Below are 143364 nucleotides of genomic sequence, written 5' to 3'. Positions count from 1 at the left end.
TTTGAGCTGTGCAATTCCTTAAGAATCTCCAGCATTGCCTCACGAAAGTGAATGAAGGCAAACGCCTACCCTCCAAGCCAAGAACAGAGAAGAGATAGGTGAAAAATAGCATCTTTGTCATGAAACAAGTCTTCTAGATGGTTGAGTACGAACCAAATTGCATGATCAAACCATATGATACTGGATTCACAAGGGGCTTGTGGATCCAAAAATTTATAGGCACACTTGAGATAGGGCCTGTGTATATTCCAGATAGTCTCTAAGTAGTAGTTTGCACCTATTTTTGTGAAGTTCATCATAGTTCCCCACCAGAGAGGAGCACTTGGAGGGATCCAGGAAGTTGATGGAGAAGGGAGATTTTATGAGTTCTCCCCGATACAAAAATTGCTTACCCTTAAGAGCTTAATTTTTACAATCCTCCAGAGTGGATGCAGGTAGATTAGACAAAAACATTCAGGTTTCGGCTTTGATAGGGGCCATAAAACTTTTGTTACTAGTGTCCATAAGTAATATGCAACACCAGCAGACTCTGCCTCAATCTGCCTAGGTGGCAGAAAGGGATAGACTTTAGATACTTTTTTTGGTACTAGTTCCAAAAGCCTTGAATCTGTCTTAACACATAGATCCTTCTGAAAAGCCTTCACAGCGCTTCAAGTGTTGCAAGGTATCTCCCAAAGATACCCCTAGTAGTAGGTATAATCGGAGCAGCTGGAGCAGAAACAAAAGCAGGTTCCAAGCCACATTGCCTTGTGAGGAAATTAGACAATTCTGACCGAGATGCAGCAAAGGCAGTAAAATGCGCATGAAGGGTTTTTGTAAAAAGTAGGGATTTTGCCAATATGCTCAGAAAGAGCCAAAATCCCACTTTCCTTATCCTTATCTAGCTCAGCCAAAAGCTTAACCCAATCATTAAAGGACAGGAGCTGTAGAGTCAATATCCTTATTTGACTAAGGCATAAGAGGCAAGTGGAACTAAACATAGGCCATGATGATTGATTGGACAATATGCAACCGTACATGAAATGGCCATGTCGATAGTTTCCAATACTCAATCTTGTGATTCAGCTTATCCATAAACCATTGCCTTTCTTTCTTGAGAGACACTTTCCATTCGATATGATATCCAAGACACTGTAAAACACACACACACACACACACACACACACACACACACACACACACACACACACACACACACACACACACACACAGAGGTATATATTTACATATACATATATGTACATATATATAGGTACATATTAGCATATATATTATATGTATGTATATACATATATACCTTACAACTCCCCACCAAATTGATGAGGCTTCTTTAGGTATGGGAGGGCATAATAAAACACCTACAATCCCTTCAACAAAAAAGTATGTTATCAATACAAACAAAAAGAATGGTATTAGCACTAATAAGAGCTAGTTAGCCTTCTACTGCCCTCATAGTGCAAAAGAATAACTAGTAAAACATTACACCCGCCAAGCATTTGTATGTCTTGAATTCCAAGTAACTGACACCTTTTAAAACTGGCAAGCCCACATATATTTAGGTCTTGGTGCAAACATTATCTTTCAGGAGCCTAGAACCCCTTAGACCAAGCGAAACTTTCACAAGGCAATTATTACATTTCCTTGTCCAACAAAATGCACCCAAAAAGTGTTGGATTCTTTGAGCACATAATCTACATTGGTAATAACCATGTGGTTTGTAGGTTTCATGTGTTTGATGCATGTGCCCTCCAAGGTCAGGTAATCCTCAAAAAGAGAGTGGATTAACTCCACTCAATTCTAAAAAATCAACGCATATCCATATTAAATCTTGAAACCAATGAGGTGATTTTCTTGAGGTGTCTTCTAAACCTTCACACTCACATCCCATGTGATCAAGAAGAGTCGGCTTCTAAACCTTTGCACTCACATCCCATGTGATGAGAAGAGCTGGCTTTTAAAACTTTGCACTCACATTCCATCCTCCATATTTGTTCTTCTCCCAAAATGAAGAAAAATCCTTCCCCAAATCTTAGAGAACCTTGCTAAGGAAGTGAAAAACTCATAGTCCGACACCCCCTCATCGTCCAACACCCCCCTCTCAAGGAAAATCTAACCTCATCATCTGACACCCCCTCTCAAAGATAATCTAGCTTCATTGTCACGAAATGACCATATCTAACACCGCAACTTTACCATTGATACCGCTTCCTTGACATCCATTGAGCATTATAACCAAGCCCATCCACTTAGGTGCACCCTAACTTAATACAATTGCCACAAAAATCAATAATGTGTGCCTAGGAATTCACTGATTGCCAAAGGATATTACAATGGCTACATCGGCTTTGGATCTCCAAGAGTCCATTAAAGATAATTAAGAAGCCATCAAATAAAGGTAAAGTTTGTGCTAAACCAACACATTTTCAAGCCTACAAGGATCACCATCAATGACCACAAAGACCAAGGATAACACAGCCTCAAGCTCTCCTAAGCCCAAAGGAGTCAACAACATTAGATGTCTAAATGTTTGCTTAAAGATCAACACTTCTAAGAGGGTAACACTCAATTGTGGTTTTAAAGACCACCATTGCCACCAAGAAGTAAGGAGAAACCCAAGTAAGGCCAGGAAACCTTTCCAAACAAGCACCCATTGCCCTAAAATAGTGGTTACTGCCCAAAAATCTCCTAGAAGCTCAAGACTTCTATGGTGAGATAAATCCATCATTGGGATCCTATAGACAAGGCCACAAATCCATCCACATAAGCCTAAAATAATTATGGTACATTAAACCAAATGGTGTGGTGGCTTAAGGAAATGCAAGCAAACATTTTCTTGCAATTTACAATTGGGAAGACACAAGAATCTACTTATGATGTGCCATGTAAGAAGGGTAAACAACAGCTAAATCTACCCTTGCTCCTAAATTCGAGGTCTACTCCACTTACATCTTGAACTCCTTCCCTTCCACCATGAATGCCCTTATAAGAACTTGTATCCAAAAAAGATGAAGTAAGAACTTATAAGAACTTGTATCCAAAAAAGATGAAGTAATATAAGAACCCATTTTCGTTTAACTCCTAAAGTTGGGGTCTGCTTCTCACATCTTTAACTCCTTCTCTTTCCTTCCGTGAGTAGCCTCACAAGAACTTGCATCCAAAAAAGATGTAGCAATACAAGAACGCATCTTGTGGGAGGGTAACAATTTGTCTTCAACACAACATCTTTGCTTTCTAGTTTAAACTTGAAGGTAATAAGCACCTCCACAATCTCATCACTATGGGTTGAAAGTTCAAGATTAGGTCTATTCTTAGTTTATATGAGTTATAGGAAACTAGAACAAGGGTTGATGCAAAGTCGGATCCTACCTAGATTTGAGAAAATCCACTACAAACCATACTACCATATCTTGCTCCTCTTGCTTTGTCATAGAGGCAAAGGACTATAGATACACTACCTGCCACCATCAGAAGCGTCGCCTTGGTGAGATGAGCCTGATTTAGCATACTATCATAGCTTCTGAAGCATAGCAAATTCTCAAGGACCAATATGAAATGAGGAATCAAAGAAGGATTCAAAACTTTGAGAATTTTAAGGTAATATGAAGGCGAAATAGTAGAGTTCATATCACTGAGAAAGAACCTACGAGATTGGATGCGATGGCAGTGGTGGGGATCACTAAGACCAGTGAACTGGCACATGCAAGCGTATTAGAGTGTTACTTTGAAGTATGACAAATTAGTGACCTCAATGAACACGCAGGTGTACAACCCACCTCTTATTATTGAGGAGTTCATTGCAATGATGGTGGAGGAGGAGATACATTTTAAAGCTAAAGATGGTAGTGATGTTGTATTCGATAAATGTAAAGAAAGGTAAGGGGAAGGGCTCCGGTAACCCCAATGGCTATTCAAACGAAGAAATCAAAGGCAAAGTGTTTCTACTATGACAAGCCTGGTCGTATGGTCAAATTATGTAGATTAAAGAAAGCATACGAGAAAATTGGGACTTTCAAGCCTTTGAAGAAGGAGTCTGAGAATAGTGTTGAAGTGGAATTAGAGCTATTTATTCCAATATAAGAAATAGCTAATGTTCCAACAGTTCATACATTTTTTACAATAGAACATCTTGATATATGACCAGTCATCAAAAGGGTTGGTATACCCTCAAGCCTATGGGTGAGTCCATCCTGGTTGTGGTTGGGAACTATGCCAAATTCCCTATCATCAGTTCATGTACCATTTCTTTTATTCTAGAAATGGTGATACTAGTTGTCTGAAGTTCTTTATGTGTTACGAATAATAAAATTGACTATTTATCTTGGGTGACCCAAGTGTGATTAAAGAATTAATTGTAAGAGTGAATCTGATTAATTCTTGAGAGGGTGATCCAAGTGTGGTATAGGAATCAAGAGCGAATCTGATTAATTCTATAGAGGGTGACCCAAGTTGGTTGTGAGTGAAAACCAGCTGTGACACGTGCAATACGTGTGAAGATATTGTGAGTGAATCCAATTAATTATCCAAAGGCATTGTGAGATAATCTAATTAATTATGTGAAGACATTATGAGCGAATCTGACTAATTATCTGTGATGCATGGTTTATGTGTATGAATCACGGTAGTGAATGATTTCCATTTGTCAGTATTATTTTTGTGTGATTCCAAAGTAATTATGATTTAACATTGTGGGCTACTTTTGAGTATAGATCATAAGTTTGGGACAACAAAGGTGGACATTGGACGGAATTACCTAGCCGTGCACATGTGTGCAAATAAATCAAATTTATATAGTTTGGCCCATTGTACATATGTTGGGCAAGGTTTATTTTTGATGATATAATTTAAAATCATTGGACTATGGTTCAATCTTGTAAAAGCCCAATTTTGGAAAAGCTATGCTATTTATGGCTCTAAGGGCTAACTAAATTTACGAAATATGATTTAAATACCACGTGTGGGAGTGGAGCCACACATGTCGAGGGGGAGATTGAACCCAACATTGATGTCTACTCTATTTTCTTGTTTTTGTTTCAATTTATGCTCATCTTGTCAATTTAATTCCAATTCTATGGTTTAGTCTTTGTGTTATTTGTGAGTTTTGTATTATTCTTCAATAAGTATTTTAAGATCCCGTTTCATTATGTGCCAGACATCAAATAGGAATCTGTTGTCGATTGCAACCATACCAACATCAATAGACAGATAAAGGTTCTCTTTAATAAGGATGGAAATCATCACAAATACCTGCAAGGCAAGGAGAGGAATCCAACACAACAACTTGTATGAGCTGTCAGCTTTTATAACCTAACAAGCAAGCTATGACATGGGAGATTTAGGCACCTAAGATTTGTCGACTTAAAGGAGATATAAAGGTCTAGGATCATGGCACACCTACTAGCATTTTCAAAGATGTCAGATGTGTGTGAAGCTTGTATGATGGGTAGGTAGATATATATGCATTTCTACAAGGATGTGTAAAGGATCCTCTAAAGTTTGTATATGTAGACATTTGCGGTAAATGCCAACCACTTCTTTTCATTTTTTATTATTGATATTTATGGTAAATACCAACCACTACATTGGGTGGTTCTTCCTACTTCTTATTATTGATTGATGACTTTGGTAGGAAGATATGGGTGTATTTTCTTCGAGATAAGGTTGAAGCTTTTGGAAAATTCAAAATATGGCTACTATAAGGAATCAAGAGACATTTGATAATTGCTCATACTCTGCACCAAAATGGTGTTGCAAAGTGCAAGAATCGCACATGAGTGGATATGGCACAAATAATGCTTAAAGGCAAAGGAATGTATAATTCTTTTGGGCTGAGACAATTAGCACTATAATGCATATCCTTAATAGGAGTTACACAAAGGCAGTGAAGAACATGACACCTCAAGAAGCTTATTCTGGTAAGAAACACCCAGTTGCATATTTCAAGACATTTTACTGTGACTATTTTGCGCATGTTCGAGACTTATCTAGTAGAACCAAGTGGAATCCCAAGAGCGAGAAGTGTATCTTCTTGGGGTACATCTCTAAAACAGAAAATTCACAAGTTAATTGTAAAAGGAGATTCCCTGTTAGTAGTAAAGCAGGTCTTGGGTAGTTGGCGAGCAAAGAATCGGAGATTAAAAGGATGTCTGGCCGATGTTAGAAGGTTGCTGCATCAATTTACAGCATGGAGTATTCAACATGTACGGCGGGAGGACAATCATATTGCACATGAGTTAGCCTAGGAGGTAATTAATCAGGACCAAGTAATTGCAAAAATTGAAGAGCCATTATACAGGGGGAGAGAATACCTGTCTAAAGTGGTGGATTACTTACTCTCAGGTCGCTTGCCTGAGGAGCTCAAAAAAGGCCAAGTATCATTTTGTGAGGAAAAGTAAGCATTATGTCATGATTGGAGATGAATTGTACATGCAAGGAGCTGATCAGGTATTGAGAAAAATTCCCTGGAGGGAAGAAATATATCATATTCTATCTTGAAATCATGAGGGAGCCTGTGGAGGTCATTATGCATTTAAGATCACTTTGCAGAAGATATTACTGGAGGGTTATGTATGGCCTTCCATCCAGAAGGATATTCAACACTGGTGCATGTCTTGCCATGAGTGCCAGAGAATGGGGAAGAGAATCTTAAAAATGGAACCGAGAAATATCATGCTGGTATATGACATTTTTGAGAGGTGGGGGGTGGATGCAATTGGACCATTTCCCAGGACAGCCAGAGGGAAGTGTTATATGCTTACTGCGATGGATTACTTATCAAAATGGGCAGAAGTAAAGGCAGTGAAGAGAGTAGATAGTAAGGAAGTGGCTGATTTTGTGTATGAACATATATGCTACAGATTTGGTATTCCTCTGGAGTTATTATCAAACAACGGTCCTAAGTTTTGAGGAGAGGTAGTTGACCACTTATGCAGAAGACTAAATATCAACCACAAGTATATCACTCCTTATCACCCTCAATGCAATGGTTTGAATGAAAAATTCAATGGTGAATTTAAGTTGATGATGACTAAAATGACAGAAAGTCATGTCAAAAATTGGGATGTAGAGATGAATCGTGTATTATGGGCATACAGAGTTGCGGTGAAATCTGGTACACAATTCTCATCATTTCATTTAGTTTATGGGAAAGAAGCACTCATGCCTATTGATGTAGAAATTCTAGCTTTGAAGTTTCTGGTTAAAGAAGGACATGAACCTATCAACTGTTACAGAGAAAGATTATTAGCTTTGCAAACAGTCCAATTAGACAGAGAACTGGCTTTTGATCATTATGCCACTATGCAATTAAAAAGACAAGAGAAAGAGAATAAGGAGGTGAAGCAAAAAGAAATCGAAGAAGGTGATCTGGTTCTCAGGTATAATAGCAAGCTGGACAGTACATTTCATACTGCATTTCAGACAAAGTGGGAAGGTCCATACAAAGTTGAGAAAAAGTTTGATAATGGAAGCTATCAGCTTACTGATTTAAATGGAAAGAGGCATAAAAGAAGGGTGAATGGTCTGCGATTAAAGAGATATTTTGCTCGCTTGATGTTAGCCTTGAAAGAAAAAGATCGGGAAGCTTATGATGTATGTCAGGAGGTTATGGAGAGTACAGAGGAAGACCTGAATATCACATCTCTCTTTGTACAGCTGCTGGACATGAATGTCTCAGTAGAAATAAGGGGTTACTAAATATGTGTGGACAAAAACAGAGACCAATGATGTGTATATATTGTGTAGAATACTAAGAGCTTCAGGAATATGTAATCAATTTGAGTCAGTTTTGAGTTTTGGTTGAGATTAAATTTAATGTATAGAAGAGAGAAAATGAAAAGAGAAAAAAAAGGTTCTCGCACAATTTCCAAGGTTTTTGAAGAGGGATTAAGGTAGACTGTGTGATGGATGTTGATAATGTGACTGGACACCTATGTGTCAGTGGAAGCTTGATTTGAATAGGTGGCAGGCATGCAGGCCAATGCCAAGTGTCAGCTCAAGAAGCCTCTTGGGGTAAGCACCTGGTTTCTAGAGCCTACGAGAGCTTAACTGGGTGGAAGCGTGTGGAAACGGGAGCCTGGGGGAGTGTGGCAATGAAGTAGGCGCCTGTTTTTTTTGAAGTTGGGGAAGCTGCGAGAAGCTATAGAAGCAGAGAAGATCTACTGTGGGCTTGCTATACGGATGCCCAGAGAGAAGATGGTGAGCGGAGGTTGCTGAATTTGCTGAGGGGAGGCTGGAGGGAGCAAGAACCATAGCCAGAGTAGTTTGCGAGTGAGCTTGGAATGCAGTTCGCCAACAGAGGTTGCTGAATTTACATCTCGAAGGTTTTGGGCAACAAGTTCTTGGCAGAGAAAGCATTTTCCATCATGGGAAGTTACTGTTCTTTTGCTTTCCCTACATGTAGAAGAGGTATGCATTTGAATATTTGCTGAAGAAATGTGTCAGAAGCGGGAGGGAAACTGGGCAACTAGTTTTTTGCCTGGAAACAGAGCCAGGACAGCCAGAGAAGAGAGGCGACATGATTTTTGGAGAGAAGTGTTGTTGTTTTTGCATACTGGTGCAATAGTAGGAAGCAGGGTGACCTGAAAGAGAGGGTCACTGGTTAGTAGCAGGCTCAGGGACAAGGGAAAGAGGTAAGTGTGCTTTTTCTTTGTGTTGTATCTGCTAGGAGAGGCCAGGAGGAGAGGCGGCCTGTTTTATTGTGTTTTAGAGACTGAGGAGTAGGATAAGCTGATTTTGAAGAGACAGGAGCCAGTCAAGTGGCCAAAAGATCTTGTGTGGAGCAGGGGAGAAGCCTTAGAGGGGGAGGACTGTGACCTACAGGCCAGAAAATTGCGCACATGGCTACCTGCTTGGTTGTTGTTGATGCTCAATGAGCTGGGGCATGGACAGAAGAATGCACGTCAGGGGAGCAAGATGCTAGCCATGAAATCAGAGACTGTGGAATGCAAGGGTTGGCTGCCATAGGGCCTTTGTTAGGATTGTATTGTTGCCTTTGTGGGTTGTGGACATTGGTGCATTCTATGGCCATGATGATGATTATGATGATGATGGTAATATATGCATGTGTTCTTGGTTGATCAATCAAACACCAACGCTTGAATCCCTGTGTGAGACCATACGGGACGGGTTTTCTGTGAAGTTTTGTGTAAAGAGTCAAAGTTGGAACTGAGCTCTTGTATACATGTTTGTAATAGTTTGCTGTCTTGAAAATACAGTCTTGTAGAAAAGCTTTGAGGGTAGCCCACCTCAGATATGTATCTTGTTCTGGAGTTTGGTCCGGATATCGAAGAATTGTACTTTGAAGATGGTTCTATGTTTGAGGTCGTTTATTCTGAGAGTGATGCAGGGTATTGGTCAGTCATAGTTCATATCACTGAAGGGGAGTGGGCTGATTTTGAATGGGTGTTAGATGAAGATGGTTGTGAGGATGTAATGGATGTTCAACTCTGTAAAGACGAAGACTTGTATTGAAATAAAGTTTTGTACATGCTCTTGGGTCTGGTGTTTTGGGTGTGTTTGTACCAGTGTGTGGAACTGTGACACTCTATAAAGGCATATATAGCTATACCGCTTCCGTGTCATCACCATCCCTTTCTCTCCCTCCCTTTCACCCTCCCACCCTCGCTCTTTCTCCTTCTCCCACTCTCTTTGTTATATACACATTATGTGTGCATATACTAGGAGGCTAACCCACATTAGGCTTGTGAGCATGGGAGCATGGGTTAGGACTGACCTGAGGGGTTAAGGTTAGGGTCAGGGATCCAAGGGTCACACATGGGAAATGGAGAGTCAAAGTCACTTGAGGGTCCTCCTATATAATAGGGGCAGTGGTATCAGAGCAATCTCTAGTTAATTGTTGTTAATTTTTCTTTCTTATTGTAAAATTTTGGGTATTTTTTGAAGTAAATTTTAATATTTACTAAATAAAAATATTATTTTGCTGATTTGTGTTGATGATTTGCATGTGCATCATCGATATGGTGATTGAAACACGTGTTACTACTATTCAATGGACGAATCGACGTTGCGGGGAAATTTTGTGAGCTTAATGCTATTTTTTTCTATTTTTTATGGTTTAAAATAAGCATTAATGGAAATTTTTACAAAAATACCACATATTTTTTTGTGGATATTTTTGGTAGAATGGATTTTCTAGAAATTTTAGGAATTTTTTTCTAATTTTTAAAAATTTTTGGAGCATTTTTATGGTTAAAAATGTATTTTTTATACATTTTTGCGTGTTTTTCCGTAGGTATGCGATCGAATTTCTGCCGGTTTTCTGTTGAAATACAGTAGGGGCTCTCCCGTGTCCATTGGACCCTCTTCGTCTCTCAAATTTGATTTTTCTCGTCTATTTTTCTCCCACCCGTGTGAACTCCTTTTAATAGGGATTTTTTAATTAAACATTAATCATAATTAAATATATGATTAGGTAAAATTTTAATTAAAGCTTAATCCTCCTCTTTGCCAACAGAGAAGGAGGGGGTGGAGAATAAGAAATAGAATGGAGAAGAAGGAGAGGAGAGAGGAGAGAGGAGAGAGGGAGTCTCCTCTCCCTCTCGTTTTTTACACATGCAAGGGGGGGTTGCAAGCGGGCGGAAAAAAACACCACCCCTCCTAAAAAATCATTTTGTAAGCTTTATAAAAAAGCTTATTAAAGTTTTGTTTTTTTAAAGCTTTTGAAATTTTTGTAAAATTTTTTGGAAAAAAAGCCTGAAAATTATGAGAAAATATGGGATTTGAGAAAAAAATTCTCTGGAATTTTTTTGAAATCCTTTGGCTTTCCGCATTCCCGGGAAACCTTTTGGCTTTCTGAATTCCAAGAGATCTTTTGACCTTCCGTATTCCGAAAACTTTTGACCTTTCACATTCTGATTTTTTTTGTCTTTTCATTTTTCCGAAACTGTTAGCTTTTCGTATTCCAGGAAAACCATTGGGATTTCGAAATTTTTTGACCATTCGTATTCTAAATGCGTTCGAGGTTAATTAAAATTTTTTATTTTTTTAAAAAATTAGTGAAAAATTAGACAAAGGTTGATTTAAATTTTTGGAAAATGTGGGGTTGGTGTTTGGCATGTGGTGTGTCCATTCGGGCGCCCGTGACCATTTCAATATATTTTTTGGCCTCGAAAATTAGAAAATCCATTAAAATTGTATATTTTCATTGGATTTGAGAATTTTCGGGCGGAATTGGAAATTTTGTGAACGATGGGATTCTCAGGAAAAATTAGGAATTTTCTAGAAATTATTTTTTAGAAATCCTGGAAATTGGTATTTTGAAAAATATCAATGGTATTTTGGTAAATTAAATTGCTAAATTTTTTTTGGAAAAATATAGGTTTGGAATGCCATAAGATAGGTTTGGTGGAATTCAAAATTATCGTATCTTGAGGCCCTATAAAATTAGGAAAAATTTATGATAATTCTTTTTCTCAAGAATTTAATATTTTAGGGGTTATTTAATGTTGAAGTACATTTTCTCGTTGTTGCTGACATTAGATTGATGCGGGTCATTCGCATGTTATTAATACAATTGTACCTTGTATTAGTAGTTATTTTTGTTTGGATTAATTCTAAACGATGTTTTCATGATTTTTTATACCTTTGTTTAGCCTTTTTTTTGGACATGTTCCTTAATTTCTTTTGATGGCTATAATCTACGTTCAAAGTGCGTTTCACCTTTGACACTTTTCCATGATAATTTATTTTACACTTATTTAAGTGTGGTCTATGCTTAATTTCTTAAGCCTAAGACAAGTTCTATCATGGGTTAGTTGATCTGTTTGTTTTGGTGGATTTTATTGGATATTTTCCAAGTTTTATATGACTCATCAGGTTTTGCCTAGATCACTTGTATCTAGGGTTTTTTTATTGAGTGCTACACTTATGTGTTTCACTTGCTTACTTTGGAGTTTTGTTTGAACGACACTCCGTTCATATACTCCGGATTGATGAGTTGGCCACCAATTTTAATGCTTCTTTTGGCATGATTAATGTTCATTAGATGGTATGCATTGATTTTTATGATCAACTATGGTTTTCATGGATTTGAGGAGCTTCTGTGCTTTTATCCATGGTTTTATAAGAATCTTTTGATCTTTTGGATAATTTTATATGCTTTGAAGGTAGCATTTGCCTTTAATTTTTGCACATAATTTTGGAGTATATTTCTTGTACTCTTGCACATATTCCAACTCGGATACCTAGTTGCTTATATATCTAGGTGAGTTATTTTTCTACCCTAACTTTATTGTGTTTTGGGTAGTTATCATTAGGAAGGTGCCAATAACTCAAAATTCTTTTCTAATGATGTACTCGAAAAAAGTTATTCCTTGATGTGGTCTCAGGAATATAGAGACAGGTTTTAGTATGTGAAAGTCTAGGATAAGGCCATCTTATTCCTTTTATATAGGATTTTATTTATATTTCCTAGACGGCATACTAGGGAGTTTCAAATTGGTAAGGTATGTATGGGTGGTATCATGGTGGTATGGGACGCTAGCGATTCCTTGCATATATTATCTTATGGGATAATTTGGGCTCGAGATTGTTGCTTTGCTTACATCACTTAGCATGTTGACCTCAACATTCAAAGACAATCTCATTTTCCGAATTCATTTAAAGTTATTGTGTTGGCATTCTCTAGATAAACTTCTTTTATTTATAGCCTACATGTATTGATGAGTGTAATCTCGTCGGCATTTTCACTTGTTGAAATCTCTTTCTTTAGAGTTCAACGAGTTTATCTTGCTGTGTTTGGATTAAGGAAATTTAGATTTTTTCTTTGTTGGCATTTCTTTCTCTAGTTCCGTACTTTAGGTGATTTATACAATCAACATGATGGTTTACGGATGGACATATATGACTCATCGAGATGTTGATGACTCTCTATGTTGATATGGGTAACTCGGGACACCGATAATTCCATGAGCAGATGTGGGGTACATCGGGCCACTGATGGATACCTGCTTCCTGCTGTTATAATGCCATGTTTTTCTATTTTATTCCAAATTTACACGAGGAAACTACTTTGAGTATGAGTTTCTTTGATCATCCGCAATCTGACGCCAAATAGAGCGTATGAATCAGATTGTAGAGGATATGCTTCATGCATATGTCTTTGGAAAAGCATCAAATTGGAAAAAATATCTTCCAATGATGGAATTTACCTATAATAGTTTTAAACATGCGGCTATTGGTTTTAGTCCGCCGTTCATGCTTATGTATGGGTATCAACCCAGGGCACCTATTGATGTCGATCTTAAGGACATCAAGCTTGATGCATCGAGGGATTTCTTGCGTGATATGCAGGAAATGCTGCTGAAGCTCGGGATTCTATCAAGAGTGCTCAGAATAGGGCACGATTCTATACTGATAGAGGATGCTCAATTTGGTCTTTTGAACCAGGAGCATTGGTTTATTTAAAAGTTCCTAAAGATTCTCAGACTTTGTCAATAGGAAAATGCTCAAATTTATCTCATAGATATTGTGGTCAATTTTGAGTTATACATCGGATTGGCACGGTTGCGTATGAACTAAAAACTATCTCCAATTGTTAGAGTTCATCCAGTCTTTCATATTGATAGATTGAAAGGAAAACTGGGAGGTGAGGATAACATAGTTACCCCCTCAAGAACTCGTTGAAGTCGAAGAATTATCCTATGTTCCACATGAACCTGATATGGTACTTGAATTCAAGGAAAGGAAACTTTCTAGTTGACTAATCTCTAAGGTTAAAATTAGGTGGAAAGATAGGGAAATAGAGGTTTCGACTTGGTTTCGACTTGGGAGTCGGTTGAGATTGTTCAACGCAGTTCTCCTTCTTTTCGTTGCAAGAGTGCAATGTTTTGAGAGAGGGGAAGTATGTTATATGCACATTATGTGTGCATATACTAGGAGGCTAACCCACATTAGACTTGTGAGCATGGGAGCATAGGAACAAGCTCTAGTGGAGCATGGGTTAGGACTAACCTTAAGGGTTAAGGTTAGGGTCAGGCATCCAAGGGTCACACATGGGAAATGGAGAGTCAAGAGTCACTTGAGGGGCCCTCCTATATAATTGGTGCATGGGGGGCACACTCAAGGGGGCTTGAGGCTTGGAGGCTTTGAGGCTTAGGCTATGGTCTCTTGTGTAGAGGATCATATCTACTCACCTAATTTCACACTATAGCTACATGCTATTGGATTAGAGTTATACCATTTGATGGTATGGGACATCAAGGTAAAGGTATGATGTATTTCATTATATTTCATGTGTGCATCCCTTGGGCTCGGGGGTGGTCAGGTGGATGAGTTTATGCATAACAATTATCTAGAGAGATCCTAGGGTTTTAACACTCTTCCCTCCCCCTCTCTCACTCTCTCACTCTCCTTCATCTCCCTCTCTTTCAATCTCACTCTCTCTATCCTTCTCTTTACTCACTCTCTCTATCCTTCTCTTTCAATCTCACTCTCTCTATCCCACCCCTCTCTCGCTCTCTCTATCCTTCTCTTTACTCTTTCTACATGCAAAATGATCCTAGTAGCTCCCTTGGTATCATTTAACATCATCAACAAGGACACTTGTGTCTCTCTTTGAAATTGGGGTGACGTCATGAGAATGAACAAGTAGCACGAGAGGAAAGAGATTGAACAAGGAAGAAAGAGTCTTAAAAGATATAAGAAAGCAAAAGATAAAAATAGAGCAAAAAAATAATAGATATAAATAGAGAGAAAAAATATTAAATTAAAAATAATTAGGGTTTTGAAAGAAGAGAAAGAAGGAACAAAGAAGAAGAGAGGAGAGGGAAGAAACAATGAACAAAAGACAAAGGAGAGGAGAGGAAAAGGAATAGAGAGAGAGAGAGAGAGAGAGAGAGAGAGAGAGAGAGAGAGAGAGAGCAAAAAAGAGAGTGAAGGAAGGGTTGGTCACAGAGAGAGAGAGAGAGAGAGAGAGAGAGAGAGAGAGAGAGAGAGAGAGAGAAGGGGAGTTCCATGAAAGACAGAAAGAGAGTCTGTGTGTGTGTGTGTGTGTGAGAGAGAGAGAGAGAGAGAGAGAGAGAGAGAGGGCTATCATTTTTAGGATTTAGGGAAGGAGATAATATGTGAGAGAGAGGGAGAGAGGGCTGTAGTTTTATGGAGGAGACAGGAGAGAGAGGGAGAGAGGGAGAGAGGGCTGTAGTTTTATGGAGGAGAGAGGAGTGTTTTGCTTTTAGGGAGAGGAGGGACGTTTTGATTTTAGGAGAGGAAGGGCTGCAGAGTGCATTTTGCTTTGGGGGGGGGGGGAGGCTGTCACGGTTGAGTGTAGGGAGGGCGAAGTGGCTTCCGCGTTCCTAGGGGAGTCGTGTTCAGGTCAAGCATTTAATGGAAATGGGGGAGGAAGGCGCATACACCCCCCACTAAGGAGGGCGACGATCACCCTTAGTTAGTTGGGGGGGGGGAGGAGTTGGTGACCCCCCCTCCCCCCCGCCCAACTAAGGGCAATTGTGGCGGGTTACCAACTAAGGGCGATGGTCGCCCTTAGTTGGTTAGGGGGGGTCGCCAACTACGGTCGCCCCCTTAGTGTGCCACCCTTCTCACGGTGTGTCACCCACCCTCACTAGGGCGACCATCGCCCTTTATGAGGGTGGGGGTCATGGTACACGGTACACTTTAATACCTCTCTCTCTCTCTCTCAGAGGAGAATAATGTGAAAAGGACCTAGTACTGTTTATGACATTATACTGTAGTTTTTAAAAGATCCTTCATGTTGCAATATTAAAATGTCCTTTGTCTTAATTATCTAACAAGGACTATTTACTTTTTTATTTTTTTAAATGTTTTAGTAGGACAATTATTATGGTTATATGTTAATGGCTTGAATATGTTCATTCCATTCATCTACTTTTCTAAATAAAGAGGATAGCCATACATCTACTTTTCTAAATTTAGGGAAAAGCCATGCATGTACTTTTCTAAATTTAGGAAAAAGCCATGCATCTACTTTTTCTAAATTTAGTGGATAGCCATACAAAGTACCTTTTTGCTTTTTGCTTTATGTATCTATAAATTTAACCCATGTCTCTCACTCTAATCCTCACTTCCAAATCTTGTTGCCTCCCTCTCCCTCTCATTGTATTTCTCTCTCTCACTATCGTTCTCTTCCTTACAACCCTCACCATCATCAAGTAACCTTTGTTGATCTCTAATGGCTTCTTCCAATGGCCCCAACTATACTCTGAAGGAAACCTTGGATAGGGGCAAAGATTTATGCAAAAAAACAGGTGGAGATGCGGTATAACATCTCAGAATCACAACAAAGGGCCGCAATCTTTTGGATGAAGATGCTGGCAGATGAGCCTATTGATTCTGGAGATTTGTATGTGTGGAACATGAAGATTGGAAGCATTATCGGCACTGAGCAAAGTTATGGGTATATTACCGAAGAGACAAAGGAACCCCTAAGAGAGGAGTTAAAGAATAGAGTAGCCCAAAAAAGCGTATAGGTGTAGGAACCGTAAGGTAGTTATGGCATGGTATCAATTTTAAACAATATTTGATTACACTAGCCCTTATAAGTACGTAGTTGCAGATGGAATTACCTTTTTTAGAATAAAGTGGTCTCAACTATTGTTGTTTTGATTAATTATATCAAATTCTTGGTTTGTTGTATGTTTTGAATAACAGTTATGATAGAAGAGTTGTATTTGGAAATGTATGTGAATGAACTTGGTTTTATCTGTAATTGAAAGCGGTATTTTTTATCCTAAGGATGTAATGTCGTCATGTTCTTCTCTCTCTCACTCCCTCTCGCTCTCACCCTCCCTCTTCCTCTCAAATAATTAGGCCACGATCTCAATCATAATTGAAAACTTATTGATCTTAATAAATTTGCATTCTTCATTGCTTCTTAATATCTAGTACGCATGATGGCATAGTAGATATCTTACCTAGAATGAAATTATCTTGTATGTATAATTTTTTATATTATTTACCTTGTTAATTATACTCACATGCAATGATATGCCGTCACATGCAATGATATGTAATCCATAATGTTCTTTTATAGGGTTCCTCCACTCTGTTGTCTAGTTAATGGTAACCACCTTGAGTTTCTTGAGAATGTCTATGCCTCCAACTAGAAAAGAAGCAAGCGATATGCCTTTGCAAGATGACTAAAAAAGAAGCGAGTGATGGAGTTTGCAACTATCCTCACCTCAAGCACTTTTTAGAGCCGAAATAGGATTTCTATGCCTCCACGTAGAACAGAAACAAGTGATATGGCTTTTGCATGATATTTATGCCTCCACCTATAAAAGAAATGAGTGATGGACTATCATCAAGCCCACCTACATGCCTAGTAGGTGGAGTTGGAAGGATTTTTATGAGATTTGGGAGAAAACCTAAGTGTCATCTGTAACATCCCATACTTCCACAACCCACAAGAAACAAAGGAGCATAAGATGTTGGAGTGCATGGAAAAATTCATCAACACTACAAGCTTGTGCCATATGCAGCTATGTAGGGCTACTACCAAATTATTCTTCAACTTGATCTGCAAACTCTTGATGAGAGTACCACATTGGCATAATATCTTATCCCTAATTCCTTAATTTGCATAGTATTTGACTTGGGTTGACTCTTCCCGCCGCCGCAAGTCATCACATACTTCTAAAAATTGAAGTTTTTTGGTATATCCTCTTGTCACATATATGTGCCTAACTATTTCTCAAAATGATCATATTTACTAATAATAATTTATATTTAATAAAATAAAAATCAAGGTGACCTTATGAATCAAGAAAAATGTATCAGGTAAATGATAGAGCCATAATAGTAATACAAATTACCATTTTTCTCCTTGTTATCTAGCACAATCTTTTTGTAATACTCCACAATGTTATGAACCGTCTTCTTTTGTGCAACTGTAAAAATTCTCATGTAAATTTTTTTCCCACGTGCAAAATAAAATTCACAATATATTTATTATAAGAAAAGACTTTATATTTTGATGGAAAGAGATGCTACATAGTAAACCTTTTTTCCTCTCATCACATTTTTCTTGATTTATAATTTTGCTTTCGCTACTTCTTCTTTTTTCCCCACGTATCATCATTCTTCATAATGCTATACTTAACATCGATTTCTTTAGTATCTTTTCCTAGATTTTTCAAATATTTTAAATATTTAATTATTTTCTTTAAGGTTTTTTAACTTTAGTATTCAAGAATGTGTTTTACTTTACACCTTTTCTTCTTCTTTTTTAATAAAAGAAATGTAAAAGAAAGATCACACATGGTTAGAAACATGTATGCAAAAAAAGATAAATTATTATTTTTTAAAATTAAAAGTGACCTTGCACCCATTTAAATTTTCTTTATTGCATATATTAGATATAGTTTTTATATTTATCTTCCTTTGTGGGAGGTACATGTATCTCCAACAAGTTTAAACGAGAAAAAAGCAAGTGCTTAATGTATTTAATTTTGTGTGCATGGTGGTTACTCATGCACACACATGCACACACACAACAAGATTTATAAGAAATAATACAAAATGCCATACTCATAATGCTAAATATATCATAAGAACAAGAAGTTAAAAATGCCTCAAAAAATTTGATGGAATGCTATACTCATAGTGGAAATCATAGATTGGCTAAATATCTCGACACAAGATTAAGCGGATATAGTTCCAACCACGACAAAAATATGAGGGTGACGATATGAAATGCGACTCTATAGTGGTTGGAGATGCCGATGGCATATATGAACCCATCATTAGAAGTAAAGTTGTGGAAGAGTAAGGGCACAACAAAATATAATGCATCATTGTGCAAATGTGCACTAAACCGATTTCTCTTTTTAAAACCAATGTCGATGAATTTATGTGCATAGTTACATCTCACAACTAAATTGCATTCTCTTGTGCCTCAAAAAAACAAATGACACAAAGGGCTAGAAGGGCGAGAAAGAACCGTGCAAGAAGGCAACAAAGGATTCAATAGGGTAGACATCAAAAAAGAAGGTGAGAGATCACAACAAACAGAAGACCATACCCAAAGAGACGTACGAGGAGGAGGAACCAAGTGAATTCACACCTTCCCCCAGAGCCAACAAGAAAGAAACCGCATGTGTCTAAATCTGTATCCCTCAGCTTCAAGGTTTGCCAAAATTGAGAGAGAGAGAGAGAGAGAGAGAGAGAGAGAGAGAGAGTTTTTTTTAAAGGGGAAAATAAAAAATGAGGCTTTTTTCACAAGAAAAAAATGAGAGGAGAAGGGAATGGGAAAGAGAGAGAGAGAGGGGCCAGGGAAATCAACGGGTCTAAGAGTTGGTGGAGACTCAGAAGCTGGAAGAGGGTCTGGGCCACTTAGTTGCAATAAAAATGGTTTCAACCTGAGGTGTCCACCAAAGATGGCCCACCATGTTCCCCTAACTAATACTAATGCTTCTATTCTCTGTAGAAATACATAACTCCTAATCAAATATAATTATTAGAAAAATGTATCCATAAATATAAAAAAACATAAAGAAAATTCATATGGAAGAAGAACTTGCGTAGAACTATTGCACCATTGGATGCATAAGAATAAGCTGAAATAGAGTAAGATGGCTTGTTGTCTTGCTTGCTAGTGCTCCGACTAGTTCCCTTCGTGAGGCCTAGAAATGAAAGCAATGTTGCAAATAGCTTGAGAAATGTGTTCAAGTGCTGCGCATAGGCTTGCTCACGAGATGTCTTTGAATCAATTTTAGGCAAAAAAGTATAGTGTGTACTTAACATGGCACTCTTCTCTCAATATTATATCATCCTTAGCGTGAACACACTAACTACTTGGGTGGCCGACTTGCCTCTCTTGGCGCTAAAATGGCTTACCCTTCGGCCTTTTCATTTTTATTTTGGGTCGCAAGAGGGAAGACTAGGAGCATACGTCTCTCTATGCCCTTGACTCTCTCTGCCTCGACACAACATGCAGGTGCGAGGACTACGATAGACGACTAGAAGGTTTACAACTTTTTAATTAGGTTATCCAAAAATTCATATCAAAGGTTATCCAAAAAAACTTAATATCAAAGTTTATCAAAAAGCTCATCAACTAATCTAATGACTTTCCAAAACTTAATATCAAAGGTTATCCAATGACTTTCCATTTAAAAAAAGACGTTTGTGTCGTCTTGCATGGCAATAATAAAACTTGGTCAAGCAAAGTTTAGACACTGAGAAAGCCAGCTGGTTGGAGAGAGATGTAGAGATGGATGAATGATGGTCTCTTAAAGAAATAGTTTGGAATATATGTAAAGAAGCCTTTAGCTCTGGGGTCTTGGACAGGGATCTCAAGGAGGCAGTGGTGAAACTCATCCCCAAGCAAGCTGCCTGTAGTAGGTTCAACCACTAGAGACCTGTAACCCTGCTTACTATTGTATGCAAGATCTTTGCCAAAGTTATTAAGGATTTCCCCTATTCTTCATGAGGTGGTTTCTAGGAAGCAATATGGATTCATAAAGGGAAGATCTATCTATGACAATATTTTGGCTATCATGATAGGTAGGCATGTAGCCAAAAGGACAAATAAAAAGTGCATCATGCTTCAGTTTAACCTGGAAAAGGGTTATGATAGGTCCTTTGTGGCAAGGGTTATGGAAAAACTAGGGTTTGGTTTTAGAATAGCTTCTTGCATCTATACCCTTTCTTTTGGAGGTTTTTCCAGCCTTTTATTGAATGTGGTAGGTTAGTAGGGGGTTTTGAAATAAGAAGGTCAATAAAACAAGGATACCCTCTTGCCCCTCTGCTCTTTGCAATTTGCTTCACATCCTCTTATTGTTGCCCTTGAAAAAGCCAGTGAAAGAGGGAGGATTATTGGATTGAAGTTGAAGAGTGGGGAGCAATTAATAATTCAACGTTTTGCTGATGGTTCCTTGCTATTCTTAAGAGTAGATAATGACAATGTGAGACAGGCCTTGTCAATAGTCTAGGAATTTGTTGATGCCTCAGGTTCCAAATGCAATATTCTAAAATCTAGATTAATTAGTTTAATTGAAGATAATAATTTTAATCTAGAAAGATGGGGTTGGGACGTAGTCAAGAGAGGCCAAATTATTATGCACTTGGGGGTCCCCTTTGGGGTAGAGGTCACCAATAAACAACTTTTTGAGTGGTCCATAGAAAGTTTTCTCCATAAATTAAAAAAGTGGGAAGGAGTAAGAGTATCATTTCAGGATAGAGTGAATACTTGTATTATGTTTTTATCTCTAGTCATCAACTTTGGTAAAGCTCAATGGAACAATATTATAGGTCCTATGAGGGACTTCTTGTGGAGGAACAGGTGCAATAACAAAAGGGTGGCAGCATGGCTAGCTTGGGATAAAGTTAGCCTACCAAAAAAGGATGGTGACTTGGGGATTTTACACCTTCCTACTCATGCCTTGGCCAGAATTGCTCTACTTCTCCCCAAATGTTTACTTCAAGAGGAAGTTTGGTCTAGAATGCTCAAAGAAGTGGTGGAAGATTCTCCTATCCTCAAGAAAGGCAACTTATTGGGATTAAACTGGAGAAACAAGCTATTCTCTTTTGCTCCCCTTAAGATTTAAAAATCCCCCTTTTGTAGCTTTTTAAGTAGTAAATAGAAGGAAGTGTTGAACTTGTCCTATTGGGATGGTTGCTCTAGAGCCACTAGCAATTCCTTTCTCAGCTTGGGGATCTGGTGGTCCCATAACTTTAACCCTCCCTTGGCCTTCCTTGATGTTCCTCTTGCAAAGAAACTGAATAATAGAGGTTTAAGGAGACTAGCTGATTGTTGGGAGGACTGGTCCTATGGCAGGATGGAAAGAGCTGGATCAGTTAGTCATAGATTTTGGGCTGCTATTCAGAGAAAGGTTTCTAGTTGGACAACTGTTGACAAAATTATAGAAAGTGCGGGTATCCATTGCTTTTTATGACTCCTGCTGGTGGATAAAGGATTGGATGTGGTTTAATGGTGTGAAATTGGACAAAGGGTCAGCTAAGTTCCTTTATCTAGAACTGAGGAAAACTGAACTGAATACTGAATACGGCAATAGAGCCTGGAAAGTTAATTAGAAAGCAGGTACTTGGAGGAAGAGTTGGAAGCTTATTTGGGAGTCAAACACTCCCTTGAAATTTCAGGTCTTTCTATGGAGAGTCTGCTTGCTAGCTCTTCCCATTGGGACTAAACTCCTTTAAAGAAATTTCACTTCAGGTTGCTGTCCCAGGTGTGTAGATCAGCACTGGAGGATGGAAGGCATGCATTATGGGAGTGCCTTGCTATCAGGGGAACAATGGGTTGCTAAGTCCTTATGTGTTCAAGGTCTCTGGGGGGATTGGGTTCTAGGTAGGGGAGTGGTATGGGAGTGCCTTGCTATCAGGGGAACTTGGGCTAAAATTGGAAAATGGGTTGCTAAGTTCCCTAGGTGTTCAAGGTCTTTGGGGGGATTGGGTTCTAGGTAGGAGAGTGGTCTCTGAAGAAGTTACTAACCTGTTCTTTAATATTATTAGATATGGATGCTTATGGGAAATATGGGTTTCTAGAAACAATATTGTGTTCCAGAAGGGGGGAAATACTGGTCTTAATGTCACTGAATTGATGTATAAATGTACTCATCCCTGCTGGTCTGTATACTCATCCCTGCTGGTCTGTATACTATGCTAACAAACTAAATGATGCTAACACTTTTTAGGCAATTCACTCTCTACAATCTGGGATTAGTTGACCTGCTGCCTCTTGTACATACTAGGTTGCCAAATTGCCTAACATCTAGTTGTATGCAGGACCATTCTAGACTTCTTGTGAAGACTAAGCCTCCCAAATTCGGGCCAAGGACTAAAAGATGGTATCTCAAGGAACCCCCTAAGTATGAGACCAGTGGTCGAGGTGTGGACTTGCATATATGTATTGGAAAAGAGGCCTCCCAAAGGCTACACCACTGAAGTGATGATAATTGCCTACATGCAACGTGGATATCATGTATCTTGGAGCCAAATCATGGGTTGATTCTTTTGTGTAGGAAGATGATAAATGGGATATGTTATCCAAGCTGCTAAATTGTAATGTAAAAGTGTTGGGAGTAGTCTCCACGGTCCATGGTCTTTTGAACTTTTTGTAAAAGCTGTGCAGCGTTAATATTATAACATTTTTAAAGGTCAAGCGACAAATACGTATTATTTCTTGTGGAGATGGCAACCAAGGTGGTGCAGTGTTAATATTATAACAAGGTCAAGCGACAACCACGTATTATTTCTTGTGGGAATAATGGAGGTGAGGCCACCTCCAGTCGCCTGTCCTCCTTCACTTCCACCTCTTGTAACCAGCACTCGTTTCGCTGTCCGCTGTCCGCGTCGCGCTTTAACTGGCCCTCGCATCGTGGCCTCAGTTTCCACCACGCCACACTTTCACCACCAGCAGCAGCAGCAGCAACAACAGCCCTCCATCGGTAAGCTCTCTCATGATTTTCTGTCAATAAAGCGCTGTCTAAGGGTTGTGAATTTATAGGTGATAGAAAGGGCAACGATTGTTCTGGTGATTTTATCAGGGCAATCAAGGGGTAGTGGTATCTCCATGTAAGCCAACATTTTCTCACACAATTCTAATACTTAATGCATGTTTCATGCTAGGTTAGTAGTTAGGATCAAGTTTTAGCAAAAGAATCAACCCATGATGTGAGACGTAATGGACAAACTAGAGGTGGGCAGGCAGGCAAGGGAGGGTGTCAGTATAATGGGCACAAAAACCCTTACCAAAAGAAGAAAGAAGCATCTTCAACATAATGATAAGAATCTGAAACAGGCTACCCACCAAATAACTTGACTTGGCTGCTCTAACCAGTAAGCAAAACAAATGGTTTCTTGCTCGGTGCAGAAAGGAAAAAGGAAAAGGGCCCTTGTGGCTGCACATAAGGCAGCTGTGACATGCAAGGAAAGCTGGCTGGAGAGCTCTAATAACAAGCATGGTCACAAGAAACGTTTGTAGGTTTCAAGGTTTTGTAGGTTTCGAATGTTTTTTTCGAAATGTTTCGTCCATCGCTAATAAAATCGTAGTTTTCGAAAAATTACACACACACACACACACACACACATTTTCAAAAACCACTAGAATATGGTGTTATCCCACACATTCCAGGTATTGTCATTTTTGTTTCGGCTAGGAATTGTAGAATGTGGGATTGTAATTATGGGATCAGAAGATAGGAATTGGGATTAGGACAGGAGGAAAAAGAGATGGAAGAAGAGGAGGTGAACATAAAAAAAGAAGAGGAGGAAGAGAAGACTCAGAAAAAGAAGGAGAGGAAGTGGAAGAAGGGAGGAAGGAGAAGAAGAGGGGAAGGAAGGAGAGGAAGAGGAGGAGAGGAGAAGGAGAGGGCCCATGAGTACTCAAGTTGCTTCTACAAAGGATCTACTCAAGGAAAAAAAGCAGAAAAAAACAAAAAAAATGTTAAAAAATGCGATATATTTTTTTTTCCAAAACTTCGTTGACCAAGAGGTTTCAAGTTTTTTTATAAACGTTCGTAGGTTTCAAAATGATGAAATGGGTTTTTTTAAAAAACTATGATTACAAGGAAAGAAAGCTACCAGAAAACTTGTGAAAGAAAGCGTACAAGTGCGCTAAACAACAAGAGAAGAAAAAAGGCCTAGCTCCATGGATGCAAAGAAAAAGCATTTAGCAAACATGCAAAAACCCTACCCGAGTTCCTCCAATGGCCAAGCAAAGCAAGCGCGAAGAAACCCTAGCCAGCAAATTAGGAATGCAACTAACAGTGTCATATTTCTGACTATACACATGTGGAGGAACACCATGGAAGGGTAGGTATAGACCCTGGTGTGTGTTCTAGGCATGGTTTGGTTACAGTTGGAAGGACTCCATGGAAGGATTGAGATCCTGGTGTGAGCTCCATTGTTTACATGTGGAAGGGCTCCATGGAAGGATTGATATCCTGGTGTGAGTTCCTGGCATGACTCAGTACATGTGGAAGGGCTTCATGGAAGGGTGGATACCTTGGTGAGAGTTCTTGGCATGCCGATGAAGTCTCATGGAAGGGTGGACACCCTGGTGAGCATTCTTTATACCTGTATGGGTGTAACATGCGGAATCTTCGGGGAGATCGGTAACTTCAATTCTCAGAAATCAGCACACTTATCGCGACGAAAATAACGCACAAAACTGAATGTAGATGTGCAGAAAAAAGAGAGAGAGAGAGAGGGAGAAGAGGACACAGTATTGGGTCCCGAATACCCTCTGTAGGGCCCCCACCACGAATGGTGTATTTGCTTTTATTATAATGATGCAAAACTGAAATAAAAGACTAAACCCGAACCTTCTTGGCTGAGGAGAATCCTCTACCCTTGACCTTCAATTCTTCCCCCCTTTTGCGTTAGCTTATCCATGGCTGTCCTGGCCCTTTGATTGGCTTCACCACTTGGTGAAATTTGAGATGAATGGAAAGATTCATGTATTGGGTATTTATACCCTCTACTGGGTGCTGGTCGGCTGTATTAAAACCAGGCGGCTGTTTATTAAAAGCCTCATGATTGTAGAAATAGCATTTAATGCTATTAAACCTTGTGCATTCAAAACCAGGCGGCTGGCCAGCATGCGCATCAGCCTTTGGCTGCTGGGCAGCCTGTGTGGGCTGCCCCACACCTTGCCAATAGGCCTCTAAGGGCTGGATGCACTGTCGGCTGCCTGTCCAGGGGCCCTAGGGCTGGCCTATAGCCCTTCCAGCGCAAGCTAGGGAAAGTGGGCACAACATGGGGCCCTCCTGGGGTGGTTCTAAACCTCCCCATGCCCACTACATGAGCCTTAGGCTTGGCTCTGGGGTAGCCCTATGGGCTGGCCCCTATTCTACATGCAAACCTACATGTCTACATAGAGGTCTGGCATCCAGTATCATACCAGATACACAGACCCACTGACATCATTCCAGAGGGAGACTCACAGTGCGGACTGGCATTGTTTCATGTGCAGGACAATGCACACCTGACCTCGCACGACTGGAGTGGAACCCTGGCTGACTCGTCGGACTGGGCTCACATGGGACCAATTTTCCACCCCAGGTCCTGCACCTTCTGTACATATATGTCTACGTGGCATCCAAGTGCGGGATGCACGTGACATCCCCTTTTGCTTAACTTGATGGAAGCTGCATAGCCTCCAAATAATCCGCCAATAACGCCGGATAGTCGTCGAAAAACTTTGTCAAGCCATACCGCTTCGTGGGTCCCTCGGTCCTGAAACTGTGTGAGGAACTATCTTTTCCTTCGTCTTGAGCCATGCTTGAAGCGGTGCAAAAGGATCTGTTCGGGAGCCATAACTTCAGCTTCATAAATGATATTTGGTTCCGCCTCGTCTTGAACTTCTGAAGGGATCGGACTTGCATATGGTTTTAACCAACTGAACTGGAACACATCGTGCAGAGTCCAACTCGGAGGTAGCATCAACTTCATTGAAACCTCGTTAATCTTTCTCTGGATGGGAAAAGGTCCGAAGCTTCTGAATGACAACTTTGGGCATCGCTTGCCGACCTGTTTCAACCTTTGCTTCATAATCCGAAGATAAACCCAATTCCCTTCCGAAAACTTCATATCCCTTCGGTCTTTATTGGCCTATCGAGTGTAGGCCTCTTGCGCTTTAGCCAGCCTGTCCTTTATTGACTCCAAAATCTCCTGGTAAGACTCCGTCAATCTATTCGCTTCAGGTACTGAAGACGAGGTCCTGGTCAATAGCGACTCCATCAATCTATTCACTTCAGGTACTGAAGACGAGGTCCTGGTCAATAGCGACTGGAATGGTCTTCCAAACGCTGCCTCATATGGAGTCCTGTTAATAGCTGAAGAAAAAGAATCATTCAAAATAGCTTGAACTAAAGGCAAATATGATTCCCACTTATCTTGCTGATCGTGGACATAACACTTCAGCACATCAAAGGCCAACTGGTTGTAGATTTCTGTCTGGCCATTCGTCTGTGGGTGAAATGCACTGGAAAAATTCAATTTAGTAACAAAGTTATCAAACAATGCCCTCCAAAAATGACTGGTAAACTTGGCATCTTGTTCTGACACTATGGTCCTAGGAATCTCGCAAATCGGGTACCAATGCCGAATGAACAACTGGGCAACATCTTTGGCAGTCACATTGGCCTTGCATGAAATAAGCATAACAAATTTGCTAAATCTATCAACTATAGTTAAGCACTGAGTATTACGCTTACCCGGAATGGGAGGTAGATTTGTGACAAAATCCATTGAAATATCTTGGAAAGGTCCGTCGGGAATTGGCAAGGGTTGTAACAACCCTATCTTCTTCCCACGAGGAGCTTTCACCTTTTGACAAATATCACAGTGTTGTACACATGAAAACACATCTCGCCTCATCTTTGGCCAATAATATTGCCGTTCCAATTTCTCCAAAGTCGAATTCATGTCCCTATGACCACCTGTAATGGCGTGATGCGTGTCTTGGAGAAGAGCTGCCCTGAAGGACTTTATGACACATAGTCGGCCTTTGTAGAAAAGCCAACCATCGCGTATCAAAAAGTGGCATGGTCCTGTGGCATCCAATGCCTGTTCCCATTGTGTACCGAATTCCTTGGAATCCGCGTACGTATGCTTCATGTCGTCAAGTCTCGTACCAACAAGGTCGAGTCTAGTAGTCTGAAGCAAAGTCGCTTGTCCCTTCTTGCTCAAAGCATCAGTCACTAGATTGACCTTTCCTGGAAGGTACTCAATCATACCGCCAAATTGTTGGAATATCTGGCTCTAGCGGTGCTGTCGGTCACTCCGCTGTGCACTTGGCATTGTCTGAATCCAGCGTAATACCTTATGGTCAGTGCGAACCTCAAAGTCACCCATAAATAAAATGTTTCCAATGTTTCAAGGCCTGTATTACTACGAGGAGTTCACGATCATAGACTGAATAATTCTTTTCTGCGGGTAGTAACTTACAAGATATGAAGCTACTGGATAACCATTCTATTGTAATACACCGCCAATTGCGATGTTACTCGCATCTGTGATCACCTGAAATGGCTCGTCCCATGAGGCAAGTTCTAAACAAGGCACTTCTGATAAAGCCACCTTGAGGTTCTTGAATGCCTCCAATGCTCGTGGAGTAATTCGAATCCGTTGCCTTCTTGTCTTGACACCCTTTAGCAGATCGGCGAGATCCGCCGAGAGGTCAGGAAACTTGTCTATGTGGGTGGAGTATGCCTGGCATATACCTACAAAGGATCAGATGTCATAAGCAGTCTGTGGTACTTCCCAATTGACAATCTCGGCCACCTTAGCCGGATTAAGTCGAATGCCTTATGCGCTAATTATATATCCAAGGTAATGAACCTCGAACAAATAAAATTCCAACTTCTTCTCATTGACGTAGAGCTCGTTGGTTTCCAGGAACTTCAAGACTTTCTTCACATCAATGTCATGTTGCTCAACCGTAGCTGAAAATACTAGTATGTCGTCTAGAAAAACGAACACACTTTCCAATCAATTCCCGGAACACATGCATCATCATGCGGTTGAATGTGGCTGGGGCGTTCGTCAAGCCAAAAGACATGACCACAAATTCATAGTGGGCCCGATCCGTATGGAAGGCTATCTTGGGGATGTTCCCCTCCACAATCCTCACCTGGTGGTATCCACTCTTTAAATCGAGTTTCGAGAACACCTTAGCCCCGTTCAGCCTCTCGAGAATATAATCTATTGGAGGCATCGGGAATCTACTCTTGATAGTTAGCTTATTGAGTGCATGATAATCGACACACAAACGAGAAGACCCATCTTTCTTCTTGTCAAACAGGATCGGTGCTGCAAATGGCGACACTCTGGGACGGATGAAGCCAGATTGCAACAATTCTTGGAGTTGGTGGTCCAACTCCGATTCCATTGCCTTGGAAAGGCGATATGGAAACTTGCTCGGGGGTTCCGAGCCAGGGAGGAGTTCAATCTTGTGGTCCCCCAGTCTGGACGAGGGGAGCTGGGGAGGGAGATTGTCCCGAAGAAAAATCTTCTGGAACTTTTCATGGAGCGCTAAATACTTCTCGGAAGCACTGGCCACCGTCTGGGCAGTCTCGATGTATATCATTGCACAATGTGCGCCTTTCTTGATTGCTCGTTTAGCCTGCAAGTGGCTTATGAGCAGAAAGTTCGGAATTCCTGGCTTACACTTAATGGTCACTGGGGCGTTTGACACATTCTGACTAATTTGGAAAGTGTGCTTGTTCCACTTGACGTCAGGAAGGAACTTGTGAAACCACTGAATGCCCAATATTATGTCTGCTTCTACAAGAGGGGCAACCATAACATCACGCACAAACTCTATGCCCTGAATAACTAACTTAGCACCTAGAGCTTCATACTTGATGCTTGTTGTCATGCCTGCGCTAAAACCCTCAACTTGCTTGTCCACCGAAGTCAGGACGAAACGGGCACGCCGAGTGGCTTGTTTCGTGACCACATCCTCTGTGCTGCTGCTGTCAAACAAGACAACGACTCTCTGGCCACCTATGTAGCCAAAGGTCTTGAGCAATTCGTTGCGCTTATACTCCTGGTCATGGGCGCCCTTCTGCTTATCTTCGAGCTCTCGGCTAATGATTGCTTCAACGGAAGCATTGGGATTTGAAGAACTAGGGGCAATCACTGGGGTCTGTGTGGGAGCTGGGCTCACCACGGAAGCTGTGGAGGCTGAGGCGGCGGTCTTTGGAGTAGTAGTCTTCTTAGGACACTCCCGAGAAGTGTCCTTTTGTATGACAAAAGAAACACCTACCCTCCTTCTTGTACTGAGCAATCTCCTTAGCACTCAATTTGCCACCTGTCTTGCCTGCCTCCGCTTTCTGGTCTAGAGTAAGCTTGGGCGCATTGGTCGAGTTCTTGGAGCCAGAGGCTCCCGTGCTCTGTTCTGGGGAAGACCCCGTCTGGTTCTGGCCTTTTCTTCCCAAGGTGGTAACCCTGGGAGTAGTCATCTGGGAAGTCTTGGGCTTGCCACCATTGTGCTTCATTTCAGCACTTTGCGCAAGCAAGAGTGCGTCCTCGAAGGTGGCTAGCCTAAACATACGCACCTCCCACTGGATTTGCGTGTCAAGGCCATATAGAAATTGCTCTTTCTTGCTCGTATCAAATAAGCCTAATTGCAAACATAAGTTTGAAATTCTGTTGGCAAACTGAAGGATTGGTTGCGTGTTCTGATGCGCTCCCCTAAACTCGTCTTCGAGTCACTCAAGGTAATGGGGCGGTAGAAACCGCTGCTTAAGGTCACGGACAAACTGGTCCCAAACATAAGCTGCCATACCTAATCTGGTGTGGGCATGAGTCCATTGGGTCCACCAAGGAGTGGGCTCATCCTCCAAGTATCAACTGGCTAAGATCACTCTGTCAGTATCAATCTTTCTAACTATAGCAAAGTAAGCTTCAAATTGATGCAACCATGAATAAAGAGTTGTGGGGTCGAGTTTACCATTATACTTACCCTCCAAGTACCAACTGGCTAAGATCACTCTGTCAGTATCAGTCTTTCTAACTATAGCAAAGTAAGCTTCAAATTGATGCAATCATGAATAAAGAGTTGTGGGGTCGAGTTTACCATTATACTTACTGAAGTTCATTTTCTCGGGAAAATGATTGGAGGAAGCTGCTGGTGTCAATCTTGCGTCCAAAGCCGCAAGGTTACGCTCATGTTCCATGCGTTGCATGGCTTCGTCTTCACGTTGTCAGATCTCCAATGCACGCATCTGCAACCCAAGCATCGAACTCGACTGTGGTTGTGACCCTTCAAGAGGGTCCCTGTGTAGAGGATCTAAAATCTGGGATACAGAAGGAGAGGGAGGAGGAGACGGAAAACGCGGTACTGGAGAACGGGTGCGCTCTTCGAGAGCTAGTATCTGCGCCTTCTGCTCTTCCGACTTGGTACTCTGGTCTACGATTGCTCATATCATCTGTTGGAACATCTCTTTAACACTCATGCTTGATGTCCTAGCTGGGCTCCCTGGTGCACTTTGGTCCCAAGGTTCTTGGTCTCTCTCGTCGTCGAAGCTCGCCATAGCAGGAAAATGCACCTCCTTTCCGGAGCGCAATCTGACCATCCACTATGTGTGCGGGAGACTTCCCGAGGCTGAAAACCAACCATCCTTCGAGGGATAGGAGTCACTCCAAAAGGGGTGGTCCACCGGAGTCTGAAAACCAACCGCACGAGCGAGAAAAAATTTCTGGTTTCTTGCTGAATCCTTACACTTGAAGTAGGCTCTAATACCACTGTAACATGCGGGCGCTTCGGGGGAGACCGGTAACTTCAATGCTCAGAAATCAGCACACTTATCGCGACGAAAATAACGCACAAAACTGAATGTAGATGTGCAGAAAAAATAGAGAGAGAGAGAGGGAGAAGAGGACACAGTATTGGGTCCCGAATACCCTCTGTAGGGCCCCCACCACGAATGGTGTATTTGCTTTTATTAGAATGATGCAAAACTGAAATAAAAGACTGAACCTGAACCTTCTTGGCTGAGGATTAGGGTTTCATGTGGGAGACACACACAGAGAAGAAGGGAGAGAATTAGGGTTTCATGTGGGAGACACACACAGAGAAGAAGGGAGAGAGAGAGAGAGAGACATGTGGGGATAAGTCAACTCATGAGTATGAGTGTGTGACTCCCCTATCACACATGTATATTTGCTCTAGTACACATAGTGCACTTAGTACATTAAAAGTACTAAGTGTACTATGTACTATAAAACACATGGGCTAGTACACACTAAGGGTGGGCATAATGCCTTTACTCCAACAACCTCCCACTTAAAGGCAAAGTGCCCTTAAATGAAGGAAAAGAAAAAATCAGCATGTACATGATAATATACAAGGCCATATCAAGGCTGAAACTGGCCTCATCCAATGCCCATCAAGTGTTTGCAATGAGCAAACCGCTCTGGAGGCAAACTCTTTGTCAACAGATCAGCCGGGTTGTCATCCGTATGAATCTTGACAAGCTGAATCTGCTTGTTCTCTATCACCTCTGTGATGAAGTGATACTTCACATCCACATGCTTCGTCTTTGCATGAAAGACAGGGGTCTTTGCCAACTGGATGGCACTCTGACTGTCACAATGCAACAATGGAATATCCCCTGTATAACCCAAATCAACCACTAACTGAGATAGCCATAATGCCTCCTTGCAAGCCTCTGTGGCTGCAATATACTCGGCCTCTATAGTAGATAAGGCAAAGCACTTCTGCATCCTGGATATCCATGACACAGCACCTTCTGTGAATGTAAACACATAACCGGTAGTAGACTTCCGGTTATCTGGATGACCGGCATAATCCGAATCCGTGTAACCATGCACTAATGCATCCTGTTTGCCAAAGCAGATGCACATATCTTGTGTGCCCTTCAGGTATCTCATGACACCTTTCACTGCTTCCCAATGCTTCTTGCCAGGTTTGGCCATGTATCTAGAACTGCAAATGCAATGTCCGGCCTGGTAGCAACCATGGCATACATGAGACTGCCACAAGCTGAAGCATACGGAATCTTGGCCATATCAGCCCTGTCACTATCCGACTGTGGGCTGTCCATAGCACTGAGTTTCACATATGGAGGCAAAGGAGTACTAGTCTTCTTCCCCCCGTCCATATTGAACCTTTGCAAAACTTTGCCAATGTATTCCTTCTGAGACAAATACAACACATGCTGATTTCTGTCCCGAAGTATCCGCATACCCAAAATGTGATTTGCATCACCTAAATCCTTCATATCAAAGGTCTGATGAGCCTCTTCTTCAAGGCATCCATCTCTTTACGAGATTTCCCGGCAATCAACATATCATCAACATACAAGATGAGGATCAATAGACTGCCATCCAAAGCTTTCTTGGTGTATAAGCAGTGATCTATGTCACTCCTCCTGAAATCCTGGGATTTCATGAATGTATCAAATTTATGATACCATTCCCTTGGTGCCTGTTTGAGCCCATAAAGACTCTTTTTCAGCTTGCATACAAGCTTCTCCTTTCCATTCACTGCATAACCCTCTGGCTGTTGCATATATATCTCCTCATGGAGATCACCGTGAAGAAAAGCAGTCTTCACATCCATCTGAATCAAATCCAGATCACCATGAGCAACCAAAGCTAATACAGCTCTAAGTGTGGTCATTTTGACCACTGGAGAGAAGATCTCATCAAAGTCCACACCATATTCCTGCTTGAAGCCCTTAGCCACTAACCTGGCTTTGTATCTTGGCTTTGCATCAGGTGCAACTTTGAGCCTGTAAACCCACTTGCATGGCAAAACCTTCTTGCCTGTAGGCAAATGCACCAACTTTCATGTTCCATTTTTGTGCAGAGAATCCATCTCTGACTTCATAGCACGCTCCCAACGAGCCTTGTCTGCCCTCTGTAAAGCCTCCTTGTAACAAGAGGGTTCCCCACAGTCAGTGAGCATGAAGTAGTCAACCCCTGGAACAAACCTGTCAGGGGGTTTGGAGCGTCTTGTGGACCTCCGTATCCAATGATCATCATTTGCAGGTTGCTGTCCAGCCTGCATATCACCTATTGGTGGCTCCTGTTCCATGCCATAAGGTTGAAAGATCATGCCCGGTATCTCCTCTAACTGTGGGATATCCATAGGGATATCTTCTGCCATCTCTGGCTGTCCATTTGGACCATTTTCAGCACAATTTAAGGGCTGGTTTTGCTGCTGTAATGGCTGATTTACAGCCCTTGGTTGTTGTCCATGATGTCCATCATCATCAAAGATGACTCTGCCAGGCTCTTGTTGCCTTGCAGGCTCCTTATACATGCATGTTTCATCAAAAATGACATCATTGTTGCGTATAATCTTTCTATTCACTGGATCCCAAAGTCTATACCCCATTTCACCTCTGTCACCATATCCTAGGAATATGCATTTGTGAGACTTAGGATCAAGTTTGGTGCGTATTTCCCTGCGTATGTGCACGTACGCAACGCAACCAAACACTCTCAAGTGCTTGTAGGACGGAGGCTTCCCTGTCCATACTTCCTCTGGCACTTTCCCACCAAGCCTCGTGTTAGGTGACCTGTTTATAAGATGAACGGCTGTCATAATAGCTTCAGCCCAAAAACCATGAGGTAACGCAACATGTGACAACATAGAACGGACCTTCTCCTGAATGGTCCTGTTCATCCTCTCTGCTGTCCCGTTTTGTGGAGGATCATAAGGAGTAGAGAGCTCCCTCTTGATGCCTTTAGCATCACAAAAGTCCTGAAACTGTTTGGACGTATACTCTCCACCATTGTCGGAACGTAAAGCCTTCAGTGTTTTGCCAGTTTGATTCTCAACATGAGTAACAAACTTCTCAAACACTGAGAATGTATCACTCTTCAAACGAAGAGGATAAACCCACACCTTGCGTGTGGCATCATCAATAAAAGACAAAATATTTTGCCCCTCCCAAAGAAAGTTGAGGCATCTCACATACATCTGTATGCACAAGCTCTAACTGAGCATCTTTCTGTCCAAGAGCTTTCTTGTGGGGGCACTGGAGTTGCCTGCCATATATACAATGCTCACAAAACTGAAAACTTGAGAACTTTAGAGAAGGCAAGTAACCAAAACGAGACAATTGCTCCATTCCTTTGACACTCATGTGTCCCAACTGGCTATGCCACATAGAGATTTCCGGCAGCTCGGTTGCATTTACATTAGCATGATGATAAACATTAGCATGCATGAAGTAAAGAGTGTCCACCTTAGAGCCTCTGGCAACAACCAGTGAGCCCTTACTAATCTTCCACTTTCCACGACCAAATGTGGTAACATAATCAGCATCATCAAGCTGTCCAGTAGAAAGCAGGTTCTTCTTGATCTCAGGCACATGCCTGACATCATGGAGCATAAGCTGTGAGCCATCTGAAAACACAAGCCTCACATCACCTCTGCCAAGAATCTTGCATGCATGGTTGTCACCCAAATAAACTACTCCTTCATTGCCAGCAGTATACCTGACAAACAAGTCTCTGTAGCCTGTGACATGAAAGGAGGCACCTGAATCAATGATCCATGAGTGCATACCATGACCATCTCCTGCAAGGAGTGAATGGGCATCAAGTGAAGACGTGAATAGGACTTCATCCTCACTGTCACCTGCATGTGACACATTGATTTCTTCAATCTTGACTCCACTTTTGTCCTTTGGCTTTGCATCTTTGGCTTCATCTTTGTCTTTGTCTTTTCCTTTGCCCTTTTCCTTTTGATCATTCTTCCATTTGAAGCATTGTTTTTTGATATGTCCCTTCTTGCCACAATAATGGCATTCCAAGTCCTTTTTGGAGCGGGACTTGCTCCTTCCCCGTTCTTGGCTTTTACCCCTTTGCTGGGATCTCCCACGTGCATTCATTGCATTGGACTTTCCAACAGAGTTGTTCTTCCTGTTCATCTCCTCTTGAAGAAGAGCACCCTACACATGTGCATATGACAGCATAGCATTTGAATTGCTAGTGGCTGTCCTGAATGTGTCCCAACTCTCTGGCAAAGTGCATAAGAGAAAGGTGGCTTTGAACTCATCGTCCATTGCGAACTTTTGATTGATGACCTGGCTGACAACACCATTAAACTCATTTAGATGGGCTGCCATAGACGCCCCTTCCTTCATTTGAAGACCTATGAGTTTCTTCAACCATTACACTTTGCTGGGCATACAAGTCCTGCAATCTTTGCCACATTCCCCAAGCTGTCTTCTCTTCACGTATGTTGAAAAGTAAAGAGTCTGACACAGACAACATGATGGTAGATCTTGCCAGCTCATCCATATCTTCCCATTCTTCAGCAGTAAGAGAAGCGGGCATTACACCCCTTTCTTTGATGGGCTTGTGCTGCTTCTTCTGGAGCAACACATTATAGCACTGGGTTTGCCAAATGTCATAATTATGTGAGCCTTCAAGCTTCTTGATGTGAAGCAATGAAGAGCTCTTACCTGTGGTTGCCATAGCAATATGCAACCTTTGACACAGTCAATGCCTGACTCCCTGCAAGATGTGCAAACACTGCACCAAAAACACACAAAGTGCTCACAATTGTTCTCCCAAAGTTTATCTCCCACTGTGGAAGCACGAATGCAACTCTCCTCCCACTGAATGTGATAAAATCACCAAAATCTGGTTGCTGCAGATTTACGACAGCACCTTAGATGTGCTCTGTTCCCCTTCCAAAGTACTGTACAACAGTACTAAGTGCTCACCAATGATGTACCAAAGCTGTACCGGCAAATACAGCAGCTGAAAATAAGCCTTTTCCTCACTCAAATCAATGTACAGCCATGCCAAAACTTGTACAAAGTTGTCCTAAATCTATACCAGCAAGTACAGTAGCAATAAATGCTCTCCTGGCTGTCCAATTGAGTGAAAATCAGACCTTGATAGTCCTCACCACTGCATACAACAGTCCCGAACAGAAATTGAGCAAAAGCCCCTTGACTGCAAGTGGATTTATGAGGGTTCAAGGCATAAAAGTCTTCCCTGCTGCTTTGCCAAGCTCAACAAGCACAAAATCTTGAAAAGCCCCTTGATTCAAGATCAATTTCTGATCATGAATGGTACATTAATGCACATGAAGGCATCCAGAGTCTTCACGATGCTTCCCCCTGGCCACATATACATCCAATACATAAAAGCCCCTTGATTTACTGGCACATTGAGTGCTTGACAAGCATCAACACATTGCCCAAAGCATCAAATGCCAGTGCCTGCATGCAAATCAATCCAATTGGCACAAAAGCCCTTTGATTTGCACTCCAATTCCCTGCAATTTTGCCCCGAATGTGAGATTGCTCACATCATTTAGCATGTATGAATGCCCAATGGCACAATTACATCAAAAGCCCCAAATGTTGACATCCAATTTCCTGCAAATTGACCCGGAATGTGACCAATGTCACCCAATTTTGCCAATTTTGCTCAAAATCTGAGCCATTTGGACCTGTACCTGCTCAATTGATGAAAATGAACAAGCAAATCCCAAAATTGAAGGCAAATACCTCTGAAATCAGCTGATTTCTGTTGCAAAAAAGGGGGGGGCGTCAAATTTGCCGACTCGTGCTGATGCTGCTGCAGAAAGATTGTGTAGATGAAGGGCTCCTCAGGCGTGAGTATCCTCAAGCGTGCTGCAGAAGACTGGGCCAATGGAGGGCTCCTCAGGCAAAAGTATGGTTGAAGGGCAGTGACTGTAGAAGAGGCTGCGAATGGGTACGCCGCTGCCAGCAATACGCTAACCAGCACCAAAAACGCCACGCTTCTTCGAGTAGCACGCTAGCTACTTTAGAGATGTTCGGCCAGCACGGTGTCCACGTCTAACACCTTGACTACGCTTCCACTCCCGACAAAGTCACTGCCTGGCTTCGACGGCTCGCTCGTAGGCGTGTTCGCCTGAGTATGGACGCCTGCCTGCCTGCATGCGCGTATCCGCCCAACGCCTGCGTGCGCTTATTGACCACCTGCCTGCGACTGGTTCAACAGCTCTGCGCACAGGCGACCAGCGACCAATGAAGGAAGGGGAAGAACGCTGCGGCCCTGCCCGTGGCTCTTCAATGTTGCGTGCTGCCCTGCACTGGAGGATATGGTGTGTGAAGCGAAAGCTACTACCTCCACAGTCAACTACAGAGGTGAAACCGGTGGCCTTTGCAGTTGGCGTCAAAAATGCCTGTGGACACGCACCCCTGCTTCTTCAAGCAAATGCTGCAGTTGCAATCGCCATGGCTCTGATACCAGTTGAAGGGAGAGAATTAGGGTTTCATGTGGGAGACACACACACAGAGAAGAAGGGAGAGAGAGAGAGAGATATGTGGGGATAAGTCAACTCATGAGTATGAGTGTGTGACTCCCCTATCACACATGTATATTTGCTCTAGTACACATAGTGCACTTAGTACATTAAAAGTACTAAGTGTACTATGTACTATAAAACACATGGGCTCGTACACACTATAAGGGTGGGCATAATGCCTTTACCCCAACATTCAGCACATGGTGAAATCTGAGATGAATGGAATGATTTATGTATTGGGTATTTTTACCCGCTACTGGGTGTTGGTCGGCTATATTAAAACTAGGCGACTGTTTATTAAAAGTCTCACGATTGCAGAAATAGCATTTAATGCTATTAAACCTTGCAGGTCCTACACCTTCTGTAGGACAGATGTGTCTACGTGGCATCCAAGTGCGAGATGCACGTGACAATGGGTGGTGCCCGAGAAGGGTTTGGTACAAGATGAATAAGTAGGGAGATGGAATCCAGAATATTATGCATAAAGCATTTGTGTGTGTTTTGACATGCATGAATGACTTGTCTTGACTACCTGGACAATGCCTGGTATTTTTGCTTGTGATTGTCCATGGGCTCCGGGGATGCTTGGAAACCTATGGACACGTGTGTGCACACCTATTTGGGACTAAGGCGGTGGTCTTATGTGTTTTGCAAGTGGTAAGTGACCCCAAACTCAATTTACAGCTTATATTTTATTATACTAAGGTTTATGAGTGCTGGTGTTCACATACACTTAAATTTGGGTTGACAAATTATAAAGCGTTCACACACACTTAAGTTTGGGCAGACAAATTATAAAGCGTTCACACACACTTAAGTTTATGAGTGCAGGTGTTCACATATACTTAAATTTGGGCAGACAAATTATAAAGCGTTCACACACACTTAAGTTTGGGAGGACAATTTTTAAAGTGTTCACATCAAGAGGACCAGTTTTTAATAAAACTTGGGCCATTACTCAAGGTGGGCAGCCCATCAAGCCAACAAAGCTCCACGAGTTGCTATTCTGGGAGGGAAGGGCCAAAATCAGCTAGGCGCCTCCCTTTTGAGTTGTTTTTGGTGGTGGAACATCCAAGGCTTGTGACAATTGTCAGTGGAGCATGCAAGGGAACTGGGGAGAGCTGGTCGACTATGCTTAGGGCTGTTTTATAGGTGGTGGGCTGCCTCCATAGATGCTACAGGAAAAAAGCGATTCATCTCTCTCTCCCTCTAAGCAGGCGACCACTTATGGCCTCTCTACAGGGCTGGTCGACTGCTGTACAGCAGGTTTCTTGGCTGGATATTGGTGCTCTGAAGGCTCCGGATTCAAGGCAAACAACAAAGCACCCAACTCAACTCTTGGGGTGACTTTTATAGCATGTTTGTGGACTGAAAACAGGACTGTGCAGTCCAATTCAGCAAGGTTCTTTGCAACAGATTTCAAGGCAAATAGTCTCTGAACCTACGTGAAGCCTGTGGTTGTAAGGGTGAAACTTTCGGGTAGCCAAGGTTTTCATGGCTGGTTATTCAAGACAGCACCACTGCTAGAGGGTGTGATCACGTACTAGAGTGTGGCTGTGCCGGAGGAACTCTTGGAAGCTTGAGTTTGAGGACTCCCATCATTCCCAAATCCTGACTTTGGCAATCCAAATATGAAGTCCATAGCAATACTTTCCCATGGAATGTTGGGAATTGGCAAAGGTTGTAACAATCCTGCAGGTTTTTGTCGATCAAACTTGACCTTCTGACAAACCAAACATTCTCGAACATATTGCTCAATATCCCTTCTCATGCTAGGCCAAAAGAAATAACTTTCCAAGGCCCGAGTTGTTGTCGTGATACCCCTATGTCCCTTATAAGGTGGGGCATGGCATTCTTCCAGTACTTTTGGTCTCAAATCCTTAGTCACACATAAACGGGTTTGTATCATAAGAAACCCTTCCTTGATGACATAAGAAGTCACCAAGTCTCTATTCTGCAACCTGCTCCAAATGTCCTTGAAATCTTCATCTGTAGCATAAAGATCTTTCATCATAGTGAAGTCCAAATGATATCCCATGGAAATTGCATGGGTCATGGGTCTTTGAGATAGAGCATTTGCTACTTTGTTGTCTTTTCGATGAGTATACATAATCTGAAAATGAAATTGGGCCAAATAGCTAGCCCATCTTATATGCTTTTTTGAAATCTTAGGTTGAGACATAAAATACCTAAGACTTTGATGATCTATCTTAATAACAAACTCAACACCCATAAGATAATGCTTCCAAATCTTCAAGGCATGAATGATAGCCATCAATTCTTTCTTGTAAGTGGGTGCGGTCTTTTCGGCTCCTTGAAGTCTTCAACTCGCATAGGCCACGACATGGCCTTCTTGGTTCAAGATTGCTCCAAGAGTCCAATGCAATCTCCTGAAGCATCACATTCTAACACGAATAGCTTCAACAAATCTGGAATGATTAATACCGGTCCTTTGCTAGCATACAATTTTAGTGCTTCAAAGGATTCTTTTGAACAAAGTGATATTGTATCTCTATGTGCTTGGTCCGGGCATGGAAGACCGGGTTCCGAGCAATAGCGATACAGCTCTTGTTATTGCACTTGATGACCGTGGGCTCCTTCTGTGGAAACCCAATCTCGCCAAGCAACCTCCGTATCCACACCACCTCGCAAGCAGCACCACAAGCAGCCCGGTACTTTGCCTCTGCAGACGACAAGGCAATAGTTGGCTGCCTCTTGCTGCTCCATGAAACGGCTCCTGAACCGAGGGTAAAACTATAGCTTGATGTAGATCTCCTCGTGTTTGGATCTCCTCCCCAATCTGGGTCACTCCAACCTTGGAGTCGAACTCGTTCCTTCGTTTCATCTCTAGGTGTAGAAGAGTCCAAGATCCTTTGTACCCTGCAGATACCGCAAGATCTGCAATCCTGCGTCCCAATGAGACTTCAACGGCGTCTGCATAAACGAGCTCAATAGCCCCACAGGAAAGCTCAAGTTCAATCTGGTGTTCAGCAACCAGATCAATGAACCAACCAGCTTTCGGTACAGAGAGGCATCAAGTGGCTCACAAGGATCATTAACTGTAAGTTTCGTGTTTGGGTCCATCGATGACGTGATAGGCTTGCAGTTCTCCATCCCAAAGGCCTCAAGCAACTCATGGACATACCGCTGCTGAGAGACAAAGAACCCTCTCTGGGTCTGCCAGATCTCCAATCCCAAGAAGAAGTGGAGTAAGCCTAAATCGGTCATCTCAAACTCCTTTGACAAGGCTTCCTTTGTCACTGCAATGTGCTCCTTATGACCGCCAGTGAGAATGGGGTCATCCACATAAAGGATGATCAACGTGACCATGCCGCGTTTCCGAAAGAGATATAGACATGGTTTTTTTCATATGCGTCCGGTTCAAATTCCGTACGGCTGTCCACATCCGCGTCCATACACGTCCGATATAGGGTAAACCGTACGGTGCCCTAAATTTTGGGCCTTTTTGGGTTTTTGGTCTGTTGACGCCGATTTGATGTTTCCCCCCTGCGCGGTTGCTGTCGCCTGTACGTGACGGTCGACTATTGAGCTACTGTTGCCTGTACCCGGTTGTTGTCGCCTGTACCCAACTTCCAAGACAAGTCATGAGTCAAGACTCGCCTTCAGGACCCGTCACCCAGGTACACTGTCACCAGCCTGGACATTTCCCAGTATGAAAGGAGTCTGGTGGACTCCAGGATGTCTAAATATTTGGAAAGTATAAGCTTTGGGGATGGGGGATTATCCTAGAATACAAAGGACCACACTCCTAAAATTTAGGAGAGTTGCTATTTTTGGCCTGACTCCGATGGAAATTCTGTTCGCGTCATTACATCTGGAATTGAGCAGATACCAACAGTTGGCAAAGTGCCTATGACAGAATGTCTACTAGTTGGGATATTTTTAGAGAGAAAGTTTATGGAAGGACCCATCTCTTAGATTGGGACATGTGGCAAGAAAGTGGACCAAAGTGAGACAAGTGGCTAGACACTTGTTAGAAAGTGGATCAAAGTGAGACAAGTGGCCTCACACTTGTCACTTCAGCTATTGTGTGGCTCTCCACTTGTCATTGTAGCCTTCTCTTGCCATTTTAGTTCATGGGAGGCCCAAATCTATAAATTGGAGCCCTCTCTCTTCATTAATGGAGGCTCTCTTGCTGCACACTAGCCTCTACCACCGTTACAAGCTGCCCTAATAATGGCTACTCTCTTTCCCTCTCTCTTGAAGGCTGCCCATGAAGAATACCAGCTGTTGGGGACTGTTTTGGAGGCTTCCATCACGAAGAAATACTGAAGGCAAGGGTATTTAATCATTTATTATGATTTCTAGCCATTGTACTTGTTGTACCAGCCTTTGTACCTATTGTACCAGCCATTGTATTGCCTGTACCAGTCCTTGTACTTGTTGTACCAACTGTACCAGCTTCTGAACTTGTTGTACCAGCCACTATACCAGTTGTACTAGTCACTGTACATGTTGTACCAGCATTTGTACTTGCTGTACCAACCACCGTACCAGCTGTACTAGCCACTGTACTTATTGTACCAACCATTGTACCTGCTATACTGGCTGAATGGAGAGTTGTACTTGCTGTACCAGCTCTATTGCATGAAGACCCGTGGTTTTTGGGGAAGAATCAGTACCTACACGGAGGTATATGGATTATGTTGTTGGCTCGGCATTTCTACAGCCTATGTTCTGGCTCAGTTGCCTTGTGTTGGGCTGTGTTATGGCATTTGTATATGGATAATCCGGCATCTCCCGTGGGGAGAGTAAGGCCCTCAAAGCTTGTACATGATATTATTCTCCTTGGGTAATAAAATACTCCAAGGGGGGGGGGGGGGGGGGGTCGGCCCATTCCGGCCTCTATGTGGTGTCACGTTTGCAAGCTCCATTTTCAGCATTTGTGGATGTTTTATCGCTTTTATGTTTTATGCCAAGTGATGATGGATATGTGTTAAGGCCGTGGCTATGTTTAAATGTTTTAATATGCATTGATGGTATCAACAAGTGTGTCAAAGGCCCTAGTCCCCTAGGCAGCGCCACGAGTTACATACACCCGGCACCGTATGAGTCTTGACTCTCGAGGTCTCCTTTAGCCTTTATGCTTTTTTGCTTTTTCTGCCTGCACCGTGCACGGAATTCGGATGCAGCCTACGTCCCCTTCTAGTATCTACAGCCTGCGCATCCCTCTTTTCTACCTGCACCCACCTTTTTTCTACCTTCGCCCCCCCTTTCCCCCTCTCGTGAGACTTGAGCTGCGAGTAGTGCTGTTGCTTGCAGGCTGCTGGGCCATTGGCATGTGGAGTGTGCACCACTGCACTGTGTGTAGCATCATGCATGTGCAGTGACAACTTACAAGTTCACAGAATCACAACTTTGAACTTACATAATACAAAGTTACAACTTACAAAGTTACAAGTATGCACTGTGCACTGTGTGCCTTCCCCCTGAGCCCTCTTCAAAGTTCATACTTCAAAGTTCAAGAGTCAAGTTTGTTCACACGTGAATTTTGTGCCCAATGTCGGCCTCTTCAACCTCTAACAAGGTTCTGTCTAAATCATCCTTTTTATAGATGGGTCGATCCAAGCGTCTAGAATGGCAATATGTGACCCAAGTAAAGGCCCTTGGGAAAGGGCAATTCACCTGTAAATGCAATTATTGCCCTCATCAATGGGATGGAGGCCCGCTACGCATTCGGGCACACATTTTGGGCTTGGTCGGCCATGGTGTGGGGCCTTGCGCAAATGTATCAGAAGAGGTTAAAGATGTTTGGAGGAGGTTGCATGCAGACAGTCGTAGCGGTGTTCATGGTTGAGAGGCTTTTGTGGATGCTTTGGTGGATGATGTGGGTGGAGATGTATCTTAGGGTGCAGGGTCCGCATCAATGGACACATAGGGAAGTGCACAAGTTAGCGGTAGTGCAAATGTTGGGTCATCATGTAAGAAGAGAAAGATGTCTAAAGGGAAGGGGAGTTGGCAAATGCATGGAATGTACAAGCACGAAAGCAAGCAACCATTGCATTGTGCAGATTCTTTTATGTGGAGGACGTACCCGATTGGAAAGTGAGAAGTCCTTACTTTTTGGAGATGGTGAAGGCAGTTGGACATGTTGGTCCTTCTTATGTGCCTCCATCTTACCATTGCTTGCGCACCACTGAGTTAGTGGATGAGGTCAAATGCATTGATCATGAGATCATGGGTGTGCGCGAGAAATGGAAAAAATATGGATGCACCATTGTTTCTGATGGATGGTCAGACACTAGGCACAGGCCTATCATAAATTTTCTTGCATGCTCCATTCATGGCACTGTATTCTTGAAATCTGTGGACACATCTGGGGAGTTTATTTTCCAGCATTTAAAGCAGATTATCATTGAGGTTGGCCCAGCAAATGTTGTGCAGGTATGCATGAATAATGCATCGAATTGCGTTCGGGTAGGGGAATTGGTTGAACAGGAGTGGTCGACCATTTTCTACACTAGATGTGCATGCCATTGCTTGGACCTCTTGTTTGAGGACATTGGCAAAATTTCTTGGGTTGTAAAAGTGCTAAACCAAGCAACTCAAGTTATCACTGTGTTGGCATTGTTTAGAAAACTCAGCAAGGACTTGGTGAAGCCTTCTGCAACTCGGTTTGCCTACTTTTTTATTATGGTGGTTACTCTCTTGGATGAGAGATGTATGCATGGTGTGCGCAAGCCGATGATTGATGATAAATTTGTAAAAATGAAGGCATCAAAGACTCCTCAGGCAATTGAGGTGTCAGACATTGTGTTCTCTGCTTCTTTTTGGCAAGAGGCAAGAACCATTGTCAAGATATGTGCTCCCATTTTGAAGATTCTCCGCTTGGCTAACAGGGAAGGAGCCACCATGGACCTCATGTATGAGCTTCCAGATCGTATGGTAGAGCAAGTGCAAAACATGCAAGGCATTGAGGCTAATAAGATAAAAGAGATCAAAGATCTATGCATCGGTAGATGGGGAATGATGCACACACCATTGCATGCTGTGGGCTAGCACCCTGTATGGAAAGAAAAAGAGCAAGATAGTGACTAAGAGGTGCATGATGGATGGATGACATTGTTGGAAAAATACACTAAGGGTGATTTGGCCTTGCAAGGAGATCTCATTGATGAGTTGGACAAGTATAAGCGAGAAAGCGGCACATTTGCTCGTCCCATTGCAAAAGATGAGAAAAGAATGCAAGAGAGTGTGAAATGGTGGGAGACATTTGGGGCTTGTACACCCAAATTACAAGCTCTTGCACTTAGGGTGCTTTCTTGAGGCACATGTGCCTCCCCAAATGGTTGTATATCTCTGTCTCGCCATCTGTCTGTGGGTGGCATGCATTGGAAAAATTCAACTTAGTACCAAAATTATCAAACAATGCCCTCCAAAAATGACTGGTAAACTTGGCATCTCGGTCTGATACTATGGTTCTAGGAATCCCGCCGATCGGGTACCAATGCCGAATGAATAGCTGGGCAACATCCTCGGCGGTCACATTGGCCCTGCAAGGAATAAGCATAACAAATTTGCTGAACCTATCAACAATAGTTAAACACTGCGTATTACGCTTACTCGGACTGGGAGGCAGATTTGTGACAAAGTCCATCGAAATGTCTTGGAAAGGATCCTCAGGAATTGGCAAAGGCTGTAACAACCCTATCTTCTTTCCACGAGGAGCTTACACCTTTTGACAAATGTCACAGCGTTGTACATATGTAAACACATCACGCCTCATCTTTGGCCAATAGTATTGCCGTTCTAATTTCTCCAGAGTCGAATTCATGCCCCTATGACCACCTGTAATGGCGTCATGGGCATCATGGAGAAGAGCTGCCCGGAATGATTTCATGACACATAGTCGGCCTTTGTAGAAAAGCCAACCATCGCGTATCAGAAAATGGCATGGTCTTGTGGCATCCAATGTCTATTCCCACTGAGTACCGAATTCCTTGGAATCCGCGTACGTGTGCTTCATGTCTTCTAGTCGTGTACCATCAAGGTCAAGTCTAGTGGTCTGAATCGCAGATACTTGTCCCTTCCTGCTCAAAGCATCGGCCACTGGATTGGCCTTTCCTGTAAGGTACTCAATCATACCACCGAACTGCTGGAATATTTGACTCCAGCGGTGTTGTCGATCACTCCAGTGTGCACTTGGCATTGTCTGAATCTAGCGCAATGTCTGATGGTCAGTGCGAACCTCGAAGTCACGGCCGTACAGGAAATGTTTTCAATGTTTCAAGGCCTGTATAACTGCTAGGAGTTCACGATCATAGACTGAGTAGTTCTTTTCGGCGGGCAGTAACTTACGAGACATGTAAGCTACCGGATGACCATTCTGTTGCAATACACCTCCAATTGCGATGTTACTCGCATTGGTGATCACTTGAAATGGTTCGTCCCACGAGGCAAGGGCTAAACAAGGCGCTTCAGACAAAGCCACCTTGAGGTTCTGGAATGCCTCCAACGCTCGTGGAGTCATTCGAATCTTTTGCCTTCTTGTTTTCACTCCCTTTAGCAGATTGGTGAGGTCTGCCGAGAGGTCGGAAAACTTGTCAATGTGGGTGGAATATGCCTGGCATATACCCACAAATGATCTAATGTCATAAGTTGTCTGTGGTACTTCCCAGTTAACAATCTCGGCCACTTTAGCCGGATCCAGTCGAATGCCTTCAGCATCCCAAGTAATGTACCTGGAACAGATAAAATTCTGACTTCTTTTCATTGACGTAGAGCTCGTTGCTTTCCAGGAACTTAAGGACTTTCTCCACATCAATGTCATGCTGCTCAACTGTAGCTGAAAATATGAGTATGTCATCCAAAAATATGAACACACACACTCCAATCAACTCCCGGAAAACACGCATCATCATGCGGTTAAATGTACGGAAGGCTGTTTTGGGGATGTCCCCCTCTACAATCCGTACCTGGTGGTACCCACTCTTTAAATCTAGTTTGGAGAACACCTTAGCTCCATTCAGCCTCTCGAGAATATAGTCAATTCGAGGTATCGGGAATCTGCTCTTGATAGTCAGCTTGTTGAGTGCACGATAATCGACACACAACCGAGAAGACCCATCTTTCTTCTTGACAAACAAGATCGGTGCTGCAAATGGCGACACGCTGGGGCGGATGAAGCCAGCTTGCAACAATTCTTGGAGTTGGCGGTCCAACTCTGATTCCATTGCCTTAGAAAGGCAATACGGAAACTTGCTCGGGGGTTCCGAGCCTGGGAGGAGGTCAATCTTGTGATCCTCCGGTCTGGACGGGGGGAGCTGGGAAGGGAGACTGTCCCGAAGAAAAATCTTCTGGAACTTTTCATGGAGGACCGAGTACTTCTCGGAAGCACTGGCCACCGTCTGGGCTGTCTGGATGTAAATCATCGCACACTATGCGCCTTTTCTGATTGCTCGCTTAGCCTGCAACAAGTGGCTTATGAGCGGAAAGTTTGGAATACCTGGCTCACACTTAATGGTCACCGGGGTGTTCGACACATTCCGATTGATTTGAAACGTGTGCTTGTCCCACTTGACATCAGGAAGAAACTTGTGAAACCATTGGATACCCAAAATTATGTCTGCTCCTACAAGAGGGGCAACCATAAAGTCACGCACAAACTCGATGTCGTGAATCACTAACTTAGCACCTAGAGCTTCATACTTGACGCTCGTTGTCATACCTGTGCTAAAACCCTCAACCTGTTTGTCCACCGGAGTCAGCTTGAAACAGGCACGCCTAGCGGCCTGTTCCGTGACCACATCCTCCGTGCTGCCGCTGTGAAACAAGACAACGACTCTCTGGCCACCTATGTAGCCAAAGGACTTGAGCAATTCGTTGCGCTCATACTCCTGGTCATGGGCGCCCTTCTGCTTATCTTCGAGCTCCCGACTAATAATTGCTCCAACTGAAGCACCGGGGGTTGAAGAACTAGGGGTAGCCGCTGGGGTCAGTGTGGGAGCTCTGCTCACCACGGAAGTTGTGGAGGCGGCGGCGGCCTTTGGAGGCTTCTTCGGACAATCCCGAGAAGTATGTCCTTTTGTGTGACAAAAGAAACATCTACCCCCCTCCTTGTACTGAGAAAGCTCCTCAGCACTCAACTTGCCACCTGTCTTACCTGCCTCCGCTTTCTGGTCTGGAGTAAGCTTAGACGCATTGTTTGAGTTCTTGGAGCCAGAGGGTTGTGGGCTCTGTCCTGGGGAAGACCCCGTCTGGTTCTGGCTTTTGCCCCTCGAGGTGTTAGCCCTGGGAGAAGCCGGCTGGGAAGTCTTGGGCTTGCCACCATTGTGTATCATATCTGCACTCTGCGCAAGCGAGAGTGCGTCCTCAAAGGTGGCTGGCCTAAACATACGCACCTCCCATTGGTGGATTTGCGTGTCCAGGCCATACAAAAACTGTCCTTTCTTGTCCGTATCAGATAAGCCTAATTGCAGACACAAGGTCGAAATTTTATTGGCAAACCGAAGGACTGGTTGCGCGTTTTGACGCGCTCCCCTGAACTCGTCTTCGAGTCGCTCAAGGTAGTGGGGCGGTAGAAACCGCTGCGTAAGGTCGCGGACGAATTCGTCCCACCCATAAGCTGCCATACCTGCTCTGGTGTGGGCATGAGCCCACTGAGTCCACCAAGGCTCACCTTCCAAGTACCAACTAGCTAAGATCACTTTGTCAGTATCTGTTTTCCTAACTGCGGCAAAGTAAGCTTCAAATTGATGCAACCATGAATAAAGAGTTGTGGGATCGAGTTTACCATTATACTTACTGAAATTCATTTTCTCGGGAAAATGATTCGAGGGCGCCGCCAGTGTCAGTTTGGCGTCCAAAGCTCTGAGGTAACGCTCGTGTTCCACGCGTCGCATGGCATCATCTTCTCGTTGTCGAATCTCCAATGCACGCATCTGCAACTCAAGCAAGGAGCTTGGCTGCGGCTGTGACCCTGCGAGAGGGTCCCTGTGACGAGGATCTGGTATCTGGGATACGGAAGGAGAGGGAGGAGGAGATGGAAAACGCGACGCTGGAGAGCGAGAATGCTCCTCCAGAGCCAAGATCCGCGCCTTCTGCTCATCCAACTTGGTTGTCTGGTCTGCGATTGCTCGCATCATCTGCTGGAACATGTCTGTGACACTCAAGCCTGGTGCCCTAGCTGGGCTGCCTGGTGCACTCTGGTCCCATGGTTCTGGTTCCCTCTCGTTGCCGAAGCTCGCCATAGCGGGAAAATGCAATTCCTTTCCGGAACGTAATCTAACCATCCACTATCTGTGTGGGAGGCTTCCGGAGGCTAAAAACCGTCCTTCCTTCGAGGGACAGGAGTCACTCCGAAAGGGGTAGTCCACTGGCGTCTAAAAACCAACCACACGAGCGAAAAAATTTTCTGGTTTTCTTTGCTGAATCTTTGTCCTTGAAGTAGGCTCTGATACCACTGTAATATGCGGAAGCTTCGGAGAAGGATCGGTACTTCAAAACTCAGAAATCAGCACTCTTTTCGCGACGGATTTAATGCACAAACTGAAAGGAGATGTGCAGAAAATAGAGAGAGAAGGGGGAGATGGAGAGGACACAGTATTGGGTCCCAATTACCCTCTGTAGGGCCCCCACCACGGATGGTGTATTTGCTTTATTAGAATGATGTAAATCTGAAAACAAATACAGAAAACTTGACCTTTTCTTGGCTGGAAAATCCTGCCCTTGACCTTCAGAAGTCCACCCCTTTGCTTGGCAATCTCCTTGGCTTGACTGGCCCTTGATTGGCTTGAACACTTGGTGAAAACTGAGATGATTGATGGGATTATGGCCTCCACTATTTATATTCCTCCTCAGGAACAGTCGGCCAGCTGAAAAACAGGATATGTCCCACGATTGGTGGAAATTCAGCAATAAATGCTGAATTAAATCTCAAAAAATACTGCCTTTTTTTCCTAACAGGCTGAAAGTGATGCGCCTGCTTCTGACTGGCTGGACACCACTTTTGTCCACAATCCCAAGGCTGGGCAGCCTGTATGGGCTGCCCCATACATCCCCTACAGCCATCTAAGGGCTGTATGCTCCTGAAAATAGCCTTATCTTTGCCCTAGGGCTGTCCCACAGCCCTTCCATGGCTGGTGGGTCCAGCTTGGGCCTTCCTGGCCCTCATGGGGATGGTTTTCACACCATTCCCATGCCCATACTAAGCTCCGGGGTAGCCCTATGGGCTGGTCCCTTGTCCTAAACATAATCTACTCAGTGATCTGGCATCCGGTACCATACCAGATACACAGAACCACTGACATCATTCTAGAGGGAGACTCACAGCGCGGACTGGCACTGTTTCATGTGCAGGACATTGCACACCTGACCTTAGACTCCTGTGCAGGACAATGCACATCTGACCTCGGACATCTGAGATGGATCCCTGGCTGACTCGTCCCGGACTGGGCTCACATGGGACCAGTTCACCATCCCAGGTCCTGCACCTTCTGTACAGAAATGTCTACGTGGCATCCAAGTGCGGGATGCACGTGACATCTCCATCATCCATCTTTTTGCTGGCTTCCACTCATGTTTTATTTAGTTTCTTGAGGCTTGGACCTCCTCATGTTTGTCCACATGGCACAGCCTACATGTGAAAGGTTTTGGCATTTTTCCACTCCACACTTCCTAGTCCCTACTTATGTAACATGTTACATGATACATCATTGATCATACATGTATGATGTAAACAGGTTACAGTAATATAAAGTGCGGAGTTTGGATTTTGGCTCTACATCATTTATGTTTTTTCTAATTCCAAAATCTTTGCAGTTTCAAGTTTCTTTGGTTTTTTGTGTAATATGTAGCATGTTTTTCCTTAAATTTAGGGTGCCGTATGGTATCCAATGTATGGAATTTCTTGGGGGTGTGAACCGTACTTTTTCCATACTTCCATACCCGTATTGCCGTATGGAAAAACTATGATAGAGGGTAACTCCCCATCTTCCAACTCTGGCCGTGGAACCCCAACAACAATGAAATCATTCAAGTCATAGGACTCCAAAACACACTCCATCATTACCTTCCATATGCCGCAGTTGTTCCCGTCCAACTGTCGGTCCATCGGGATCGTGGGGAGTGTCGGGATCTTCACGTGCTTCTCAGCCATCTCAAGCAAATCAGCCATCTCAAGGGTTCACAAGGTCTTGTGAAGGGAGGGTGGGTAGGAAAAAAGAAGAAGAAGAGGCTACAAATAAAATGCAAGGTGGCTGTTCAACGGTGATTGCCGCCTTCTACCCGATCTCCAAGTCCCGTACAGCCCAAACAGGCTCCAATCAGCACCTCAAATCAGCAAACCCTCGACGTCCCACTGTCTCCAAGCTTCAAGCCCCCTGGGGCTTTGATACCATGTTAGAATGCACAGCGGAAATGAAGACAACTGTTGTAGAGAGCAATACATAGATGAAAGAGAGAGAGAAGCTGTGTAACTCTGATGATGAGCATCCCGACACTCTAATACATCATCCTCCTCCTCATGTCTACTATGGCGACGTTGCCCAGATCTAGGGCTGATTTCCCGTGTAACACCTTCCACTCGTGATGGAACTTTAGGAGGAGGAGCATACCTAGAAGGTGTAGACACCACCGACAATGCATGAAGATCTTTTGCATCTCTCAAATGGGCTGAAAACCCCTCATCATCCCCTCGAGCTGCATGTCGATGTACATCATCTCCTCGGGCTGCATGCCCCCTCATTTCTGTTGCATGGGGTGCAAGCCCCCTCAAAACACTTGCTCGGGCTGCATGCCCACTTACATCAGTTGCTTAGGCTGCATACCCTCTTACATCACTGGTGCGAGCTGCATGCCCTCTCACATCACTGGTGTAGGTTGCATGCCCTCACAACATCATCGGAGTTCCCTTCACGGGATAGCTTGCGAGACTGCTGTGTGAAGACCCACTTGCTCTCATCATCGGAAACAACATCACCACGGCTTTTTAAATAAGCAACAGCCAACTCTCGAGGTTTGTCGATACCCATCTGTTGAAACCGATCCCGTCAAGTGGGAAAGACTCCGTTGGACACCCACACGCTGAATAGCACAACTTTAAAACCACAAATTTGAAATGGACAACTTAATACAACTTGAAATTGAAATGAAATGAAATGGAAAGATGGACACCAGCACTGGGGTCGGAACGGGCCGACCCCCCCCTCAATATATGATATATTTATTGGGAGTATTTAATGAATACAATGCTCCATGGGTTCCAAGAACCAGATAATGTCCATGTACATATGAAAACAGTACCAAACAAATAGGCTCGAAGTCGAATTTCGATGTAGAAGCTCGAAGCAGAACGACCACTAGTGTGGTCCAATCTCCTGGTCCTGTGCTTTCACTGGACTCCACGGAGAGCGCCTCACTGGTGTTCCGAGACCATGCACAAACAGGCGCTCTCGTACTAACGCCTGGCTCTCCCGATCTCAGCACCTTTGGACCGAGGTTCTCCAATAGAGCTTGGACAACCCGGCACCGAACGGGTGTTGGCCATATAGGGAGTCGGGAATCCCTTATCAGATTTAAACACAAAATACTTTTACTTAAATCTGAAATTCACTTACTTGTGGATTGCGGATGAGAAAACCAAGATTTATGGTGTCAGTACGCAAATACTTGAGAGAGACTCCATGATGTAGCAGCACATCGAGAGAAGTAGCCGCCCGGAGTAAAGTATAGCCTTCTGGCGATAGGAGCCCAACCATCAACAAGAGGAACAGTAGCTGTGCATGAAAGGTACAGCTGCCTGAGGCGAGGATGAGTAGCTTGTAGAGGATGGAGTTGTTTATAAAGTACAGCCGTCGACCACCTAGCTGTAGTAGCACTGTTGTTGGAGATAAGCACACACCCACAGCCTGCTGATGATGAATTTACAGCCACCTGCAGAGGATACTGAGGTGCAGCTGGAAGAGATGTCGCCTGCAGTCAGCGCTGGCTGGAGGTACAGCCGCCTGTAGAGGAGCTGGCGCGCAGGCAGCATCAACATAAGCAGTCGCCTGTAGAAGAGCTGGCGCAGGCAGCAGCAGCATAAATAGCCGCCTGTAGAAGAGCAGGCGCAGCCAGCAGCAGCATAAACAGTCGCCTGCAAGGTTCAACGCAGCCACCAGCATCCGCCTTGGAGTAGAAGCACATAAAATTCAGCAGCCGCCTGGGAGCATGTTTGGTTGCAGCCTGTAGTGCAGGGGAAACAATCGCCTGAGAGAGAGAAGGCGCAGGTTGGTGAATAAACGCTTGAAGGATGGAAGCGATTGACGTCCACGCTTGAAGGAGGGAGCCTTTTTTTTAACAAAATTAAAGTGGAGTCTTCTCTAGTGAATTCCACGCATGCATGTGGGGGACTAGTGTGGGTAGGTGACCATGCCCACCCCCACACTCACTTAAAGTGGGGCTCCCCACCTTGGCCCCTAAGTGGGTGCCCAAAGGGGGTGCCCACTTTTAAATAAATGTGAACACCTAACCTTATAAAATAAAAGGTTAGAATATGAAACATTAAAACAATATGTGCGACATACTTACCACCTGTTCACATGCACCAAAACTCGTCAGAATACAGAGCAGACTTCACGACTCACTGGCAGGTGTCCCCGCTTAGTAAGTAGCACGTCAAGCAGGCAAACACACAAATACATGTCATGCGAAAACAGTTTCAAACATGCAAAATATGTGTGCATGTGCAAATAGTAACATGGACATATCTCCCGTTCATGGAGCAAGTACAAAATATCTGTCGGCACAAAACTGGCACGACATAAAAACATAAAAACTTGGTCTTCCTTTGGAGTGACAGTCCCATAGGTAAGACACAGTTCCAGGCACGAGTCTCCCTATGGTGTGACAGTCCCATAGGCAAAACACGGCACGAATACTGGCCCTTCCATGGCGTGACAATCCCATGGGTCGAACACAGTCCAGGTCATACACGGGTGGCACTGGTATGGCTCCCGTCCATACGACACCATCCTGCTAACACACGGGTGGCACCAGTCTGGCTCCCGTCCATGTCAGCAAAATACTGGCCTCTTCACACGAGACACCGGCCTGGCCTCAAGTGAACGAGACGCAAAAACTGGAGATGGACCAAATGGTCGGCCAATTGGTGACATCCCCCCGGGCTTCTAAAGAGTTGACCTCAACTGAAAAGCCTCAGGATATGCCTGCAACAATTGCGGGTAATCTGCAAAATAATCCTCATTTACCCACTTGGCATCAATAGGCAAATAATTCTTAAACTTCACAAGGTATCTCCTGGAAAGCTTTCCTGCAGGTAGCTTTCTCTCCTTGTGAAAAACAATTTGTTCTGGCCGGAGGATTTCCTCAAGCTCTTCAATCTCTGGTGGATCTTCTGTGACAGGCTCTTCAGGATCTGGCCCCACATATTTCCGAAATAGACTCACATGAAAAGCATTGTGAATCTTCCAATGACTAGGTAAAGCAAGTCTGTAGGACACTTCATTGATCTTTTGAATCACCTTGAAGGCCCCATAATAGCGAGGAGAAAGCTTAGGATATGATCCTTCTCGTCCTGGCCTCTTCCGAAGCCTAGCCTTCTCAAATTTCAGCAATACCCAATCACCTTCTTTGACTTCCATGTCCCTTCTGTGCTTGTCAGCAGCCATTTTATGCTTATCTTGAGATCTTGCAATGGCTGTCCGCACCTGACCAAAGGCAACATCCAAGTCACGAACATATTCATCAGCTGCAAAAATCTCATCCTTGGTACGAAGGATGGGTGGTAATACCACTTTGCCATAGATAATGTCAAACGGAGCCTTTCCCGTGGAAGCATGGATTGTATTGTTGTAGGCAAACTCAACAAGTGGAAGATACTTCTCCCATGCAGTCTTTTGATCTGCCACATAACATTTCAACAAATCCAATACGGCTGAATTTGTAGCTTCACTTTGGCCATCCGTTTGGGGATGATAAGCTGATGAAAACTCAAGTTTCGTACCCATATTATCAAATAAAGCCCTCCAAAATAGGCTTGTAGTCCTGGGATCTCTATCCCCAACAATGGATTTAGGCATACCATGATACTTGAAAATATTAGCAAGAAAAAGCTTTACCATACGATCAGCTTTAATGGTTTTCTTGATGGGCAAGAAATGAGCTTGCTTGCTAAACCTGTCCACAATAGTCCAAATAGCATCATTCCCATGCTGGGATCTAGGCAAATCCATAATAAAATCCATAGTGATACTTTCCCAAGGTTGCGAGGGAATAGGCAATGGCTGAAGCAAACGTGGAGGCTTTTGCCTGTCAAATTTCACCTTTTGGTAAGTAATACATGCACGCACATAAGCCTCAATGTCTTTACGCATGCTCGGCCAAAAGAAATACCTCTGAATCATGCGTGTAGTAGGCATAATACCTCTATGACCAGCATAAGGTGGAGCATGACATTCGTCCATAACCTTTGGACGCAAATCCTTCACCACACATAGGCAATTATCCTTCATGAGATAACCCTTGTTGATAACATAAGAGGCATGTGAATGACCAGCCATCAAATCAGTCCATATATGGCAAAAATCAGCATCCAAATGATACAAATCTCTCTAGCAGATAGGTCTCCATGAGAGGCCACTGAGACTGCAGCAACATAAGGCCTCCTAGATAGTGCATCAGCCACCACATTTTTCTTTCCTGGAGTATGCACAATCTGAAAATGAAACATGGAAAGAAAGTTTGCCATTCTCATCTGCTTCTCTGAAAGCTTGGTTTGAGATAGAAAGTATCTCAAGCTTTGATGACCTGTCTTGACTACAAATTCAGCCCCAAGAAGGTAATGTTTCCAAATCTTTAAGGCGTGAATTACAGCCAAGAGCTCTTTCTCATAGATATCCATATGAAGCTCAGCATCATGCAAACGACGGCTCTCGTATGCAACTGCATGCCCTTCTTGATTTAGGACAACTCCTATGCAATCACCACAAGCATCACATTCAACCACGAATGACTTGTGCAAGTTAGGAACAATCAATACTGGACCACATATGATCGCATGCTTGAGCTGCAAGAAAGCATCCTGTTCCTTTGAAGTCCATTTGAAAGCAGTTTTCTTCTTCGTGAGATCATGTAGAGGAGTGGCAATCATAGCAAAATGCCTTATGAAACGCCTGTAGTACGAACATAATCCTAGAAAACTACGTACTTGATGTACGTTTTGCAATTCGGGCCAATTCCGAATGGTCTCAATCTTTGCAGGATCCATTGTAACTCTATCTTTGGATACAATATGACCCAGATAATGAATCTTTGAAAGGAAAAACTCACTTTTCTTGGCATTGATGAAAAGTTTATGCTTCCGCAACTCTTCGAACAATGTGACCAAATGAGTTCTGTGTTCCTGCTCATTCTTGGAGAAAACCAAGATATCATCAAAGAAGACTCCTGTAAACTTGCGATGGGGTCGGAATATCCTATCCATCATACGATTAAAAGTAGCAGGAGCATTGGTGAGACCAAAAGGCATTACCAAGAATTCATATAATCCGAAGGCTGTCCTGAATGCAGTCTTATGGACATCTTGTGGCACCACACGTATCTGGTGATAACCACTCTTCAAATCAAGTCTGCTAAAGCAAGCTGAGCCATCAAGCTTATCCAAGATATCATCAATACGTGGAATTGGGAATCTGTTCTTGATGGTAAGCTTGTTCAAAGCTCTATAGTCCACACACATACGAAATGATCCGTCCTTCTTTTGAACAAGAAGCACAGGAGAGGAGTAGGGTGAGGAACTGGGCTGAACCAAACCTTTTTCTAAAAGCTCGTTTACCTGCTTCACGATTTCTTCTTGTTGTGCAGCACTCACTCGGTATGCGGGTTTGTTAGGTGGAGAACTACCTGGCACAAGGTCTATGCGGTGATCTTCGGGCTTTGGGGAGGTAATTCACCTGGCAACGAGTCAGCAAAACAGTCGTTGAATGCATTAAGAAAATTCAGCCTATCATTAGACATAGCATCCACATTTTGATGATTTGGCACAAGACTATCACGCACAAAAACCAAGTACGCGGAAAGACTCTTTTTCATTGCTTTATTAATTTGGATGTGTGATACAAGTGGGATGGAATCCCCTTCTTTGCCAGCATCAATAAAATGCATGCGGCCTTTATGCATAAAAGAAATCATATTAGACTTATAGTCTTTGCGGGGCTCAAGCCTATGGTGCCATGGCTTGCCCAACAATACATCACATCCATTCAGTGGAGCAACTAGGAAATGCTCATTATCAAGGTAGCCCTGGATATGGATGCGCAACTTTCCTATCAAAGGGGTAACCTGCACCTCTTTACCAATAAATGCAGCTTCGGCTTCAATTTGAGGTCCCATGTTTTCAACCTCAATACCCAATGCAGCTGCCATTTGCATAGAGATGAAATTGTCAGTTGCACAGTCATCAAACATGAAGAGTGTGGGCTGATCCTTGATTTGCCCCCAAGCCTTGCAAACCATTCGCTCTTTTGCATCATGACCTGTATTTCCTTGCACATCAGGAACTGCATGTACATTAGCTTTGGTGTGCTTGTCCTCGTGCTTTGGTTTGCGATTTGGGCATTGGCGGAACATGTGGTCTTTGCTACCACAAGAAAAGCATTTTCCATCCTTGGCATATTGCTCTCTTTGCTCCGGGGTTAATCCGAATTTGTTCTTCCTTGGGCCCTGTTCTTTAGATGTGTTAATTTCAGCTTTACCACCCTTGTAAGGCTCCCGAAAGTTCTTTTTAGGTAGCTGTCCACCCTTTTGTTGATTTGGGACAGCCTTGTCCTTCCCCTTGGAACCTCCTTGATCCTGTTTATCTTGAGCACCAATTGCTCCGTAGCAAGAGCAGAAGCTGTGAGTTGTTGCAACGTATGTTTTGGGTGCAATTCAATGCCCGATCGATATGTTGGTTGCAGTTCAGAACGAAACTTTCTCTTTCTTTCATCCTCAGTGATTTGCATGAAGGGAGTCACTTCCAGCAACACTTTCCAGAATTTGTTAACATACTGTTGCACACTTTCATTATCTCTTTGTTCCAGCCTGTCCCACTTTTGAGTGAGAGTTTGCTCCGCATTGGGTGGCAAGAACTGAGCATAAAATCTATCCTTGAATTCCTTCCAAGTGGAGATGGGATCCTTGGTGATCTTTTCAGTGATCCACCAATGAGCAGCAGTCCCTTTCAAAAACATGCTAGCATGGCGCACCTTTGACGTTTCTGTGAAATCCTCATCGCTAAAAGCAATGTCGAACTGTGCCACAAATGCTAACACCTTAGAAGCATCATGTTCACCATGAAAAGCATCAAATTTAACAGATTTGTCACCTGCTTTGAATTCCTTGAGCTTCCTGGCATGAGGCTCATGGTCTTCTCTTTTTCTTTTCCCCTTATCCAACGGGGTGGCCCTGTCTGCATGGGCTCCATGGGCCGTCATAGAAGTTTCACGGGGCACGGTGGCAGGTGCTCCACGAACTCGAAACTCAGATGCATGTGACTTACCTGCATATGGCATTGTCTCTCCATGAGACAACTCAGAAGGCAAAATTTTTCTAGAAGTAGACCTGTCACCATGAGATACATGTCTTGCATGCATGTGACTTTCATGCCCTTCATGAGCACTGGCATACATATATCTGTTAGGCTTTGTGCCTTGTGGAGAGGATGCATGTCGAGAGGTGACTGTCACCTCTTCCTTTTGCATAAAAGATTTCAGCCTTTGAGACGCGGGATCTCCATGCTTCAAACGAGGTGGATTTCTGAATTTCAGCTCTCCGTCATCCCCCTCTTTGATATCACCTTTGCGGAGTAGGTAGGCAAGTGCCAACTCCCTTGGTTTCTTGCCCACTTCACGAGCCATTGATTTAAAAGTTACATCTACCATAGCATCAGCCTTCTTGGCTTCAATAGCACTTTGCAGATGGGGATCTTCATGCAAAAACTTTAACTCTTGCTCTTGAGCTTGCAAAAGTTTTCTCATATGTTCCATTTCAGCCCTCATAGGATCACTCTTGTTCAAGCATAACTGTCTTTCCTGGAGACAGTTGACCCTTTGATTCACTATCAATAACCCTTTCAAGGGACTTGTGCCTACCACGCAAGGCATCAGACCCACGAGAGGCACTAGATGGACCCCTCGAATTTGGCTCTTCCAAAGGGTTGCCTTGGCTGTCCATTGTGTTTTAAGTTTGCTAAAAGCGGGATGTCCAGTACACAGGTTCGTTTCCCCACTAGGAAGAGGGAAACAACCGTGCTCTGATACCAATGAAACCGATCCCGTCAAGTGGGAAAGACTCCGTTGGACACCCACACGCTTAATAGCACAACTTTAAAACCACAAATTTGAAATGGACAACTTAATACAACTTGAAATTGAAATGAAATGAAATGGAAAGATGGACACCAGCACAGGGGCCGGAACGGGCCGACCTTCCCCTCAATATATGATATATTTATTGGGAGTATTTAATGAATACAATGCTCCATGGGTTCCAAGAACCAGATAATGTCCATGTACATATGAAAACAGTACCAAACAAATAGGCTCAAAGTCGAATTTCGATGTAGAAGCTCGAAGCTGAACGACCACTAGTGTAGTCCAATCTCTACGGTCCTGTGCTTTCACTGGACTCCGCGGAGAGCGCCTCACTGGTGTTCCGAGACCACGCACAAACAGGCGCTCTCGTACTAACGCCTGGCTCTCCCGATCTCAGCACCTTTGGACCGAGGTTCTCCAATAGAGCTTGGACAACCCGCCACCGAACGGGTGTTGGCCGTATAGGGAGTCGGGAATCCCTTATCAGATTTAAACACAAAATACTTTTACTTAAATCTGAAATTCACTTACTTGTGGATTGCGGATGAGAAAACCAAGATTTATGGTGTCAGTACGCAGTTACTTGAGAGAGACTCCATGATGTAGCAGCACATCGAGAGAAGTAGCTGCCCGGAGTAAAGTATAGCCTTCTGGCTATAGGAGCCCAACCATCAACAAGAGGAACAGTAGCTGTGCATGAAAGGTACAGCTGCCTGAGGCGAGGATGAGTAGCTTGTAGAGGATGGAGTTGTTTATAAAGTATAGCCGTCGACCACCTAGCTGTAGTAGCACTGTTGTTGGAGATAAGCACACACCCACAGCCTGCTGATGATGAATTTACAGCCACCTGCAGAGGATACTGAGGTGCAGCTGGAAGAGATGTCACCTGCAGTCAGCGCTGGCTGGAGGTACAGCCGCCTGTAGAGGAGCTGGCGCGCAGGCAGCATCAACATAAGCAGTCGCCTGTAGAAGAGCTGGCGCAGGCAGCAGCAGCATAAATAGCTGCCTGTAGAAGAGCAGGCGCAGCCAGCAGCAGCATAAACAGTCGCCTGCAAGGTTCAACGCAGCCACCAGCATCCGCCTTGGAGTAGAAGCACATAAAATTCAGCAGCCGCCTGGGAGCATGTTTGGTTGCAGCCTGTAGTGCAGGGGAAATAGTCGCCTGAGAGAGAGAAGGTGCAGGTTGGTGAATAAACACTTGAAGGATGGAAGCGATTGACGTCCACGCTTGAAGGAGGGAGCCTTTTTTTTAATAAAATTAAAGTGGTGTCTTCTCTAGTGAATTCCACGCATGCATGTGGGGGACTAGTGTGGGTAGGTGACCATGTCCACCCCCACACTCACTTAAAGTGGGGCTCCCCACCTTGGCCCCTAAGTGGGTGCCCACTTTTAAATAAATGTGAACACCTAACCTTATAAAATAAAAGGTTAGAATATGAAACATTAAAACAATATGTGCGACATACTTACCACCTGTTCACATGCACCAAAACTCGTCAGAATACAGAGCAGACTTCACGACTCACTGGCAGGTGTCCCCGCTCAGTAAGTAGCACGTCAAGCAGGCAAACACACAAATACATGTCATGCGAAAATAGTTTCAAACATGCAAAATATGTGTGCATGTGCAAATAGTAACATGGACATATCTCCCGTTCATGGAGCAAGTACAAAATATCTGTCGGCACAAAACTGGCACGACATAAAAACATAAAAACGTGGTCTTCCTATGGAGTGACAGTCCCATAGGTAAGAGACAGTTCCAGGCACGAGTCTCCCTATGGTGTGACAGTCCCATAGGCAAAACACGGCACGAATACTGGCCCTTCCATGGCGTGACAATCCCATGGGTCGAACACAGTCCAGGTCATACACGGGTGGCACTGGTCTGGCTCCCGTCCATACGACACCATCTTGCTCACACACGGGTGGCACCAGTCTGGCTCCCGTCCATGCCAGCAAAATACTGGCCTCTTCACACGAGACACCGGCCTGGCCAAGTGAACGAGACGCAAAAACTGGAGATGGATCAAATGGTCGGCCAATTGGTGACATCTGTTGGGCAATTGCATCAAAAGTGACCACATCAGCCTTGACATGAGACTTTGATTCAATGACCCTCTGTACATCAGGATCTATGTGCTAAGCATGGAGCTCTTCAAGCTCATTCGTCAAGGCATCAATATCCTGCCGATCCTCAGCCCTGGCAGACAAGAGTGGATAGTTATCTGCCAAAGCTCCAACATGATCCTTGTCTCTATCTTCTTCCCGCATGCGGCGAGTACGGGTGATAGAGTCCTCCACCGAATGATCTGATTGGCTGGCCATAATGTATCTTCCAGCTTTTCAAAAAGAGAGAAATTTCCGTGACCCGGAATCGCTCTCTACCAGTTCCCCAAGTATGATACCGAATAGACTGCAAGGGTGCAACAGTGCCCCTACACAGACAAGAGGGCCACGAAGTCTTTCCACACGCTTACTGTTAAACCAAAAGTAACCTCTTTCAAGGCGCGACAATAAGACGAGGGCTACCTCAGAATCCCAACCTTCTCTCACAGATAATGACTCCTTACAGCCATAACCAGCATCATATTAGGTACAACTGTATAGAAAGCCAAGCTCTGATACCAATGTAAACGGAGGGGCAACTGTACATAGAAAATCTTATCAATCATGAAAACTGAAAATACATATAAGCATGCCAGAAAAAAAGAGATGACAAATCTGCATAGTACACCACACTAGGGGCCAGAAGATGGGCTGAACAAACCACTCCCCCCCCTATGCTTGGATTACCAAAAAGGAGTCTGCTTCCAATACAACTTTGCGGGTGCCCATGGTTCACCACTAGCTGTACCTGTTTCTTCCAATACAATATGAAAACAAGAAAATATAACATAAATTGAATTTGCTGACAATTCTTAGCACGAGTGAGCATTCCCGGCATCAAGCACATGCAGGATAACTATGGACAGCCCATAGCACTTCCACATCAGCCCGGGACAACTCAACATCATCGTCTTCTTCCTGTCTGGGTCATAGAGCTTGTCTGGCTCATAGAGCAAGTCGACCAGCCCTCAAAGGCTGTTTACAGCAGCCCTCAGTAGCCACAAAAGAAATCAACCAACAGCTGCACACAATCCAAAATGTCTTAAAACAGTAGAGGATATGTTCCCAGGCTTCAACCAGCTCTTCCTCCTGTTTATATGCCCTGGCCAGCAGCTTTTCAGACCTGTAAACAGCCGGTTAGCAGTAGGAGAACCTGCAAACACAGTTGGCCAGCCTTCTATTGACACCTGGTAGGCTTCTATTGCGATAGATGGCTGCAGCAGGCTGTAAAACAGAGAGAAAACCAGTCGACCAGCTCCATGCACCCCAAAAAAGCATGTGCCTACCCCAGAACTGGAGTGTTCTCCCATAATAGGGCTTCCCTGCTGAAAATAGCCCACACGTGTGCTTCTCTGGTCCAGAAGGGGGCGCCTACTTGAAGAATGCCCAAAAATTGTCCACTGCCCAGCTTTTGGCTGCCACGTGTATTAAGTAAGTCCTGCCCAATGTGTACTCACTTATAAGTTGTCCGGCCACTTAAAGTGTGTGTGAACCTCCACCCATAATTATTAGTATATGAAACCATAAAGCTGTAAATTGGGTTTTTAGGTACACTTACCACGCGCAAAACACATGTAGACCATAGTTGTCTGCGAAACTAGTCCCGCTCATGAGGTACGTAAAAAAACGGTACGGTACGAAACTATGCAAGTGAAACTATTGCGAAACTGTTTTTTTTTGAATGGCCATTTTTTTTGGATGACTTTTTTTATGTCCATTTTTTTTCTTGTTGTTTTGTTTTACTGTGTTTTATGGCCGTTTGGGCAATGGGGGACTTTCTACCTTGCCACCTTCTCTCGACTTTGCATCTCTAAATGTGTACAAATATCTATTTTTCTAGTGTTTTTTCAAGTCGATTGTACATCTATTGAACTTATTGTTCCAAAATAAAGAGTCCCGTACTGGTACCGTTTTTTCGTACCTTCGTCTCGTTTCGTACCTTGGTACCTAACAACTATGATGTAGACCACCTGTCAGTCCCAAAGAGGTGTGCACATACATGTCCACAGGGTGCCCAGGCGTCCCTGGTCCCATGCACAACGTAGGCAGAAATCTCAAGCATTGTCTAGGCAAACAATACAAGTCATCCAAAGATAAAATCAAAGTCATGCATACACATGAGTGCAGCTAGATTGGAAGAAACACCCATCTGCTCAGTTGTATCCGATAAAATGTCTAGGGCTCATGATCCTTCCGGAACCTTCCCAGAACATAAATACAAAAGATCTCCAAGATAGCTAGATCGAGAGAATTACATCATGTCAGGCTCCATAAGCCATATATGTACACCATGTCAGGCCCCACAAGCCACACATGTACTATCATGTCAGGCTACACTAGCCATACATGTACTGTCATGTCAAGCTCCATATACCACACAGACAGACCATGTCAGGCTACACCAGCCATACATGTATGTTATGTCAGGCTTCACATGCCACACATGAACAATAGAAAAATAGAAGCTGTAAGGAATTTTATGACAGGTTCATGGCTTCAACCACTCGTGGATGGACCTAGCGGTGGGTAGCACCACTATCGAAGCTGATAAGTACTAGTTGGTTTTCCACTTTGCCCCAAGTTTTAAAGAGTTGCCTCTTCTTTGATGGAGTATCATCTTGATGTTAGAAGTTCTTTAGGTAATGCATTACTTTGGGGCGGTTTGGCTTCTTGGCTTGCTTTATCAAGACATTTTGTAGCCATATGTTCTTTTTTTCCACATTGGAAACATTTACCTTCTTTGACATAATCCTCAAAGTTGTATCCTTTCGTCTATGGTCATGTCCTTTCGTCAAAGGACATGCCTCTTCAAATGTGTCTCTTCATCTCTTATATAAGAGACCTATCGTAATCAGTTTAATCAATTCAATTCAACCTTCTCTCAAGTGTTCTCCTGAAGTCTCTTGTTCTCTAAGTTAAGTACTTAAGTAGTAATTAGTACACAATATGAGGGATTAACAATACAATCCTCACAGTGGTATCAGAGCTAAAACCTTTCCTACTCGTGGGTTGTGAAGCCCTCACCCTCTCCGCGGCACTCCCCCTTCCACCCCTCTTCTCAGTGTAGTGTTGTATGGAAGTAGCGGAGTGATGGTGGACTTGGCGTAAAGCTTTGCCCGTGGTGATATAAAAAAAAAAGAAAAATTTTCACACCCACACACACGCACCTTTCGTGTCTCCGAGAGGGAACCCTGTCTGCATACCTGGATTACTTGCTGCCGGTGGTGGTAGCCGTTCGCTCTGCAGGCCATGAGCCCTCTCCTCGCTTCGTGCAGCTGCCGGCCCTGAGCCCCCCTTGCTGCTGAGTATCGACCGCCCCCTCTTCGCATCGTGCAGATGCAGCTTGCGGCGCCTTTTTGAAGAGGCACACCCCATCTTCCGGTCGGGTATGTGATGATTCCAGGCCGTCGTCAACCTTAAACCATAAACAAAAAAAAAAAAAATCTTTAGGCACGCTACGTGGCATTTGGGCCCCTAAAAAAAAAAAAAGAGTGTACGCAAGCGTGAAGCGCCCCCCCTCTTCTGTTGGCGATTCGATGCTTACCCCTGGCTATTAGGATGTCGTCGACTGCACTTTCGCCTTCCTCCTCTCTCCCGGATCTGCCCAGGTCACACTATGCGCGTTCTTGCCATTCACGTGCATGCTTCATGGACAATTTTCCAGAGGAGCCCTACATGCACATCGCCTACTTGAGTTACATTGACGAGATTCCCAAGGCTCTCCTTCCTGAACACAGCCCTCTGCGTGCCCCCACTCCGGAACCGGTGCCACTTTCCGCCGATGCTGGGTGGATTCTAAGTCTCCCGGACTCTCCTATCCCAGTAGTCTTGGCCTCACAGGTGTACCGCATACATGTCAGCAGCCCGCATGTAACCGAACCCCACACTTGGGCGATCTGGACTATCTTCCTCACCTGCGAGCCACTGCACCTTGCTCATTTCGAGTACTTCCTGTCATGGTACCCTCAGTTGGCACACTTTCTTCCAGAGTGTAGTGTGGATGGCCTCCGCAATATCCTCTCCATGCGTCCTCCTGTGACATTCTATAGCGAGATCTTCGTCCCCGATTATACTCCATCATCTTCGGTGCCCAGCCCTTTGGCGGAACCAAACGAGGAAGTGGAAGCAGATGAAGTAGCCTTCGAGGACGATCTCGAGGAAGTGGAAGACCCCGACTTCGAGTACGAGTATCCCGTTACTGCCTCTCCAGCAGCTGTTCCTCCCATCCTATATCCCAGGTGAACCTTTCCTGCTTCACCTCAGTACTCTCTCTGAGTTCTCCAAATGTCGACTTCGCACGACAACGTGCCACCCGCCGATCCTCAGATGGAGGCCTTGCAAATGACCACTCTTCAACAATAGATGGAGGACTTGCAAAGGGCCCTTTTTCGACGGTATGGCATCAATGCGATCACAAATGGAAGACATGCAACAGCGGAACCAACACCAGCACGAGGGATCCAGGAAGTCATAGCGAGCGCGTCGATCGCGTTCACCAACATCATCATCATCCTCGGTGGGCCAGTAGGACGATCCCTCAACTCCTCCCGACCCGACCACCGAGGTAGACAATGTTGAACTTAAACTTTTGTATAAATTAATGACCACAGCACAGACAAGAAAGATGGATATCATGTTGCCTGAGCCCTACAATGGCCGCCCCCGCGATAAGCGGTTAATCGATCACTGGCTCTACAAGATGGAGGTTTATTTCTCAAATACCGATTTGCCCAAGAATAAAAAGGTGGCATTGGCTAGCACCCTCTTGAAGGATACTGCCTTCCTTTGGTGGCGACGCAGGATTTCAGATGGCAAGTCTACTCCGACGTGGGATAAATTCCGGCATGCTCTTCGCAAGGCTTTTGAGCCTACAAATGCGAACTTTCATGCCAGGTCTTCTCTCCGCCGCCTGAGTCAAACTGGCTCCGTGGCCGCGTACATCTCAGAGTTTCAAAAACTGGCTCTCGAGATAGAGACACTCAGCCTCTCTGACTAGCTTCACAGGCTCATTGACGGGCTTGAACCCACGATCCAAGACGAAGTCCATAAGTACAATCCTGCCACCCTGGATGAAGCAATCTCGTATGTCGAGCGCATTAGTGATTACAAGCATCCTCCCAGGAACTTTTCCTCCGGCGCCTGTTCTTACCAGCAGAATCGACTCAATGGGACTAGTCAAACCCAACGTCCCAATCCTGGACAACCAAATTCTAGGCGACCATATTCTGGACAACAGTCCTTCCGGTCGCGCTTCTCCAGGCAAGCTCCCTCGTCAAATGCAGGATCCTCTCAGGCCGAATCCTCTGGCAGTAGAAACTAAGATCGGTCCCGACAGGACCGTCGCAGCAATGATCGGCGCAACTTCAAGCGAGAAACCTCTTCAGGACAGCAAACCTCTTCATCGACTGCCACTTCATCCCAACCTAGTCGTCTAGGCCTCTGTACAATTTGTTCTGGCGATCATCGGTGGTATGAATGTCCTAATCCCTCCAACACTCGGCGCAATTCTCAGGTGGACAGTTGCCACCATGCTAATCATGACCCGCCTCTTGTGAAAGACAGACAAACAAATAGCTTGCTCTGTTCGTGTTTCTGAAGTTGTCAGTACCCTGATGCTTAGTGGCCAAAGTACCAACCCTGTTCCGGTGAATCTTTCCAAGCAGGTCCTTAGTCTTCTGGGTTTCATTGGCGATCATCCCATCAATGTGCTGGTGGAACAGTGACTGTTCCACTAATTTTGTGGGCACTTCTTTGGTTCACAAGCTTCGCCTGCAGACCTGACATTTTGTGGATGCTTTTTAAGTAGAGCTTGCTGATGGTTCCTTCCTTAATTGTAACAAAAAGGTGCAACAGCTTGAGTTACAGATTCAAGATTACCAAGATCACCTTAATTTTTCAGTGATGCCGTTGTCACATTATGACATGATACTGGGACAATCTTGGCTGTATCGATATGATCCAGTGATTAGCTTTCGTTCTCATTCAATCCAGTTATATCATGATGGTCGAGAGCTGGAACTTCGTGGGCTTTTCTGTGCCAAACCCATCACTGTTGTTTCTGCCCTGCAAGTCAAGCGCCTCGTCCACAAACGTGACTGTACAACAGCCTTGGTCATGTTACGGGAGATTGAAGCAGAAACTAGTGAGCAATCTCAAGCCTCTTCATCAACAAGTGCTTACTTGGAGCAACCCTTCTTCAGGCCTTTTCAGGATCTGTTTCCGAATGATCTTCCGACGACATTGCCTCCTCGTCGTCTTGTGGATTACGCAATTGATCTTATCCTAGGTCAACCTCCTCCAACCCGAGCTCCATACCGTGTTTCTTACTCTGAATCTCAGGAGATACAAAGGCAATTACAGGAGTTGCTGGACAAAGGTCACATCCGTCCCAGCAAAAGTCCCTTCGGAGCCCAGGTTTTGCTTGTCAAAAAGAAGGATGGATCAATGCGGCTTTGCATTGATTACCGTGCTCTCAACAAGCTGACAATCAAGAACAAATTCCCTTTGGCTCGCATCGATGAGTTGTTCGACCAGCTGCTTGGTGCAAAGGTGTTTTCCAAGATTGATTTGAAGTCCGGCTATCATAAAATTCGTATCCGTAATGGTGATGAATACAAGACAGCCTTTCGGACAAAATATGGCCATTATGAATTCTTGGTCATACCTTTTGGGTTAACCAATGCCCTGGCCACTTTCATGACCCTGATGAATGAAATTTTTGGGCCGTACTTGGACAAGTTTGTGATCGTTTATCTTGATGATATTCTGGTTTTTAGCTGATCTATGGTCGATCACAAAGAGCATTTACAGATTGCCTTTGAAGTACTATGCACCAATGTGCTGTACATCAACAAGAAGAAGAGGGAATTTTTCAAGAACCATGTGGAATATCTTGGTCACATCATTTCTGCTAATGGGATTGCAGTAGATACTAAGAAGATTCAAGCGATTGTGGATTGGCCTTTGCCTCTCACCATTTCAGATGTTCAATCTTTCTTGGAACTTGCTAACTTTTATCACAACAAGGTGCATAGGTTTTCAGAGATTGTTGCCCCTTTGACAGAATTGACAATGCTGGACAAACTTCAGTGGTCTTCTGAAGCTGAGCAATCCTTCAATGATCTCAAGCATGCCTTGACGACAACCCCAGTCTTGGCCATTGCAGATCCCACCCAGCCCTTTGATGTAATGACAGATGCCTCAGATCGTGCTTCTGGTGGAGTTTTGATGCAGAATGATCATGTCATTGCTTTTGACAGCAGGAAGTTTTCAGCCATTCAAAGCAGGTATCCTGTGTATGATAAGGAGTTTTTGGCAATCGTGCATGCTTATCGGACTTGGAGACATTATCTTCTTGGAGCAGATTCAGTTGTACGTACAGATCATCAATCTCTGACTTACATTTTCACTCAGCCTGTAATGAACTCTCGACAAGGCCGATGGGTTGAATTCTTGGCTAATTTTCACATGACTATCTAGTATGTTCCTGGTCTTCAGAATGTGGTTGTAGATGCTTTGAGCCGCATGCCTCTCCCCACTTTATGGAGTCTTGGGCACTTTTTTCCCTAGTCATGAGCTGGTCGGCTGCCTACATCTGGGCATATATATAGCTGGCATACCCCACTCTTTTTCAGTGCTTAGCATTGTTTGCTGCAGTCCCTCACATACGAGGTCTTCTCCCCTCTTGCTCGGGACATGTATTCTTGGTTGATGATATTGAGAGCAAGTCTATACCTGTGTTTCCTCTCCATCTCTTTCTTTCACTCTCTCTCTCTCTCCTGTGTTTCCACTTCCCTTCTTCCGCTGTGCATTCTATCATGGTATCAAAGCGCCGGTGAAGAACAGAGTTGGATGCTCCCTCCTCTCCCTCTTGCGTTTTTTTTTCCTAGGGTTGCTGGTGGTCGCCTGTTGCTTCCAAGCGTTTTCTCCATTGCAGCTATTGGTCATCCTTTACAGGTTTTGACCCCTGAGATTCACCTTTCACTTGTCGGCTGCTTTGTTTTTAGGGCAACTCCACCTTGGAGTGCTGCGTTTTTTCTACAGGTGTTTTCTACAGCAGTTTTGCAGCATTTTTCAGCAGCATCTACCCCCTCCTATGGTGCTGGCCGCCTATTTTCTGTAGGACAACAGCAACATACTTGCTGCGTTTTTTCTCCTACAGGTTTTCTGATGCTGTTTGCTCATTTGAGGCTTGGTGGTACCATATCTCTTCTGCTTTTCCAGATTCAGCCCTATCTACTACCCCGAATACCTCTGCGTTTTCAGATTTGTAGCCATGGTTGCTGCGTTTTTCTGAACAGATCTTGCTAGTAGCTCTACCTTCACCTGGGCTCCTTCTGTTGGACCCGAAAGTACCTTCTCTTCAGTGTTTTTCCTCTTATGAGGTGTGGAACCTGGTTGGCCTGAATTTTCAGGTTTGTAGCCCCTTTTTTGGCTGCGTTTTCTTCTCTAGTGGACACAAATCACTTGCAGAGGGGGTTTGTTTGGATTGTGGCTTTGGTGGCAGTTTGGTACTTGAGGACCTGAATTTCTTATTTCAGTCAGCGTTTTGCTGATTTTGGAGCATCTATACTTGTATTTTGTTCCCAGCTTTCACAGTTACCCGGTTTCTTTATGTTCCTTGCCTTTTGTTGGCGGTGGAGTGCTGTTTTTTGCTGGACAGCAGTGTTTTGGCTGCGTTTTGCTTCCCACAGGAGTTTTCTACACTCAGAGGGGGCCCATCTTTGGGAGCTGTTCTGTATTTGTGGAGACTTTCTTCTGTGACAGGAGTTTACAGATTTTGGAGAAGAGTAGTGATCTTTTCAGAGATCTTGAGCAGAGTTTTTTTTTTTTGCCCGAGCCTGTGTTCTTTGCAGTGTTTGCAGAGAAAGGAGGATGTTTTGCCTGTGAGGTGTGATCCTTTCACATGGATCACTTGTTTGTTGCTGATTCTTGGGATTTGATTCTAATTATGGAATAGTCTTTTGCTCTCAGTGATGCTTTTGAGGACTTTGTTACCACTGCAGTTTATATTCTGCTTCCCTTCCTCATTGTGAGGAGTCTACCTCTGCCTCTCTTTGTGATGCTTCTGAGGATGGCCCTCCCCCCACCAGTTTGATGCGGTGTGCAGGTTGGTTGTTTTGGAGGATGGACTTTTGGACCCAGTGGGATGCTTTGGATCTGTGGTTGCTAACCGTGCCCGGGGTATAATGGTACTTCCAGAGTTTTTTGGATTTGGATTAGAATCAGGTTGGGCTTGTACCAGTCCGACGACATCTTTTTTTTAGAGGAGGATGTGGAGTCCTTTCATCTTGCGATGCCCACCTTAGTGGAGTGTGCTTATGTACAGCATTGGGCAACTCATGGTACGGAGTTTGAGCAGATGGACCCCATCTTTTCTTCAGAGTCTTTACATCTCGCGATGCCGACCTTTTTAGAGGATGCTTTTGTACAGCATTTGGTTACTCTTGTTACAGAGTTGGAGCAGATTGACTCTATTTCTTTTGAGGGTTCCAGTGAGGAGCAGTTTGCTTCTCCAAGATTGATTATCTTCAAGATATGATCTTGGTTGGTTATGAGGTTTTTCATACCTTCTCTAGGCTGGAAACACGACATTCGACTTCGGGGAGTGTTCTTACACTTGGGTTTGGCTCCATTATTTGGAGCAGCACGTCACAGCCTGCATTGTTGTTTTCTTCCAGAGGAGCGGTGTACCTGGGAGCTTGTTCTGTTGCTTTTGTAGCTGAGTTGCTGAGGAGATTGCTTGTGGAGCTTTCTTGGTACCTGTTTTTGCAGTCTTTCATCTTTGATCGAGGACGGCGCGTCTTTGGCTTCTTGGAGTTCACTTAGCATCCGGTGCTGAGAGGGGGTGTTAGACATCATTCCCTTGTTGTTGGCTTCCTGTTTGGTGTCCTATTTTAGCCCTTAGGGTTGACCATGTTAGCTAGAGGGGTTGGTCACCCCTCACATATTTTTCCCATATTTTATCCCCACTTTATGGAGTCTTGGGCACTTTTTTTCCCTAGTCGTGAGCTGGTCGGCTGCCTACATCTGGGCATATATATAGCCGGCGTACCCCTCACTTTTCTTCATTGCTTAGCATTGTTCTCTCACATACGAGGTCTTCTCCCCTCTTGCTCGGGACATGTATTCTTGGTTGATGATATTGAGGGCAGGTCTATACCTGTGTTTCCTCTCCATCTCTCTCTCTCTCTCTCTCTCTCTCTCTCTCTCTCTCTCTCTCTCTCCTGTGTTTCCACTTTCCCTTCTTCCACTCTGCATTCTATCAATCAGCTAGGCACCCCCCTTTCCAATTGTTTTTGGCCCTGGAACATCCAGGGCTTGTGACAGTTGTCAGTGGAGCATGCAAGGGAATTGGGGAGAGCTGGTCGACTATGCTCAGGGCTGTTTTATAGCTGGTGGGCTGCCTCCATAGATGCTACAGGAAAAAGCGATTCTTCTCTCTCTCCCCCCCTTGAAGCAGACGACCACTTCTGGCCTCTCTGCAGCGCTGGTCAACTGCTGTTCAACAGGTTTCTTGGTTGGATATTGGTGCTTTGAAGGCTTGAGATTCAAGGCAAACAACAGAGCACCCAACTCAACTCTTGGGGTGACTTTTACAGCATGTTTGTGGGCTGAAAACAGGACTGTGCAGTCCAATTCAGCAAGGTTCTTTGCAACAGATTTCAAGGCAAACAGTCTCTGAACCTATGTGAAGCTTGTGGCTCTAAGGGGTGAAACTGTCGGGTGGCCAGAGCCAAGGTTTTCATGGCTGGTTATTCGAGACGGCACCATTGCTAGAGGGTGTGATCACGTACTAGAGTGTGGCTGTGCCCGAGGAACTGTTGGAAGCTTGAGTTTAAGGACTTAGGCAATTGTTTGATTTGTTTTCATATTATTCTCGATGTATCTGGTGCCAGTTTGAAGAGTGTTTACTCTCTGGCACCCGTTCTCTTGTACTGAAACACTTTGTTGGTAATAAAGATACCTCAAGAAGAGGGGGGGGGGGGGGAGGGGGGGGGGGGGGGGGGCAACTTCAGCCCCTAGTGCTGTGTTTCTTGTGCAGGTTTTCATATTGTTGTTTCAATGGTATCAAAGTATGATGATGATGTTATCAGATGCTATGTATGATGCCATGGTGTTATGTATGGCCCATGGGATAAGGTTTTCTGTGCACACGCTTCCCTATTTGTGACAAATAGACACATAAACCCTAAGAAACAACTAGCTAGCTACATTAATAGAAACCCTATTTGTGCATTGCCCTTGAATGACACAAAAACCCTAACTATAGAGAATCACAAAATGTTAGAGACACCATGATAACATAGAAGAACTAAATGATAAAGAAATCCTGACCATACAAAAGAGCTAAATGACAACTACAAACAAGCCCTAAGAGACAGAAATCCTAGTTCTATATGACACAGAAACCCTAACTATGGCGAAGCCCTAGGTGACACAGAAACCCTAAGAATGGACTTGAAAACAAGGTGATTTGTCATGTGCACTCCCGTGCCATGGCTAATCCTCAGCATGAATAGCATAATCCCAGATTAGGACAGTATTTAGAGCACCATCATCATCATTATCAGTGTTAGCATCAATGTCATCATCATCGTTAGCATCAGCATCATCATGGAGGGTTTGGGTATCTAGTTGGTAGCCATATAGGCTCTCAGGTAGCAGTCGGCAGCCAGCAAGGTACACTAGCAGTGAGTCGGCTAGCATTAGTGTGAAGGCCAGCACATGGGACAACATTGAAGTAAGCGCAGCATGTTAAAGAGCGTTTAATGCATATTATTTGTCTAGCAGCAGGCCGACAACTTTTGGACTGGCCGACCAGCAACCCTTCGGTATATATAAACATAAGTCATTCATTTGCATCATGGATTCAACAGATTCAACATTTTGAAGAGGTAGACATCAGTAGAAGCATGTAGAAGGGGCCAGAGGTCACCCCTAGGGGTAGACCAAGGACATAGCATATGTATAGACTCTTAAGTCACCTTTTTGAACCATATAAAAAGGAAACCCTGACACCAACTTTCTCTCTCTTCTTCTCTCTCCTCTATCTTAATCATGTTTATTTAACAACTTTTTCTTAATCAGGCTTAGGGATGTGGATCAGTATAGCAAGGCTTCAGCCTTCCGTGCATGCAACATTGGTATTAGAGCATTTAGGCACAGCCACTGAGCATAGTCCCAAGGAGGTGCACAGATCCATCAGAAGAATGCAGTCAGAGTAGTAGATGGAGTGGTCTGTAAAAACAAGCGAAGCAAGAGAAAAGCATTCTTTGGGAGTATGTACTCAGAACCAGTACATCATTAAGCTCTCAGCCTTGCAACATGCATGATCAGTTTCAACAGGTGACCCACTGCCGCTGTGTTAAGGGAAAGGGATAGCTGGCATGGAGACATCAATAGAAGCATGTAGAAGGGGCCAGAGGTCACCTCTAGGGGTAGATCAAGGGCCTAGCATATGTACAAACTCTGAAGTCACCTTTTTGTACCATGTAATAAAGAAAACCCTGATACCAACTCTCTCTCTCTCTCTCTTCTTCTCTCTCCTGTCTTAATCATTTTTATTTAGCATCTTGTTCTTAATCAGGCTTAGGGCTGTGGATCAGTATAACAAGGCTTCTGCGCATGCAACATTGATATCAGAGCTCTGAGATTAGTTCCAAAGGCCCAACAATAGGTATGATTAGTTCCGGTAGGTGACCCACCACTGTGTTAAGGGAAAGGGATAGTAGGCATGGGGACAACAGTGGAACTAATGCTCAGTTATGAAAGGATTGAATAAATTATTAGTATGTTGAAGAAAAACTACAGAAATGCACGAATATTGCCACGTGGTCATGTGGACCACTTTTGGAGCCTTGCCCCCAAAAACCTCAATAGTGCTGCCTACCATAAAGAGGATATGAGTTTGAGGAAGGACACCCAACAGTTGGAGGCAAGTGTGCGAGTAAACATAGCTCTTCATTGAGTCGCACAACACGTGGTGTGGCATGTCAACTAGAGAACTGCTTTCGATATCTTCCTCTTGCCATTCAATCTAGATCCTTTGAAGTTTGTTCGCTGGATAGTTTTTTGCCACGCTTTCTTGCCTAAGTCCCAATTGATTGCATTTTTTGTCACATGCACCCTGCACTATGGTGCGATGTGTATATTGTTAATACCTTTTTAGGATTAATTGTCATATGCTGTGGCCCCATTGTGAGCCCGAGTCCGGGACATGTCAGGCACGAGCTACGTAGGTCAGTCTTCCAAGCCGGCCCTATTGTGAGCCCGAGTCTGGGACATGTCAGGCATGAGCTATGTAGGTCAATCTTCCAAGCCTTAGAGTGTCTGCATGTGTCAGTCCTCTTACCCACTTGGAGAATTCATCATATAACTTTATAAGTACATGTAGACGTCAGCCTTAGCAGTTGGTATTGCATTAGGAAACATCATTAGGGGCATGTGCACACGGGTCAGCCTATGAACCAGCCCATAAGGCACTCCATGATGGGGTTGCCTTGTGTATGGTGCTAGACACCATATGCCGCCCATAGACAGTAGTCAGCCAACCCAACAGCAGTTGGCCAGCATTTAATAGCATTAAATGATATTTTAAGGAAGTCGTGCACATATTAAACTGGCCGACAGCAGCATGAATGGACTGACCAGCAGCAAAATGCCATATAAAAGCAGCCCTTGGTCCATTGCATAAATCACTTCATAATTCAGAATACAGCAAAAGTAGTTCAAGAGAACATGTGTGCTTGAGATCCCCCGGGTTCCTGGAGCATACAAACAGCCTCAAGCACTCCGTGCTTCAGTCCAAAGATCCTCTCATCTTCAGCTAGCATATGTGCATATTCTCATCAGTTCTGGATTTGCATTAGTGGCTTCATAGAGTCTTCTACAGTGCTATTGGTTCAGCATATGGTTCAGCTTGCGTTCGGTCTTCCTCATCCTTGCATTGGGCAGTCCTCAGTCATCATCATTCATTATCATTGTACAAAGTTCTCCAAACAAATACAATCAAATACTCCTGCTTGAAAAGGGGGTTGAGGGGTCCTTTCAGTGGGTAATTGGGACCCAATCTGGTTTCAACTCTCATCTTCTCTCTCTACTCTTCTCTCTCAAAGTAAAGTGGATTGCATAAACTCACCGCTTTAAAGAATGCTGTGTTGCACGTTACAATGGCCAACCTATTGCATGCTACATTTGTATTAGAGCTGTAGATTGTGACCCAACTTAGTTACCCAAAAGTGAGAGCATTCCGTGGATGATAAAACTGCAGTTAGGAAAAACCACCCAAGCCTCCACAATGTTAGGAGAGACTTCTTTAGAAAGATACAAAGAAGACATGGAAGGAGAGATCAACAAAGAAGACGCCACCATGGAAACACTTCGGCATTCTGTGAAGATTTCATCAAAGCAATCTTGGAACAAAATAGATTACTCAAGCAACAAATTGAGGCTAAAGAAGAAGTAGAAAAAGCCAAAGAAAGAAAAGCTAAAGAGGAGGTTGAAAAAGCCAAGGAAGCAGTTGTAAAGCCAAAAGAATTCTCAGAACTTGAGAGATTGTTCCTCATCATGGAGCAACAAAGGCAAAAAGAAGAAGCCAAAAAGGTTGAAGAACGAAGGGCCAAAGAAGCTCGACGTGATGATGAATGAAGGTTCGAGAACGCCAAACGCAGGGTTGAAGAAGACCAATGACGGGCAGACCAAGCAGCACAAGAATACCAATAAAGGCTTGAACGAGCCACTATGCAACTTCGGAACCAACAGTTGATAGCATTTATGCAGGCAAAAATGCTATCAATTCTCCCTACCTTGGCACAACAAGGTCTGAGTTCCTCCACCGCCCCAACCACCACCGTCATTTGAGCTCAACCAAATTTTAATAAGTATGATGGTAAGTGTGATCATGTTGTAGTTATGCAATTTATTCATTAATTTGTGGCATAATTTTCTTTGGCTAAGCTTTCAGATTCTCAAGACCGAGTCCACTTGGTAGCATCTCACCTCTTCGGCGAAGCAGTTACCTGGTAGCAACATTGGTCCAGTCTACGTGTAGACCCGATCTTCCAGGGGCTTCTCGGTATGTATGGGACACCTTCGTGTCCGACCTTAGAGAACGGTTTCTACCTCCCCAATACATGACCAACCTTGAGGATGAGTTCTCTACACTCTCCCAAAATGGGTCTCCAGCATTGACATATTCTTACAAAGTTCTCATGTCAGTGTAGGAGTTGGGGATATTCGAGGAGGATAAATTGAAACAGTTCATTAGGGGGTTGATACTAACATTAGGTTCACCATGCATAATTTTGAGCCATAGTCATATGATAGGGCTTTTACTCTTGCTCAGAATCAGGAAATGATGTTGAATGGAGGTAAGCCCAAGTAGATCCAGGCTAGTTCCAAACCCTAGCAGCAGTCAACCACCACCCAACACTCATCATCCTAGTCACGAAAGGGAACTGAGAATGGCAAGGATACAAAGAAAGATTCCCAGAGCAACTTAGGAGGCAAGAAAGATAGGAAATTCAAGCCTAAGAAGACACGTGAGGAAAAGGCCAAGGAGGGCATTACAGGTGGATATCTCCAACCAGGCGACCAAACGCAATACAAAGGAGGAGAACCGATGTTTCTTCTGCAACACCGTGAGGCATGGAAAGAAAGATTGTACCAAGTGGCAGGTGCACAAGCCTCCAAGATCTCTGCACAGTAGCCACTACTATAGTTGCATCCACACCTCCAACATCAGCCACAAGCGCAGTCCAACTCTTACCCACCTTAAACTTAGTACTCATAGTGATATTTGACGATAAGTAGGAGGGTGAGGTTGAGGGGAGAAGAAAGCTCTCATTCATGCGCATTCTACCCATCTCCCATATCTAGGCCCAAAGAGCCATCAAAAAAGGAGCCGAATGTGATTTGATTTATATTTGTAGCTAGCAATTTGCTGCTCAACCAGCAACCTCTTTGACACAAAGACTCAATGGTCTCCTTGCACAGTTTCAAGATATTATACTAAAGGATGATCTCTTGCCTCAGCTCGCACCTAGTCGCCCTGAGGATCCTCACATTGAGTTGGTTCCCCTGACAGAACCACCTAGTAAGTTCCCCTATAGCCTTTTTAAGGCATTAGAGGGTGAACTTGAGCAGCAACTTTCCCAGTTACTTCGAGCTGGATTTATTCGGTCCTCATCCTCGCACTTTGCTGCACCTATTTTATTTGTGCAAAAGAAAGACAAGTCCGCACAATTATGTGTGGACTACAAGGCACTGGATAACTCAATTAAAACAGGTTCCTAATGACCAGGATTGAGTATATTCTTGAGCAACACAATAGTGCAAAGTTCTTTTCAAAGATAGATCTCAAAGTGGCTATCATCAAGTTCGGATCTTTACAGCTGACATTCCTAAAACAACCTTTAGGACTGAACGTGGCCACTACGAATTTGTGGTGATGCCATTCGGACTCACTAATGCACGGGCAATGTTTAACAAGGCGATGTGTCGGGTTTTTGTGGAGCTCATATGAAAGTGTGTGTTCATCATGTTAGATGATCTACTCATCTTTTCTGCTATTGCAGAGCAGCATGAGCGAGATGTTGAAAGGTCTTGCAATTATTGCGAGATAATGAGCTCTATATTTATTAAAAAATGAGTGAATTTGGAGTAGAGGAAATCCACTATTTGGGATATGTCATCAGTGCAAACGGGCCACCCAACTGGTCCACCCTTGCTTTCTCATTATTTATATACATTGGTGTCATGTGCAAGACACGTGCATTGCATGCTCATTCCAAGAGCTAATCTTTGATAGGCAGTAGGAAAAGATAGAAGGTTAGGGCATGAGCCAGGCTCAGTTGGGTGTAGGAGAACTCGAGAATGGAACAAAAGCATGTCAGCTTGCTGTTGCTGGTGGACAGTGTGTACACGTCGGGTAGTTTATTTTGCTGGCTGATAGCAGGTCGGCCAGGTCCCTTGCATCAGAAGAGCCTATAAAAGACTATGCCAAGTTAATTGTTGAATGATTCAATCCTTTACGGGTTGAGTCAATAGATTAGGACTCTCTTGAGTCAAGACAATCTTTTATGGAGCAATCTATGGCTTGCCAAGTTGTACTACCTTTTTTTACATTATGAATATAGTGAAACTTAGCTCTCTCTCTCTTCTCTCCATCTTCTATATGCATTTTGTGTTAGGTTGTTCTAGGAAAGGTGTTTAGGGCTGAAAGAAGACTCCTAGAGCTTCCGCATGTGACATTGGTATCATAGCTTCAAGTTGGTTCTGAGATAACGTTGCTGCCCATGTCCCACCAACCATGTTGCATTGCGCATGGATGCCCACCCACCCTTACTGCATCGCGTATGGATGAAACCATCGCCCGTGTCTTGATCTTTTGGTGGTGTGGTGACTAGGCAACATTGTATTAGTATCAGGTTCAACAAGGCTAAACACTGATGGTGTCCTAGATGAAGGTGCACGTTCCAAGGAGAGAAACACAAGACATGGAAGTTCCCGGGAGGTTGGTTGGTGGTGTTCCACAAGACCCGGAATGGTAGTCCTGTGAGTCTGATGCCACTAGACATTCAAAAGGCTTTCAGACAACGGTTCCAAGGGAGGATGATCCTCCAAGGGGTGGAGTGAGAGTGCCAGTCTCAATACTAGGAAACGAAGACCAAAGAAAGTGTTCACGGATAGGGCAAGAAGGAAAGGGAACAGATGCACAGATCTTCATCAGATTTGGAGACCGGGCAGGGTTTTCAGTGAAAAGGTTGCCATGAAGGGAAGGATGATAGGTTTGGGAGTCCATGAGGACACAAAGCGATGATGACAATCATCCAAGGTCAGAGGTTGGGGGGGTGCACTCTAAGCAATCTCTAGGCCTCCCCAAAATCCTGACTCAAAAACAACTGATAGATGTCTCTCTCCAGCCGAGCTACGAATGCTCTCTTCTTCCGCCGAATGAGGGATCAGAAGATGATGCGTGACTGTCTATATGTAGTACACACACACTGAGCGGGGAACAGGCCCCGCCCCCTTTCAGGAATTTATTCACGAACAATCCATGGGCTTATCAAACTAGGACGAATACAATCAATGAATGCAATATCAAACAAATATGTTGATGTAGAAATCCGGGTCGGAGTCGATGTAGAGGCACAAGATCTCTGATGGTGAGCACACCACGGGGATAACCCACAAGAAATCTTTCACTGGGCTAATATCCAGTATCCAGTATCCGAATAAAATCCCAAGACTCAAAGAAAAGCCCCTTAAAAGAATAAACACCAAGACAAGTTCCCAGATGGCGACGGGGCACTTATATTAGGTGGTTGATATAAGGGCAGCAGCCAAGCTTTTGTCGGTTTGTCAAGGGTTGGCGCTGGTAGCGCTGTTGGTTGCAAGTGGCGCTGACAGCACTATTGATTGTAGCTGCCGGCGTTGCTGGCTATGAAGGCAGAGCAAGCGGTTGAGACAGGCACGCAGGTCGCGCAACACTTGAATAGGTGGCGCAGACCAGTTGGCGTAAACTAGCTGAACAGTGGCGCATGAGCTGAAATAGGCGGCGCAGTTGATTGAAATGGGCGTAGGCTGCCGACGGCCGAGGTTGGGGCAGGCCGCAGACCGACGGCAAGAAGCAGACCAACTGCTGCATAGGCTGAGATGGGCGCAGGCCGATAGAGAATGGTTGTCTGGTAGCGGATCGGTGGCGTGGGCTGGTGGCGACAGGAGACAGAAGGAGAGGGTGACGGAGATGAAGTTGATAACGAGGATCTTCTTGCTCTTGAAAGCCTCCACACGCTTGAAGCTCAACAAGATGGACTCAAGCTTCTTTTATACTTGAGGAGGGCCTTGCTTTTTGCCATAAGCAATGCTTTTTGCTTTTGTCTTTTTCATAATAATAAAAATATTACTCATCTTTTTAATCAAAGTTCTTGAGTTTTGCTTTTCTAGCTTTAGGGCCTTGCTTTTTGGCCCTAGAGCTGCGTTTTGGAAAAGCGGCTTTTAGCTTTTTGATCTGACTCAGTCTCCCCTTTCCAATGGTGCCCTTGGCTCGTGGTCAACCCAGTTTGACTTTTTGCTTTTTCCTACTTTTTTTTTTTGGGGACTGAAATTGGTGCTTTTCCTTGTGCCAACTTCATAGTCCCTGTTCCCATGCTTTCATCAACCTGTCCAGTGTCCGGGCAAGGGTTCATCATGAAAAAGAGCTAGGAGGGTCAAATAGTTACTGGGAGAGTGGGGGGAATTACCTCTCTCGTGTGCCGTTAGACCCTCTGTCGCGCATTCTCCACCTGTGAGGATAATGGGGCACCTGTGAGGAGGGATCTGAAAAAGTCCGTGGCAATGGCTCTACATGGGGGGGTCAGAAACGATAGCTCCATCTTGGCCTCGCAAGCGGCGAATAACATCTCTTCGCCTGTGAGGGCCTGCAATGTCAAAGAAATTCCCAGTGACTACCTTCGGCCTGGGTCTAGAAGGAAGCTTTGGCATGGTATCTGTACTCCACCCTCCTCTCCTCTATGGATCTGATCTCTGTACGGGCGACAACAACCTGACTCTCAATCCACGGAGTAGGGGCTATCGGGGAAACTCTCCTAGAGTCGCTCAAGAGAAGCAAGACCTTGCCGAATGCTCCTCTCTTGCTCATGGAATCCCGCCAATCGGCTCTGTGCTGCCTTTTGCAAAAAGCTATTGATCTCACCGAGGTTTGCATCCGAGGTGCGTGCGACAGAACCTGAGATAAAATCCAATCCCTCCCATATTTGCTCTATCCTGTTGCGAATCTTAGAGTCCTGTATGAGGCTGTCCAGAATCCTAGTGCTCAAGTGCTTGTCTTGCCTCCAGGGGTCCTCCAAGGACAAAATAACTATAGTGTGATCAAAGAAAGTAGTGCCCGCCAAGATACCAATCATGCCTCTGCGAGTGGAAGCCCACTCATCCATGTAGAATCTATCAAGTCGAGAGAGATTGGGGCTCGTGCTCCTCGTGTCATCCCGCGAGAAGCACAGACTCTTGGGGATGCTCCCAAACTCTAGCAAGTGCCAAGGGTCCTATCCCCTGAGTGCCAGGATCAATTCATCCCAAGTAGAGTACTCTAAGCCTAAGACTGTAGCTGCGCCTCCTCCGAGCCTATCCTCTGTTGACTCGATCATAGTTAAAGTCTCCACCCATGCACCAAAAATCAGCCTGAGGGAGGGACTAACGGACTTTACTCTAGAAGGTGGCTCTCCTTGTTGCGATGTTTGGGGCATAAGCATTGAGGAAACCCACATAGTCCTCTCCAATCCTAATGGTAACCCACTGAGCTCGCCTAGGAATCCAAGTGCAAGTTTCTTCCTTGATCTGGCCGAGTATCTTTATAGGTGTGGTCGGATCAGTTTGGTCGGTAATGATCTTGACTAGGTTAGAGTAAAATTTTATCCTGGAGGAATCGCCTGTGCTTTCCGGGCAAGAGAAGTTTTTCCGAGTTTGGTTTTGGAAGAACCGATGAATTAGTCACCTGTCCGGATATCCGTGGGCGAGGCCCCGAGTGTAGGACCTTGCCGCGCGCTAGATGTACTACTTCCGCTACTAGCACCCCGAATCCGTTGCACGGTGGGGGACAGGGATCTTACAGTTGGTATCAGAGTGAATTGGCTAGTGAGGATCAACTGAGAAGCCAAAAATGTCAAAAATTTAATGACACTTGAACTAGCCATTCCCGGCGAGAGCTGCTCAGTGATAGAAATACAAACTCCCCTTGCATCCCAGAGGGGCCAAAAGAGGAAGACCAAAAAGTGTGACTCCTGCTTGGTAAAATCTTCCTACAACGGCGGGTACGCCCCTTGAAAAGATGGTGCTCCTAGAGGAAAAGAATGTCGATGGGTCCCCCGATTGCTGCTCTATGGAGCTCTTCTCTAAGGACGCCTCGTCTCTAAAAGCACTGATGCCCTCCCAAACCCTGAATGTTCCATGAGGCAATCCGCATATCAATCTCTGTGGGGGGCGGAACTATTGGACCTTCCCTCCACTCGAAGAGTCTTGGGCGTGGGTTTCGATAGGGAGTAGTCAAAGTCAGTCCTAGGATGAAGGTGCGCCAAGTGGGCACGGATCCCGTGCTCCATGTGTTGCCGCTGTGTCCAAGCTCGAGAGTTAGCATACTCTTAACTCCATTGATCATAATGAAGGTATCTGTAAGAGGGGGGAAGGGATACTGCAGCTGAGATATGAAGGAACCCAAAGAGCAGCATCTCCAGGTTGGAGGACACCACCTCCCCGTGCTGATCTCTATGGCCTGAGCCTCCCAGCTCCATTTGAGCGAGGGGCCAGCGATGGGTGAGCACGCGATGATGAGCAAATCATGAAGATGGCGCGAAAGTGGCGGCCGCTATCCAAGGGTAGGTAGTAGAGCTTTCGCACCATGGACGAAGTAGGATTCAGAGTCAATCGACGAATAGAACTTGCCGGCTGCCTCCGCTTCGGATGAGCTGCTGTCGGAGGGTGGAGGGATGGGGGAGTGTGGGCTTGGAAGAAGAGGACGGGGCAAGGGGGACTGCTGTGGGATGAGTCGGAGGTGAGTGTTGAGGGTGAGGAGGGGAGGAGGATGGGGAAGCTGGGAAGAGGGAGATGGAAGTGGTTGGGCGTGATCCATCAAAGAGGGAGGGAGCGGGGAGGGGCTCGCCATGGGCTTAGTGGGGCCAACGGGTCTCATTGGAATTTGAGAACCTGAGGAGGAATCTCAACGGGGTAACGGTCTCCAAACTAGAGGGGCCGGAGGTGGGACCCTCGAAGTGCCCAAGGGTGGGGATCGCCGACGGGTGGATGCTGTGATAAATGCTCAAAATGGGTCTCTGACAGAACTGAATCCACCTCTACTCTACCAGCCTGGTGCGTAAGGCGATGTCGCTCAGCTCTGGAAGTCAGCTGGCGGCCCTGGCGCGTGCCAACGGTCTACTAGTCTCCGGCAGCTGAGTTGTCCGCGGTCGGGTCCTGGTGCTCTGTTGCCTGATGGCCTGCATCTCTCCCAACCCCCTGAGGATGATTTGAGATGGGGCCCCTTGGGGGGGGGGTGCTGTGATAAATGCTCGAAATGGTCTCTGACAAAATTGAATCCGTCTGTACTCTACCAGCTTGGTGCGCAAGGCGACGCCGCTCAGCTCTGGAAGTCAGCTGGCAGCCCTGGTGCGTGCCAACGGTCTGCCACTCTCCGGCAGCTGAGTTGTCCGTGGTGGTCGGGTCCTGGTGCTCTGTTGCCTGATGGCATGCATCTCTCCCAGCCCCCTAAGGATGATTTGAGATGGGCCCCTTGGGGGGGTGTGTATAGAAGGAGGCGAGGGGGCTGAAGCTGGGGGCAACACAGTTCGATGGGGGGAGGTGCTCGCAGCTCTCATTCAGGTTAAATTTTTTGGTTGTGTGGCTTATGTGCATGTACCAGCCCAACAAAGACATAAACTTGATGCAAAGGCCATCAAATGTATCTTTACAGGCTACAATAGTGACAATAAAGGGTATTGACTTTATCTGCCTACCCAGGCAAAATCATTCTCTCGCGATCTTATCTTTGATGAATTTGCATCTCAGCCATTTCTTTCATGTCAAAAACAGCCATCAACCGGATGAGAAGATGTTGCATGCGCAGAAGCCTTGTTGCACTAATCCACAACCCTAAGCTTCATTAAGAACAAAATGCTGATTGAAACATGATACTACTGCTGATGGCGTAAAGATGCTACTGCTGATGACCTAAATGCTGTCCTAACTGATGGATTAATTTGGGAGTAATGCTGTTCATGTTGAGGATTAGCCATGGCATGGGCATGCATGTGACATCCCCTCCTGCTAAACTTGATGACGGGGTGGACACTCTCATCCTTCCTCCTTAGACTATTGACTTTGACCTTCTACTTTGACTTTGATATTTTTTGTCTGAACACCTTCCACCTTGGATCTCCACTTCCAAGTCTGGCTGAAGAATTGAGCAACTGTTCCATTGCCGTCCCCATGTTTGCCATCCCTTTCCCACAACGGTGGGTCGCTTGCTGGAACTGATCATGCTTGTTGCTAGGCCTTTGGAACTGATCTGAGAGCTTAATGATGTACTGGTTATGCGTACATACCCTCAGAGAATGCTTCCTCTAGCTTCGCCTGTTTGCTGACCACTCCATCTGCTACCCTGTTGCATTCTTCTGCTGGATCTCTGCACCTCCTTGGGACTAATGCTTAGTGTTTGAGCCTGAATGCTCCGATATCAATGTTGCATGTGCAGAAGCCTTGCTGTACTGATCGACAACCCTAAGCCTCATCAAGAACAAGGTGTTGATTTAGACATGATTAAGACAGAGGAGAGAGAAGAAGAGAGAGATTGGTGTCAGGGTTTTTCTGTATTTAATATGGTACAAAAGGTGACATGATTGTCTGTACATGTTGAGCCCTTGGTCAGCCCCGATTGGTCAGCCCCGAAGGGGTTGATCTCTAGCCCCTTACATATGCTTCTACTAACTTCTATGATGTAAGAATGAATGAACTTCTGACTTGACTGCTGAATGTGGACTGAATGCTTATATATATATGTGCTGAGGTGCTGGTCGGCCAGCTACAAGGGCTGTCGGCCAGTTCTGGACATGGATTATTCATAAAATCTGCTATAAAGGGCTATGCTGATTGTCTTGCTTTTTCCATGTGTTGGCCAACTGCTTGTAGACGGGTGACTGCATGATGGGAATCCTTTGAATGCTGCTGGCTGCTGGCTGGAAGCCTCTGATTGCTGCCGGCTTGTTTCCCATGCCCTCATGATGATGCTGCTGCTGATGGTGATGTTGTTGATGATGATGGTTCTAATACTGATGCTGATGATAATGATAATGCTGAAGATGATGATACTACTGCTGATGACCTAAATGCTGTCCTAACCGATGTATTAATTAGGGAGTAATGCTGTTCATGCTGAGGATAAGCCATGGCATGGGTGTGCACGTGACAATATGATGTCTTTGATACATTGCTGACTTTATTTGGGTCACATGCTGATGATGTAGAGCCCGCTTGGCTCATTTACAACCATCGCATGGTGCTGAAATTCCTGATATTCAGCCACCTAACACTACTCAAATTGGTCCTGATGTGCCACACGTTGATCAAGAGACCTTGGGTAATGCATTGGACAATGAAAATGCAGCTATTCGTGATTGACACTTTGTGTGATAGCAAACAGCCTACTCTTTTGCTTGGTCATACTGGTGTTGCATCTCGTCATGCATCTTCACATTTTGTTGACACTGCTCTTGTTGACACCGCATATAATGAGGAAGCTATTTCTCATGTTAATGCTTTGGAGGATGAGCATTGGGTTGTAGCCATGTGCTTGGAGTTGGACTTCATTGAAAAGAACAATATTTGGGACTACATAAACATTTTTAGAAATCATTGAGTCAGTAAAGGCAGGGCGTTGCCAAAGCACATGAAGCATATACTAGGTAAGCCAACAAGTCTAGAAGAGATCAATTATAAAGAAGGGGATTGGGTGTTGCTCTTGTTGACACAGCATGTAATGAAGAACCTATTGCTCATGTTAATGCTTTGGAGGATAAGCATTGGGTTGCAGCCATGTGCTTGGAGTTGGACTCCATTGAAAAGAACAATACTTGGGACCACAGAAACATTTTTAGAAATCATTGAGTTAGTAAAGGAGTGCCTTGCGAAAGCACAGGAAGCATATACTAGGCAAGCCAACAAGTCTAGAAGAGATATCAATTATAAAGAAGGAAATTGGGTGTATCTTTGGATCATGATGGGCAAGCGCTGTCCCAAGCTCTCGTTTCGAAGGTTTGGCCCTTTTTCGATCATCCAAAAGCTCAATGATGTCTCCATGAAGCTAAAGCTACGAGACAGTTGGAGTATGCATAAATGTCTTTCATGTTTCTTTGTTGAAGCTCTATGTTGGATGAGCATTGCAAGTGGTCTTTGACGAGCAACAGCCAGAGACGGTTGACGAAGTTGAAGCAAGGTCACCATGAAACCTTTCACTGTTGCTGATACGATTTATTTTGGAATGAAATGTTTCAACGCCAAGATGGACAATGAAACGATAGACCGAAATGATTATATACATAAAATCTGACGGGTGGGGACCCAAGTCTGAAATTTCCCATTTGGGTCTTCAATTGGAGAGGAAAAGTGCAATTTTCCTCTCCAATTTAGGGACCTAAATGTGAAATTTCAGATTTGGGCCTTCAACTGGAGAGGGAAAGTGTAATTTCCTCTCCAATTTGGGGGCCCAAATCTGAAGTTTCAAATTTGGGCTTGCCAAAGTGTGAAATTTCAGATTTGGGACTTCAATTGGAGAGAGAAAGTGCGATTTCCCCCTCCAATTTGGGAGCCCAAATCTGAAATTTCAAAGTTGGGCCTTCAAACTTATTTACAATTTTACTTTAATAATACTTACAATCAAGAAAACAAAAGTATCAAAATCCAGAAGCAAATAGCCAAAGAAAATTTAAAACTACGTTGCATTGTTGATCTGCATCCATGGACAATACTGAGTCATTTCCTCATTCTGAGTTATATTGTATACGTGTTACATAAACAAAAAATAACATGCCTCGTAATTGGTGGGGTTGCAAGCACAAATTGTAATATGTTCAATATTGAACGTTTTTATTTCTTCCTTCTTGACTTTTCAGCTACCTTGAAACGTTGGACGAAACATCCATGATTGAAATGCTTCAATAGTGAAACACGTTTCACGTTTCAACAGCAACGAAACTCGTTTCACGGTGACCATGAGCTGAAGTCATCAAGACCGAGCAAATTCTCCTCCACAAATGGAAGGATGGTCCCGGTCTCATAGACAAAGATAGTTGTATACAAAGTTCAAGAACCGAGGCACTCACGAAGCCATATGGCTGGATGAAGAATTCTTCCAGGAGTATCTACAGCTATTGTTCAACTACTTGGAAGCCATGAACTTGCCGCCAAGCTAAGCAGGAGGAAATGTCACATGCACCCTGCACTATGGTACTATGTGACACCCTAGCTCAGCATTATATGTAACATCATATAGTGTTAATACCTTTTCAGGATTACGTCTTGTATGCTATGGCCCCATTGTGAGCCCTAGTCCAGGACATGTCAGGCACGAGCTACATAGGTCGGTCTTCCTGGGTAATTGGGACCCAATCTGCTGTTGACTCTCATCTTCTCTCTCTCTACTCTTCTCTCTCAAAGTACAGTGGATTGCAGAAGCTCACCGGTTTAAAGAAGGCTCTTCCTTGCTTCCAAAATAAAAATGTAGCATGCAATAGGTTAACCGTCGTAATGCGCTTTGTTTCCTTGCTTCCAAAATAAAAATGTAGCATGTAATAGGTTGACCGTCGTAATGCGCAACAAAGCCTTTACTAAGAAAGCCAATTCTTAGCAAGGAAGAGCCTTCAGTAGGAGAGTGGAGCTGATCCACTCTTTCCAACTCTTTGGGTGGCCATCTTTTTTCCTCAAGTTGTTTTTCTGTCGGTCATTGGTCTTCACAATGACTTCCCACGTGTGGTCTTCACTATGGGCCAACAAGTAGACTATTTGTCATAGAGGAGGCCACTGGGCAGGATCTTTGCAGCCCTGTATCACAGAATATCATGGTGGGTGGTTGCCTTGGGCACACAAGGCACAACTGTCCTAGGCTTGTCTGACTAACAGGGGACATCTAGACTGCAGGAATGGTGCTAGGGAGATCTACCGACCACATAGGCTATCTTTGTCTTTGACTACTCAATGGAGGTGTAAATTTAAAAACAAAGAAAAAGGGAAAAAAAGCAAAAAAGTCCACTGTTGACGCAAGTCCTGAATATGGACATGATTTGCTACTGATTTTTGGCTGGTCGTGGACTCTGTGTGTGCGTGTTTGAGAGAGAGAGAGAGAGAGAGAGAGAGAGAGAGAGAGGTTTCAGTCGTAGTACTGTGGGCCATGGCAAGTTCTATTGGTGTTAACAGTTGTTTGTCAATCAATGGCCTGACATGTATGAGGAAATTCTTGAGATTGGACAGCCAGTGGCAAAGATGCAGCTTGGAAAGTATTTGCGGAGCATGTCTCAGGTGAATGGGATGGTTATGGGGCTGAATTTTCAAATTCTGGAGATCCTCGTGAACTTCCCTCTGGAGTTGTTCCAGAAGCTTTTAGGGAGTGGGATGTTCAAATTCACGACTGGCAGACACAGTGTCCTACAGTTGCAAACGGGTCCCTTCATTACAAGCTGATACGGCTGCTTCCAACTGTTGGGTGTGAAGCAGATGCTGCGACTCAGTACAGTGTTGATGACAGAGAGGCAGCAGACTCAGATTCGGGCACAGAGTTTCTTGCTTTTCATGCCAGTGGCTCTTACATTGCAGTGTGGCCAGGCAGGAGGGTTTTGAGAGAGAGATTTGGTGCTGGAAACCCTTCAAAAAGATATTTATGTGAAGGTCATAATAAGCAAGATGCCTTTGAGATAGAGCATTGCTTGGTGCAAGAAGGACAACCGAAGTTTCGTGTGAGGATTTTGCAGCAAGTTGTAATGCAATCATTGAATGAAAATGGCAGAAGCATTTGGGTTGTGGAAAACATCACCGTCCAGAGGGAAAAATGGGAGTCAGAGTTCAGGAATGGGGAAGTCTTAGGAGGCTGTGGGACAAGTGGATCAGCGTTTGCAATGACTCCGACTCTTGAAGGTTCAGATTTGTTGGGAGCCTGGCATTGTGAAAAGTTTTCTGCTCAATTGGAACCATATCTTGTACGTAGACGGTTCTCACTGTGTATCCTTACTAATGGTATAACAATTTGACCTCTTTTGTTATGATAGGACAGGGTTAGACGTAGTTTGTATGCTTACCTAATGCTTGATTCGTAACTAGCTTGGTTCTTGAAGGACACTTCCTAATTGCCCAGTGGAATTTCTTTTTTGGTCAGGCTGGCGTTCATCAACTCATATTGACGGGCTCTGATAATGAAAGGAGAGAGCTCTCAAAAAACTTGGTGCCACTGCCTAAGGGTTTATGGAGTGAGATGACAGAGCTGGAGGATGGCCATTTTTCTGTGGCTGCTGGATGGCTTGTAAACGCAGATATCGTCATTACTTCAAACTGTGAATTTTGCAGCACTGGAAAAGCTAAGGTAACTCTAGTGTGTGCACTGCTTCTGGTAATTGGATCAGTTTTAATTCTTGCTTTTTCTGTCACAGACACAAATTTTATAGTACTTAATTGGAACAAGAGCGGAATGCAAGCAAGGATGGGTCATATATAGTTCCAAGCACCTTTTGGAAGGTGCTTTTGTAACATGCGGAAGCTTAGAGAAAAGGATTATATTTTGATAAATACTTTCAGCCCTCTGTTCTTGATGATGAATAACAATGTAGAGAAGATAAGAGTGTAGAGAGAGAGGAGAGACAAATACACAGGATTGGGTCCAAGTACCCTTTGAAGGGCCCCCACCGCTTATGGTGTATTTGCTTTTTAAGTGAGTAGACTGATAGACTGCCGGCTGTAAATAACCAGGACTGAATTGATTTGGATACCTTCCCTTGGCTGAGATAGCCTTCAGCCTGAAGATAGTCCCTTGATCCACACTTTCCACCTTGCCTTGCCTCCTCTTGGCTTGTTCTAGTCCTTGGACTACAGCACTTGCAGAGAGAATGAGATGATTTGTGCATATGTCCACGTGGCATCAAGTGTGGGATGCATGAGACAACGGACAAATGGAGATTTACAATCAATCGGCGTTCGACGTGCCGAAGTGTTATGTCCTTGATGAGCAAGGTAAGTGGGAACAAGTTTTGCCTTTGGTTCAAACTGTTCTGAATAACCCTTTTTCTTTAGCTATTGGCAGGAGTCCACATGAGGTGGCGTTTGGAAAACCATTCTAGTCATTATTGACCAAGACATCTTCTGTGCCCGACACGCTAATCGATTAACAGAGACTTACCAGGAGATTTTGGAGTATGTGAAAGACAAGTTCGCCAAAGCACAGGAGACCCATACTCGACAGGGCAACAAGGACAAAAGGAATGTGAAATTCTCGGAAGGGATTGGGTTTATCTCAAGATTATGAAACAACGGTTGTTTCGGAGTTTCAAACCTTTTCCCATTTTGAAGAAGATCAACGAGGTGTCCATGAAGTTGAAGTTAATTTCGAGCTGGACCATGCATGATGGGTTTCATGTCGCTTGGTTGAAGCACTATTCCAGACCTCCTCTCACAGATGTCCAAGATGAACGGGAGCTTCGTATTGTAGACGAGGCCAAAATGATGGTTCAAGAACATACTCTTTTGCACCGCTTCACGCATGGCTTCAGCCGTAAAGAGCATCAATTCCTTACGGAGTTTCGCGACTGAGGGACGCATGAAGCAATTTTGCTTAACAAGAACTTTGAAGATTATCTTGTATTATTGACGAACTATTTGGAGGCTATGGAGCTTCTGTCAAGTTAAGCAGAAGGGGATGTCACATGCATCCTGCACTTGGATGCCACGTGGCCATATCTATACAATAGATGGAAGTCTTACAATGGTAACTAGCCCTTGTGAGCCCTTATCGGAGACAAATTAGCTAGGGATCCATTGTAGAGGGTCATGGTGAGGTATACATGTCCCACATGTCTATAACCCTCTGGAATGATGTAGAGGTGTACCGGGCATTGGTTAGGCTTCTAGCCGATGCACGGGCACCAGTCTAGGTCAGGGGATAAGGCCTTGTAGAACACTGTCTCATGGACAGCCATGCACAACCTTTCTAGGAGCCACCAAAGAGCCCATGGCTATTGGGGCTCCCCATAGGCCAGCCCATAGCACTTGGACAGCTTGATATAGGGGCCCAAGGAACCCTGTCAACTAGCCTAGAACCCAGTCAGCCAGTAGCAAGGCTGCCAAAGCTCACACGTGTAAAAAGCGATGCATTTAATGCTATTTACTCTAGTGGTGAGCAGGCCGACAATATCTCCAGCAAACCGACTAGCATGTTGGGTCCTACTGTACATAGGTGCAGGACGTGGAGTGGAAACTGGTCCCTTGTGGGCCCCAATCCGGGATGAGTCAGCGAGGGTTCTACTATAAGCATCCAAGGTCAGGTGTACAAGTCTTGTACATGGTCTTGGTCAGTGTGCATTAGGCTTGTAGCCAGATGCAAGGCACCTGAGGAAAGCATGTAGTTGCATGTAGGATTGCATAGAGTATATGGTTCTACCCAATACTTGGGCCATGTGGGGCAGCCCATGGCCATGGTTTTGGCCCATGAAGCCCCATTGCATGTGTCGCCAGCCGTTATAGGGCATAGGCCTTGTTGGCCAGCCGTAGGAGGCTTGGGCAGCGTGGCAGCCAGCCAAGGGGCTGTAGCCCAGTCGGCCAGCCCTAGGAAGGGGCTGCACAGCCAGTCGGCGAGCCCCTAGGTAGCCACGCAGCCAGTTGGCCAGCCCTAGAGGCTGGACAGCCACGTGGCCAGGCCATGCAGGGTTGGCAACAAGGTGGCCAACACCAGCAGCAAGGTGGCTAGCTTCATGGGAAAAGGCGCCAATCCTATGTCTACCTTGGTGTCACTTTCAGTGGCCCATGCTTTACCATGCTTCCTGCAGCACATGCTAGAGTGACGGAGGGATATGCAGCCTTGAGCTTACTTGAGCGGGAGTGCTTCCAAGCACATTTCTAGGATCCCAGGACGAAGGGCTGGCTTTTTGACACCCTCGTCACACCAGCCTTGATGTATGGAGCAGCTTTCTGGGGGCCAGATTTATCCGATGAGGATTGGCAGCGAGTTGAGAGGCCCGAGGTCATGATGTTCTCCCATATGATCCGCAGCAAACCATCAGTCCCATCCAGGCAGAGTTTGCTGCAGCCCTGATGGTAGTGGAGGCACTCTTCCAGACAGTCACATACCTTCATCGCATCAATCACATGGATCCCCACAGGTACCCGAGGCTTGCCATGGAGTCCTCTAGACAGCTAGCACTTGAGGGGCGCTCTGGAGTATGGTATGCACTAGTTTCCACTTGGTTCTTAGTATATGGGCTCTGCATGGACTGCCTACCCCCCCTTTAGTACAGTTTAGACTCCCCTTTTTTCCGGCTGTCTCACAAGGATACCAACCGGGTTATCTAGTCAGATCTTCTTAGCCTCTACACACATTGCACATGGATCACACCCCCGGAGCTCCCCACGAAGATGCACTTTTATAGAGACCACTTCCTCACACTCACTGAGGATGGATCCATCCAGCAGCCGGGCTACTTGAGTGTTCACATGTCCCATGCCATGCGGATTGCGATTGGCCAGATACGGGTTTCTTCCCACCGCCTCAGAGTGGAGACACGTAGAGTTGAGCGCATCTTCAAAGCCGGGAAGCTTGTACGGACACCCAGAGAGGAGAGGATCTGCCGACTATGCCACACAGAGGTTGAGACGGAGGAGCATTACATATGCCACTGCCCAGTATACTATGAGATCCGCGGGAGGTTTCACTATCTATTTCGTGAGGGATACGGTGCACTCTCCAGGATCATTGACTTCCAGGACCAGCGTTGCCTGGGTCTCTTCCTGCTTGAGCTCTGTAGACACAGGGACACCTTCCTGAGACACAAGCCCCAGCCACCCCGCCCCCTCCCTTGGTAGCCAACCATCACCAGTTTCTTCCGGACCCAGGAGGTGGAGGATACCAACATAGTGGATCTTGTGGACCCTCCACGAGCTGCTCTGGACCTACCTCGCCTAAGAGGAGTTACCTCGGACTGAGCCTCTGCACTCCAGCGTGCCCGACGCCCTCGACCCCCCCTGTTGGCCACGATCACCTCATCAGCTCCAGATCCAGGACATGCTCCACCGCCATCGAGCTACCTTTTCATGTGACATAGCTGAGGGAGACCTCCTCGGTCATACTCGTCAACCCCATGCTTGACATTTTGGAGAGTGGTATACCATCTACTCGGAGCTGATGTTGCTCCCATGTTGTTATGTTCTTAGTATTCCATGACGAGTTTCCATGGACAGTTCTGTATCACCCCAGTGAGATAGCTATATTCATGTTTTCATTCTGTTTTATTTTCCATTCCATGATGAGATATGCCATGGACATTATTGTACCACTTTGGTCTCATAGGCCCATTGGGTCTTTAGTAGACGCTTAATATCTCTCTCTCTCTCTCTCGCAGCGGGAGATCACCCTTGGCATCCACACACATAAACAGGCTACAACGCTCCTCAAACGCCTTGTGCGGAAGAAGAAGCGGGATTACCTGGCCAAGCTTGAGATGGAGATATACCAACTATTTTTGGGGCAGGACAGCAAGAGGGCATGGAAGATGTTCCATGAGCGATAGCCATCCACACCTATCACAGCACTTGAGGCATGGCATGAATATGCATTCGGATCGTTTTGGATGCTATTGACGGACTACAAAGTGGAAGAGCCCAAGACCAAGATGGTTTGGTAGCAGAACATTTTTCGCATGCCAGAGATGTATTGGCACCACTGCTAGTACACATGTTTAACAGGGCCATTTGCGAAGGTTTCCCAGACAGTTGGTCGGCACATACTATTGTACCTCTATTTAAGAGTGGTGACCCCATGATACTAGGGAACTACAGGACCATCATGATTGGCCATTGCTTGGCCAAGATATTCGGATCTATTTTGGATCGAGAGCTGAGTAGATGGGCTGAGACACATGGACTCAGAGCACCTGGGCAGGCAGGTTTCAGACGAGGTTTCACGACTTTGGATCACATATTTACCCTCAGGGCTCTCAGACTAGGGACAAGCACGGGGGAAGAGGATATATTGCTGCTTTGTGGACTTCCGCAAAGCCTTTGACACGGTGCCACGTGCCAGACTCATGAGGGGATTGCATGACATTGGTGTTCTCGAGGAGATGCAGTGGGGCATTTATGCATTATATGAGGCGGTGATAGGCAGAGTACGGACTCCCGGCGGATACAATGACTAGCACCATTGGGGTGACGCAGGGATGTCCACTGTCACCCACCCTCTTTGGACTTTACATTGATGAGATATCCGAGTACATCGACAGGATGGGGGGGCAGCGGGCCAGTCTGGCAGGGGTTTGGATACCCATACTGCTATATGCCGATGACATTGTACTTATTGTAGACTCCCCTGAGGGTTTGCAACAGCATTTGGATGCTTTGCAGTCGTTTTGTGCAGATAGGGACCTCACAGTGAACCTTGGGAAGACTAAGATTATGGTCTTCAATATCGCACAGCCTGGGTGACTAGATCCGACCATCAATTCACTTTTAGAGGTGAATCAGTGGAGTACACTAGATCATATGTGTACCTAGGAGTCACATTCATCGGACCACAGTTCTCTATGAGGCAGGCAGCAGAGGCTAGATTGGCACGTGGATATGCAGCCCTAGGAGCACTAGAGAGACAATGTGCCTACATTCAGTTTTAGGAGCCGCGCACCAAACTCTAGTTGTTTGACACATTGGTCACACCTACACTCTTATATGGCTCAACCATATGGGGACCCAGCCTCTACCACATGAGGAGGGAGCCGCTTGTCGACCAGGTCGGACGAGAGAGAGATTTCTATGATGGACGACAGGTACTAGAGAAACCACTGGTGACTATGATCACACGCATGATTCGGAGCAAACCATCGATACCTCATGAGATTGTCAGAGCAGAGATAGGAGCCGCACTGGTGGTTACCGAAGCTCTGTTCCAGTCAGTGACATTTTTGCAGAGGATATGGGAGCTCCCCAGACAGAAATACCCACACCTAGCACTTATCTCTTCCAGGCAGCTAGTAGCAGACGGCGATACACGATGTTGGTACGCCTAGATGTGTACCTGGCTGAGATTACTTGGCATGACGATTGATGCACTCCCTCCATTTGATTACAGCTTGGACTGCCCCTTCTTGGACCTTAGTCGCTCTGAGCAGAATAGGGTGATCAAGATGGACATCGTGAGGCTAGATGTTGAAAGGACATGCCCCCCCCCCCCCCCCCCCCCCCCCACCTCCGAAGATGGCCCACTATCGGGACCATTTTCTACATCTCTCCCCAGATGGCTTTGTGACACGGTCTACATACATGGACACCCATCTCTCACATGGCATTCACAGTGCCATTGGACAGATCTGCACTTCATCACATCAACTGAGGGTAGAGAGTGGCAGATATGAGGGGATGAAGCCAGAAGACCGCATTTGTCAGCTATGTCACCAGGAAGTGGAGTCAGAGGAGCACTACATATGCCGATGTACTGTGTACTATGAGATACGAGGGAGATATTGGTGTCTCTTCCGAGAGGGTTTTGGACCATTACGACATGTGATGGAGTTTGAGGATCAGAGATGTTTGGGGCTTTTCTTATTGGAGCTCAGACGCCATCGAGAGGCTCTCCTACAAGCCAGGTCAGTACACCAGGATCCACCCCACCAACGAGCCATGATAGATTTTTTCAGGGCCACGAGGCCAGGACCACCCCGGTAGATACGACCAGGACCTCCACCACCCCCTCGGTGAGCCAAACGTCCCATAGACGTCCTTCAGGAGGAGTCACCCTTGAGAGAGCCGTAGCACTTTGTCGAGCAAGACGCCCACGCTTACCAGGACCTCGTCCATGGCCGGTTCATTACCGATGGATCAGAGCCATCATCACCCGCCACAGGAGACGACTGCCCCGCCACTTTAGTTTCCCTATCTTACATCACCCCATGAGAGAGATACTGAGATGAGCAAATTACACTAGTCTTATGCTAGTTGTAGATATTATACACTTTTGTTGTACCTCAGTAGGAGTATTTTCCTTTCATAGCTGTCTAGGACTTTTTTAGTCTTTTTTGTCTTACTTTTGATGAGACACCATCAGCTGTGTACTATGTTTTGGTCTCATAGGCCACTTTGGCCTTTCGCAGACATTAATATATCTTTCTTTCTTTCTTTCTTTCTTTCTCTCTTATCTACATTGTGCAATTTCAGGAACCAAGGTGCTGAATATTCGTTATCTAAAGTATAATCTTGTCTGTAAGCTTGCACGTGTTATATTGGTATCAGAGTTTTGCCTTTTGGTAAAGAGATTCAGCCTAGAAAAAAAGAAGATTTTTTTCTTCGTTGTGTGGTTGGTTTTCAGACACTGGTTGCACTCCCATTTCGGTGCGACTCCTGTCCCTCAAAGGACGGTTGGTTTCTAGCCTCCGGAAGCAACTAGAAATGTCTCCCACACACATAGTGGATGGTATTTTTGCGGTCAGGGAAAAACTTGACCACTCCCACTATGGTGAATTCCGATAATGAGAGAGAACACGAGATTTGAGAAGAAACCGTTTCTTAGCGACTGCTTCGAGAAGTCCGGTCATCTGTGATGACAGAAAACGCCATGTTCCGGAAATTTATGCGCATCATAGCGCAGGAAGGGGAATAGATGTAGGCATGTACGGCTTCTATAAAGGCCTTGGAGAAAAGGATACTTCTTCAAGAAACTTGGACACCCCCCACCCGCCCCCCCCCCTCCTCCTCCTCCACAAGTCGTCACCTAGACCCCTCCGAGACCCTTGCTTCGGCTATCTCCCTTGAGGAGTTAACACAACATTCCCATGCGTTACATGAATTGCAGGTAGTACGAGAGGTAGAGCTTCGAACACAGGCGGCAGCCCGTACTATCGCACTAGAGGAACAACGTTGACACGTGGAGCACAAGTGGTACCTTGCATCTCTTGACACAATACGCGCACTTCTTTGACTCATCTTCACGAGAAGGTTAATTTTAGTAAGTATAATGGTAAACTCGATCCCACAGCTCTACGTTCCTGGATTCATTAGTTTGAAGCCTACTTTGGTAATGATAGGAAGTCAGACAAAGAGAAGGTGGTGCTAGCTAGTTGCTACATCAAGGGGGAAGCCATCTCTTGGTGGACTTATTGGACCTAGGTCAATATCAATTATGGAGTTGGTGCCTACGAGTGGGACCAATTTGTCTTTGACCTCAAGAAGCGGTTTCTATTGCTTCATTATCTTGAGCAACTCGAAGATGAGTATTGGGGATCATGGTTTTTCCATACGACAACCATACGGCAAACGCATACAGGTATGGAAGTGTAAAAAAAGTACGGTTCAGACCCCCAAGAAATTCCATATGTCAGATGCCATATGGCACCCTAAATTTAAGGAAAAACATCTACATTTGACACAAAAACCCAAAGAAACTTGAAAGTTGAAACTGGAAAGATTTTGGGATTGGAAAAAACATAAATGATGTAGAGCCAAGGCCCAGAATCCAAATCCAGTCTATGCCATGTGGAGTCTGGACAAACATGAGGAGGTCAAAGCCTCAAGAAACTAAATAAAACATGAGTGGAAGCGAGAAAAAACATGGATGATGGAGCGCTCAGTGCTGAGTGCTCAGTGGGCAAGCCGCAAAACTTGTAGACTGACTCCTGAGCAGGAGCAAGGAAAAACACAAGTTGGAAGTGGACAAAACATAAGTAGAGAGTGGAAGAATACTAAGTAGCCCGAAGCCTCATCAAATCTCCCCTCATCCTTAGCGTGATCAATGGGCTCCTCATCCTCATCTGCAAACTCCTCCTCCTTCTCATTATCATCATCAAACTCATAAGCCTCGGTAGCAATTGAGCATGAGGTCCCAACATGGCTAGAGGATGGCTGGCCATCTGTAGAGGGTGGAGCAATCGAAAGAGGCTCCAAAGCCTCATCTGCCTCTGCAATATCCTCTTGCAAATCTTGCAAGGCAATCAATCGCTCCTCATCTTTTTCTTTGTTAAGCATATCCAAGGGAGAAGCCTGTTTCTTCTCTTAGTATGAATGAGGGAAAATGTGCTCCAATTTCTTTCACATGGGGAGGCACATGTGCCTTGAGAAAGCACCCTAAGTGCAAGAGCTTGTAATTTGGACATGCAAGCCCCAAATGTCTCCCACCATTTCACACCCTCTTGTATTCTTTTCTCATCTTTTGTAATGGGACGAGCAAATGTGCCACTTTCTCGCTTATCTCCTTGCAAGGCCAAATCACCCTTAGTGTATTTTCCAACAATGTCATCCATCCATCATACACCTCTAAGTCACTATCTTGCTCTTTTCCTTTCCATATAGAGTGCAAGATATAGCCCATAGTATGCAATGGTGTGTGCATCATTTCCCATCTACCAATGCATAGGTCTTCAATCTCTTTCATCTTATTGGCCTCAATGCCTTGCATGTTTTGCACTTGCTCTACCATACGATCTGTAAGCTCATACATGAGACCCGTGGTGGCTCCTTCCCTGTCAACCAAGCGGAGAATCTTTAAAATGGGAGTGCATATCTTGACAATGGTTCTTGCCTCTTGCCAAAAAGATGCAGAGAACACAATGTCTGACACCTGAATTGCTTGAGGGGTCTTAGATGCCTTCATTTTTACAAATTTATCATCAATCATTAGCTTGTGCACACCATGCATACATCTTTCATCCAAGAGAGTAACCAGCATAATAAAAAAGTATGCAAACCGAGTTGCAGAAGGCTTCACCAAGTCTTTCTTGCTGAGTTTCTAAGCAATGCCAACACTGTGGACTTCCTTGTGACAAATGTGAAAACTTGAGTTGTTTGGTTTAGCACTTTCCCAACCCAAGAAATTGTCCTCAAACAAGAGGTCCAAGCAATGGCATGCACATCTAGTGTAGAAAATGGTCGGCCACTTTTGTTCGGCCAATTCTCTAGCCCGGAATTTTATTTATACAAGGTTCACTACATCGGATATATAATCAGTGCTGAAGGCATCCGATTAGACCTTGCAAAGATGGTGGAAATCCTTAATTGAGAGATTCCGGAAACAGCAAATGACATTAGGTTGTTTGTGGGTATTTGCCAGTCATATTCCACCCACATGGACAAGTTTTCGGATGTCTCAGCAGTTCTTACTGATGTGCTTAAAGGCGTTAAGACTCGGAGGCAACGGATGAAGATGAGTCCTCAGAGTTTAGTGGCTTTCAAGGACCTGAAGGTTGCTTTATCTGAGGCTCCTTATTTAGCGTTAGCCTCTTGGGATGAGCCATTTCAGGTGATCACGGATTATGCGAGTAACATCACTATTGGGGCGGTCTTGCAACAGAATGGGCATCCGGTTGCTTACATGTCCTGTAAGCTGATCCCTCCAAAGAAGAACTACTTGGTCTATGTCCGGGAACTCCTCGTGGTGATACAACAGGATAACAACCAGGGTCATTGATCCAGTACTCATGAGACCGCAGCCATGTCATCAGAAGAGTACCATGACTTTCAGCAGTTTAGACAATCTCTTAGAGACGAAGAATTCCTTGCTTGGAGAATCAAGAGGGAATGGAACCAAAGAAGGGCTCAAATGTTTGAAGATTTCATGAAATTTCTCGCGGAGGAGACAAGGAGGCTACTCATAGGCTTGCTATGTTAGATGCCACTTCTTCGGAACAGGTAAGGAAAAGAAGGGACACTTGGGTTGCAAATTGTCCCGACAAGCCAAAGTAAGAAACTAGAGAGATTGGAAGATCATCAGATTGATATCATGCCAAAAAACTCAACAAGAGGAGATTATGAAGCAAATGACCGAGCTATTGGAAAAGGGTTTGATTAGACCTAGCTCATTATCTTTTTGCTCCCTAGTCTTATTGGTTTAGAAAAAGGATGGTCCTTAGCGTATGTGTATTGATTACAAGGCTCTTAACAAGATCACTGTGAAGAACAGGTTTCCTATTCCTAGGATTGATGATATTCTAGATAGATTGGATGGAGCCACTATCTTTAGTAGGATCGACTTAAAGTGTGGTTACCATCAAGTCAGGATTATTCCGGAGGACATTCACAAGACCGCATTCAGGACTACTTTTTGGACTCTATGAGTATTTGGTGATGCCTTTTGGTCTTACCAATGCCCTGGCTACTTTCAACCGAATGATGGAAAGAATATTTTGAGAATACGGAAAGTTTGCAGCTACTTTCTTTGATGACATTATTGTGCATTCAAAGAACGAAGAAGAGCATCGAAAGCACTTGGATATGGTATTTCGAAGAGCATCGAAAAGGACATATAGTTTGGACATGGACTTGGACATGGACTTGGACTTGGGATCTGGATCTGGACTTGGACTTGGATTTGGATTTGGATTCATTGGACTTGGACTTGGATTTGGATTTGGATTCATTGGACTTGATTCATTGGATTTGGATTTGTATATTAGATTCGAGTCCGGTGAGAGATACTTGTGGGTCATCCCCGTGGTGTGCTCGACATCAGAGATCTCGTCCTTCGACATCGACACTGACTTGGATATCCTACATCGCCATATCTGTTTGTTTTGCATTCAATGATTGTATTGATCCTGGCCAACGTGCCCGTAGATTGTTCTTGAATAAATTCCTGAAAGGGAGCGGGGCTTGTTCCTCGCTCAATGTGGTGTAGTGTGCAAGATCCCTATTCCCTTCTATCTCTCCCCTCTCTCTCTATATCTTTATCTCTTGGACACATGGTTGAGTCTGTCACTGCACGCCCAGCTGGGCTTACAAGATGCACAAGCTCACCTGATGGGACTAGTACCTTGAAAACATATGGATGTACATGAGTACTTGGAACACATGGATATACATGGAACATATGGATGTACTTGGAACACTTGCAGTCCGCATTTGAGGATAACTGTGATATAGGAGGGAGGGAATGTAACTATTTGGTCCTCCTAGCTCTATTTCACATGATGAAACCCATGCTCGGACACATGGGAATAGGGTTCATAAAGCTGGCACTGGAAAAAGCACCAATCTTGGTGAAAAAGCAAGAAAAAGCAAAAAGTCAAACTGTGTTGACCGCGAGCCAAGGGCACCATTGGAAAGAGGAGACTAAGCCGTTGGAAAGAGGAGACTAAGCCGAACCAAAAAGCTAAAAGCCGCTTTTTCAAAAAGCAGCTCCATGGCCAAAAAGCAAGGCCTTGAAGCTAGAAAAGCAAAACAAGAACTTTTGACTAAAGTTGAGTAATATTTTACTATTAAAAACACCAAAAGCAATGTAAAAGACAAAAGCGAAGCAAAGGCATCACTTTTTGGCAAAAAGCAAGGCTTCCCCATGTATAAAAGAAGCATGAGCCTCTCTTGAGCATCAAGTCGAAGAAGAACCTCTTCATCGCGTTGCCATCTTCGTTGAAGTGTGGAGGTTATCTTCTCCATCATCATCTACTTGATCATGAACCAAATCATGGAGTTTTTCATTGCTGCCCGTTGATTCATAGCGCCTTCATCGACTGTAGTGCCATGTCATCATCTGTCCATACGACTGTACGGAACCGTACAATCTGGATTGAAAATTTTAGAAACCCTAAAAATTTCAGAAACCCTATGACTACTCCAAAAATCCTAAAAACTGCTTTTAGAGGTTTTTATTGCTCGAAAACCATTAAAACAGATTTTATATCAGTTTTCTCGCCAAAAAGAGCTTTTCCATGGTTTTCTTCATCGACAAGGCTGTAGGAGTTGTGGAGATTACTCATGAGATTTGGACTTGGACTTTGACTTGGATTTGGACTCGGACTTGGACTTGGATTTGGACTTGGACTTGGACTAAGGATTAGGATTTGGACTTGGACTTGGATTTGGATCTGGATCTGGACTTGGACTTGGATTTGGATCTAGATATAGGATCTGGTACTACCCGGGTGAGAGTTTCTTGTGGGTCATCCCCGTGGTGTGCTCAACATCAGAGATCTTGTGCCTCGACATCGACTTGGATATCCTACATCAGCATATATGTTTGTTTTGTATTCATTGATTGTATTGATCCTGGCCTGCGTGCCCGTGGATTGTTCTTGAATAAATTCCTAAAAGGGGACGGGACGTGTTCCCCACTCAGTGTGGTGTATTGTGCAAGATCCCTATTTCCTTGTCTCTCTCTTCTCTCTCTCTATATCTTTATCTCTTGGACACGTGTTTGAGACTGTCACTGCACGCTTCACTGGGCTTATAGATCTCCTTTGGGATTGTTTGGGGAAATTCGTTGTGGTATTCTTAGATGATATTTTAGTTTATAGTTGTACTCTGGAGGAGCATGCTGAGCATCTCCAGGTGGACTTGGAGATTTGGAGGCGGGAGCGACTGTATGCTTAATAACTCTCCATGTGTATGTTCTTTTGTAAAGAGCACACACCTAGGTCATAAGATTTCTCCGGATGGCATGAGCATTGATCTTGAGTGGATTCAGACGGTGTTCCTCGGACAGAGAGGCCACTTCAAAAGGCGTTCTTGGGGTTCAATATCTTTCTTAAAAAGTTAGTGAAGGATTATTCAAATTTGAGTGTTCTTTCACGAACCTTCTCAAAGGATGGGGACGAAAGTCCAACAGTCCTATTATCTGGAATGAGAGGCTTGACGATACTTTTGTACTCTCAAGCTTAAGGTGAAGGATGCACCTTGTCTTAAGCAAGTATTTATACGAAGTCCTTAGACTTTCCCTATTTGATAGTACTAAGTAGGTTGGGCGGGTGAAATCATGTTAATCTACGGAGTGGTTAACACCGCTCTTTGGCTCAACCATGAAGGTGTTGCTTGATCCCCCGAAACAACATGAGATCACTACCATGATGGTTGAGAAAGAGCTTTCAGCAAATGAGTGCACACAGGGGGACCTAATGCAAGAGGATGAGTCAGACAGAATTCAGATGGTATCTGTTCCGTTGGTTGTTGGGGACAAGTGTGTGGTAAATAGATCTTCATCAAACCTGACAATTTTGATGGAACACATTTCGGCACAAGTTTTCCAAAGACACAACCAGAACCAGATCTAGTTGCAACTGCAATTCGAGATCCCGATCAGGACCCTCTGGTTGCACTTTGTAAGGTCATTGGTGTGTAATCAAGAAAGGGGTTCCCAGTATGACTAAGCACTATCCTCCTCTGTCATTCATCCCACTACAGGAACAATCCAAATGCTGCATGACAGCGTTTGATCTGTCAAAGCTTGGGCTCAAGAAAGAAGGGAGGACAGGAAAGAGCAGCAGTAGCCTGAAATGACTAACTGCCAGGTCTGATAGGCATCTGGATTTTGGAAGTGCACCTTGGCTCATGGATTTAAAGCTGCCCCTGCTTATGCGTGGCAGTCACGTCTTTGATTTTTTGTTCTCAATCCTTATTTGAACTACTGGTTATCCAGTCTGAAAGTCGCTTGGGGCAGGAGCTGATTGAGAATGTATTTTGTGTGAGGACCCTCCAGCAAACCTTCACAAGTGTGGGACCTCATTTTTAGCTTTCTACCGTCCTACCTTTTGAGTGAAGGCGAGGAATTTTTTGCAGCAGTATGTGGGTCTTGAAGAGCGCGAGCACCTTTTGAGGTGGTGTACATATCGTCTTATGACTTACTTATAAAGAGCCTAAGTGGCCACACGCTATTTGGGGATGCACTTGCACAGCTTCCTTAAAAAAACAAGAAGGAATTTTTTTCCCTCTCTGATCTTTTGACTGCAACAATAATGCTGATTCTTTGAAAATATTTTTTATTTTTGTGTATTTCATGGAAATTATGGTTGCAGAGAGCTTGGATGACGTTTGAAAGAAGGGAAGGTTGATAAAATGCACATAAACTGGAGAGATGTATCAATTCCTCTGCAGCGCTTTGATAAGATGACTTGTAGAAAACGATTCTTGGAAAGTATTGCATATTTGGTGCAGCCCAACCACCTGAGATGTAATCATCAAGATTTGCTGGAATAAGCTTGAGATCGATTATCCTCTCACTGTACCTAATAATCCCCTGTATTGGCCATATAAGAGGTTTTAGGCTCGGGCTAAGAGGAATTATGAAGTGTATTTTGTACCTTACTAAGTTACTTTTGAATTTTGCATAAGCTACTTTCAAATTTGCACTAGAAAAAAACTGATGACCAGTAACTGTCACTTTTATCAAGTTGTACTTTCTCATGGATTGGGAATTATCAAAAAAGTAATAACTCTTGTTTTAGAGCTTGAATGATTAAAGTAAAACTTTTCACACTAGTTTGGTAACAGGACTAAAGCAAGCAATAAAACTGGAGAAAATCAATTTTGAGACTCTCTTTGCTCCTCATCAAAATGCTCTTCAATATGGCTTGCAAATTGTGGAATCATGAAGTCTAAGAAAGAATGAGAGTGCAGAAGACATGATGTGGAGGCTATGCAATGGAAACATGAATTATGCTGGATATGTAAAAGAATCTATTAACCTGAGAAATGTAATTTTTAAAACACCCTTCAGGATACAAGCTAGTAAGACCTTGATGAATTGGGTGCTACGAAGCATATTTGTGCACTGAGTTTGTTTTTTCATGGTTCTTATGATATTTTCCTTGTATGCCACTAAAAGTGTTGATCCGCATGGAAGGTTTCTTTTCTCAAGAACATTGAAATTTATCTATAGATTGGACCTCATAATTTTCAAGAGGAAAAGTTTAAGGAAGCATCATGGAAGAGAGTTGATCCAATGTATCATCTGGGATAATTTTAGATGCATCTGACGAGTTAAAGTGGTTGCCAACCTATTGTTTGTTTGGGCACTCAACTCAGTTGCAATTGTACATGCTCATGCTTTTACAGCTTGTCTTGCATAAGTTCCAGAACCCCCCTGAGGCATCTTGCAACTTTTATGTGAGTTTGCTTCCTTTTCGCGCTCTTTACGCTACACGTTATGCATCCATGTGTCCCCCTCCCCTCTTTCTATCTAGTAAAGATGATCCTTCCTCGTTCTTTGCATTTAGTTTAGTTAGACATACGTGTCTTTAATTCGCTCTGTAAGCGTAGTCTATTATGGAAAGTAGTCTAGTCAAATGAGATATGGCATTTGTTAGGTACCTTGGATAGGACATCAACGTAATTGAGCACCTCCTCTGCACTCAAATTCCATCAGAGCTTGAGCGGCATAAAATTCGGAATGCACTATGGACCAACTACTAGTGCTTTAAGCCTCTTGGGCGGTAGGGTCCATGCCTTCTAAGAAAGAGGTACAGGGTTCTTCAAATCCAGGTGGCAACAAGTCTATATACCCTCTCACATATTTTTTTTTAATAAAAGAAGCTACTATGGTTTCAATCCGAAAAATTGCTTGTCATGGAAGCATGGATGCTCTCTACTATGAGAGCACTTTGAAGCAACTATTATGTGCACTGAGAGAGAGAGAGAGAGAGAGAGAGAGAGAGAGAGAGAATGGACGCATGTATGCTCTCTACTATGAGAGAGCACTTTGAAGCAACTTTTAAGGGCACTACTTACACAAGTCTAGTAGTTCGGAGCTTATTTTTGAAGGGGAGAGAGAGAGAGAGAGAGAGAGAGAGAGCCGCTGGGCCTGAAGCTAACAAACAAATATGAAGTGCTGGTTTTTTCCATGGCGCCCTAGTTATGGTGATATTCTTTGCCCCTCGAGAGACGCCTTACCCAACCACCCACCCACCCACCCACCCACCTACCTACCTACCCACCCACGCACCCACTAGCAGCTTATTGTGGGGCACATTTGTGGGAGAGACTTTAGAGTTGGAGACGCCTTAAACTACTACGTCTCATGAGTACGAATGATTTACAAATACCAAAGCAGTTGCTTTTGAATAGCCTTAGAGCATGACGACAAGCACATAGTCATCCCAACTTAAATCTTTCAAATTCCAAAAGTCCACTTATTACCGACCATGTTGTCATCCAAAGGAAAAACTCAAACTTGCAGGAATCCTAACGTGGGCGGGTGGCCAATGTCCTTAATGTCAAAAAAGGAATGTTGTAGCTGCAGTCAACCTAAAAACAAGCGAATTGCAATGCAATTTCTTCAGTGTAGATTTGAAGAGGCATTATTATAAGGGGGGCGAAGCTCATTGTCGACGTGCCCTGTATTGCTGGACAGCAAGTCCCCACGATGATGATATTGGCAGCTGGAAAGCCAGATTCTTTGAGATTATAAAGCCAAAAAAAAGCCCAAAATGGAGGGAGAGTGCACGTTTTTCTTGGCGACGGGGGCGGCCGCATCTGATTTGCTGGCGAATTGAAAGCTGAGCTGCAGCAGCAGGTCATGGGCTGCAAGCTGTCGTAATTGGGTGTCTAACAAAAGAAGACGACGACTAGTGTTGGAGGTTAATGGGACAGAGATCATCAAGTCTCTCTCTTGTGTGTGTGTGTGTGTGTTTTGCTAGGGGTCGGGCCTAATAAGAGAGTGCAACACCTGCTAATTTAGGTTTTGTCTTTTCTTGGAATCCCTTAGCTGTGGCCGGCCGCGGTAGCTAGCTAGCTAGCTGCAGGTTAGGTATGGCCAAACGGAAGCTGGTGTCATCATCAGCTCAGCCCAAATTAGGCAAAGCCTTAGCCTTGCAGGATGTAGCTACTCATCATCATAAGGTAGGCAAGATTACGATAAGGCCGCCTGCCATAGTACGTGTGCTGCATATCAGCCCTCCAACGATCGTGAGAACGGACGTCGCCAGCTTCCGATCAACAGTGCAGATTCTGACAGGCAATAATGGTGGCCTGCAGGACAATGGCAACAGCTGTAGCACTGTATTGATTAGTGCAGAAGCTGTAGAGGCCGAACTATCTTGCTCGCCTACCCAACAATTAGGTCATGATGATGATGTATCCGTTAGCGCCTTCGAAACTGTTGAATCTGCATATTATTCATCGCCATCATCCTCATGCTCACCACCAATATGTGATCATGAGCGTGCCACGTGCTCTGAAGCTCGCACGACAGACCTTGCAGACAGCACTGCAGCGATGGGCTTCTCTGCACAGTTTATCTCCGAAGATGCGCTCATGAGCTCAGAAGAGACGTTTCGCATGTTTCCGCAGCTATTCAATACCGAGGACTTCATCGCTTCTCTTTTAGTTGATATCGTCGACAATGATGAGGAGGAGGATTTGGAGGGTGAAGAATCCATCAACAAGCAACTTCCTGCACCAATTATTTGATGCGCACATTGAACTTTAAGGACGCTCAAAGCTGCTCTAGGAGCAATGGAACCAAGGTTGGTGGTGCTGCTGCTGCTGCTGCCGCCGCCCCGCCCCCCCCCCCCCCCCCCCCCCCCCCCCCCCCCCCCCCCCCCCTCCTCCTCCTCCTCTCGGCGGGTAGTCCTAACCTCGTCGCAAAGCCATGAAATGACGTGTGCCTTCAACCATTAGTTATCAATCAATCCTCTCTAAACCGTTGTGAAACATGAAAGCATTGTGCAAATATGAAATAACGCTTAAGTTTGTGCCACAATCGAGGACTCCCATCTTTGTTAATTCACCGGCCCATTATCAACACGTCTCCTTTACTGCTGTTGCGTCCATTCCTTGAAACTACTTGTGTGCTCTCCTTTTGTGTGACATTTTTTCCTCCTTGTCTTTATGTTAAGCTGTTTATGATCATGCATTCTTTCATAGGGATGGACTAGAAAGGGTAAATATCAATGCAAGCTGAATTGGCTGGTAGGAAGATTTTTCTCACACACCATGAGACGGACAATCTTAAATTTACTCTAAATGGAAACTCCACTGAATGCAAATTCAAAAGTCTTACCACACACTTCTTTGTGTAAGCTTGGGATGAGAAAGCTCTATATATCATACTATTACTTTCATTCACTTCCTTGAATAGCTAGGTGAGGTGAACAAGCATCTGTAGTGAGAACCCTAGAACAGATGTGAGATTTCCTAAAAGGCCATCTTTTGGGGTTGGTTCACAAACTCATAAGTTTTTCAAATATGATTGGTGCTTAGCACAAGTAATATTTCACAACCTTATGAACATAAACTTTCCATTTTTTTTTCAAAAATGCTTGCTTTGGTTGATCTTTTAGGTAACATAAGTACATCATTATATCTCAGTCAAGCCATACACTTTAAACCATGCAAGCATTTTGAGCACGTCCTACATGATAGGTGATACCATTTTATGTAGGTGTGGGGAGTGTTCTGAGATTGAAATAGATGTACTCAATTGTTTATTCTTCTTTGGCATAATCACAATTGAAAAAATTACTGATCATTTTGATATACAAGAAATCATTATCCTCCACCATCATAACGCTTTGAGTTTTACTAGCTTATCATCAAGCGCATTCTCCACTACATGGCAAAGCTAGGAGGAACAAACAATTGGAAATCTTGCAAGATTCAACACAACTTTCTTGCTTGATATGTAAGTGAAGTGAAAGAGAATCTTCAACGATTATTCAATATCAAAGAGACAATGCTAAAGCCTGAATGGGATAAATATGCACATTGAACCTATCACAAGTGTACTAGCCACACAATACCTATTAACCACAAAGGAGTCCTTCCAGTGGTGTGTCCCACCTCCTCCTCCCCTACGTTGGTTTCATCACTTGGTCATGACTTGAGACATGAACATTCACAAATAATTAGGATTTAATATTTTTCACTCGAGATTGATAATTCTCTCGAATTCAAAATTGAATAAATAATTAGAAAATGGAATGACAATTACAAAAAGTCCATGGTAACGGCTTTTTTAAAAATATTATAGGGGAACACTTTCAACAAAAGGTAGTAATTAAATAGAATGATAGGTACTAGGAAAAAGTTTAACAACCTATATTTTTCCTAGTATGTTTTGCAAATAGTTTCTAATTTTGAGTTTTGAAAGTGCCTTTGAATTTTTTGAAAGCATGCTTCAAGCATACTATTTTAAAAAATATGTAGATAAAAATTCGGCCACGTATTTAATCCATTGAAGACATGATTTTTTTCAAAGCTCTTTTTAAAAGAAAGATTATTTTGTATCATTTCATCCACTTTAAGTATCTTTAAAAAACATAATTCGAGAAGTATATAATTTAATTTTTAAAACTCTAACCATGTGTAGATGCTTACTAACAGGGATTTTATATTCACGTGATCACAAGATTTTTTTTGTTAATAACACTTATGAACATGTTATTCACATGTTCACATGTTTTCATGTTCTCAAAATAGCAGGTTACCAGTGACCTGGTAACCTGCCGAAGCCCGCCGGGCTTTTTGTTTTCCCGGCGGAAAAAAAAGTTAAAAAAATGGTCAAAATATATTCATGTTCACAGTCATTCCTACCATTTTTGGGCCTTCTGGACTCATTTATGATGTCAAAAGTTCAAAATTCTTTGTACAAAAAAAGTTATCTCTAAATTTATCACCTTAAGCTCGATTACCATCAATTAGATCTTATTATACTTCCAATTGAGTCTAATTGACATCAATTAATATCCAATTGAGTCCAATTGGTATCAATTAAGTCTAATTGGGTGTCAATTGATCGATTGGGCTCAATTGACATCAATTGACACCCCATTGGACTCAATTGGGCTTAATTGGACTTAATTGGATTCAATCAATTGACACCCAATTGGACACAACTGGGCTTAATTGGACTCAATTGACATCGATTAACACCCAATTGATGTTAATTGAGCTCAATTGACATCAATCCTAGTCAATTGATATCCAATTGATGCCAATTGAGCCGAATTGACACCAATTGCACTCAATTGATACCCAATTGATGTCAATTGAGTCCTCAATTAACATCAATTAACACCCAATTGAGTCCAATTGACATCAACTAATACCCAATTGAGTCAAATTGATATCAATTAAGTATAATTGGGTGTCAATTAATCAATTCGACTCAACTGATATCAATTGACATCTAATTGGACTCAATTGACATCAATTGGGTGCCAATTGAGTCCAAGTGACACCCAATTGATATCAATTGCATCCAATTGGGCTTAATTGACATCAATTCACACCTACTTGATGTCAATTGAGTCCAATCCAGTTCAATTCACACCCAATTGATGTCAATTGGGCTCAATTGACATCCAATTGATGTTAATTGGACTCAATTGACATCAATTAACACCCAATTGATGTTAATTGAGCTCAATTGACATCAATCGTAGTCAATTGACACTCAATTGATGCCAATTGAGCCAAATTGAGCTTAATTGATATTAATTGCACTCAATTGGCACCCAATTAATATCAATTGAGTTCGATTAGACTCAATTAACATCAATTAATATCCAATTAAGTCTAATTGATATCAATTAATATCTAATTGAGTCAAATTAATATCAATTTAAGTCTAATTGGATGTCAATTGATCAATTGGGCTCAATTGGTACCAATTGTCATCCAATTGGACTCAATTGACATCAATTGGGTGCCAATTGAGTCCAAGTGACACCCAATTGATATCCATTGCATCCAATTGGGCTCAATTGACATCAATTCACACCTAATTAATGTCAATTGAGTCCAATCACATTCAATTCACACCCAATTGATGTCAATTGGGCTCAATTGACACCCAATTAACTCAGCCCAATTGATATCAATTGAGTCTAATTCAAACCCAATTGAGTCTAATTACATCTAATTGGACTCAAGTGACATCAATTAACACCCAATTGATGTCAATTAAACTTAATTAACATTAATTAACACCCAATTGATATCAATTCAGCTCAATTGACATCAATCGTAGTTAATTGACACCCAATTGATGTTAATTGAGCCAAATTGGGCTTAATTGACATCAATTGCACTAAATTGGCACCCAATTGATGTCAATTGAGACTCAATTAACATCAATTAACATCAATTAACATCCCATTGAGTTCAATTGACATCAATTAATATCCAATTGAGTCAAATTGATATCAATTAAGTCTAATTGGATGTCAATTGATCAATTGAGCTCAATTGATATCAATTGACATCCAAGTGGACTCAATTGACATCAATTGGGTGCCAATTGAGTCCAATTGACACCAAATTGATATCAATTACATCCAAGTGGGGTCAATTGACATCAATTCACACCTAATTGATGTTAATTGAGTCCAATTAGGTTCAATTTATACCCAATCAATTGACACCCAATTGATATCAATTTGGCTTAATTGATACCTAATTGATATTAATTGGACTCGATTGACATTAATTAACACCCAATTGATGTCAATTGAACTCAATTGACATCAATTGTAGTTAATTGATACCCAATTGATGTCAATTAAGCCAAATTGGGCTTAATGGACATCAATTACACTCAATTAGCACCTGATTGATGTCAATTAAGTTTAATTGAGCTCAATTAACATCAATTAGCACCCAATTGAGTCTAATTGATATCAATTAACACCTAATTGAGTCAAATTGATATCAATTAAGTCTAATTGGGTATCAATTGATCAATTGGGCTCAATTGATATCAATTGACATCCACTTGGACTCAATTGACATCAATTGGGTGCCAATTGAGTCTAATTGACACCCAAGTGATATCAATTGCATCAAATTGGGCTCAATTGACATCAATTCACACCTAATTGATATCAATTGAGCCTAATTGATATTAATTGAGTCTAATTCACACCCAATTGAGTCCAATTGCATCTAATTGGACTCGATTGACATCAATAAACACCCAATTGATGTCAATTAAACTCAATTAATATCAATAAACACCCAATTGATATCAATTGACTCTAATTGGGTTTAATTGACACCCAATTGATGTCAATTAAGTCCAAATAGATACAATTAGGCTCAATCGACACCTAACTGATGTCCATTGAGTCCAATTGGATTCAATTGAGTCCAATTGGGTTAAATTGGATATAATTAGGCTTAATTTATGTCAATTGAATTAAATTGAATGCAATTTGTCTAATTAATGTCAATTGAGTTCAATTGGATGCAATTAGGCTCAATTGACGTCAATTGAGTTCAATTCATACCCAATTATTGTTAATTGTATCCAATTGAGCTCAATTAACACCCAATTGATGTCAATTGGGCTCGATTAACATCAGTTAACACCCTTTTGAGTCCAATTGATGTCAATTGAGTCCAATTGGGTGTCAATTGATATCAATTGAGCCCAATTGATCAATTAATATCCAATTAGACTTAATTGATGTCAATTGGACTCAATTCATTCAATTTAGCATCAATTATAATCAATTGACACCTAATTGATATTAATTGACATCAATTAGGTGTTAATTGATGTCAATTGAGCCCATGTGACATCAATTGTGTGTCAATTGAATCCAATTGATGTCAATTGAGCCCAATTGACATCAATTGTGTGTCAATTGATACACAATTAGCTTCAATTGGGCTCAATTGACATCAATTGACACCCAATTGATGTCAATTAGGCTCCATTGACACCCAATTAGACTCAATTTGGCTCAATTGATATCAATTGACACCCAATTAGACTCAATTTGACTTAATTAGTCTAATTAGACTAAATTAGACTCAATTTGGCTCAATTGATATCAATTGACACCCAATTATACTCAATTTGACTCAATTGACACCCAATTAGACTCAATTTTACTCAATTGACATCAATTGACACCCAATTGATATGAACTGATGTGAATTGAGCTCAATTGCATCGAATTAGGCTCAATTGACATCAATTGACACCCAATTAATATCAATTGAGAGCAATTGATGTGAATTGATGTCAATTGAGCTCAATTGCATGGAATTAGGTTTAACTGACACCCAATTAATATCAATTGAGTGCAATTGAGCCCAATTCAGCTCAGTTGTAATCAATTGACACCCAATTGATGTCAGTTGCATCCAATTTGGCTCAATTGAAACCCAACTGATGTCAATTGAGTCCAATTGATGTTAATTGGCACCCAATTGATGTCAATAAGGTTCAATTGATGTTAATTGACCCCCAATTGATGTCATTTACGTCCAATTGAGCTCAATTGACACCCAAATTATCCAATTGAAGTCAATTAGACTTAATTGACTTCAATTGTGTTAATTGGATATTAATTGATATCAATTAACACCCAATTGCTATCAATTGAGTCTAATTCGACTCAATTGACACTCAATTTACATCCAATTGGGCGTGAATTGAGCTCAATTGTATCATATTAGGCTCAATTGACATCAATTGACACACAATCGATCACACAATTGAGTGCAATTGTGCCTAATTGATATCAATTGTGATCAATTGACACCCGATTGATGTTAATTGCATCCTATTGGGCTCAATTGAGCACAATAGGATGCAATTAACACCCAATTGAGTGTCAATTGAGTGCAATTGAGCAATTGATATCAATTGTGATCAATTGACACCCGATTGATGTTAATTGCATCCTATTGGGCTCAATTGAGCACAATAGGATGCAATTAACACCCAATTGAGTGTCAATTGAGTGCAATTGAGCCCAATTGAGCTCAATTGATATCAATTGACACCCAATTGATGTCAACTGAGCTCAATTAAGCTTAATTGATATCAATTGACACCCAATTGATGTCAACTGAGCTCAATTGAGCTTAATTGATATTAATTGACACCCAATTGATGTCAACTGAGCTCAATTGAGCTTAATTGACATTAATTGTAATAAATTAACACCCAATTGAAGTCAATTGGGCTTAATTAATATCAATTAACATCCAATTATTATCAATTGAGTCCAATTCGACTCAATTGATACTTAGTTTACACCCAATTTATGCAAATTGGGTGTAAATTGGGCTCAATTGCGTCGAATTAGGCACAATTGACATCAATTGACACCCAATTAATATCAACTGAGTGTAAATCAAGTGTAATTGAGTCCAATTGGGCTCAATTGAGTGTAATGATGTCATGGACAATTGAGTCAATTGATGTAAGTATAGTTAGATTTAATTGGTGTGTCAATTGAACTTCAGGCCAGCAAATTATACAAAACTTTTTTTGTGCCAAGAATTTTGAACTTTTGACATCATAAATGAGTCTAGAAGGCCCAAAAATGGTAAGAATGACTGTGAACATGATTTTTTTAATTTTTTTAATTTTTTTAATTTTTTAATTTTTTAATTTTTTTAATTTTTTATTTTTTTTAATTTGCCCGCCGGGAAAATGGGTTTTTCCGGCGGGCCCGCCAGGAAATGTTCATTTTCCCGGCGGGATTACTGGCAGAGAAGGTTTTTGCAGGTCATAAAAAATGCCCGTGAATATACATTGTGATCACAAGAATTTTTATGTTAACAACAGGTTTTGTTAACGTGATCACGAAATTGTGAAGACGTTAATGAAATCCCTGCTTACTAACCAAGCATACTCAAGTAACTTCATGGATTTTTGAGTTTACTCTCCTTTCTTTTCAATAAAATAAAATAAAAATCAACCTTAAGTCACTTTTCTTGCTAGAACCACTTTTATGGCTCAATGTTTAAGTGTTCTTTGATCTTTTAACCACTTTTATGACCTAATCACAAGACTAATGTTTTAGTATTCTTTTATCTTTTGAAAGTTGATGATGACACTTTTATGACCCAATCATGAGACTAGGGTTGAAGTATTCTTTTAAAAAAAAATTAATGATGACATTTCTTTGTATAAATTCCTTGAAGTACTTAGACACTGCAAGAGATTTTCTTCTTTTTAAAAGGATGAGGATCATTAGGTGAAATATGGACTCTCATTTTTGCCCCTTAAGGATTTCCACACGTCCTCTCTCTAGAGAAATGGGCTCATGATGAAATTTTTACAAATCAAATCAAAAGTTGGTGGAGATTGCACATTTGGAATCTACTCATCGAGGCCTTTCCAATGATATATAGTATGATGGAAAATTTTGATTATTCAAGAAGTCTCCAAATTGGTGATGACGTGGAATGTTACATGCCACGTCATCACCAATTTGGGTACTTCTTGAATATTCGAAATTGTTTATCATGCTATATATCATTGGAAAGGTCTCAGAGAGTAGATTCCAAATGTCCAAACTCCGCTCACTTTTGAGTTGATTTGTAAAAATTTTACCACATGAGGCCATTTTTCTAGAGAGAGGAGGTGTGGAAATCCTTAAGGGAAAAAATGAGGGTCCATCCATATTTTGCCAATGGTTGTTGGTAATTTTTTAAAAAAGTTAAGTTTTGTGCTCAACAAATAACTATATGTGCTCTTATGCCTCCATCATGTCTTCAAATGAATTTTTATCACATTATCTAGTTTTTGGGAGATATTGTACCTCTCTTTAATAAATAGCTCTTGGAGTTGTGAACACTTTTATTTACCTAGCACTTATAGTTGCTTCAATAATTCATGGTCATGTTGACTTCTTCATTGGGAACGGAGTTATCTATCTATACATTTGTGGGGACTATTGATGCTTCATTTTGTTTGGTTGTCTTTGTTTTCATTGAATCAAAAGAGGAAAACATTATCCATTCACATTTTCAGTTTTTAAAGATTTCATCCACTTGGACAGGATTCTTAGAAAGTAAAGGAGTTATTTTTCAATTCCTTTTTGCTTTTTTTTTCTAGCTCTTTTTTTTTTGGTAATGGAGCCTTATCCTTAAATCTCAAGCTCATTTCTACGCCAAGGGTGATAATTTAATTTGATCTTATGAAATATTCAAAGGACCTTGTGAGGAGACCATGAATATGAACTACCATTTTGTAAATTTATCTTTTCGACATCTATGTGGATAGAGATTTCTAAGCACCTCCAAAAACTAACTAGAAATGCATAATGCTCTAATTGGACCTGGAAAAGGCTTATGATAGGATCCATTGGTCCTTTGTGGCTAGGATTATGGAAAAAAATATCCTCCTGCATCTTCACCTTGTCTATTGGGGGATACTCTAATCTTCTTTTAAATGGTAGGCTTGTAGGGGGATTTGGAATTAAAAGATTAGTTAGACAGGGTTGCCCCCTTGCTCCTTTGTTTGCTCTTTGCCATAGCCTCTCCCACCCTCTCATTGTGGCCTTGAGGATGTCTATGAAAAAGGGAGAGTTGTAGGACTCAAGCTGAGAAGTGGAGAGCAATTAGTAAGTCAATGTTTTGTTGATGAATCATTGCTATTCCTCAAGGCAAAAAGCAACAATGTAAGATAGGCATTGATTATAATCCATGAATTTACAAAGGCATCAGGTTCTAAATGCAACATTCAAAAATCTAAAATTATTAGCCTAACTGAGGAGAATGATTTCGACCTGGATAGATGGGGCTGTGAGGGGGTCAGAAGAGGGCAAATCATTAGGCACTTGGGAGTTCCTTTTCAATTTTCTACTCTTTTAACATGCTTATGTTTACTCAAAGTCTCCATAGTTACCATCTTCTACATGTTGAGATATCGAGCTCGTCTAATGAGGCGGTGGACACTGATGACTCGCCTGGGGGATAGGCCCCACACTTATACCATTGGCATGGTTGGTGAGATCATGAGTGATATGCGGCCAGTGGGATGACAGGCTGTGTGACAGCTATTCTAGAGACTGGCATAGTTATAGCTCCAGCTCATTTAGTTGGGTTCACACTATAGAGAACCCGTGTATGTATTGGTTGAGTACCTTTCATATTGTGTGTACTCCTTTCTTGTATATGGTGTGTTGAGTGTTGAGTGAAGAAGAAGAAGATTTCAGCCTCTCACCTTGTGTGTTCTCTATTAGGGTTTTGTGAGTGTGTGTGTGCTTGCAAGAGCTCAAGCTCTCTTCCCCCTGCATCTTTTCATGGTATCAGAGCCTGGTTCGTGCTAAGGGCTGAGCTGCAAGCAAGAGAACCACAAGAAGCGGTACGAGGGTAAGAGCTTCAACTACTCTTCCCTATTTGACTGGTATTTGGAGACAGTTTACATACATACAGATACACTCCGCAGCAAAATGGAGTTACTGAGTTGAAAAACAGGCACATTGCTGAGATTGTGCGAGCATTGATGGAAGAGAAAAATATGCCGCATAGCTATTGGACTGAGGCTGTTTCTACAACAGTATACATCATGAACAGGACTCCACCAACACTGCAGCCATACATGATGTGACTCCAGAGGAGAGGTTTACTGGCAGAAAACTAGATTTGTCTCATCTGAAAGTCTTTGGACGCATTGCATATGTGCATGTGCCAGATGAGCTAAGAACTAAGCTGGATCCAAAAGCTGAAAAATGTGTGTTTATTGGATATTCCCTTGAGCAAAAGAGATACAGGTGTTATAACCCTGCTACACGTTGTCGTGCCATGGCACGTCTATGATGTGAAACCGTGCATGTGAGTTCATCAAATACACATCCAGATGCATGGGGTTAAGTGCCATGACGAGTCATTATATGATGCCTGAGTATATATGTTCATATTGTAGATAAGGTTCAATAAGATGAGCTGAGGCTGAGCCAGGTTTTGAAGCCTTTGACAGTGTGGTGTGAATTGTGGAGGATTTTTTTTAATGCTTATGGGGAATTTTGGAGCTAGCAGATATCTTGTGCCTTGATAGGACTGGATTTTGCTTGTGACATTAGCACTGAGACAGAGAACTTAATGGTGCATAATGGTCGGGTTCTTGATCGTATGCTTTAAATGGCAAAATCATATGCACAATAAGGATGCTAAATGGAGCTAAGGCGTGAGAAAAACCTTTAGAAAGGTTATGGTGTAAAGGTGAAAAGGAGTTTGATTATAAATATATATATATATGGTCAACACTCCATAACAAAGGGAAAAGGGAAATAGTAGGCGCGCTGAGGAAAATCAAAATGGGTAATACGCGATTTCAGCTGAAAAAGAGTGGTAAGCGCGAGTTCTCCGCGGGGAAAAAGGCGAGATAACCAGAGGCGACGACGGCGAGTGCAGAGTTGGGAAAAGAAAATTCTGAGAAGGAGGAACAGCGTCCATCCAACCAGAGTCTAAAATTTCAAGGAGACTGCTTCTGTTTATGGCGTGTAGGAGTTAGAATTGTAGAGGAAAATGAGAGCTATCCAATGATAAGGTTTTCATCATATACTTGTATTTTGCCTTCCGTGGTCTGCAGCGAAGCCGCCGTCAGAGGAATAGAGAAAAAATCGATGAAAATTTCACCTATCTCTACTCACAGTTAAGTGGGTTTTTTTTTACTTTGAATATATAAATCAACGAATTGGGAAAATCGCATGTTTGGTAAACCTTTAAAAGATTTGAAGAATGGGAAGATCTTGAGACTTGGAGTATTGTGGAAATAAAGCATCAAAAGCACATTAAGGTTCCGAAAGGTTGGTTTTACTTCCTACTCGATCGGATTTTTGGAATTCAAGCCATGGAATTTTCTAAATCTCATGAGCATGTTAAAGCTATGCCAAATGCTATATTTTACTTGTGAGATGTTAGTATATTAAGGCAGGTTTTCAGGTGATAAAGTACATCTCGAAATAATGGTTTTGAGAGCACTGGATGTAATGGATGTAACTGGCCACATGTATATTGGAAAGATGGGAAGGCTCTGTTATGCCCACATGTGAATGGTTCAAAGGATTTCATGCAAATTTGTGCAATCATCGGGATGAATTCAAGGATGTATTGAGGCAAGTTGACACATGTATTTGTCATTGGAAATAGTGATGTTCAATACTCCTTGGGAAATTTTGTGCGTGAGATTCCTTGTTGGATTTGACATTCACTCTCACAGCTAGAAGTTTCGTACTTTCCTGGCTGTACCGCACACTTCACGACATCTTTTGGTGAACCCGACGTGAAACTGCTGGGGTGAGAGTGTGGTGAAATATACAGGGAAGCTATGGCTGAGAATTCTGAGGGTCAGGGGGTTCATTTTGACCCCGGAGTTATGCAGATGTTTCAAATGTTTACCATGTACATGCAACAGCAACAAGCTGGTGAGAGGGGACAGATTTCCACAACCAAGGCATTACAATCAATTGTGAAAAAGGTAGATCAATTTGATGGGAAGGACATTACAAAGTACCTGCGTAATTATATAAAGGAGATGGAGCTAAACAGGGTGACTGAGGAGGATATGGTTCGAAGTTTCGAGCTGGTATGCGTTCCTGAAATAAGAGAGCGCATAAAAGGATTGTAGACAGCACAGGGTGGCAGAAATTGGGAAGAGTTCAAGCTTGCTTTAAAGGATGAATACTTTATGGAGGATTCTGAGCGAGTGACCAAACGAACTTTCTTGGAATGGGTCACAAAACCTAAAATGGGAATTTCTGCCACAGAATTGCTAAGGGAGTTTGAGAAGCGTTATGCCCAGTTGTCAAGAATAGAGCGTGCAACTTTGGACAGAGAAAAGACAGAGCTCTTCTTGCAAGCAGCTGGGAAAGATCTCCAGGAGAAATTGGAAATCCTCCTTGAGGATAAGAATACAGAACAGGGATTAAAGAGTGATTGGAATGATGTTGAGGATGCAGTCACTATGTTAGCAAAGCGGCAGCGGAGGAGGGATAAAATGGTGATGGGCTCTGCAACCCCCATAGCTGCTGTTACCCCTGAGAATTTATCCAAGCCAGCTGCTACAATTCCTAAGATAGATGGGCCGATGGATGAGCTTATCAAGGGTATGCGTGATTTAAAATTGAAGATGTCCAGGATTGAAGAAAAGGGTCTACCATTGGGGCAGGCTTCTATGCAAAGGCCTCAAAGCAAAGAAGGGTTTACATATAGATGCATATGGTGTGATGACCCAGAGCATGCAAAGAAGGATTGTACCAGCTATAAAGAAGCTCTTAAAAATCAACTTGTGTTCTTCAAAGATGGGAAAATCCATCTTACAGAGACTGGTCTTCCATTGAGTACAAACTTTGGGAAAGGAGGGATGAAAAAGCTGGTAGAGGACATGGCTGCTAGTCATGCCATTTCTATGGTTGAGGCAGCAACCTATGGATTAAAGGTTGGTCAACTAAAGCAGGGATTTGAGAATGATGAGGATTATGAGAATGAGAATTTTTGGCCATCAACAATGGAATTAATTGCATCAAAGAAAGTGTCAAAGCAAGCTTTGCATGAGGCAGGTGATTGTATACGTCTTGAGACTGGCTGGGAGGAGCCTGTGGATTCTTTATCCATTCATGCCTATATTGCCAAATGCCAAAATAATGAGGCACAGGTAGAGGAGAAGCGAAAAAGGGAAAATGAGGAAGGAGGGCCATCAAAAAGAGTTACACGTGGAAGTGAAAAGAAGGATCCTGGGCCATCACATATGCCTCCACAGCATAGCAGACCTCCACATGATGTTTCAATGGAAGAAGTGCCAGCAAAAATGAAGGAGAAGGGTAAAGGGAAAAGTCCACTCTACAAGCTTCAATCTGATATTGAAGTTGCAACAGATCTCAAAAAGGTGCTTGAAGAGAGAATTCTAAACAGCAGGGTGGAATTCACACTAGGGGAAGTCTTGGGGATTGCAAAGAAAGAATTTCATGATGAGATAATTGATATTATACGAAGAAAAAGGCAGTCCATAATTGAATCTATTCCATCACAAGGGGAGGCAAGCACTTCCAAGACTCATGGTGTACAGGTACAGAAAAAGGAAGAGAGAGAAAATGTGGTGGAATGTAATCACTCTGCTGATGGGGCACGACAAGTGCGTTTTGTGGAAGAGGATGATGAAAAAGAAGTTCTTACAAAGAGTCATTACTCCAGGAGTCATTGGGCAAGAGCAACCACTGAAACCCTTGTCAAGATAGGTGATTTGGAAGAGCCGTATGTCGCTCTAATTGATCATGGGTCTGAAATAAATCTTATGGCTAAAAATCTCTACAACAAATGTAAGTGGCCAATGGATGTGGATCATGGGTGGATGATTAAAGCAGCTAATAATTCATCTAGAGAGCTTTATGCAGCATGTCCAAATGTAAGGGTAACTATAGGGGATGTGAAGGATGATCAGAATTTCTTTGTTCAGGAGATGTCATCGTATCCCCTCATTCTTGGGCAACCCTACATTACAGCTGTAAGGATGGAAACAAAGGTTTTGGATGATGGTTCAGCCTATCAAGAATAAGAAGTAAAGATGGCAAAAAAGCTGTTCAGTTTTTGACAGTATGCATTAATCATGAAAGAAATCGTGAGTCTCTTCGGGCACAGTCACTTCCAAAGATAAACAGAGAGTTCATGAATTACAGGGAGATGAGGGATTTTGGCCAGGTGCCATTGTAAAGCGGGATTCCAATGGTACAAGGGGAAATGAGTTCTCGCAGGACTCAATCAATGTAAATAGTTTTTCAGCAAATTTTCAGGGATTCTCCAGCTATGGGTCACTGGGTTTTGTAAAAAGCAAGGATTTAAAGCGTGGCATGCAAAAACATATACAAAATGAACAAAAAAGTTTTGAGCAGTGTGGTCTTTTGGAGAAGAATGAGTTTATTTCAGGGGTGCTTGATGAGGTGTCATTTATAGATACTATGGATGTGCTTTTTGATATGGGAAGAGCATGCTTACAGGGTGGAAATGAAATGATAAAGGTGTCATCTGTGGAGATGTATGATATAATCCAGGAATTTGAGGGGGTGGAATGTAAAAACATGAATTGTGAGATGGATGCTCATGTGGATACAAAGTACAAAACGGTTGCAAAGAAGGTGAAACCAGTTGCCTTGCCCTTGCCACCAGGAAGCAAGGAGAAGATAGATGAAGCTTCTATGCAGCCAAATCTTAGAGATCCGAAGAAAATTGGGCATAAATTTACTCAAGAAACTCTGAAAGAGCTGAAGATTGGTGAGAGGGATTTTCTGTTGCCAGTTGAAAGGGAATGCTTTGAGGAGATGCTTGTAAAACATGGGAAAGCTTTTGCCTTTCAGCCGCATGAGATAGGTTGTGTTGATCCAAGTGTAACAGCACCAATGGTGATCTTTACTGTTCCACATGTACCCTGGAACCTGCGGCCAATTCCAGTACCAAAGGCTCTCTTGCCAAAGTTGATGGAATTACTAAAGGAAAAGATCAGGATGGGAATCTTGGAGCCTTCATGTGCCCCATATTCCAACAGATGGTTTACTGTACCAAAGAAAAATGGGACATTGCGCTTTATTCAAGACATGCAACCTGTAAACAAAGTCACAATCAGGAATGTGGGAGCAGGTCCAATTGTGGATGAGTTTGCAGAAGCATTTGCAGGGAAAGCTATATACTCTATGGGTGATCTGTATTCGGGATATGATCAGTTCCAGCTGGATATACAAAGCAGGGACTTGACCACAATGAGAACTCCTTTGGGATTAGTAAGGATGTGTACCTTACCACAGGGAGCCACTAACTCAGTGGCACATATGATGAATGGAATGAATAAAGTCTTACGGGACTTCATACCACAAAAACTATGCCATTTTTGGATGATGTGCCAATAAAGGGCTGTGATGAGAAAGACAAAGATGGGAATTTGGATTCAAAAGGGTGCCGCAAGTTTGTGGCAGATCATATAAAGGATTGTGACATGATTCTATCCAGGCTTGAAGAAGTGAATCTTACTTTATCTGGGCAGAAATCAGTGTTTGGGGTTGGTGAAGTGCTAATAGTGGGACATCTTTGTAGTACTAGTGGACGCCGTCCTTGTCCAGCCAAAATAGATGCAATACAAAGAATGAAAGAGACATGCATTAATGTTACAGAGCTGAGGAGATTTCTTGGAGCATGTGTCTTTTATGTTATTTGGATCCCACATTATGCACATGTAGCAGATCCTCTTTACCAACTTTTGAGGAAAAATCAAAAATTTCTGTGGAGTGCAGTACATATTAAAGCTATGCGGAAGCTGAAATATTTGCTCCAATCATCACCCATTTTGAGAAAGGCAGATTATGAGTGTGGCAGGCCTGTGATTGTTACAGTTGATACTAGTCCTACTGGGATAGGATGGGCAGTAGGGCAAGATGATGAGGATAATCATAGGTATGTAATTAGATTTGGAGCAAAGGTGTTAAGCTTTCGACAGCGAAAGTATCCACAGATCAAGAGAGAATTATGGGGGATAGTCACTGCTCTAAAATGTGAAAAAGAATATCTTATTGGGGCATCTGTACTTGTGGAAACTGATTGCTTGCCACTTCTTGGGATGATAGCAAGTTATACCACTCCAGATATTGCTATGCTTAGGTGGATTGCTTATATCAAGTCACTAAATCCTGAGTTTGAGCATATTGCGGGAAAAGATAATCCAGTTGCAGATATGCTATCAAGAGCCAGGTATGAAGATGAGAAAGAGATGATTAGTGACATTGATGATGTGGGTACAAAGTTCTATACTACAGCATATGCAAAAGGGGATCATATTTGCCTATCAAATGCACTTGAGTCTTTTATTGAGGAAATATATGAAGGAGATTGGTTGCTTATTGGTCAATATTTGAGTACTCTGACAAGGCAAGAGAATTGGTCTGACTCAGAATTTAAGAGAATCCGCAGAAAAGCATATGGTTACTTTCTAAAGGATGGGTATCTCTGGAAGCATCCTAAACAGAGGAATGCTATGCCACAGAGAGTCATATGTGATAAAGAGACTCAAGGAAAGCTTGTGAAAGAATTCCATGAGAGTCTCTGGGCTGGGCATAGAAGTGTGTGGGCCACCTTTACCAAAATAAAGGAAAAATATTGGTGGAGAGGAATGTACAAGGATATTTCCCAATATGTGGAAACATGCATAGTATGCCAAATGTACTCGAATGTGAGGCATCGTGATGGCTTGCAACCAACCTACCCACCTGCCGTGCACTACAAATGGGTAGTGGATCTAGTTACAATGCCTTTGGGAATTTGGCAGATGCGGTATATAGCACTTGCAAGAGAAGATTTGACAAATCAGGTAGAAGGGCGTGCTCTTAGAACAAAGAGTACGGAAACAGTATGCAAATTTCTCTTGGAAGATGTGATCTGCCGATATGGTTGTGTTGGGAAAATAACAGCTGATAGGGGTGAGCTAGATGTTGAAGAAGCAAGGGAATTCTTCTCTAGAATTGGTATCAAACTGTCTCTAACATGTGCTTACAATCCTGAGGGCAATGGGAAAAGTGAGCGAGGACATCCTCCAATCATTAAAGCTTTGGCTAAGGCATGCAGAGAAAGGATGAGAGAGTGGCCAAAGCTGCTACCATATGCCTTGTGGGCTGACCGTACAACTCATAGCTCAGTGACAGGATACATGCCTGCAGAATTAATGTATGGTCAGAAGCCAGTGATGCCAGTTGAAGAAGTAATTCTAACTTGGAATGTATTGCCCTGGGTGGAAGGATTGAGCAGAGATGACCTCCTTGCATTGCGAATAAGACAGTTGGAGAGGAGGCCTGAAGATGTAGTGCTTGCTAAAGCTCGCTTGAAAGATGCAAGGCTGAAAAATAAAGAAAGATTTGATAGTAGACACAGACTCCGGCCAAAACCTATTGAAGAAGGTGATTGGGTTCTAATGTATGATAGTAGCCTTGACAACCAATTCACTGTTCAAAGAAAATTTGCAAAAAGATGGTTTGGCCCTTACATTGTCAAGCATGTGCATGGAAATGCCACGTATACTCTGTGTGAGCTTGATGGAACAGAAGTAAAGAATCTTGTGGCTGGCAAAAGAATCAAGATATTTAAAAGAAGGCATGATGGTGATCCTTTTGATTCACAAGAGATTCAGGATGAGAGGCTTGACAGTGGTAGTATGGATATGGTTGAAGAGGAAGAGGATGATCTTCCTGACAATGCAGAAGATGAAAACGACATCCAGCTATATGTAGATCTTGATGATGATTTGGCACATACCAGAGGATGTGCAGGTTTAGAGGGGGTGGATGTCGTGCCATGGCACGTCTATGATGTGAAACCGTGCATGTGAGTTCATCAAATACACATCCAGATGCATGGGGTTAAGTGCCATGACGAGTCATTATATGATGCCTGAGTATATATGTTCATATTGTAGATAAGGTTCAATAAGATGAGCTGAGGCTGAGCCAGGTTTTGAAGCCTTTGACAGTGTGGTGTGAATTGTGGAGGATTTTTTTTAATGCTTATGGGGAATTTTGGAGCTAGCAGATATCTTGTGCCTTGATAGGACTGGATTTTGCTTGTGACATTAGCACTGAGACAGAGAACTTAATGGTGCATAATGGTCGGGTTCTTGATCGTATGCTTTAAATGGCAAAATCATATGCACAATAAGGATGCTAAATGGAGCTAAGGCGTGAGAAAAACCTTTAGAAAGGTTATGGTGTAAAGGTGAAAAGGAGTTTGATTATAAATATATATATATATGGTCAACACTCCATAACAAAGGGAAAAGGGAAATAGTAGGCGCGCTGAGGAAAATCAAAATGGGTAATACGCGATTTCAGCTGAAAAAGAGTGGTAAGCGCGAGTTCTCCGCGGGGAAAAAGGCGAGATAACCAGAGGCGACGACGGCGAGTGCAGAGTTGGGAAAAGAAAATTCTGAGAAGGAGGAACAGCGTCCATCCAACCAGAGTCTAAAATTTCAAGGAGACTGCTTCTATTTATGGCGTGTAGGAGTTAGAATTGTAGAGGAAAATGAGAGCTATCCAATGATAAGGTTTTCATCATATACTTGTATTTTGCCTTCCGTGGTCTGCAGCGAAGCCGCCGTCAGAGGAATAGAGAAAAAATCGATGAAAATTTCACCTATCTCTACTCACAGTTAAGTGGGTTTTTTTTTACTTTGAATATATAAATCAACGAATTGGGAAAATCGCATGTTTGGTAAACCTTTAAAAGATTTGAAGAATGGGAAGATCTTGAGACTTGGAGTATTGTGGAAATAAAGCATCAAAAGCACATTAAGGTTCCGAAAGGTTGGTTTTACTTCCTACTCGATCGGATTTTTGGAATTCAAGCCATGGAATTTTCTAAATCTCATGAGCATGTTAAAGCTATGCCAAATGCTATATTTTACTTGTGAGATGTTAGTATATTAAGGCAGGTTTTCAGGTGATAAAGTACATCTCGAAATAATGGTTTTGAGAGCACTGGATGTAATGGATGTAACTGGCCACATGTATATTGGAAAGATGGGAAGGCTCTGTTATGCCCACATGTGAATGGTTCAAAGGATTTCATGCAAATTTGTGCAATCATCGGGATGAATTCAAGGATGTATTGAGGCAAGTTGACACATGTATTTGTCATTGGAAATAGTGATGTTCAATACTCCTTGGGAAATTTTGTGCGTGAGATTCCTTGTTGGATTTGACATTCACTCTCACAGCTAGAAGTTTCGTACTTTCCTGGCTGTACCGCACACTTCACGACAACGTGAGTTGAGGGTAAGCAGGGATGTTGTCTTTGATGAGATGAGCAGTTGGTATGCTGCTGAAAAAGAAGCTATTGGGGTTGATGTGAGTGGAAGTGTGGTTGCATAGAATGCAGGTCAGCAATCACAGTCTTTGAGTGGACCAGGAGAGTCCTCATCTAGTGGGTCTATTAATAGACCATGGAGTGGCAGGCTGCGTCACAATACCAGCCCTGCAAATGTGATTACTACATCACGTAAAGGAAAAGAGAAAGTGGTTGAGCCCCTTGGTATGCCTGACATTTCTGCAGGGCATTCTCATGTTGATGGAGAGTCTAGTGGCTCAGATATGAGCCTTGATGAGGAGCTTGGGATCCCAGCTATGAGAACACCTGGTGTAAAGAAGGCTATGGAAGCCATGAATGAAAAGCTGCAAAGATCTGGGAGAGTGAAAAATCCTGTGCAGAGATTTACCTATGATGGTTATGTGGCACATCACTATGCATATATGGCAAAGGTTGTGCAGGTTGTTGAGCCCACATGCATTGATGAGGCTGTTGGAAATGTGTGTTGGGAGAAAGCTATGGATGAGGAGATGGATGCACTATATGGAAATGAAAATTGGGATTTAGTGCAATTGCCTGAAGGCAAGAAAGCCATTGGATGCAAGTGGGTGTACAAAGTAAAACATAACAGTGATGGAAGCATAAACAGGTACAAGGCTAGATTGGTAGCCAAAGGATATGCGCAGACATATGGCATTGATTATGAGGAAACTTTCAGCCCAGTTGCCAAGATGGCAACAGTGAGAGTTGTGATAGCAGTGGCTGCGTCAAAGCAATGGTCTTTACATCAGATGGATGTAAAGAATGTATTCTTGCATGGGGATTTGCAAGAAGAGGTGTATATGTTGCAGCCACCTGGTTATGAGGATGTGGGTCACCCCGAGCATGTTTGCAGGTTGAAAAAAGCCTTGTATGGCTTAAAACAAGCACCAAGAGCATGGTCTGACAAGATTTCTGAATATCTTGTCACTATTGGCTTTCATGTAGCCAATGCAGATTTCTCGCTATATGTGAGACATGGTGATAGAGGGGTTGTGCTTGTTGTCATCTATGTAGATGACCTGATCATTACGGGGGACCATGATGCAGAGATCTTTGATGTAAAGATCTTGCTTAGATAGAAGTTCGAGATGAAGGATCTGGGGGAGCTCAGATATTTCTTGGGCATTGAGGTGATTAGGTCACCACATGGTATTGGATTACTGCAGAGACAGTATGGCTTGGACATGTTGTCCAAGTATGGTATGACAGGCTGTAAGCCTATTTCCGTGCCATTGGATTAGAATGGCAAGTTGAGTGCAGATTCAGGAGAGATCTTGGAGGATCCTACTATGTACGGGCGCATAGTAGGAAGTTTGATCTACATGACGATCACCAGACCAGATTTGAGCTATGCTGTTGGGTTGGTGAGTCAGTTTATGCAGGTTCCACGGAAACCGCACTTGGATGCAGTGAGACGCATACTGAGGTATGTGAGGTCTACTTTGCATTGTGGACTATTCTATGAGACTGGGACAAAGATATGTGTACATGGGTACACAGATGCTGATTGGGCTGGTAGTATCTCAGATAGGAGATCTACTAGTGGATTCATGTTTTCTTTGGGGAGTGCTGCTGTGACTTGGAGCAGCAAGAAGCAGCCTACGGTTGCTCTATCCACTACAGAGACCGAGTACAGAGGAGCTGCTATGGCAGCATATGAGGTAGCTTGGTTGAGAAAGCTACTTGCAGATTTGGGTCTATCAGTGGATAGACAAGTTGTCATTTTCTGTGACAACATTAGCAGTATACAGTTGGCCAGGAACCCAGTCTTTCATGCTCGCACGAAGCATATAGAGGTCCACTCCCACTTCGTCAGAGAGAAGGTGATGGTAGGAGACCTTGACCTTGTATATGTCAGCATAGAGGATTAGGTAGCTGACATCTTCACCAAAGCATTGGGCACAGAGAAGCTCCGCAGATTCAGGGCTTCGCTTGGTGTACATGAGATGGAGTTGAGCTCGAGGAGGAGTGTTGAGATATCGAGCTCGTCTAGTGAGGCGGTGGACACTGATGACCCGCCTGGGGGATAGGCCCCACACTTACACCACGGGCATGGTTGGTGAGATCATGAGTGATATGCGGCCAGTGGGATGACAGGCTGTGTGACAGCCATTCTAGAGACTGGCATAGTTATAGCGCCAGCTCATTTAGTTGGGTTCACACTATAGAGAACCCGTGTATGTATTGGTTGAGTACCTTTCATATTGTGTGTACTCCTTTCTTGTATATGGTGTGTTGAGTGTTGAGTGAAGAAGAAGAAGATTTCAACCTCTCACCTTGTGTGTTCTCTATTAGGGTTTTGTGAGTGTGTGTGTGCTTGCAAGAGCTCAAGCTCTCTTCCCCCCTGCATCTTTTCACTACATATATATATATATGAATAGAAATCTACCTTTGCACACCTATAACTTAACCTCTTTAAACTCCTAGCATTGGTTGTATATCATGCCCACTATCTGCTTATAAATAATAGAGCAAATAATTATGTCATGCGAACTGTCAAGGTAAGTATATACTAAAGGCTTTGCTAAACAATAGCAAAATTCATGTAATTTTTAAATTTACATAGAAATTCTAGATGTGTTTTCAAAAAACTATGTTTTTAAGCCATTTTTGAGATTTCACACATTTTGGGAGGGATTCTTTTTAGGCAACCCTTGTCAATTACCTATTTTGCTCGCAACAGTATTGTCCATTGTTGATCTTCTCTTACTCACTTCCTCTACACATAAAACTGTCTCTTCCTCTCTCCCTCTCCCATCCCCTCTCTCTCTCTCTCTCTCTCTCTCTCTCTCTCTCTCACACACACACACACACACACACACATGAGTCTATCTCTATCTCTAACTCTCTTGCTCTCTCTGATTCACTCTCACATATATCAAACTCTCTCTCTATCTCTATCTCTATCTCTATCTCTCTCTCTCTAACACACTCTCACATACATCTTGCCCTCTGTCTATATCTCTCTTTGTCTTTAATAACCTCTCTCTCTCTCTCTCTCTCTCTCTCTCTCTCTCTCTCTCTCTCTCTCTCAAAATATGCTCTTTCGCTCTTTCATAATCTAAAAAACACAATCTTTTAACAATTTATGTCTAAAAATTGTAATAGTTTTTTTTTAAGTTACTACTAAAAATTTAAAATTACCATATGATTAACCTTTTGTAAAAATCTACCCTATCTCTAAACCCTAAATGTGACTCTAACCCTATGTTTTGTAGTATGCATTGAGGCCATGAGACACAATTTAAGGATTATCCCCATTGACCCACCTTCTATCTCACTAACCTCCCTCTTCCTTGCTCTCTTTCTCTTTACATAGAGACCACCTTGAAAAAAGTGAGATCAATGATCTCAAGGTTCCTTTGAGAGAGGGAAAAGCCATAGTTGGCAAGAAGTTTTTGATTGAGACAGAATCTCCCTATGTGCTCAAGTGCATTGAAGTATGCATAAGCACTAGAGATAGGGAGACATGAGTAAGCATTCTTTCCTTTTAGGACTATGGATGTAAGGAGTTTTATATACTTGAAGGCTCATTTGTCCTTGAGTATGAAGCATCTATCTCTATCGTACCAAGAGCTCTAGAAAGTTGCACTTCTGAAAATTTTAACCCGTCAAGCCTTTCTTGAGAATGTGAAACACCCACACTTAGCTCATGTAAGGGCGAAATCATGATGGCATCCTAGCTTTTGTCGGTTTGGACATCTCAATGTGTGGTAGCAAAATGACCCAAAAAAGAAGATCCATGCTCTAGATGTAGAGCCGCTAAGAATAATGCTACCAAAGCCATTGATGTCAAATCTTAAAAATTTTGAAAGTGCCTTGAACTACCTTCTGAACTTGACAAAGCAACACACTCCCACATTTGGGTTTGGATAGATAAAAAATGCACTAAGCACACGAGGACAAATCCATCAACATCTAATATTAACTATTGTGCAATGTTTGTAGGATTAGTCTCATTGCATATCAACTACAATGTGAAGAGATTATGCCCCTTGTTTGTGAACAACAATAATGTGCATATAACAACACTTATTTTGACAAAGCTTGTATGTTGAATTTCAATATATTTCTTGATTGAGCTTCCTAAAACCTATGATGGAGACATGATATTAGACTCCCGACCCCCCCCTTGGGTCGATGGATCAAAAATACACTGGGCACATGTGGAAAAAGCCATCAACATCCAATATCAACTATTGTGGGGTGTTGTGTAGGATTAGTCATTGCATTGGTTGTGTAGAGAGCTTATGCCCCTAGTATGTGAAGAACAATGCGCATATAATAACAATTATTTTAGGGTTAGCTACATACATACATATGTGTGTGTGTGCCTAGGTATACATACATACATACATACATATATATAAGTGTGTGTGTGCACACGCGGGTGTGTATGTACATACATACATACATACATATATATGTATGTGTGTGTGTGTACATACATACATCTTTTCTCTACCTTTGCAACACTATGTGAGTGTTATTGGGTATGCCATTGGGTTTGGAAAGGTAATGCACTCTCTTATATTACATGATCTCTTCCTTCTCTCCTCTTGTCTTGCCTCTATTCTCTTCTCTCGTAGATCTAGGAAGTACAAGAGCAAATAACTTGGAGCTTTTGGCACACACAAGCCATTGTTGTGGAATGAGGAAAGATAATACTCTGAATCTTTGATCAAGCTTTGTAGTTTGTAAAGTCTCTTAATTAATCCTAATCCTCCCAAGCCATTGTTGTGGAATGAGGAAAGATAATACTCTTAAGCTTTGACCAAGCTTGGTAGTTTCGGAAGTCTCTTAATTAATTCTAATCCCAAGTCTCTTAAGACAATGAGAAAAGATGATGCTTTTGAGCTTTGATCAAGCTTGGCAATTTGTGAAGTCTGTTAATTAATCCTAATCCTAATCCTAATTCTAATTACTACCAATTTTAGAGCTGAACCATAGCTTAATTTTAAGCTTACTTCTTGCTACCCGTCTGGTAGTGCCTATATTGATGGAAGTTATGGATTCTTTCCATGCCTAATTGTGGGCTTGTTTATAATCTAGAGGTGTGATTAATTGTACCTTAATTCAAAGGCTATTCGAAGCTCAACTAGGAGCCTAATTGCTACTCTAATTGCATTCCAAACTTAGTTCTAGCTATGTTTCTAGTTGATGTAGTGCCTATATATTGATGGAAATTATGGGTTGTTTCCATGCTTAATTGTGGGTTTGATTATAATCTAGAGGTTTCATTAATTGTACCTTAATTGAAACTCAATTTGGACCCAATTAATGCTAATATAATTGCATCCCAGGGGATAGAATAACTAGTGTTCGGTTATAATCAAAATTGGAGCTTGACTGAGGGTTTGAATTTGGGTCTAATTGAATGGACAATCAAATCTTGATTAAATGGCTAATTAGGGTTTAACTAAAGACCCAATTAGAGATCTCTTTACAACTTAAAGAGGATCTTCATTAGTGGTCGATTGGCTCCCAAATTGGAGCTTGATAATTATGTCTTAATTGTAACACTTAATTGAGGGCCTATGTTATGCATTGATTTCAACTTAATATCCTTGCTAATATTAGCTTAATCGACTTTTATTTAGGGTCCATTTCACATCAAAAAATTATTAAATGTTTTAGCTCAAGCTTGATGCAAGAAAAGGGTTAGTTCGCTTGCAAAAAAGGGGGCAAATTAGTGTTGAAATTGACATGAAATTAAATCTTTTAAAAAAGGGTTGATTTGTGCCTATGCCATTATACCTTAAGCTCATTTCAATTAGCATGTGGGATCAATGCTAATTCAAATCTATGATTGGCATAACTTTTTGGGGGCGATTTATGGCCTACTTTATGCCCTAATTAGAGCTTGATAAAAGCATTAGATTAGTGCTTAATTACACTTCGTACATCCATCTAAATAAATGGAACCTAAAAAAGATACCTCATTAAAGCTCTCTTTAATTCCACTATTCCGAGGCCTTTTCTAAGGTCTTACTGACCTTCTCTCCATGTGGTTCTAAGGCCTTTTCCAAGGTGTTAACTACCTTCTCTCCATATGTTTGCCACCCGACACAAGAAAATAGTGGCTCATAAAAATGATCATCAAAAAGAGAATCCCTCATCACCCCCCCAAGGGACCTCTTCCTTTTTTGGTATACATGACGCAACCCCCTAAACTAAGGAATGAAAGAAATTCAAAAGAAAATTTCCCGCTCCTTTCTATGTAATCATTGCAAGACTTACACAAATTTCCCGCTCCTTTCTATGTAATCATTGCAAGACTTACACAAATATTTGAAAATCTTCATGACTCTACCAAGGGACCAATGGGGCACTAGTCAGCAGACCACATGGATAAAGAGAAGGTACGTTCTAAAATTTTTAAATCATTTATAAGGTCCACCACTCCCCCCTTTCCCTTATCTCTCTTTCACGTACATGAATGCGGACCCATTCAAATGATTCACAAGGGAAAAAGAACAAACATGAACATAAGTAAATTCTACTAAAAATTTCATTCACATGCAGTTTAATCATGCCTCCCCACTAACTCACACTCGTGAATAAACTTTCATTTAATTAAATAAGGAAAATTAAACCTAAGGTTTTTGCAATTTTGATGCCACAAATAACTTTGAACATGTGTGCGGCTAATCTTCACAAACATGAATAAACTTTATTCAAGGAAGATGGGGTGTCATTGGAGTTTAAGGCAAAGATGTTTAAAGTAGCCTCGGAGCTCCTAGGTTAGAGGGGTTTACTACTACAGGGTAGATTTACCTTGAGTAAGGACGTTGGCATCAAGTCTTTTGATTATGGTTTTGATTGTGGTGGGCAAGATGCATGGGAAGTAGAAACTTCCTTTTGAAAAGGAACTATTGGTAACAAGGATGGGTCTTTAATATCCCCTTCAAAAGGAAGTAGAAAGCTCCTTTTAAAGGGGAACTATTCGGTGACAAGGATGGGTCTTCAATATGAAGGGTTGTGGGTGATGAGGATTTAGAAGTTGATTCCACTTCATCACACAAGATTTTTATCACCTCTTTAGTGTCATTTTTTAGGGTAGATATACAGTTTTGCTAATTGAAGTAGCATTAATCCACTCTCTTCTGAGGATCACCTAGCCTTGGAGTGCACCTCCATCAATCACATGATTATTATCACCTCTTTGGAGTCAAAATTTAGAGTAGTTATTCATTTCTACCAATTGATGTGGCATCAATCCACTCTCTTTTGAGGATCTCCTAGCCTTAATGGAGTGTACCTCCATCAATTACATGAAATATACACTTCATCAATTACATGAAATATACACTCCATAAGGTTATCACCTCTACAGATGGATTTAATCACATAGAATATACACTCGATAAGGTTATTGCCAATGTATAATTTTTTATAAAATAATCCAAAATTTCTTGGACATAGGAATGTAAATGTTAGTGGCGGTGTGGTTGATCTAGTGATTTCAAGGCTTCTACAAACATGATGTTAGGGCAAGCTCTTAAACGTATATAGGCTTGCCACTATTACACAGTGTCCTTTAGTGGGAAGCTAAGCCACACTCTTGTGGGTGTGATGTCTTGCTAATGTGAGGGTAGTAAGAGGCTTATCAATTGTTGTTGGTATTGAGATCATACATGTTATTGAATAGATTTGTTATATTCTCCTCTTCCTAAACTCCTAAAGAAGAATTATTACTTTGTGTGTGAGGAAGGTAGCTATGTTGTTGCTACATTGATTGTGGATTAGGTTTTGTTACCGAAGTTTTTATGAGGATGACTTACTCTCTATGTTCACCAAATTAGAAACTTTCGCATGAGGGAGAAGAGGTGAAAAATGCAAGGATTATAGCTTTTTGCACCTTTAGCCATTCTTGGTAGACTTGTGGAGAATCTAGGGTCTTCAATTACCTCGTTTTGGGTCACCACAAAGAGGTTTTGCACTTTGCTAGGGAGAAAGGAGGGAAACAACTATGGAAAGCTCTATCTCAACCTCAATGCCAATGTGAGTGCAAGAATGGGGGAGACAAGGAGAGTGAGAATAGGGAAGCAAGCATCATCACTCACAAGCAAGCATGCATCAAGAGAGAAACAAAACATGCAATCAATCATCACCACATTGAGCATAAAGCTAGACTCAATTGTGATAATGAGATTATGTATTTTCTCAAGAGGGGAGCAAGGGTCATCACTCATACACACATTCCACTATCAACAAGTAAGCATGCATCAAGAGATAAGCAAAACATGCAAGCAATCATCACCACATGAGCATAAAGCCAGACTCAATTATGATAATGGGATTATGTCTTTTCTCATTAGTCAAATGACTTACATATACAAGCCCCATATTTACAAATGTCCAACTGCACAAGTAATGTTTAGGGCTCAAAAGCTAGAATAAGCTAAGTTTCTAGGCCAACATTACACAAGTTGTAAGCTTGGTATTCTGATGGTCATCTGAGATTACACAAGTTGTAAGCTCATAGATATCTCAAAGTCTATATTACATGAAGAACCCGAGTTTAAAATCCTTATGATCAAGAGTGGTAGCATGTGGAGATGAAAGGGTTCTCTAATAGTGGCATCAAACTTAGATGGCACCAGATCAAAGTCAAGGTAGACAAAGAAGAGCTCATAACAACCAAACAGTTTGGAAAACTACCAAAAAAAATCTCTACGCATTGACTATTTTTTTTTGTAAATAAAGTAAAAATAGTTGTAAACTCTCGAATAGTCTTTCTTGATGAAACCTAGCACAGAGCAAGATAGATTACCTTTTTTTTGTTTACAAAAATTTCTATCTAGAAGACATTTGAAGGATGGTGGGGGGTGGCTAAGGGACCAAGTGGCAAAGGAAGGAGGTGATCATGCAGTGCGAGGTGACAGTGCACTCAATGTAGCTTGGGGAGAGAAGATGTGCATTGCAAGAAGTGCACTTTTGACATGGCCCACAACAATGACCAAAAGGCAAAATGGATCCATATCTGAAAATGGGCTAGGTGGAACCCAGCATGGCATCAACCAAACTCCATTTCCAAAACATGGCTTAGCATGATAAGGATGATGCATCTCAAGAATAAGAGAGGAGAACCAAAGGTAACCAATAGGAATCTTAGGCCCCACTTGACTAGGATGGGACATCCCAAGAATAAGAGAGGGGAACCAAAGGTAACCAATAGGAATCCTAGGCCCCACTCGAACAACTAGACCCATTTAGCACCCTTGGTAGAAGCAACCTACCCCCAACCTCCTACTACTGAACGACTAAATTGTGGCACTTGTAACGTAGCAAGCACTTCCCCTGAATCCCAGCAACCTCCTACTACTAATAAACAATTGAACTGTGGCACTTCCACCAAACCTCTTCACACTAACACCTCCCTAGTCCACACACCCCTACTATCCTTTACAAATAACTGACCTCCACTCAACATAAGCTTGGGCGTTTCCTTCATCAACTCCCCACCATCTCCCTGCATCGCAAGGCTAGCCCGCATGGGCTCCCCCATATCACTCAACTTACCTCACATAACGCATGCTCTCCTCTTTGCATTATCACCTCTTAACAATTTATCCCTCACAACCCCTTCCTATCAACCCCTCCACCATATTCTCTGCCTAGCCGCACAAGTCCTCAAACTATCAAATAGAGGTGGGGATGGGAGGACTTTTATAAAACCAAAAAGGAGGCTAAGGGAAAAATGCTCTAACATCCAGCAATGTGCTCCACATCAGTGAAGATCATTGAAGATTGGATGAATTGAACCATGAACCACTTCATCAAAACTTATGATTGGGTTTTAGATCCTACCATCAAGCTTTTAAGGCTCATTAAAGATCTTATCAATGCTTTTCCTTATTAGATCCCTCATTGGATTGCATAATTCCATCCTATGAGTTTGCGTTGAGAATCCCTGCTTTTGGCGTCCTTGATCTCCAGCAGCGTCCACCTTCTCTTGATAGGCATGTATAGTGGATCCACGCGTAGTGTTGGCGGCGCACTCATGTAAACTCTCCTGTATTCAGGCACTATTAAAAATTCTTGTCTCCATGTAGGTTGGACTCCAAAATCTGGTAATTGTGGTGCTTCTTCATTTGTGTGAATGGTGGTGTATCCACCTCTAGTGTGCACAGGATGTCGCTTCCTCCATCTTCTGTAACAATAGCTGATGATCATGAATGTGACCAGGTGAATTTCCAGCAAGTCAGAGAGATGAGGGTTTACTAGCTTTGTGTGTTTTGCAACATTGGCCCACAATGTTCCTTCTCCTGCCAACGGAAGTAATTTTGCTAATTCCAGACGTGTGGCACAAAGAGGATATGGTACATAGTGTTGCCTTGTGGGTGTGACTGCCAAATAAGCTTCTGGTAGAATCTGGTGGGTGGGATCGAAAGGAGTAATCTGCATCAGCACTTTGAACATGAGTGTCGGATGTAATAGTGGATTGCCTTGTTGGAAAAACTCCTCATATTCGGCAGCTGTCAAGGAATCCAAAACATTTTGTTCAGTATAAGGCACAACGTTATCAAGTGGAGGCAGATTACGTACCTCCTGAGGTTGCCATGGTGGAGATGGGGAGAATAGGTGCCAATATCTCCTCGGGGCGAGAGTTAGTGGGAAAATCTAATTCCGACGGAGAGAAGGAAGAGTAGATACATTCAGCTTGGGAAGAGTTAGTATGTGGCGTGCTAGGATAAGGATTAAGCAGCCTACTAGCAATATTAGAATATACAGGGTAAGTGTTTTTGAAAAATGAAGATGGACTCTCATCTTCGCCTTAACTAAAGCTAGGGGTTGGGTGGCTAGGTTTATGAGCTTTAAAAAAGTTTTGAATTTAAGGGATTTCTTCGGTATCAACATTCGGGTAATTAATGTGAGTGGCATCAAACTTATAGCTTACGTTAGTGAGCATAGCCTCTAAAGGCTTGTATATATTAGTATAGAGCTTAAGGATGCCAACCAGGTGATATAAGGTAGACTCACAAAGATTTAAATGTTGGTGAGTATTATATACTTCTAACCACCCATGACTAATTAACCAAATGATAAGTATAAGCCGCCACCTCGTAGTTAGTTGGCATTGCTGGTATGTCATCTGGAACAAACAAGTCGAGTTTGTCAACACTGTTGTCCAGGATGTCTGAATTTTGTAACACACGATACCAACTATGGAGGTTGAGGACTATAGGATGCAAGGGATAGAAGAAGATGTCTTGCGGGTTAGTTAATATAAGATCCCCCCTCAAAATGCCCATAATGATTGTTGGGTCTGCATCTCTTTTAGTATTTTGTTTAATAAGGGTTAATTCTCCTAGGGCTATATCTTCAGCTAAGTTGATGTCATATTGAAGTAATGAGAGTGTTAGTGTAGATAAAAACAAGGTAAGAGTTTTAGGAGGGGCCCGAGGAGTTACTGGCAAAATTGTCCCAATTCTGAGGTGCGCTAAAGGAGGGTACGCAGATCATCGGTGGGCTCCGGTCGTTGACTCCTTTCTTGTGCGGCCAATTGGCGAGCCAAATCCTATATGTGGATATCAGTGTTGCTAAGCTGGTTGGAAATGGTTGTCTCCCTAACCATCCTCTTACATCTAGTTCCTCAAATCTTCTTGTTGCCGCCTCCTGTGCTCTTCTGAAAGTAGCTTCTCTTTGATGGGCCTCAGTAATTTGATTTAATTGTTATGCTACCAGTCTTTGTGTATCTTGTAATTGTGATATCGTCTCTTGTCTTCTTTGCGCCTCTGCTTGGTTGGTGACGATTGTCTCATTGAGAGCCTTGATTTTTTCAGCATGTGCTTTGTTAGCCTACTCTCTTTCCTGTTGCAGTCCTTGCACACTTTCTTGTTCTTCTTTGAGGTGGGATGTGAGAAACTCTATTTGTTGTCACTCGAAGCATATCCTCAGTATGCTTTGCGCCATCTTGGTACTCCTGCATTTCCCTAGCATGCCTAGTTGTGAGTCTCTGTGTTTGTGCTATCTCTTTTTGTAGCTGCTCCTTTGTTTACTCTAGCCTTGCATTCAAGTCAGCATTTTCGTTGATTTTTTGTACAATGGTTTGACTTAAAACTAAATTATTGCTTTCCAAGGCACTGTATCTGTTTTTCTGTTCTTCTGTAGCCTTTCAACTCTTCATGATTACTTCTTAGTAAGGTGATGGTTTCTGATGGATTACCAAGAATCCTGCAAGTAAATGATTAATCACCTCATTGATGAAATGTGAGCCGCGACCACTCACCAATTCTAAGGGGCAGCAGAATCTTGATATGATTTGCTCATATACAAATTTTACAATTGTTCGTGCATCCGCTTTCTTTGAAGCTCTGGCTTCCGCCCACTTCGTGAAATAGTCCGTGGGCTACGATTATGTAGCGGGCTTGGGATGGATGCGCTGCTGGACTAATCGACCCCATAAAATCTATCCCCCATTTTTCAAATGGTTGCCTTACAATGATGGGGGTTAGTGGCATTTTGTCTTTCTATTGAGGAACACAAAATGTTGGCATTTCTCACATCTTTTGACGAACTCTATGGCATCCCCGAATAACGTAGGCCACCAGAGTCAAGTTTGGAGCACTTTTCGAGCTGTAATTTCTCCAGCAAAATGCCCACCTGCTATTCTCGAATGAGATTCTTCCAGTATGATTATGAATTCATCCTCTCTCACACACCATGTGAGTACATTGTCTTTGCCCATTCGGCAATCAATTGATATGGTGCCGCGAGCTTGATAAGCCTCCTCATCTTATCCTTGTTCAAGGGTACATCCTGTGCGGCGGAAATCCATAAGCCAAATACTCTAAGATGTCTTCGCTCCACTCAGGTACCATATCCAATTTGAATAGACAAGCATCAGGAAGGTCATCACATCGACACCAGTTGCTAGTTCTCCATTTGGAACTCTGGACACGTGGTCAGCCAACACATGCTGTGTTCCCTTCCTTACCGTGGCAGTAAAGTCAAATTCCAACAATAATAGTAGCTAACGTGTGATTCTTCCCATGCTGCAAGGCTTATTCACTAGATATAGCAAGGCTTGATGGTCTACAAAAAATATGAATTTGTTTGCCAAGAGATGTCGATATGCCAATCCTTCTCTTTCTGTGTAGTGGTGTAGTTCACCTCTACATCATTCAACTGATGACTAGTAAAGCAAACTGGATAATCCAATTTGAACTCACCAGGTTGGGCTAGCACGCAACCAATAGCAAAATTTGACGCATCGATGTGTACGTGGAATATGAGATCCCAATTAGGGGGTCGCAAAATGGGTGCGCTTGCCAAGGCTTTCTTCAAACGATCATAAGCCTCTTGACACTCCTTGGTCCACTCAAAGATAATGAGAAGTTTATATAAGGGTCTAGCTATCTCAGCAAAAAATATGATGAAGCATCGGTAATAACCCACATAACCCATAAACCTTTGCACTCCTTTGTAGTTGGTAGGCGGTGGTAGCTCCAGGCTCAGTCTGACCTTGCTATCATCTATGGATATACCATTTTTTGAGACTATGTGCCCCAGTATCACACCATGCTTGACCCAGAATTGGCACTTCAAGGGGTTTAATGATATCCGATATAATCGACAGCATTCAAACACTTTCCTCAAGCAGGTCAAATGATCTTGCCATCGAGAATGTGCACATAGATCATCAATAGACACTTCCAACCACTTTTGCAAGTAGTCCTTAAAAGCTGTGCACATCAATCATTAAAAGGTCACCGGGGCATTTGTGAGACTGAACGGCATGATCTTTTGTAAGCAAATGTCTCCCACATTGTATTGAAGGCTGTCTTGTGTTGGTCTTTTGGTGGTATGGACACCTGATTGTACCCGGAAAACCCATCTAAGAAGTTGTACGCTTCCCTCCTAGCCACTCTTTTTTCCAAGACATGTTTGGTATACGGTAATGGGTAATGGTCCTTCCAAGTGGCCGCATTTACTTTTTTAAGATTGACACATACTCTCTGTTTCCCATTCTTTTTAGGTAGTATCACAATAGGTGACAACCACTTTGTATGTTCGATCTCATAGATAAAGTCAACACAACAATGAGCTTATCAATTTCCTCCTTTACAAAACTGCTGTATACTTTGGATTCATTTGGTATGGTTTCTGCCTGTGGTGGGCAGGCCGTGAGCCTTCCATAATTGGAATCGTATGTTGTACCACCTCTCGTGGTACCCTTTTCATTTCCTTGTAATTCCAAGCGAAACAATCATTGTATTCCTTGAGAAGAGCAATGAGCTCTTCTTCCTCTGCAGAAGTCAAATCTTTAGCAATATATATGGGCCTTGCTTCTTCCCTGGTCCCACAATATTAACCTCCTTGACTTCTGCCGGGCCATCGTATGATGTCGACAGCCCTTCCTCTTTTACCCTAGTGGCCGTTAGCCAGGTCACTCTCCAATCATCTACTGTATAGTTCTTGAAATGGTCGGGCATTGAAAGACCATCTGTTTTATCCTCATTGTCCTTTTTGGACTTTGCCATGATTTTCTTGGCCTCACACTCTACCTCTACCAAGGCTTTGTTGCGTTTTTAGTGTCCTGCTTTTGTAAGTTTGTGTGTATCAGTTTCTTGAAGGGCGATTTTCTCTTGGTGCCTCCCTTCCAATGATATTTTGCTCAACTCTTCGCACCAATCATTTGAGAATTCATCATGTACCTTTGTAGCCTCAAGGTATCTCAACCATTGGGCATCCGTAGGTCTGCTTTCGCAGACAGCAAGGCGTTTCGTCGGGCGAGTACCATTTCTATCTCCATTATCGTCTGAGGCGTTGAGCACTGGTAGTACGGCTTCGTGCCACAGTATCTTTTGTACTTGTTGATGTCCCCCCTCCTGATTCCTCATCCATGGTTTGCCAATTAACCATGCAGATAGAAGTCATGGGGACGGTTCCAGATTCCAAATACTGGGTTCCCTTGGGTTGCATTACATCAATGGTAGCCAACACATGCATCCAATTTTTGCTAAAATCATAGTAGCATCCTAGTTGGTTAACTCGTATTTTAAAAACGACTCGCATTCCCTTTGTATGCTTCAAGGGTCTTTCTGCCAAGGGTGGCAGAGCCTCATCAATATTATCAGCTGGCCTTAGTCCTCCCTCGACCCATTCTTTTACATCTGTCCATAAGGTGGGTGAATTACGTAACAGTTGTCCCAAGGGTATCTGGACAGGTGTGGATAGTACAGCCGCGAGGCTTCCTATATCCCTGGTGGGTTCCTTTGATATAGAGTGTTCTTCCCATCGAGGGGTCTCATACTCTTCCAAGGGAAAGGAATGAATAGATTCCCCCCATCTTATTTTCCTCAAACATTCTAGTCATTGTGTTTATTTGGGAGTCCTCTTCAGTTCCCGAAATCGGGGTTGGCATGTTCAAGACCCTATTCCAGGGTAGTTCATCTCGTGGATAGATGGTATCCCTTACTCGACTGGACCTTGGCTTAGTTTCATGAAGTTGTTTGGTACTCTTTGACTAAGACTTTGGCATCTTCTAGCATCCTTATTTCTTTGTCGGCATTGGGATACTCACCAACCCCCTTTGGGGTTGCTGGTTGTTCTCCTTGCTTTCCCTGGTCTAAGCCTCCAAGGTTGATCCCTTGACCCCTTCTTCCTTTGATTGTGTGGATCTGGTATCAATTGTATCTTCTTCGGATCCATCTTGGATTGTAACTCGTGTGTCCCCCTTTCCTAATTTCTTCACTTTTCTCCTATGGCCAGATTTGGAAATAGTCGCATCCGCCCGGTTCTTTCCCTTGTCTCCTGATTGAGCTTGAGCTCAAGTATTCCCCACTGAATTCTAATTCTCGTACCAGCTCCACATCTTCTGTTGGCTCTTCAATCATTACTTGATTGATCTTAGCTTGTGGTGGTTGTGGCGGTAGAACTGGTGGAGGTAAGGGCAAAGCGTTTTGTACCCGGAACATCCCCCTAGGTAAGTAAGAAGAGTTGGGTTGTCCAGCAGTGGCAGTGGTTTGCACAAGTGGTACCGACAAGGCCAATGGGGCTCTATTTGCTAGTAGTTGTGTCACATTCTGAAACCTTGGAAATCTACACACTAACATGTCATGATTACCCAATTCAACACAATGCGCACAATACAATAATGGTCTTGCTCTTAACTATGGACATTCGGTGGTGGTATGATTTAGTCTGCACCACATGGAGCACCACACCAATTCCCTGTGGGGGTAAAGGTGACTATGCCCATGACCCGACGTCTCTCTTCCTTCCTTGACCTTTAATTTCTCCAATATGGCATTGTTGAGCTCATACACAGTCATATGCCCGACTTGCTTGCTTCGAGTTCCAATTTCTTGGTGACTCGAGACACGCGAGGTCGTGGTTGCTGGAAGACGTTCTAACATCCTCGGGTTGCGATAATTCTAACATGTTATCTTTATATTCGATTGCTAATTTGCAACATACATCAAGAGTAGCTGGCTGGGCTAGTACCAGGTAATCATGCATTTTATGGTCTTTAACCCCTCTCTTGTTGTTGCTGAAACAAGGTAACAATTGATCATCTATCAATCTATCCCGAAGTTTACATCTTGAATTCAAGTGTTTCAGGGCGGCGAGAAACATACTCTCTCATTGACTCATCTTCCTTTTGTTTGATGTTATGTAGTTGTGCCACAGGGCTCCATTTGTCACCACTACATGCAAAGTTGGGTACAAAAACATTCTTTAAAATGATGAAGTTAACCTTGTCCTCAGGCTTAAGGGTTCTGAACCACTGATGAGATTTTCCCTCTAAGGTCAGCGAGAAAGCATGTATCATGGTCACATCACTGACCGGTCCGCAGGTTTCACACATGTAGATTCAAAAATCTCTACATGCTGGATAGGATCCCCATCCCCATAGAATTTTCAGACAAGTTTTGAGATGATATGGGGTTTCATCTAGGAAGGTCAGGGTTCTAGAGTAGAACCAACTCCCTGACCATCCCCTTACCCATCTCTGCTTGCATATTTAACAAGTCTGCCCTTGTGGCTACATTAAGGTCCATAGCTGGATCATTTCTAAGTCTCTAGGGAATCGCTCTCCCCCTTCCTAGACCTCGTCTCCTACCTGTATTGGCTCTTCTAGGTATCTCAGGTTCATGGACTAGTCCAGTTGTGGTACCTTGGTGGGATTCCCCCCAATAGTAGCCTCTATGCGTC

The 143364-nt window shown here is 43.3% G+C and overlaps 2 protein-coding genes across 5 annotated transcripts; both read left to right on the top strand.

Moving 5' to 3' along the window:
• Positions 1–23157: 23157 nt before the first annotated feature.
• On the top strand, positions 23158–104455 carry LOC147633686 (glycerol kinase). Of its 4 annotated transcripts, none has more exons than XR_015266896.1 (4): positions 23158–23396; positions 88174–88932; positions 89072–89275; positions 103656–104088. XR_015266896.1 is itself a non-coding variant. In XM_086804682.1 (4 exons), the coding sequence occupies exons 1-4, from the start codon at positions 23216–23218 to the stop codon at positions 103689–103691; spliced, it is 1143 nt and encodes a 380-aa protein (XP_086660808.1). In that variant the 5' UTR covers positions 23158–23215; the 3' UTR covers positions 103692–104088. The 4 variants fall into 4 exon arrangements, 3 of the variants coding, with proteins under 3 accessions (XP_086660808.1, XP_086660809.1, XP_086660810.1); XM_086804682.1 differs by having other exon boundaries at positions 88174–88895; XM_086804683.1 differs by lacking the exon at positions 103656–104088 and adding an exon at positions 89343–89589 and having other exon boundaries at positions 23161–23396; positions 88174–88895.
• On the top strand, positions 42592–45685 carry LOC147633687 (uncharacterized). Its single transcript, XM_086804685.1, has one exon. It carries the CDS (start codon positions 43838–43840, stop codon positions 44765–44767), a length of 930 nt encoding a protein of 309 aa, XP_086660811.1. The 5' UTR covers positions 42592–43837; the 3' UTR covers positions 44768–45685.
• Positions 104456–143364: the final 38909 nt, after the last annotated feature.

The sequence above is a fragment of the Cibotium barometz genome, chromosome 11 (assembly GCF_041138505.1).
Source record: "Cibotium barometz isolate CiBa-2024 chromosome 11, ASM4113850v1, whole genome shotgun sequence".
Lineage (NCBI taxonomy): Eukaryota > Viridiplantae > Streptophyta > Polypodiopsida > Cyatheales > Cibotiaceae > Cibotium > Cibotium barometz.
This window is presented reverse-complemented; position numbering and strand designations above follow the sequence as displayed.

Excerpts from the sequence above, each read along its gene's own strand:
- LOC147633687 (XM_086804685.1), top strand. The coding sequence starts at position 43,838 with ATGGTGAAGGCAGTTGGACATGTTGGTCCTTCTTATGTGCCTCCATCT.
- LOC147633686 (XM_086804682.1), top strand. The coding sequence starts at position 23,216 with ATGGAGGTGAGGCCACCTCCAGTCGCCTGTCCTCCTTCACTTCCACCT. Across the intron at positions 88,896-89,071 it reads CTCAATTGGAACCATATCTT|GCTGGCGTTCATCAACTCAT; the intron begins GTACGTAGACGG and ends TTTTTTGGTCAG. Across the intron at positions 89,276-103,655 it reads GCAGCACTGGAAAAGCTAAG|AGAGCTTGGATGACGTTTGA; the intron begins GTAACTCTAGTG and ends TTATGGTTGCAG.